This window comes from Eubalaena glacialis, chromosome 4, assembly GCF_028564815.1.
Source record: "Eubalaena glacialis isolate mEubGla1 chromosome 4, mEubGla1.1.hap2.+ XY, whole genome shotgun sequence".
Classification (NCBI taxonomy): Eukaryota; Metazoa; Chordata; class Mammalia; order Artiodactyla; family Balaenidae; genus Eubalaena; species Eubalaena glacialis.
Genome location: NC_083719.1, coordinates 93,335,035 through 93,479,213, shown reverse-complemented (window position 1 = coordinate 93,479,213; position 144,179 = coordinate 93,335,035). Strand labels below are relative to the sequence as shown.

At 37.9% G+C, this 144,179-nt stretch overlaps 1 protein-coding gene across 6 annotated transcripts; it reads right to left on the bottom strand.

Moving 5' to 3' along the window:
* Window positions 1–43,020: 43,020 nt before the first annotated feature.
* Window positions 43,021–143,171, bottom strand: YTHDC2 (YTH N6-methyladenosine RNA binding protein C2). 6 transcript variants are annotated; one of them, XM_061189523.1, is made up of 30 exons: window positions 124,291–124,661; window positions 122,650–122,740; window positions 115,834–116,030; window positions 114,304–114,503; window positions 109,246–109,412; window positions 108,372–108,474; window positions 106,973–107,129; window positions 103,882–103,989; window positions 102,607–102,755; window positions 100,721–100,856; window positions 96,789–96,915; window positions 96,511–96,576; window positions 91,455–91,633; window positions 91,105–91,201; window positions 90,939–91,026; window positions 90,772–90,852; window positions 88,985–89,067; window positions 83,400–83,505; window positions 81,828–81,947; window positions 81,247–81,519; window positions 78,623–78,749; window positions 77,377–77,582; window positions 76,827–77,022; window positions 74,677–74,786; window positions 73,010–73,302; window positions 68,736–68,913; window positions 63,115–63,318; window positions 62,170–62,352; window positions 60,856–60,943; window positions 43,021–43,581 (listed from the first exon to the last, which is right to left on the bottom strand). In XM_061189523.1, the coding sequence occupies exons 1-29, from the start codon at window positions 124,475–124,477 to the stop codon at window positions 60,863–60,865; spliced, it is 4,293 nt and encodes a 1,430-aa protein (XP_061045506.1). In that variant the 5' UTR covers window positions 124,478–124,661; the 3' UTR covers window positions 43,021–43,581; window positions 60,856–60,862. The 6 variants fall into 6 exon arrangements, with proteins under 6 accessions (XP_061045506.1, XP_061045505.1, XP_061045507.1 ...); XM_061189522.1 differs by lacking the exon at window positions 43,021–43,581 and adding an exon at window positions 59,048–59,796; XM_061189524.1 differs by lacking the exons at window positions 43,021–43,581; window positions 124,291–124,661 and adding exons at window positions 60,226–60,722; window positions 143,106–143,171.
* Window positions 143,172–144,179: the final 1,008 nt, after the last annotated feature.

Here is a 144,179-nt window from a genome sequence, read left to right as displayed (position 1 = left end):
GTCAGGTATGGTCTCTCCTGTTGGATGTGGAGAAGGTGAAAGCAGAGACAAAGGGAAATACCACGTACAGCCTGTCCACCTGCTCGGGGGCAGCAATGACAGGCCAGGCCATCAGAAGCTTGGGGGGAGGCCTGCCTTTCGGGGACCCCTTGCCCATCCCCAGTGCTTTCCTGGCACCTCCCAGGCTCACAGCCCCCAGGTCCGCCAGGCAGGAAGGCCCTGCACAACCCCCCTGCTGCCCATCCCGTCTGGCCCAGTGCAGACACTGGATCCAGAGATGGATAGATGCCACCTGGAATCAAAATAAGCCCTCCCAGACAGCTGAGGGGGGGAGGAGCAGAGTCACAGAACAAGGGATAGAAACCAGGGGGGAAAGAGCAAGGAGACACCCACAGAAACCATGAAAGAAGAAGGCAAAGCCAAACCAGATGAAGGACAGGCCCGAGTTGAGTAGAAAGACTGAGTAAGCACAAGAAACAGGTCTTTTCCCACCGCCCCAGAGAGGTCCCTGCACCCGGCCTGTTCCCCCCGCTCAGCCCCGCCTCTCCACCGAGGGTACCCCCAGGTCACATGGCCCGGGGAGGGTACCCTGTGTGCCCAGATCGAGTAGGAGCAGTAGGGGAAATGCAGCAGGAGTGGGTGTGACGGTGGTGGTCACGCTTCTACAAGCAGCCTGAAGACACATAACCTAAGAGGCTAAGAATGTGGTGAACACCCGCTGATAATTGTGGGACCACACCCAGCATCAAGCTCAGTCCCAAAGCTCTTAAAGGGCCCCCGAAAACCAGGCAGATACAGAGATCAAGACAATATGCGAAGGTCAAGAATGTCCCTCTGGGGGCTTCCCTGGTGGCGCAGTGGTTGAGAGTCTGCCTGCCAATGCAGGGGACACGGGTTCGAGCCCTGGTCTGGGAAGATCCCACATGCCGCGGAGCAACTAGGCCCGTGAGCCACAACTACTGAGCCTGCGCGTCTGGAGCCTGTGCTCCGCAACAAGAGAGGCCGCGACAGTGAGAGGCCCGCGCACCGCGATGAAGAGTGGCCCCCGCTTGCCACAACTAGAGAAAGCCCTCGCACAGAAACGAAGACCCAACGCAGCCAAAGATAGATAAATTAATTAATTAATTAATTATTTAAAAAAAAAAAAAAAGAATGTCCCTCTGTATGAACAAAAAAAGCTCTGAAACTGGAAACATGCTTGTCTGTTAGGCCTACGGGGAGCCCCAAGGATACCTTTCGCCTTCTTAACCACGGGTCCGAGAGGGGGTTGTCAGGGCCCTGGAGCTCCGCACTCCTCCTGGGCTGTTTCAGCGTCAGGGTGATGGGAGCCCGAGCCCCCCGTTCCCCGGGGCCCTGAGTCTGGCTGGTGCCAGATTCACGCTTGGGAAACGAGGAGCGGGTGACTATCAGAGGCGAAGGCAGTGAGCCCTCGCCCCGCCTCGCCTGTTCCCACCTGTTCGCCGTGCCACTCCGATGGGTGTCAGGGAACAGAGGCCCAGCCGCCCTCCCCGCCCCGCCCCCCCCCCCCCCCCCCGCACCTGGGAGCAGCCTGGGGGGCAAGCTCAGGGCCAGCGGGCCCTGTTATCCTGGAATCCTGGAAGGCCCCATGCTGGGGGCGGAGGAGGGGTCCAGCTGGCCTGGATGATGCCTTCTTAACTGGCAGGGGTCTGGGCCTTGCACGTGGGCGTCACTCGTGACCCGCCCTGACTTCAGAAACAAGCAAAATGAGCTTTCTACAGAAACAGCTCACATTCCGCTGGCCGCGCAGCGCCCGCTCTCTCGCGGTACTTGTGGCTGTCGGTACGGGTTCTGCCTGACACTGGCCCCGCCCACAGGGAATGAAGGAGGAGGCCCGGCTGTACGCCACGGCTATAAGACAGAGCTGGAGGTGACCCGCGCTTTCTGAAGTCACATCATGTTCCGGGAGCGCCACGGCATCAAGTGGGTTCCCAGGGACCCCCGGGGCGAGGGCGAGGCCGTGGACCTGGGGTGGCGGGATGCCCGACCCCTGGCCTGGCTGGGCTGGCTGAACCTTGAGGGGGCGCTAGTGGGCACGTGAGGAGCAATGGCAGAGGTGTGGGCACAGGGCAGGGGGCGGGAGGCCAAGGGGAGAGTGGGAGCCGGCCAGATAGGCTCAACGGGCCCCAGAGGGCCCCGTGGGAGAGGAGAGGCGCCAGGCAGCAGAGAGGCTGGACCGGAGCCCAGATGGACTGAATGCGGGTGGGAGGGGTCAAAATGACGCCCCATCTTGATGTTTTTAGTTATATATTTCTGCTCTTTTAGACCGTTTCCATCATTTATAAAAATAAAGTGTGACGAACCCCCAAATTCCATCACCCAGGTCCAACACTAAGGACCCTGTCCTGTCCCGTCTCCTGCGTTCACCACACACTTGACCAGCACAAATGTTTTGCAGGGAACCCAAGACGTCTGGCCTCACCCCATCCCTAGGCTCTCAGTATGCATTTTAAAAACAGGGATTCTTGGGACTTCCCTGGTGGTCCAGTGGTTAGGACTCAGCACTGTCACTGCCGAGGGCCCAGGGTTCAATCCCTGGTCGGGGAACTAAGATCCCGCAAGCCATGTGGTGTGGCAAAAAAAACAAAAAACAGGGATTCTTTTCTTACACATGATCTGGGCCCCGTTGCTACACCTGAAGCATTTACTGTAATCCCCTAATACACAGCCAGGGAGCGGCTCTCCCAATCCCTCACTGCTTTCTGAACAACCTGTTCCAACCCAGGTAACTGGGTGTGGGGTGAAAAGCCTGACTGCCGAGGAGACCGTGTGGGCGGGCAGGAGAACAGGTTCTGCCAACAGATTCAGGGTACCCATGATTAGCCAGCAGGTCAAGCTCACTCTGGACCAAGAGATGCTCATCAGAGCCCCGACCCCAGAGAGAAGAGGCGTCTGGCCACGGCGGTGCTGAGATCAGCAAGGCCAACGTGGGCTGTGCTGCCCAAGTGGTCGCCCCGGACCCTTCACTCTCCTCTCACAATAAGATGTCTCTACCAAGGGGGCTCCATGGGCCCCGAAGTGGGGTGGCCCCATGTCTGCCTTGGCCAGGAGAGTATGTCTGTGTCTCTGCTGACCTCCAAGGCCAGGCCCAGGGCGAGTCAGACGCCACTGGCCCTCGGCACATCCATCACCCCACGGCCACCAGGCTGCAGGCCTCACAGAGAGAGGAACCCAGGGTGTGAGGGATGAGCCTGGTGGGCCTCGACGTGCCCGCCACCCCTGCCCATCTACAGACCTGGGGACAAAATCTGGGAGGTTTCGTGTAATGGGCCAGATGGTAAATATTTTAGACTTCAGGCCCAGCCACTGTTGTCCAAGAACGCAGCCTACTGGATACACATACGAGTGGATGTGGCCGTGTCCCAACTTGTGACTCTATCTTAAACCTCTGGCTTGTTTGCAGGGTGGGGGGACTTGCTTGTGGCATTAGAAAACCAGACGGTCAGGACAGGGGAAGGCCATGGACACTGGGGAAGAGGCCAGCCAGGTGAGAGAGAGGACACCTATGAGAGAAAGAACTGACAAGTACAACTGAATCTAAATGTAAAACTTTCATTCTGCAAAAGACACTGTTAAGAGAATGGAAAAGAAAGCTACAGAGTGGGAGAAAAGATTTGCCAATTGTGTATCTACTAAAGGACTCACGTGGAATCAAACGCAAAGTGCTGGCGAGGACGTGGAGCATCAGGAACTCTCGTCCAGCACTGGTGGGGATGCATATGGTGCAGCCACTGTGGGAGACAGCTTGGCGGTTTCTTACAAAACTGCACATACTCACACCGTGTGCTCAGCAGTCATGCTCCTTCGTGTTTACCCAAAGGAGTTGAAAATTTGCATCCACATAAAACCTGCATGCAATCTTCACTGCTTTGTTCATGATCGTTAAAAACTGGAAGCAACCAAGATGATCTTCAACGAGGGAATGGATAAACCGCGGAATTCCATGAAATGGACTACGATTCAGGGACACAAAGGAACAAGCTATTGCTTCACTCAAGAGCATGGATGAGTCTTAGGCGCATTTTGCTAAGTGAAAGAATCCAGACCCATGTATGATTCCATTCATAGGACGTTCTGGAAAAGGCAAAGCCCCAGGAGGATAAGGACCAGCGGCTGCCAGGGCTGATGGGCTGGGAGCTTGAGCTGGAGTGCAGATGCGGCGGCCCCTCCTGTGGGTGAAAACCCACGGGGCTGTACGTCCCAGAGACTGAACTGTAATGTGTGCAAACTGCAAAAATAAAGAAAATAACTCATCAAACTGTATACCTGGAATATTTGCGTTTCATTGCATGTAGACTTTACTCCTGAAAAATATGTAACACTGAGGTGCCCTGAAGACTTCACTGCTTTTTTGGCTTATTTCTTAAACACACCTGTTTTGTCATGAGGGTTTGTCAGACAACATGAAACTAAGATCCTCAGCATGAAACAAGCACCGCTGTGTCCCCTTCCCCAGGCAGCAAGCCCTGTTCCACGTGCTGGCGGCCTACTCCATGTACGACACTGTGAGTGTACCCGCGCTCAGGCCCTGCCCCTTCCAGGGGGTCTTCACGCTGGTCAGTACGCAGGCGCACAGGGTCACAGAGATGATGCAGGGGGCTCCCCAGTCTCAGACTGAGACGGAAAGCCTGGGGTGCAGACCTCTGCTTTTCAGGACAGAAACGGCCCCTGACTCCTGGCTTGCGCGAGCCCTGCGCTTGGCAGGGCTGCCAGGTGCCGGCCTCAGCAGAAAGTTTTTGTAACAAGTTAGCTCGAGGCCTAATAAGCATCACTGTGGTCATGAAACTTGAGTTTTGATCCTGAAGATGCCATCTAATTAATCAGAAACTTAGCAGGGATGGACGTTCACAGTAACCCAGACTCCTGTGGGCCCCCACGGAGGTAGCTCCCACCCCACCTGCTCTTTCCAGAACATTCCCTCCAGGAACACCAGCTGAGAGGACCCCATGGGCTGCCCACAGTGGGGTCTTGGGCCAGTCTCCTGGCCTTGTACCCTCCGAGGCCTGCACGGGCCACAGTCAGGCCCCCTGCCTGCTCTCACGGCAGGACCTCCAGACCATGCTGGTCCCCATCGCCCTGCATGCCTCGTCTGAGAAAAGGGACCTCAGGATGGCGCCCAGAGCCTCAAACACGGAGCTCTCCCAGCCCGGAGGGCATCTCAGATGGCCCCCTCCAGGGCGGTGTGAGCTCGGCCGGGTGGGGGCCCGTCTAGGAGATGAGGTGGGAGTGTGGTGAGGGGGCAGAGGAGGCCTCCATGCGCGTCTGGCTCTTGCAGGAGGTGGGCACTGCCAGGGCATGAAGCAGGTTGTGGCCGTCCTGCTGATGTTCCTGAGCGAGGAGGACACCTTCTGGGCGCTGGTCCAGCTGATGACTGATGAGAAGCACGCCGCGCATGGTAGGTGTCTGATGTGGACCGCCGGGCGTGCCTCAGGGCCAGGGGTCTCCCCGCAGAGTTCCCCTGGCAGCAGGGCCGGCGGGGACCTCAGCCCAGTCCACCTCCCCATCAGCGAAGGGCCCTGGCTCCCCCACGCTGCCCTCTGGGTCCTGGAGCCATGGCCCTCAATCCCGGCTACCTCTAGACAACTCTCCCTTCCCTGCTGGTCCTTCTGCCTCATGCCTGCCATCCCCCAGCGCCCTCCGAGCCCATGGCCAGGCAAAGCCCCGCAGCACCCCCTCCTGTGCCCCCAGCCTGGCTGCCAAACCCAGGAGACGGCCAGGCACAGCCCAGTCACCCACCCCGTGGGCCGCACGCCCTGCCCCTTACTACCGGGACCCCCATCCCACACTGTGGCTGCTCTGGGGAGGGCGAGTGCCAGGACCGGACGCCCGCCCAGCCCTCAGCCCAGGGCGCCAGCTGAGCTGGGCCTCTGGGAGCGGGGCCTCTGCCCCGGCCGCCCCGGCCTCACAGGCTGTCCTGCCTGGGAAGAGCATGTCCAGCCAGGGCTCGGGAGGGCCCCGCATGCTGGGGTCACTGCCGGGGACACCTGCGCTACTCGACCCCCCTCTGGGCGTGGCTCTGACTGGTGGGCGTCCGGGGGCTCCTCAGGGTTCTTCATTCCGGGGTTCCCAAAACTGCTGAGATTCCAGGCCCATCACGAGCACGTTCTAGGCAGCGCCCTCCCCCAGCGGAAGCGACACCTGGTGAGTGGAAGTGTCATCCCCCACCACAGAGGTGCTGTCCCACGGCCACTTCGGGGGCCTGGCCCCCCTGCAGGCTTCATTCTCCTTCTCCTGGGGGGCCAGGGGCGAGCTCGGGCCGAGCAGGCCCATGGACAGCACGTCCCCCCGGCCCCTGGGGGGGGGCGCAGCTGCACAGTGCCCTGAAATAGGGAGGATGTCAGCCGAGCAGGCAGGCCCTGAACCCCTGTGTCCGCCATTAGGACGAGGAGCAGAGGTCCACAGGGATTTATACCACCAAGTGGTTCCTTCAGTGCTTCATCGACCGGGTAAGGCTGCCCAGGGACGCTGGGTCCCCAAGGCGCTCCCTGCCCCCCACTCCTGACGCCCAGGGAGGGCCCAGCCCCACCCGCCCCAGACATGCCAGGCCTCTCCTGAGGGACGTCTGAGGGGCAGCCCAGAGCCCTCCTGGTGGGCGCGGAGCACCTCAAAGTCCCAGGGACCAGCCATTTCCGCCTTGGCTCCCATCCAGCAGGCTGGGTCAGCCCTGGGTGCAGGCGAGCCAGCGTCGTGCTCCGCTGCAGTGTTCCCACCGAGTGTGGGACAGTCTCTGTTGACCCCAGGTTAGTAGTCGTGCTGGCCAGGCCCTTAGGACCCTGAGTGGCCTAGCAGGAGCATCTTTGTCCAGGAGCCACGACCCCACCGGGACGAGCCAACCCAGAGGAGGAGCTGTAGGACTTAGTCTGATGCAGCCTGGGGGGTTTGTAGGGACCAGAGGCAGATGCGGGGGCGGTTCTTAGCCTGTGCTGGGACCCCCACTGTGCCCTCCTGTGCCCCTCCTGTGCCTACTGTCCCCACAGACCCCCTTTTTGCTCACCCTGAAGCTCTGGGATGCCTACATCCTGGAGGGCGAGTGAGTGCTCACAGCCATGGCGTACACGGTCCTCAAGGTGCACAAAAGTAAGTGGGCCTGAGCATGGAGCACGCAGGCTGCGGCGGAGGGAGGCCCAGCCGGCACACAAGCTGGGCAGCATGCCCTCTGGAGAGCGCCCTTTGCTATGGCCCTGCCCATGGCTCTCCCGGGCACAGCTGGACCCCCAGGTGTGGTGCACAGCGGAACACAGCCGCAGCCCATGGGAGGTGCCCCAGGGTGAGGGGGGCTGAGCCTTCCCAGTGGGGCCCCCGCTGTCCTGACAGCATCCGCAGCCCTAGAACGCTTCCTGAAGCTGCCCCTGGAAGGCCTGCAGGAGTTCCTGCAGGACACGCTGTCCCGGGCCTGGGCCCTGGAGGATGACACAGTGCTCAGGCAGCTGCAGGCCTCCGTGGCTGAGCTACGCAGGATGAAGTGTGACCTGCTCCCCTCCAGGTGGGCTCCTCTGCGGTCTCCTCCCGAGTCACCCTCTGTGGCGGTGAGCGGCGGGGCGATCCCCGGGCCTTCCTCCTCACCCCCACCCATCTGCTCTTCTGCTCTAACACTCGGCCGGCCAGGCCAGGGCTGGGCATCAGGGCAGCCACCACACCAGAGGCAGCCATCTGACCTCTGGCAGATACCAGAGGTCAACAGCCTGGAAGGCTGCTCTCAGTGTTGGGCTGGGGCGGCCACGCAGGGCCCCACGGGCCCACCCTGCGCAGGCTGAACGGCCTGGTGGAGAAGCTGACCCAGTCTGTTCATTTCCAGCAAAACTGGAGGAGTTCCCCACGAGGCCCCTGGGCCTCTCCCTACTCCTCCCAGCATCAGGATGCTCCCCGGAGAGGACGGGCTGGCCCTCCCTGGCCCACCTGCTCAGCACAAGTAGCCCGGACCCTCACCCGGCCCGGCCGTCCGGAAGGCCAAGGAGCAGCAGCAGCATGAGGGGACCATGGGCGCAGGCCTCCCTCTGGGGGCCTCGGAGGCTCCACGTCTGGCCTGCCCGCCCCCAGCCCAGGACAGCCCTCAGGATCGGCTGCGGCCACAGCGATGGAATTCCCTCCCAAACCTCCCAGTGAACCATGAGGCCACAGGCAAGTGGCCCCCGGACATCAGCTTTGAGCCGGAAGGCTGGGTCCCTTCCCCTTCATCACCTGGCTGGGCCACCCCCAGGGCCGCACGACAGGCCTGGCCCTGCAACCCCACTGAGGCCCCAGCCACCGGCTCTGCCCAGCCTGCTGAAGACAGCGCCGCCAGGCCCAGGACGCTCCTCCTGCCCTATGGCACCTGCAGCCAGTGCCCCTTCCAGGGCAGTGACCAGCACGGCCACGACGGAGTCAGGGCAGTGCCCCAAGAGCTGCTCCAAGGCCCCGCACGTCCCCACGACCCCCTGACCTCTACATCCACAGGGAAGCTGGACGCTCAGGGGCCTCCAGAAGACAAGGTGACTGTGAGCACAGTGACCCCGAGGCCCCGGGAAGCCAGCGACACGCCCTGCTTCTTCATGCTGGCCTTCCTGGAGGACGGTGCCCCCCCCCTCACACAGCACAAGTCCCTGACCCAGAAGGGCCTGGCCTGGCCTGAATTTGGGCCCCGGGAGGGCGGGGCGCCGTGAGCCTCCCCCAAGCCAGGATGATGACTAAAGGGGCTGCCCTGGCCAGTCCAGAATTCTGGCCCAAGGCAAGGCGAGCCTTCTTGGAGCTGTATTTGGCCAGCTGGGGCCTGGACCTGCCCCACAAGGCCACTTCGGTGACCTGAGGTGGCTCTGGGAGCAACAGGCCGCCTCCACCGAGGGGGTGGCAGGGGCAGGTGGGCCGACCGCACCCCCATACACATAAGGAGGCAGGGCTGGCCAGATGCTGGAGCCCACGCAGCCACCTGGGCCCCGCGAGGCAGAGCAGAGGGCGCTGCTGGGCAGGCTGGACCCAACAGGCTGCATCCCTTCCTCTGCCAAAGTCAGTTACTGCCTTTCAGGGTCCCCAAAACTCAGGAAATACAACCCCATCCGGAGGCCAAATGAGCTCCCTGCCTCCCAGCCATTCCTTACGAAGGCCTCCCTCCCAGGGGAAGGGACAGCCTTTGGTCTCAATTTCCCCCCTTGCTGGTTAAAGGTTAATAAAGTTTCATGTGTTAAGTGCTAGACTGGCGGGTTCTTGCAGCACACAGAGGTCTCCGCAGGACGCCCCCGGGGCCCCCAGAGGCAGAGGGGCCGCCGGCTGGACGAAGCTGAGGTTCCCGCATGCCTCCTGGGGGGCCACACACACCGCAGCCTCCCAGCCTCAGCCAAACACAGGGGTCAAGACCATCAGATAATTTACTGCGATTCAGCCCATGCCCAGCGGGCCAGGATGGGGCTGGAGGAGAGTGACAGCTGGGGGCCAGTGGCGTCAGTTCACGACAGTCTGTGCAAAGCGTCCCGGAAAGCCTGTGGTCACTGTGTCCACCAACCTGGGCTGGCTGGGCTCCAGTGGCCCTTCCTTCCTTCCCTGCCTCCTTCCCCTGAGTGCGCCTCCTCCCGCTTCACATCCCACATCCTGCACCGCCACGTCCCGCCTCGGTCAGGAGAGCAGGCACCTGCAGCTCAGGCAGCCCAGGCTACCCTCATCCGGCAGGCTCAGCTTGCATGCCTTGTGCTGCCGGATCTTGCGCACCAGCATGTAGAAGGCATCCTCCATGCCTTAGAGAGAGGGAGCCAGCTCGGGGGGACCACTGCCCCGGCCTCAAGCAGAACCCCAGTCCCTTCCCCACCCCGCCCTGCAAATGGGGAGCTGGGACCTGCTCGTCTCGGGCCCCAGGGCCACTCCGTTGGGAGGCCTGTCCTCAGCAGCTCCCCCACGGCCCACTGACACCTACGGGGTGCTCTGGGGGCACAGAGGCTGCGGCTCCAGGGTCACTGCTCCGGCCTGGGTCAGGGCAGCTCTCTCCTGGGACCTCCACCTCCCCCAGGAGCTGTGTCGGCCCAGACCCAGGCCCTGGCCTCCCTCGCTGCTCTGCCGTCTAGGGAGACTTAGCACAAGGGGCTGCTAAGTCACGGAGGTCCCAGAGAGTCCCAGATAGTCCCGGAGCTGAAGCCAGAGCGTCTGCCCTGCATCGAGGGAGAGGGGGCAGTGAGCCCTCTGCCCACTCAGCGCGGCCAGACCAAGCAGGGCACCCCCGCTGAGCCCCCTGGGCCAGCCTGCCCTCTGGGCCCAGATATCCAGGTATAGGGGTGGCAGGCAGAATGGTGGCCCAGCCGCTCACCTGTGGCACCTCCAGCCCAGAGGTGGGAGGGGGGTCCTGCCTCCAGCTGCACTTATGACTGTGTGAGAGAGGCAGGGAGCCAGCCCCACAAATGCAGGGCTGACAGCTGAGAGCATCTCTCAAGCACTCACCTGAATTAGAAGCAGCTGGGAAGGCAAAAAGGCTGAACTGGAGGTTCCACGGGCTGAGGTTACTAGCACCCCCATGAGAAAAGGCGGTGCCACAGTGGCAGGCACAGGCCCGTGGCAGCCGACAACCGGGTCCAGGGCCCCCCGCCACCGGGCATGCTGGTGCACTTGACAAGTATTCACTGAGCACCTATTGCATGCCAGATGCTGCTCCAGGCAAAGGGTGACAGGCAGACAGAAAGAACCCCTGCCCTGGCAGGCTCGGGCTATGCTTCAAAGAAAAAATCCACATAAAGGGAAAATAAAGAGAAACCCACGGGGCCCCAATACCAGAAGAACTTTGGAGAACATAAGGTAGGTGAGGAGGTGGGCAGGTGGGGGACCAAGGCTCCAGGAAGCAGAAGCTGATCATGTGAAAAGACCCAAAGGATGTGTGGGAACAAGGGGACAGGCAAGAAAGGAAAAGGGCCTGGGTGGGGTCAAGGACCCTAGCAGGGGTGTCCCCAATTTATGATGCTTAAAGAAGGGGTTCCATTGCGGGGACAGTGGGCAGTGACTTCCTAAACCCCAGTGTCACCTAGTGTGTGTGATGGCCCCCAGGGGGCCCGAGCTCTTCGGAGGGGTCCTTGGAGGGTGGGAGACGCCGCCTAGCGCCATGGTCACGGGCGGGTCTCCGCTCCGGGGCACACAGCCTACTTGTGGGGCCCCGGAAGACGGGGCCCGGGACACGGAGCCGGAGGGGCTGACCTGGGCGAGGTAGAGCAGACCAGCCGCTGCCCGCAGCCCCCGCCGCTGCGCGCCGCCTGCCGCTCCTGAGGACAAACTAGAGGCCAACTCCTGGACTGGCCTGGAAAGCTGAAGGGATTAAAGCTAATTAAGAATAAATCTTAACAACTGGAAAATGTTCCTTTACAGCCAAGTGCCTTTTGGCTCTGAGAGACAAGCACAAGCACGCCCAGGCTCCAGGCTCTGTGGTCCTCCGTTTACTGAGCACTTCCAGCAGCGGCCCTGCGGGGCTGCAGCTGAGGTTGGGGAGCTGTGGTCCCTTCCAGGGCCGGCAGGCAGGGTGTGGATTCGGATCCGCGGTCCTCCCCACTCAGCCCCACTGCGCACCGCGAGGGCCTACTAGGTACCAGGTGCTTTCTGGTGCTTTCTGATTTTGCTAACAACCCCGAGCAGATTGTGCTCCTGTTTACAGAGAAGGAATCTGAGGTGTGGAGAAGGCACTTCACCTACTCCAGGTCAGTCCCAGAGCTACTGAGTGTGAAAGCTGAGATTCAAACACTTCTTTATCATTAACTGTAGTCACCATGCTGTACATTACATTCCCCTGACTGCTTTTATAACAGGAAGTTTGTACCTTTTGGCCCACTTCACCCATTTTTACCCAACCTCCAACGCCTGGCCCCTGGCAACCACTAATCTGTTCTCTATACCTATGAGCTAGACTTTTTTCCTTTATTTTTTAAGATTGCACATATAAGTGAGATTGTATGCTATTTGTCTTTCTCTGACTTATTTCCTTAGCATAATACCCCCAAGGTCCACCCATGTTGTCGCAAATGGCAAGATTTCCTATTTTTTAAATGGCTGAATTATATTCCATTATATATATGTGTATATATATATGTATGTGTGTATATATATATATGTATGTGTATATATATATATACGTGTGTGTGTATATATATATATATATATATATATATATATATATATATATATATGGCACATCTTCTTTATCCATTCTTCTATCGATGAGCAATTAGTTTGCTTCCATATCTTGGCTCTCGTAAATAATGCTGCAATGAACATAGGGGTACATGTATCTTTTCAAATTAGTGTTTTCCTTTTCTTCATGTAAATACCCAGTAGTGAACTGGTAGTAGTAATCCACCCAGTAGTTTTAATTAGACCTTTTTACCAAATTTTCAGTCTTTCAGACTTTGCTCCCTCACTTCCAACTTCCCTGAGATGGCCACTGTCTAGATAAAAGGGTCTTACTATGCCCTCCTGGCAGCAGCAAGGAGGGGTCCCCAGACCACCATGGCATCCTCTGAATCCAGTGATCCTTGCTGCTGAGTGGCTGGATTGCCTGACCCCAAAGGCACAACTGTAACCATCACAGACCAGTTCAAACTGGCCCTATCATATCAATAACAGAATGTCAAAGTTATCTTGCAGGGGCACTGAGTCTAAACTGTGAGTCATGTAACTGGAACATGTGCAGAAGAGGATATTTTGACCTGAAATAACACCTGGCACCAAAGTTTTTCCCCACCGTGGAATCAAAGGACTGGGACACGGCCAAAACTTGAAAGCCAGAACTTCTTCACGAGAAGGGTCCATTGTTCAGGAAGATCTGGTGTTAAAGCCCTTTTTCAGACCTTACCATAAATGGTCTTGTTTAAAGTCGTTCCGATCAAAATCTGTCCTGCCAGTGCTTCCTCATACCAACCCATGCTTCCCTAACTCATAAAAGTTTGACCAAACCCCAGATCAGGGAGATGGATTTGCTCCTGCCTCCTGTCTCCTTGCTGGTGGACCTCACCATAAAGCTCTTTCTCTTCTCAAAAGCCAGTGCCATGGTATTGGCTTCTATGTGCATCAGGCAGCAAGTCCTTGCTTCCTAACACAACTGGCCATGTCTGGCTGTTTGGAGGTGATGTGAGAACATCCATCTCTAGGCTTGTGGTCCCAACTGTTTGTCCCCAGTCTAGATGGCCCCACAGATGGTAACCTCGATGTTCTTACTCCGGGCCCCCACCAGGTCCCATCACAGATGGCACCTCCATATCTCCTCCTTGGGGCAAAAAGGAATTCCTGCTTCCCTTGCTCATGACTCCAAGTCCATAGGAAACCAGAAGGGCTACTACAGGCCTGTTCATTTCCACCACTGCTGCTGGGACACCATCTGCACGTTCCATGTTAGTAGTGGCCAGCTGCAAGGTTGCTTTTAAATCTTGCAGTGTCCCATAGCATAACTGAGAAGGTTTATTAGTAGAACTAGTATCTTGGGCTCCCACGTATCTGTCTGGATAGTTCTGTAATCCTTGATGCCTGACCTCCTTGGTTTCCCTTCTCCCCTAAGCCTTATAGAGGGGACAGAGGGACCTCAGACTTTCTTCCTCTTTGTCAATACTTCTAGTCCTTTTTCACAACAAACATAAAAGTTCACAATATTTGTTCAGTACACTGGAGTAAACTGGAGGAAATTTGGGGACATCTATATGTGGTCTGCTGAAAAAAAATCATTACATTGTAATTATGATAAATAAAAAGACAAGAATCAAGAAAGTTATTAAATTTTGAATTTGTATAAAATACACAAATATTTTCCAGTCTTTTAAGAGAAACCTGAACGTGACTCTAAATGCATAAATTTTATGTCAGCTTGTATCCCTAAAATAGGCACAAGTAATTTCTGAGCAAGTTTTTCATGATGAGCTCTTCAAATTCAGAAAGTTGACATTGATGAGAAAGTTTAGTCTCACAAAGGTGTGATAAATTTAAAACCATTTTTTGCATCAAATATTTTGCAACCACTCAAAATTTGGGGATTGTATAAAAGTTCAAAAACTTACAATAGTAGAAATAATGACATTTAAAGAATCTACTAGCTGTTTCTTTCCTTTCATGGATAAATGTAATACTGAAATCTTGGGTGATTATGGAAAAGCACCTCAAGTGCAATCAAACTTTTTCCCACGTCAAGTATTTAAACTAATGGTAAAGTTAATTTGCAGAAGGCACATGCATTGTTAGAGCAGTCACTCCACCTACAGTTTGGGCACCATAAAAGGGTGCATCTGCTGTACCTGGGCAAAAATATGTCATATATGGAAAAACAGCCATAACTGGGTCTACCAGGAGCCTGCACCAGGCCTCCCAACCTCTGAACTCTGACCACAGGCCCTCAGGTGATACCCATGCTCCCCAGCACCTAGAAGATGAGGTCCCCCACACCCCTGCAATCCCCTGCAGCATCAGAGCCCATGTGTCCACAATGGGCAGCAACACATCTGCTCGATCTACTGGCTGATGAAGTCCACGCTCAAGTGCAGGGCATCTCCTAAGCCAAGCATAGGGAGAGTGCCTGATTCCATTTTGCTCAAGCCACAGACAAAATTGTTCATGTCTAGAAGCCACGAGCCAGGAGCCACAGCTACTAGCCAAGGGAAATGGCTACCTCAGATCATGCCAAGCTTTCCTGAAAACTAAGAGTCAGGAGATACCTCTAACCCACTGGCAGTACACAGGTTGGGAAGCCCAGTTCTGCCTTATTCTTTTTTTTAGTTTATTTATTTATTTATTTTTGGCTGTGTTGGGTCTTCATTTCTGTGCGAGGGCTTTCTCTAGTTGCGGCAAGTGGGGGCCACTCTTCATCACAGTGCGCGGGCCTCTCACTATCGCGGCCTCTCTTGTTGCGGAGCACAGGCTCCAGACGCACAGGCTCAGTAGTTGTGGCTCACGGGCGTAGTTACTCCGTGGTATGTGGGATCTTCCCAGACCAGGGCTCGAACCCGTGTCCCCTGCATTAGCAGGCAGATTCTCAACCACTGCGCCACCAGGGAAGCCCTCTGCCTTATTCTTGATTCCTACTTGGACATCAAGCCTCCAGGCCTAGATAACAAAAGGGACAGGGGAATCCTTTAAACACTTTAGCAGAATCCTATCATCTGAAGCCTCTGGGTTCTTTTCTCAGCCTGATAAAGGAATTCAGAAATCAGTCCTACTTTTAAGAAAAAACTTGGCTTCCAAGCTTATTGTCTTGCTGCTAAATCCTATTTTGAATTTCATAGGCTAAATATTAACACTTGCCTTTCATCTGCATTTCAACTTTAAGAATTCTAGTGTCTTTGCTCCCAGGGAAGTTGTATGCTTTGGCTGACGACGGAGAAAATCAAGTACATAGAAATAAAAAAGAGAAAAGCTCGTTACTATTTTTCGATACACTGACCCTAATACAAGGACATTCGATGCCTCCTAATAAGTAGCCTCAACCTAACTCTCCAGCTTCACCTCTCCCTATTCTGCTCCACGCAGGAATGTCGCAATCTAGACAACACAGAATTTCCTGAACAGATACCATGCATTCCCCTTTGCTCATGCTGTTCATTCTGCTTGGAAAGTCTTCCCTTCCTGTCTCCAGCATTTAAAAAATCTATCCTTTTCCTTCAAGATCCATCTTTTGCTGAGTCTCTCACCACATTTGCTCATTGATAAACTTGATGCATCTTTCTCCTCTGAACCCCTACAGCATTCTGCAATCTTTTCTGCACCTCTCCTACTTTACCTTGTGCCAGAGTGAGTTGTACAGGTTTCTGCCCCTCATGCCAACCTATGAGCTCCCTGAGAATAGTGATGATGTCCTGTTACTTTTGTGTCTACTCAGCACTCACAGACTCAGGTTTGAAATGATTAGGGTAGCAGTATTGAATAGAAGTAGGTTTAGCTATGTATAAAGAAAAAATAATAGTAGCTTAAACACAATGGGTGTATTCTCTCACCTAAGAGCTTCCAGGTATAGGACTGTTTGTTTGGGGTTAGGCAATCTAGGGCTGGGATCAGGCTCCTCTTAGTTTCCTGCTCTGCCATCCTCAGAATGTGACTTACATGCTCAAGGACACCTTGTGGCCCCTTCAGGTGTCATACATGAATTATAGGCAGCCAAAGGGAGAAAACAGAAAAAAGAACACAAAGGGCACACTGATGTCTCAAAAAATAAAATCTTTTTAAAAATAAGGAAAACAAGCCTCCCCACCACTACCACACACACACACACACACACACACACACACACAATACCTGAAAGAAAGAGAAGTCACAATTTGTGCCCAGTTTTTCAGGGGGTGAAGAGACACAGAGGGACTGCCACAGGCAACCCAGGGGAACAAAGTGTTCAAATCCTTTGGTACTTCTAAGTCAGGATAGGAAACACATAGAAGACTATTTGCAGCACAATTTTCCACACACAGAGGAGGCTCCCTCGGCTGCCTGAGCAGTCAGAAGGGAGGCAAGAGAGTCAGAGACTAGTGAGCACCCCCAATAACTGCCTCTGCCCTCTCTCAGCTGAAAGAACCCACCATAATTTGAGGGATGTGACAATAGATAAAATCTGAACCTCGCTTCCTAAATGAAGTCCTAGAAATTACCAACATGCTGAAGTGGTGGAGCAGAAATAGTGACCAGACAGAGGGCACTTCAGACAACCCCACTGAGTTCTCATGGCCCAGTGTGGCTTGGAAGAGCATCAAAAATTCTCCTTCTACCAGACTCTAGGGAGGTTCAGTGTAGCAGAGAAAGCCCAAGGACCTGAAGAAGCTTGGAACTGAGTCAGATTGAGGGAACACAGAATAGAATGAAAAGAAATGAGAACAGTTTAAGGGACCTATGGAACAACATCAAGCATACCAACATTCACATTATAGGGATCCCAGAAGGAGGAGAGAGAGAAAAAGTTTTGAAAATGTATTTGATGAAAGTATGGCTAAAAACTTCCCAAACCTGAAGAAGCAAACAGATATCCAGGTATAGAAAGCACAGAGGGTCTCAAACAAGATGAACCCAGAAAGACCCACGTCAAGATATATTATAATTAAAATGGCAAAATATAAAGATAAGAAGAGATTTCTAAAAGCAGCAAGAGTTTAAAAATAAGGACTCATATACAAGGGAACCCCCATAAGGCTATCAGCTGATTTTTCTACAAAAACTTTGCAGGGCAGAAAGGAGTGGCATGATATGTTTACAGTGCTGAAAGGGAAAAGCCTGAAACCTAAGACACTCTACCCAGCAAGATTATCATTTAGAATTAAAGGAGAGATACAGAATTGCTCAGGCAAGCAAAATCTAAAAGAGTTCCTTAAAACTAAACTGACCCTAAAAGAAATGTTGAAAGGCCTTCCCTAAGTGGAAAAGAAAAGGCTGTAACAAGAAGTAAGAACCTATAGGAAAGGAAAAATCCCACTAGTAAAGGCAAATATATAGTAAAGGCTGTGGATCAACCACTTAAATCAGTGAGTATGAAGATTAAAAGACAAAAAAGTATAAAATCAACTGTAACTACAATAAATAGTAAAAGGATAAATATGAAGATGTAAAATATGATATCAAAAACACAAAATGTCAGGGAGGGGAATAAATCATGTAGATCTTTTAGAATATGTTTGAACTTAAGTGACTATCAGTTTTTTAAAAAGTAGACATAATTATAGGTCAATATATATGAACCCCAAGGTAACCACAAATCAAAAACCTACAACAGATATACAAAAACTAGAGAGAAAGTAACACAAGCACATCACTAAAGAAAATTATCAAACGACAAGGGAAGAAACTAAAAGATGAAGGAAAGAACAGAGAAGAACTACAAAAACAACCAGAAAACAAGTAGTAAAATGGCAATAAGTACATACCTAGCAATAATTACTTTAAATGCCAATGGACTAAATGTTTCAATCAAAAGATATGGGGTGATTGATTGGATTTAAAAAAAAAAAAGACCCATCTATATGCTGCTTACAAGAGACTAACTTCAAAGCTAAGGACACAAAAAGACTGAAAGTTAGGAGGTAGAAAAAGATATTTCATGCAAATGGAAATGACAAGAAAGCATGTAGTGACACTCATATCAGGCAAAGTAGACTTTAAAACAAAGTCTATAACACACAATAAAGAAGGACATTTTATAATGATAAAGGGATCAATACAACAAGAGGATATAACATACATTAACATATATACACCCAATATAGGAGCACCTAAATATATAAAGCAAGTATTTATAGACATAAAGGGAGAAATTGACAATAACATAATAATAGTAGGAGATTTTAACACCCCACTTACATCATTGGACCAATCACCCGGTAGAAAATCAATAAGGAAACAGTGGTTTTAAATGATATAATAGACCAGTTGGACTTAATTGATATTTAGAGGACATTCCATCCAACAGAATACACATTCTTTTCAAGTGCACGTGGAATGTTCTCCAGGATAGACCACATAACAAGTCTCAACAAATTTAAGAGAATAGAAATTATAGGGGGCTTCCCTGGTGGCTCAGTGGTTAAGAATCCACCTGCCAATGCAGGGGACATGGGTTTGAGCCCTGGTCCAGGAAGATCCCACATGCCATGGAGCAACTAAGCCCGTGCGCCACAACTATTGAAGCCCACACATCTAGAGCCCGGGCTCTGCAACAAGAGAAGCCACCACAATGAGAAGCCTGTGCACTGCAACAAAGAGTAGCCCCTGCTCGCTGCAACTAGAGAAAGCCCACATGTAGCAACAAAGACCCAATGCAGCCAAAATTAATTAATTAATTAATTAATTAATAATAAATAAATTTATCTTAAAAAAAGAAATTATATCAAGCATTTTTTCTGACCATATCAGTATGAAACCAGAAATCAATTACAGGAAGAAAAATGGGAAAAACACAACACAAACATGTGGAGAGTAAACAACATGCTACTAAAAGACCCGTGGGTCAAAAATAAATCAAAGATGAAATCAGAAAATACTTTGAAACAGATAAAAATGGAAACACAACTTTCCAAAACCTATGCAGTGCAGCAAAACCAGATTTAAGAGGGAACTTCATAGCGATATAGGCCTACCTGTACACTAGTACACTAGTACACAGCTGGAGGCAATGTAAATTGGTGCAGCTACTATGGCAAATAGTATGGTGGTTCCTCAAAAAACTAAAAATAGAAATACCACATGATCCAGCAGCTCCACTACTGGGTATATATCTGAAGAAAACAAAAAACACTAATTCAAAAAGATACATGCACCCCAATGTTCATAGCAGCATTATTTACAACAGCTAAGATATGGAAGTAACCTAAGTGTCCATTAACAGATGAATGGATAAAGAAGAAGTGGTTTGTACACACACACACACACACACACACACACACACACACAGTGGAATATTACTTAGCCATAAAAAATGAAATTCTGCCATTTGCAAACATGGATGGGCTTAGAGGATATTATGCTTTGCAAAATAAATCAGACAGAGAAAGACAAATACTCTATGTTTTCACTTATAGGAGGAATCTAAAAAATAAAACAAATGAATGAAAATAATAAAATAGAAAGAGATTCACAGATATAGAAAATAAACTAGTGGTTACCGGTGGGGATAGGGTAGAAGGAAGGGACAAGATTAGGATAGGGAATTAAGAGATACAAACAACTATGTATGAAATAAACAAGCAACAAGGATATATTGTGTAGCACAGGAAAATATAGTCATTCTGTAATAATTTTAAATGGAATATAATCTATAAAAATATTATATCACTATATTGTATACCTAAAACATATATTATAATAAATTAGTTATACTTCAATCAATCAATCAATAAAAAATGATTTGCAAAAATATTTTAAAATGCTACTCTTCTCACTAAACTGTTTGCTTTGGAAATTTTAGCTATTTTTCATAAATATGTGTTGTTTATATTTAAATGCAATGGGTTTGTTGTTGTTTTAAAAAAATTTCTAACATGGTAAATATCAATTGATATAACCAACATAAACAAAAGCTCTTTGGAAGTTTCAATAATGTTTAAGGTCATGTAGAGAGTTTTTGAAACCAAAGAGTTTGAGAATCAGTGCACTGGAGAATTGAACCTGAAAGACTCCAGATTTGGGGACATCTTGAACAGCAGAAGGCAAAGATAAGGCATGAAACAAGGAAAGGATTAAGAGTCTACGTACTGATCTATAAAACCTTTCTAACCCTTACTCCCATTGAGCACCCAGGAATCGAGGAACAAGGATTATACCACCTCACCCCAGGCAAAAGATAGGAGAATTCTATTCTGGAGAAACTAACCGACTAAGGGGAAAGTCTAATAAATGACTCCATACTCCCAGGATCATCCTACAGTGAAGTCACCAAACGACAGGCCCTGGCCATGCACACAGCCAAACCATCTTGTTAATGTCTCATTTAAAGATGAATGGACAGCCCAGGATCACCAACCATTTGGGGAAAGCTTCTAATGTGAAAGATAAGACCAAAACAAGCAAACAAGACAAGAGAAAGGCCATGAAGCAAAAGAAAACTTCACAAGAAAATTATCATTGCCATCCTAAGTAATTGACATTACTTCAGGAAACAAGGAAGGAATACTTAAAGTAACAGAAGACTTGGAAATTAAAAACAAGATAGCCAAAATTAAAAAGATCAGGAAACAAGGAAGGAATACTTAAAGTAACAGAAGACTTGGAAATTAAAAACAAGATAGCCAAAATTAAAAAGATCAGTGGAGGTTTGGAAAACCTAGTTGAGGAAATGTCCTAGAAAACAGAGCAAAAATATAAAAAGATGGGAACTAGGAGAGAAAAGGCAATTAAAGGACTGGTGAAACCAAGTCGAGTCCATTAACTAGTATTAACTTTTGATTTTAAAGCTTTTTTTTTTCTCTTCCTTTTCTTCTTACCCCTCTGACTTCTATCTCACACTTGCGCAGTAATAATTAACCAGTACCGGATGCCTTAAGAATGTAAGCTGTGATAACATCACTGACGCACAAATCTAAGTTGTTTTCCAGGGCAAGATGACTTTTGCAGATTATGTTAACTCAGACCACCAGGTCACGGACCACAGACCAGAGACACATAAACCGCAGACATCCTGCCTCCTTGTAACTATGATTAAGAAATGTCACAAGATGATTAACCACAAGCTTCCGTTTCTTTCCCCTTTAAAAATCCCTAGCTTGAAGACCAAGCTGGAGTGGATCCCAGACTTGTCTCCCACTTCCTTGCTTGGTGCCCTGCAATAAAATCCTTACTTTGTTGCAAACTCTGTCAGTTGGGCTTTCTGCGCTGCAGGCACATGAACCCTTTGCTTGGTTTCACTGGTTTAGAATGTGCAGCATCTGACTTAAAGTAGTTTCACTAAAAAAGGAGAAGAAAACTAAAACACAAGAGAGGAAATTATTAAAGAAATAATTCAAAAAATTTCCCAGAGCTAAATGACATGAATTTCCATATAGAATGGGCTCACACAAGTATAAGCCTCCAGAGAGGAAAAATGTCATATTCAAAGGATGGGGAATCAAATCTTCGTCATAACTTCACAGGAACACTGGAAGCTCGATGACAAATGACACTTCAAAATATTAAGGAGACTATTATTCAGCCATAAAAAAGAAGGAAATCCTGCCATTTTCAAGAACATGGATGGACTTTGAGGACATTATGCTAAGGGAAATAAGTCAGACAGAGAAAGGCAAATCTCACTTATATGTGGAATCTTTAAAATCAAACAAAAACAAACAAAACTCATGTCCAAAAACCAGTTTTTAAATACCATTTGATGAAGACCAGCAAGACTGAAATACAAGTATTCTACTTATAAGAATAAATTACAATGAATCAGAACCCCTAATCATTAACAGTTAGCTTTGAGATGGAATCATACATTCAGGAACATCAGCACATATCTATATACATGTATTCTTCACACTAGCCTAAGCCGATCAGGAAATAGCATCTCACCCGATAACTGCAATGAAGCACCAGGAGAGGTTTGCTGATACTTCTGAGACAGAGGCAGTTGCAGCTGTGAGGACATAAATCTTCAGCTACTCCTATCTGCCCCCAAAGGACTGAGTTTGTCTGAGAATGGAGCCCAAGTGGAAGGGACAGAGCTGGTGGATATAAAGAAATTCTGTCTCATTTTCATTATTTAATCCCCTAAGTAAACCACTGAGCATTCCACTAGGACCTCTCAGTCAATCATCTATTTACCAGTTTAGAGGAGGCCAGTTGGACTTTCTGTCCCAGATGAAAAATTCCTAAATGATACAAATATAAAAGATATTTGAGGCAGAGGAGGTTTTGCTTTAGCTAACGATGGTCTGCCAAGCTGTAACTCCAGCCCAGCTCTCCACAATGGGGACATTTGAACCTGAATTACAAAGCTGCCCTGTGGCTATAACTCATGTGTAGCAACAAGCTAGCATTCATCAACTGCATCCCTCATTTTAGCATTTGTTCTCCTACTACAGCACCATTAGGTAATATATTTGTTTCCTAGAGCTGTCATAGCAAATCACCAAAAACTTAGTGTCTTAAAACAATGAAAATTTATCCTCTCATAGTTCTGGAGGCCAGAAATCCAAAATCAAAATGTTGGCAGGCCACACTCCGTCCAGAGGCTCTAGGGGAACTTCCTTTCCTTGCCTCTCCCAGCTCCTGGTGACCACTGGCATTCCTGGGATTGTGGGCACATCATTGCAATCTCTGCCTCCATGGTCACATGGCCTTCTCCCCTTCTCTCTATCTAATCTCCCCCTGCCTACCTCTCATAAGGTCACTTCACTTGTCATTGAATTTAGGGACCACCCAGATAATCCAAGATGATCTCCTCACTCAAGATCCTTAATTTAATTTCACTTGCAAAGACCCTTTTTTCCAAATAAGGTAACATAGGACATGGACATATGTTTTGGGGAGCCATGACTGAGCACACTACAGGTCACTAATGTCTTTAAAACCTGTCACAGATCATGAAGCATCTTCTTGAGGAAATACTCTTTGACATGGTGGTTCCCAGACTCTGCTTACACACTAGAATCACATGGGAAACTCCTAATGCCCTGCTGACACCCCATGCCAACTAAATTGCAATATTGGAGAATGAGAACCAGGCATCAGTAGTTTTTAAAGATGCCCCAGGTCATTCCAGTGGGCAACAAAATTTGGGAACCATTACTTTCATAGCAGTTCTTTGTTTCTATATATTTTCAGCAATCTTCAAGTTCAAAACTCTCCAGTTTACTTTTTCTGTTTGTTTATTAAAACTCTTAAACTTTTCCCTTGTGGTATCTGTTATTAAAATGAAGTCATTTTATAAAAATAAGACAGAAGGGCTTCCCTGGTGGCGCAGTGGTTGAGAATCTGCCTGCTAATGCAGGGGACACGGGTTCGAGCCCTGGTCTGGGAAGATCCCACATGCCGCGAAGCAACTAGGCCCGTGAGCCACAACTACTGAGGCTGCGCGTCTGGAGCCTGTGCTCCACAACAAGAGAGGCCACGATAGAGAGAGGCCCGCGCACCGCGATGAAGAGTGGCCCCCACTTGCCGCAACTAGAGAAAGCCCTCGCACAGAAACGAAGACTCAACACAGCCCAAAAAAAAAAATATAAAAATAAAAAATAATAAAAAATAAATAAGACAGAAGAATATCTTACCAGATATATGGTTATGTTTTCCCGTTGATTGTGCTCTGAGATCTTAGGACCTGCTCTCACCCCAGAGATCCACAAATTTGCCAGTCTTTGCCTCAGTATACATATCTCTGCCAAAGGCAAAAGCAAATTGCTTTGGATGTAATTCCTTTGAGTAGATCCTTGTACCCACTGGAATTACATATCATTTTCAAAGAATTGCTCTAAAATGAATGATTAAACATTTAGAGCTTTTAGGTCTATGAAGAATTAACCTCAGAGAAGAAATGAAGAGATCGAGTTTTGAAGGAATCTTGATATGGGTATGGAAAAGAGATGTTCATATTTCTTATATTTTAAGAGAAATGGTTTGTAATATTTTCAAATGAGATCCATGAGCTTAGAATCTTAGGGCATGGCATTGGTCCTGAGACATAGTGCTTTCAGGAAGATGTTAAGTTTATCTTTACAAAGAGAAGTTCAACTTGAGCCACACATGTAGTTAAACTAGCTCTTAGATATTGGAACCATGAGCCATCTTTCCATTTTTCTTATTAACTTTTTATCAAATTTGCCAACATTCCAGTGAAATATTTTAGGTAAAAATATTTCCCAGTATATATCTCTCCTCACACTAAATCTTAAAGCTCTCCACAAGGATACAGCCAAAAGTTATTACATAATCCAAAAGCCCAGAACAGATGAGAACATAGCTTATACTTACTAAAAGAAGGAGTTTATACCTATTTTATATCCATTTCATATTACTGCAAGTGATTTTTTTCCCATAATATAAGTTTGACCCCTGGAATTAGCTATTTATCAACATGGCTAATTTTAATATGTATTTACTAGATTAATAAGACTCTTTTTACTTTATATACTAATATTTGCTAAAGACTTTAGTAAATCCCAGATACTATACTCTCTGTCTTCCAAGATCTTTTAGCCAGAAGACACAGGAGGATGCAGATTAAAATCTTCCAAGATCTTATAGCCTGAAGACTCAGGAGGACATAGATCAAAATCATCAAGAGCAAATATTTATCAAATGCCTACTTTATGAAATGTGTTTTTCTAAGAATGAGATACCAAGAGGTTTGATGCCATTCCTGGGCTGGAGAGATTTGCTTGGCCTTAGTTGAAGACTAGGACTTGGACAAGGACAGCTGCTAAGCAAGATAATCAGTTGGAGGAAAGGACCACTGATACGAAAGTACTTGTTGTGGTAGCAGATATCTGGTCATTGTTTACCCAGCATCCTTTTTTCCTTTTCAGGTAATTGCACCCCAGCTCTTTTGGAGATCTATTCTTCTTTCATTCTCAGTCAGCCACTGTTTACAGATCCTGACAGAAGACACAAAACTCCTGGATCAGAGTCAAAACACTTGGTTACTCATAGCAATAGCAGTTGCCAGAGTATTTGCATTTTCTTGTGTCAGTTACCTGAGCCCTGGTTCCCAGAAGGTAATGCAAAGAGAGTGAAGGGACACCTGTACACACAGAGGGGTGTGTTGCAAGAACCCAAGCTTTTACAAGGATGGTAAGCATGCCTCCCATTTGTTCCAGAGGGAGACACCATCTCTATCTTCCAAGGCTGTTTGCTATATAAATGTGAACAAAGAAGAACAAAGAGTGTTGCTCACCACCTGGTTTTGCTAGGGTTAAGTCGGAACCCACTGCTGATCCACAGTGCACTCTAACAGGAAACTGAGACAATAACAGGATGAAGCCCTCTGCTTTGGACAAGCAGTCCCCTTAGATAGTTAGATGTATATCTCAGGCAGAATTTTAATGACCCCAGATTCTTGCACCTTCCCATACACAGAAAAGCACTAAAATCATTCACTTGAGATATCTGTTCTTTGTGATTAGCAGTAATCTTTTGCCAAGATGTATGCTTGATTGTATGTATTCCCTAGCCAAAAATCAGATATAAACTGGTTTCTCCCCTACCTTTTCAGAGCAGTTTCCTCAGAGCTGAGTGATTGTCTGTTGGGCTATAGTCTTCAGCAAGACCCTGAAAAAAACTTAAACTCACAACTCTTAAACTGTGTGTTTTCCTTTAGGTTGACACAAACATCATTGAAAACAAAACAAAGTCACGCAGTGCCTCTGCTCACAAGACATGCAGAAACGCACGAGACACAAGGAGAATTGTCTGCCGATGGGTACAGTTTTTGTTTTTCAGTTCATTCTTCCCAGGAAGTATACTGAGTATGCAACCACTCAATTAAAAACTGCTAGTCATCTGGAGTTTGTTTCCTTAATTCCCCATCGAAAAGTAAGGACGAGAATATCCACATTGGATGCTGTACTTAACCATGCCTCAGAAATGCATAGAAGCCTTGCTGAGAAATTTTGTCCCAGACAACAATCCCCAAACTTTAACTCTTGGGAGAAGGCTTTGGATGTCACAGTGATAGACAGTACACAGCAATTTTAAGAAATCATCTGTTTTTTATTCAAGTGTAAAGAACAGTGTCTTCTGCATTTTGGTAAATAATCTAGTTCATTTGCCAGGTCACTTTCAAACTATCTCATTTTAAAGATTAGTATGCAACATGAAAGTAAAAATAGCATTTTCCTCATTCTTTTTTTTCTGAAAAACTAACGAAGAAAAACATTTGTGTCTGAGAGTGGTGGTTTTATTACAAATAAAAGGAATTTCTGCACAGTGTGGGCAAAAACTGAAGGAACCCATCCCCTTTAAGAAATTATGCCAGGGGGCTTCCCTGGTGGCGCAGTGGTTGAGAATCTGCCTGCTAATGCAGGGGACACGGGTTCGAGCCCTGGTCTGGGAAGATCCCACATGCCGCGGAGCAACTAGGCCCGTGAGCCACGACTACTGAGCCTGCACGTCTGGAGCCTGTGCTCCGCAACAAGAGAGGCCACGACAGTGAGAGGCCCGCGCACCGCGATGAAGAGTGGCCCCCGCTTGCCGCAACTAGAGAAAGCCCTCGCACAGAAACGAAGACCCAACACAACCAAAAATAAATAAATAAATAAATTAATTAATTAATTAAAAAAAAAAAAGAAATTATGCCAGTGAATTTTTTCAAAGATTTAGAAAAGTTCATGAGTAAGAAATGCAAAATAAGTTATAGGGAACACTTAAATATTAAAGGAAATAATACCTAACCATGAAATGAGCTCTAATGTGACGTTAAAAATATACATACTTAATAAAATAGATAACTAGTGAGAACAGACTGTATACACAGGGTGCTCTACTCAGTGCTCTGTGGTGACCTAAATGGGAAGGAAATCCAAGGAAGAGGGGATATATGTATATGTATAGCTGATTCACTTTGCTGTACAGCAGAAACTAACACAACATTGTAAATCAACTATACTCTAATAAAAATAAATAAATAAATAAAATATACATACTAAGCTAATTCATAACTGGTTTATTGTCTTATGATCTTATTCTGATCTCTGAAAGTGGCATTTAATGTGATGAAACACAATGGAATTCTTGTTAATGAACTATCCATATCATAGTCTTTTTCTGCTCTTTTCTAACCAGGTGAAATAATGATTCGCCATTTCAACTAAAGAATCTGTAGATTTAGAATAAAGCTGCTGCCAAATATACAGACTCAGGACACTCAAAATGCATCCCTAACAAGACCCCTTTGATTTATTTACTCTCAAGTTTGTTTTCACACAAGGCAATAGATAGTCCACATTTTTAATGAAAGTGAATGTTTATGAGCACTTATTAAATATTACACATATTAACCCATGTGTCTGAAAGCCACTCTCTGAAGACAATTGATTCTTCCCATCTTCAGATGAGGCCACTGATGCAACTTAGCCAAGCTCCAGTGCAAGGAATGGTGGAGCCTGGATTCGAGCCCAGAGCCTGTGCTCTCACCTCTACACCCACTGGCCTTAGGAACAGTAGCTAGTTTTCCCTACTTAGTGGATAGCAGTCAGAATCAACCCCCAAGGTATATAGCATTTCCTCAATACATTTCTAGAATTTAAAAATATCACAAGGGTTTTCTCATCTTAATTTGTTGTGGCTGTCATTTGTCATACTATGTAGCTTGTTTTAAGAGTTTTATTGATTTATTAGAGCTGTAAATTTCTCACCCTTTGCTCAGATGGGCAGAGGAAATGTACATTTTTAAAATCTTGCCTATAACTCTTCTGATAAGTGCTCACAAGCACCCACCAGCTAGTAGCAGGAGGAAGACATTTACATTTCAGTCCAATCTAGTAATCTGTCTGTCTGAGAACATACTTTGAAGTCACTCATTGATCCCTCCTGGGATCATACAGGAGATACAGCCAGACTTCCACTGGGGACTCCCAGGCTGGGACCAAGGCCAGGCTTTCAGAAATTCTCCCTTCTACCACCCCTGCCCTCAGATGGGGTGCATACTCATGGCAGTGGACAAAGTGATCTAATGATCTGAGTGGTAACTTCTTGTTTCTCTGACCTCTACGTCAACCCCCCTAGTCAGACTGGTCACTTCTCCCTCTGACAGCATTTACAGCACAAATCCGTGCCTGGTGTAATTTGTGGTTTGGTCTCTTTGGCTTGTTCTGGGCCTAGCATTACTCATTGGCTTACTTGGCTTACTTGGAAGTATGTGTGTCTCTTGTATGATCCCGGCCACCGGCTCTGCCTTGCAGCCTTCAGCTATATGGTAACTTCCCCCCACTCTCCCCCACTCCAACCTAGAGCAAATTCCTCATCTAAACCCTTAGCAAGGACTTCCCTGGCCATCCAGTGGTTAGGACCCTGCGCTTCCACTGCAGGGGTGGCGTGGGTTCGATCCCTGGTCAGGGTACTAAGATCCTGCATGCCATGCAGCGCAGCCAAAAAATAAAAAATAATTTCTTAAATTAAAAAAAAATTTTTTAATTAAAAAAATCCTTAGCCAAATGTTGTGTCATTCCTAAAGAATATTAGAAGATTCTGGACTTGTCTAGGCCATGAACCAAAGGTGAGTGGGAAAACTAAGCTTAGCCCCCCTTTTACGCCTAAAACCACTGTCACCAAGTTTAATTTGATGCGGTTTCTCCCACAAATTAGGGTGTAACTTACAAAACTAACCCCCTACCCCCAACACCAAAATGCCAATCAAGGACACAGCTCCCGGACCTTGGCATTCCCTTCAGATTATTTAACATATTTTAGCCCAGAGAGGAGCAGTTGGGATGTCTCTCACCCCCTACCTACTCTGCCTCTCTCTTCCCTCTTTATCCCACAATCCCTCATGACAAGAGGATTTCATTTCATGCTTAGGGCAGTATGTCTCATGGAATAACTGTCATATATAGATGGGAATTTACTTTTGTTTACCTTTATCGAAGAAACTCTGATACTCTGATCCAAGTTCTCCCTGTTTGGTTCTTGATGTACTAAGTTTGAGAAACTTGCCTCTTCCCCATAAAGTTTGCCATGCAAGCCTATTGCCTTAATGCAAAATCCTGTTTGACATGGCAGAAATTGAATGTTAATTCTTTCTTTCTCTTTATATTCCTACTGTAATAATCCTATAACCTCATCCCCACCCTCAGCCATATGAATCCCTCAGGCTGTAGAAGAAAAATACATGGAAGGAGACAAAAAAGAAAAACACAACATATTTTTAAGAATATTATCCTAGTTGCACTCATATTTAACATCTGTAAGTATGTGCATATTTTCATGATTCTTATATGGAAATATTGCTTCTACTTTTTTTTCTTTAAAATGTTTTCCTATTCAACCTTGGAGACATCCTTTTATCACATATGCAACTTATGAGCTATTAAATTGATCTTTCTCGATTAATAATAGGTATATATAAATCTTTACTACTGAGATAAAATTACAAGAAATAATTACATTAATGCCAGAAAGTGTTCTTCATCTTATTTTCATCATTTAGCAACAGTTTGCTTTAGGTATCATTTCATTTCCGAGGCATTTTTACAATGGTTACTGTCTATATTTTACAGTGTGTTCAGTTGGTGTGGATATTCATGGATGAGAAATTATCTCCACAGTTTCTCCCAGTATCAGCAACAACAATAGCAAGCCAGAAGCAAATGCCTAAGATCTTAACTCTTCTGAAGACAGAAAAATGAATACAAGGCACCAAAGAGAAGCAGCATGATCAACAGTCACTAACCATCAGGGAAATGCAAATCAAAACTACAAGGAGATATCACCCCATGCTGTCAGAATGGCTGGTGCCAAAAAGACAACAAACAACAAATGTTGGCAAGGATGTGGAGAAAAGGGAGCCATAGTACACTGCTGTTGGGAATGCAATTCGTGCAACCACTATGGAAAACAGTATGGAGATTCCTCAAAAAATTAAAAATAAAACTATCTTATGATCCAGCAATTCCACTTCTGGGTATTTATCCAAAGAAAATGAAAACACTAATTCAAAAAGATACACACACCCCTGTATTCATTGTAGCATTATTCACAAAAGCCAAGGTATGGAAGAAACCTAAGTGCCCATCAATAGATGAATGGATAAAGAAGATGTGTTCCTGTAACTATAGGTAGAAAATGTACAAAAATCCTTAAATTTATGTAAGTTCCCTGTCACATGTTAGCCCATAGCCCAAAGAAAATCTCTGTAGGGAAGTATTGATACACGTAGCCTTCCCCCTTCCACTTTCCTGCTGGGCTTTTACTCAGAATTAGCACTTTCCTATGTTTCAGCTTCACTCTTCTAACCACACAGAGAAGTTGCCATAATTGTTCCCTTCCATCACTGCTGCCTCATTCTCTCAGCAAAGTGTGCGGGAGTAAAATAAACAGAGTTCTCAGGACTTCCCTGGTGGTGCAGTGGTTAAGAATCTGCCTGCCAATGCAGGGGACACGGGTTTGATCCCTGGTCCGGGAAGATCCCACATGCCGTGGAGCAACTAAGCCCGCGAGCCACAACTACTGAGCCCTTGTGCCACAACTACTGAAGCCCGTGCGCCTAGAGTCCATGCTCCACAACAAGAGAAGCCACCGCAATGAGAAGCCTGTGCACCACAACGAAGACTAGCCCCCGCTCGCTGCAACTAGAGAAAGCCTGCACACAGCAACGAAGACCCAATGCAGCCAAAAATAAATAAATGTAAAAAAAAATAAAGCCACATCTCGATATAATTTAACAAGTGTTTTAAGAAACAAAAATACTGAAGTAAACAGAGCTCTCACTTCCTAACAAAGCCTGGAGGCAGGCCCATGTCAGGGACTGTTGGGCACTTGAACCTAAGCTACCTCCTGAAACACTGAAAACTAAGTCAAGAAGATCAGTTAGGAAAGTCAAACTAAGCAACACTTTCAAAAGCTGATTGGCAACACACTAATCTGAGAAAGATTTTGTCATCAGAAAAAAATTTTTAACTAGCATTAATTTACAGGTTCTGTGCTGCAGACTACCAGGCTGTGCCCAGTTTTTCTACTCAAACACTTGAGAATATCCTCCTTTCTCTCACGCTGGGACACTCTTCAAGGATGGAAAGGTTAACCCAAATAAGAATACACCATGCTCCAAACCCAAATTGTAGATGTGTAGTTTTTCACAGTAAAAACACTAAGCTCCCAAACAGACGTTTGTGCTCTCACATTCATAGCAGCATTATTCACAATAGCCAAAAGTTGGAAGCAAACCAAGCATCCACTGATGGATGGATTAACAAATTATGGTATGTATGTATGTGTATATATATATATATAATGAAATATTATTCAACCTTAAAAATGAAGGAAATTGTGACACATGCTACAACATGAATGTACCTTAAAGACATGAAATAGGCCATCCACAAAAAGGCAAATATTGGTATGATTCCACTTCTATGAAGTATCCAGAATAGTCAAATTCATAGAGACAGAAAGCAGAATGGTGGTTGCCAGGGACTGAGGAAAAGAAAGAATGGGGAGTCATTATTTAATGGGTACAGAGTTTCAATTTGGGATGAGGAAAAGTTCTGGAGATGCATAGTGGTGATAGTTGCACAGTACTGTGAATGTACCTAGTGCCACTGAATTGTACACTGAAAAATTGTTAAAATGGAGAATTTCATGTGGGATATACATTTTACCACAACGTAAACACACATGCGCGCGTGCATGCGTGCGTACGCCCGTGCGTGCGTACGCCCGTGCGTGCACGCGCGCACACACACACACACACACACACACACAAAGCTGAGTCCTTGCTCTGAATACAAAAAGTTCCTCAGCCATGCTCCTATACTTGCTCTGTACTACTTAGGAACTGATTTTCTTTTTAGAAAAATTGAGGCATACTTTCAGCAGTTGCAAACCCCCTTCTTCTGTCTCGAGGTCATGCTTTATGACCATGTGCGTTGGCAGCCTGATCCTCATCCTGGATTGGAGGAGGCAGAGGAGGACCCCAGGACCTCAGCTTGTCCAGCTAAAGCATCTCATTCCACTTGTGCTACCTCCCTGTTTTCCCCAGATGACGGATTCCATTCTTGGTGCCAGCTGAACTTGGTGAACTCCTTGCCCCCTCAGAAAACATCCTGACTGTGAGATGGTATCACGTGGACATGCATTAAAGATTCTGAACAAGTTGAAACTTTACAGTGTGAAGCAGGGAGGGAGGAGAGCCAAGATCTCCCAACGCTCATCCCAGCTCCTGACTGAGGAAGGGAAGTAAAGGGTCCTGATCATGAAGTTAGAGACTCCTCTAGGTCTCCCTTCAACACCTGTCCTTGCACCAGACCACATGAATGCCTTCAGGCTTGGACTCTGACCTGTCCTGGAAGTATTATATCACCTCTGGGCTCAAATGCCTTTCCACATGAGTTGGAGTAAGGGTTAAAAACTGAGGCAGTAAGTCCTCTTACCTGCAGCCTTGAGAAAAGGCTTTCTATCTGGAATTGGAACAGAAATACATGTTGAGGTCCAGTCATCCAGAAAGCCCCACATACCTGATCTTCATTCTGGCCCCTCTGTCAACATATCATCTGAATGAAGGACTCAGAGTTAAGTTTCAGAGATGCACTTCTCCACTGTCATAAAATATTATGGCATGCATCCTCATATCTGGTTATTCTTTCTTAAGGGTTTTATAAGCAGCTTGTAAATTTCAAAAGAAGTTATGGGATGCAAACTTCTTAGCTGAATCAATGTAACAAATGGACTTCTTGACAAGGGTAGGTCAGTCCTGGTGTCTTTGTAGAGTTTGTACGTTTCAAATATGTCTTCATTGTTCGAGTGCTCACAGTGACAAGGTCTCAGACCTGAGACCTGTTGTAGGAGATTCAAGGAAAGAGATAAAAACAACACAATCTGAACTGGAATAGAAAAGCATCTGAGATTGATTCAGCTCAGTCTTGAATTAAACCTCTGAATTAAAGCTCTGAATTTCCTCTAAGCATTTGGCAGCAATTTCACCCACAAATGGCTTGCAGTATCACTTAATTTCCTATTGGAACTTTGGGGGAAATAATGATGCTAACAATAAAGTGAAATAATACATGTGCAAGCACCTAACTCAGTGCCTAGTAACATGTCAGTGCTTGGTTGAATTTGAAAAACAATAATAACTTCTTTTATTAAACCAGTTGTAAAACATTTTTCTATACTTTATAGCAGTGTTGAATGGGGATGATCATTTGTCTGTTGGTTGCTTCATCTGCTTTAAAGTGTTCAGCCTGTACGAGTGGATCAATCTCAAATAGATATGACTCCTGGATGTGGGAGGGAAGGCAGGCACAGGACTCCTACACCCGACCAGCAGAAAGTAAACTTAGAGGATTCGACTCAACTCTCTTTCCTCAACTCCAAAAATGGTAATGCTTCAGAAACGGGACAAGTCTAAGTCTGGGCAACAGGATGAAAAAAATGATATGAATCCACTCTCCCTCCTCCCCAGTCCAATCCAAAATAGAATTAAAAATGCTAAAAAGCACGGTAGACCCCATGGAATCACAACCAACTTGTATTACTGACTTAGGGAGAGAGCTTCGGCCTCCTTTCACATCATTTGCACTCTGAGTGCCATCCCAAGTGAAAGAAAATTGACAGAGCAAGGCACCTTTATTGATAAAGGCTTGTTTTTTCAAAAGATTAAACCTTAAATGACAGAGCTTGGTTTATGAGCCCTAAATGGAAAAAGATTCCCAAACAGGTGTTGAATTCCTCCCTATTCACAACTTGCTCAGCTTAATACATGCTTCTTGTGTTCCCTGAACTGCTTGAAAGTTTTTATTTCTAATTTAGTCTTTTTCCTTTGAGACAGATTTCATTTACTGTGTGCTTTTGGCATTATTTATTTTTCTAAATTTTATTTTCTAAAACACTGTGGTCCTAGATTCTACTCTACCCTGGAGCCCATTTTTATGTTTTAAAACTGATTAGGTGGTTTATTTCATTTGTTTGCTTCTGTTTCCTGATTTTATGTTTAGTAGAAATAAAGCATCATGTTAGGGTATGCCTGATGAGATAAGCTGGTGTCCTCTTATTATTCACATTCTTACTTCAGAAGCCTCTAGAACTACTCTAGAGAATGTGCAAGCAGAGAAGAGAGAAACTGCAATGAAGTCATCACTTGTGCAGGATCTGCAGAGGAGAGAGAGATGTCTGAATATGTTCAGAACTTCTCTCCTGATCACCAGAAGCACACTTATTTTCTAGGGTAAGATCTTTATTTATCCCATAACTGTGTTCTCACCTTCTTAGAACCATTTTAGGAAGAGATTGGAGCCTCGATGAACGGCTCTGAGTTTGTGTTGGAGCACACCTTCAACACTCGAGATGTTACAACTCTGCCTTAGCCTTCACTTTCTGCTTGCCCACGGCCTCAAAGGCAGCCAGAGGGGAGAAAATGAGGCCCTCTCAGGCCTTTCCTGGATATGCTCTCAGTCTCACACATGCACATGGCATTCTAGATTACCAGAAATAAATTAGAGTTTTTCAAAACCCCTATACATATTTTGTTTCCCAGATTTTCCTCTAAAGTTTCTGGCCAGGTTTGTTTGCCCCAACTGGCATTGGAGCTTTAGGCAGCTGAGATGTTAAAGAATTGCTGCTTATTGTTCTCGACAAATGCCTTGGGGACAGAGCATTTCCCAACAGATCAAGTTCCTGAGTCAGGTCAAGTCATAACAATGCCAGTCATCTCACTAATTGTATTTTGTTTGAAATATACATAAGTATGCTATTTATGTTAAAATGTAACTAGTAATTTTTCAATGAAGTAATGCAATTATTTTTTATCTTTTTTTCAGTTTTATTATCAATTGCATTAAATATTGATAGACGTAATCCACAAAAACAGTATCTCTTTAGAGTCCTCAATGATTTTTAAGAATGCAAAGGAGTTCTGAGATCAAAAAGTTTTAGAACAAACAGTTTAGCTAAAAATAAAATTCTAAGTCTAAAGGACTTTTCCTTTAACATTTTGAAGACACTACTTCATTATGTTCTTGCATTCCATGTCATTGAAGAGAAGTTCAGCATTAAATTTACTCTTACCCTTGTACTGTTATGACTTATCTGTTCTTTCTTTCTAGAAGCTTTTAGAATTTTCTCTGGTTCTTATTTGTTCTTAAAGTTTATGATAGTATGTCTAGGTATAGGTATCTTCTTATCTATCCTATTTTATACCCAGTGAATTCTTTCCACTTTCTCTCACTCTGGAAAATTCTCAGTCATTATTTCTTAAAATATTTACTTCTCTACTTATTTTTTTCTCTCCTTTGGGGCCTCCTATTTTTATACAGATGTTAACACAGTTCCTTCTACTATTCATATCTCTTGACTTTCTGTTTATATTTCTTACCCTTTTATCTTTTCCTAACCAGTGTGAGCTCCTCAAAGTAATCATATTGAGTTTTAATTCATTCTTTGTTATTTATGAGTTCCCATTTTATTCAGTTATTTTATTTGTTTATTGTGAAACATAGCAAACATAAAAGAAAGTGCATAAAACATAAACACCTAGCTTAACAAATTATTATAGAGTGAATACTCATCCAATCACCACCAAGGCTGACTCATGTGCAGTTACACAGAGACCCACACTAAGGTCCCCATGGTTGATCTAATGTCACTGTCTTGAGATTTTTAATAATCTTTAAAACAAGGGACTCCACTTTGCATTTTTTTCATTTTGCAATGGCTCTGCAAATTATGTAGCCCATCCTGATCACCATCCATGTCAAGAAACAAAAAAATTGCCACACTTCAGAAGCTCCCAACCTGTCCCTTCCCAATTACAATCCCTTCCCTCCCCACAAAGATAATATCTATCCTGACTGTTATGGTAACCACTTCATTGCTTTTCTTATAGTTTCATCACCTACATATGATCCTGAATACTGTAGTTTAGTTTTCCCTGCCTTATGAATGTCTCACGTTGTTGCTCATCAATAAGATGGAGTATACAGAAGCTACTAAAATTTAATTATGAAAGTCACAGGGAATGGAAATAGGGAATTCCTTGTTCCTGACAAGATGGCTAATTATCATAGGCTCTTACTTCCTCCTCCAACTCAACTCTGAAGATAACACATAGAAAAGAGCCGTGAATGAAGCCAAGGCATTAATGTAAAAAGAAGGGGGGAAAAGGCTACAATGTCCCAGGTGGCATGCTGCAATAGTGCACCTAGTAGATAGGGTTCTTGCACAAACACTGAAAAAATGATCACACAAGGTATATGTCTGATAAATGTTCAAGGAAAAATACCTGGTGCAATAAAAGCACATAGTGGGGATCTGACCAAGCCTGAAATATCTGAGAAGGCTCCAGGAGTAACTTTTGCTCTGAAATCTGAAGATGTGGACTGAGGTGAGCCCTGCTGTGGGAAGGAGCACATCTCAGATGAAGGGTTTTAAGACAGTGTGCAGCAAGTGAAGAGGAAGTGTCAGAAAAACCTGGACAGGCAAGCAGGGGCCAGATCAAACAGACTTTTATGCCAACAGCAAAGATTTGAAATAGGTCAGTGATGTAATCCAACTTGGTTTTAAAGGGCCACTTGAGTTGCAGAAAGTGGATTGGAATGGAAAAATGGAAATGAAGAGACCAATTAGATGGCTACTGAAGTACTCCAGGTAAAATGTGAGGATGGCTTGTCCAGGGCAGTGACAATGAAGATGGAGAGAAACAGATGGATTTGAAAGATATTAAGAAGTAAAATGGTCAGTTGTGGTTGTAGAAGGTGAGGCAGAGGGATGTATCCAGATTAAGAATAACCCCTAGCTCCTGGCACATGCATCTGAATGAACTGGGGTGCCATTTGCTGAGTTAGGAAATCAAAAATGAGGAACACCTGGAGGGGGGTGTGGAGTGGGGGAAGGGGGCATCCAAATAGCGAAATTGGTAGTTTTAGACATGGTGATTTGTTTCCTTGGAGACATCCAGTGAAAATAGTGAGTAGGAGGCAGTGTGGACCTTAAGCCTTTCACATGGCCTCTGATCACACTTGGAAGTTTATCATAGAAAAAAAAAAAGAAAGAAAAAGGCACCAAAACAATATTCTTTTCATGTACCTATCTTACTCCTTTCTCCATTTTCCAAGGAAATTAATGAAGCCAGAGGTATGATTCTTACTAGGACAGCCTCAGTCTCAAGCCATGACTCTATCTGAAGGGCACTACAACCTATAATCTCTGATAAACAAAGATTCCTGATCCCTGGACATTAAGTAATAATAATAATTATAATAAAATATTTAATGCAAAACAACTTGAGGAAGTTCTTTAAAAAGCATTGTATACATTCTGAACTCTTATTATTGGGTGCCTACAATTGTATTGAACATTGGGTAACTTATTGAGAATGATTGAGACTATACACAGAGATCTTCCTTACTAAAGGAGAGGGATTGTGTAGAAGAATACGACTTTGTACAGCAACAATTTTTCAAAGACAATATAAGCATCACTTTTCCTTAAAAGGCTGCAGATGTATTCTGTATGAATTTAATACTTAAGCACTAATCATTAACAACAATTCAGGAGTTCCCATAATATCACTATTCTAATAAAGCAAGATAACTTCCATAGCATCAGTGATCAGTGTTTAAATGAAGAAGACTTATTTTATCATCACAAGTGGTGGGAGGTAATCAATCTAATATGCCAGTATGTTAGCCAAGGTCAAATCACCCTTCAAACTTTTCTTTTGTTCTAATTGCATGTCTCTTATAGACGCATGTGTTTCTGACTTGCTGCTTCTGATTCTCCTTTCATGATACATTAAATTCCCTTAGTACCAATTATTAATTTATTAATTATCACCAAGTAAAAATTTGTTAAAAATGCCCAGAGGATATGTACTGTAGGTTCACAGCTGTAGATCCAGCAGAGCTTATGAATTCATTGTCAGTGAATTAGGAGACTTCCATATGCTCAGAGGCCATTATCTGAACCAAAAATAAAATTTCTAATTATTCCCATCCATAAAATGTCCAGCAGAATGCTATGCTATGCTAATTTTAAGAATATAGAGTAATGTAACAGGTGTCATGGGTGGGCTACCACCTAGGAGGGACAAAATCCTTCAGTGAAGGAAGCTTTCTTTTTGGCATTATCATATTTCATTACTTATGAGCTCTTACCACTGAATTAGCAACAATAGTATATTACTAGGATGCCCTCTCTGTCCCAGACTCTGAACCAGGTGTTTTCCGTGAAATACTGTTTAATCCTTACAACAAGCTTATGAGGTATATATTATCTGCATTTTACAAAGACAAAACCTGAACACATTGGGAAAATTGCCCCAAGTCACACAGATAAGTAAAGGCAGAGCCATAAATTAATACCTTGCCTTTGTACTACAGAATCTCTATAGGAAACAATGGTAAGGAACAGCTGGTAACCTGTGTATATTAGAAATCCTAGAAATAGAAAAAGAAAACACCCAATAACAAAGATTTTCAATATGATTTTCACCTCCAGTCAACTCTTGATCATCTCAGGATACAGAAAACAGAAATTACCTAAACGATAGAAATCATAGGAAAATCTTCAAATTTGCTTCACCAGTTCCTTTTCTTACTTAGTGTAAAAAAGTGTTTGGGTTGCAGAGAACTAATGCCACAAAGATCTAACATTAATTATAGGGAAACAATAATCAAACAGAATTAAACTATGCGTGTTAGAAAATGATTTCAGAAATTTTTCATTTTTCCTCTTTCTCCATGTCCAAACCAGGAATCAGACATTTCCTCAAGATATAATAGCACTGACTAGTACCACATTTTCACCATTAATTTATTTCTTGATCATTTTATTGTCAAATCTACTTGCTTTAGAATATCTCTGCCACAACCTCCATTTTCCCTTTTTGGAATTTTTGGTTTTTTATTTTTTATTTTTTTGCCTTTCCATAGAAACCTAGGCTTAATATAAAACTTAATATAAAACTCATTAACTCTCTATTGCATAAACATTGTTTCTGTAAGGTAATCTCTTAGGATCCTGGTCATTCTGAAAATTATCCTAGTCTGGGAGCAGATCTTAAACAATAAAGACTGTGTAGGTACATGGTCCCTTTTAACATCATCTCCCTTGTTTTTGGGAATAGAAACGTGCTGCAGTCAAGGTCCTCCCTATTTCTCCTTGATCCACCCATAGGATTAATCCTTACTGCATCAAGTTAAAGGTTACTAGTGGGGCTCTTTTTAATCCACTAATTTACATTTTGAAATCTGCCCCTTTCCCAATATCAGAGGATATAGGAGTCAGCTCTGAGCATCCCTTTTCAATTTAGTTCAAATGATGTTATATCTAGAAGATATTCTTTCATCTGTGATGTGGAATTTAGCTGTTTCCTAGTTTCCTCTATATTTTTTCCTCTATATTTGATCCTTTTTGTTCATTTCTGTGGCTTCAGGGAGAGGAATAAGGCAAACCTACTTTTATTTTACCATCCTTCCAGAAACTTATCTAATTTGAATATTTAAATACCTTATCAAATATTCATCAAAATATTGATTAAATAATGCATATTTAAATGCATAGAGGTATATTCTATGGAATTTTTTTTTAAAAAAACAAAAATGCAAACATCTAAAGCCTCTTCTGATATTCATTGTTGCGAGTACTTACCCAAGCTTTGTTCAAAATGTGAACCTTTGACACAGGCATGAGAAATCACATCACTCACTCCCTTACTAACCACTGGCTTAATAGGAGTCTTGGTCTTCTCTACATTACACTAGGACCCTATAAGAACACAGAGATAACAGGGGGGTAACTACTTAACCTGTACATACTATAGATACATATCGACTAACTGGCATGGTGATTAGGTAGGTAACTTTGTTTGAACTATGAGCAGGAACCACAAATGATGGTTTGCACATGATTCAGGAAGAAATAACTTAAAGAGCAGCAGCAATACTTTTTAAGAGTATGAATTGCATGGTTAGGCACTACTTATTAACAGTGCCTGGACCACAATATGAACTTGCCCCAAGACCACTTGGCCTGGGTCACCAGACTACCCCATAACTCTTGTCACAATGGACTACTTATTCCTTTATATGTTGCACAAAAGTGCCTTTCCCCACAAAAGTCTCTACCTGAACATTTCCGATTCTGCCTGCCAATTTTACCCATTGCAATGTCCAATGTAAATGCTTTCTCTTCCACGAAGCCTTTATCATTGTTTTCTCCAGTCAAAATTAACCTTTCCCTACTTTGCATTTCTATTTTTCCATCTGCCCTTTACCCTCATTCATTAATTATTATTCAGCATCTACTATATGCCAAGCACTATTCTAAGGATTATGGATACAGTACTTTAAAGGGCACAATTATTGCTCTATGAGCTCATATTCAAGTGGATGATACAAAGTAACAAACAAAAATAATTGAATTTCAAGTACAGTTTGGTGCTATAAAGAAAAATTAAACTAGGTAAAGAGTTAGATGAATAGAATGACCGTATGGAAAGGGTTGGGGAAGACCCCTCTGACTAAGTGACATTTGAGCAGAGACCCACGTAGTGAGGGAGTGATCATGGTAAAATGAGGGAAGAGCCTCCCAAGCAAAGAGAACAGGTGCAAAGGCCCCACGGCAGGAATTAAATGCTTAGCATACTTAAGGAACAGCAGGAAGGCTAGCGTGGCCTAGAATGTTGGGGAGGGGGACAGTGGAAGGAGACGAAGTTTAGAAAGATAGAGGCCAGGTCAAGTACAGCCTTGTAGGTGGTAATAAGTACTTTAGTAACAAGGACTGCATCTCCAACTGCACCAGACATCTCATCATCCTTTTCTTTGGTGAACTCTCACCCTCCCCCACAGGGTTCTGTTAAATCTCCGTCACAACACCTTGCCAGTTCCCCTGCTGCAAAGTACATGATCCAGGTCAGGTCCAGCACTATCCCCTCTCATCCAGTCCCCAGAGAGTAGATGGTCATGTGACTCAAGCAAGGTCAAAAGTTTTAACAATTGCATTGCTACCTTGTGCCAGGGGCTATCTGCATTCCTTTTACCACCAGTGATGAGAGTCCTCATTGTCAACCAAATGGTGCATAATCCAGATCCAACATCTTCTGCCAGCATCTACATTTTTGGATCACTCCTGGCACCAAATGTCACAGGTTGGACCTGGACCCAACTCTGAGAAGAATTATGGCATGTAGGAGTGTCCTTGTGATAAATACCTGAAAAGGGGAAGCAAAGAAGCAGAGTTGGGCAGAGGGAGAAGATGAGCCACAATGCAATCTCAGTGGAGGTCTCAGCCCTCTCTACAGAAAGTCTTGAAGCTGGAATGACCCTTCAGAGTTGTCTCAAGTTGGGACAAGAGGCCTAAACATTTATACCCCAAACATCAATCAGTCACTGGGGATGGACCACTCTGGAAAGCAGGCATGGCTTGGGCAAGGCAGTTCTCTTCAACTGAGGCAGTACCCACAAGGGGCTGACATCTGAGGGCTTTCTGCCAGCAGCCCACCAGAAAGGGGACCTGTTTCCTTCCTAAACAGGTATCTGGGTAACATACCAGGGTGCCTACATAGAAACTATGACTAGCAGTAAATAATGGATTTTTATAATAGTGTTTTAAAACACACATACAAATACATACACAATAAAAAATGTCAATGTTCAACTATTATGTTAATGCCTAAAAAGTTTCAGCTATAAAGCCCTCAATTCAGCCTAGAGGGTTGTGATGAGGATAATACATAATGAGAAACTGAAGTGCCTCATGTTGTCAGGGAGGGGAAAATTTCCCCTTACCCCTCTTGGTTCTTTTGGCTGGTCTAATAATTAAGCTGACACAAGGCAGATTAACAGGAGGAAAAAAAAAACATTTAATTTTATATTTAGGGTGGTCCCATAGATATGGGATCCATAAAAGTGACAAAAGCAGGCAGCTTTTACACCTTTTAGACAAAGAAACAGTAAATTTGTGAAGAAATGACAAGACAAAGGGGTTTGGGCTTTGAGTAGTAAATTAGTAAAGAAGTAACAAGGTTTGTTTATACAGTCTTCTTGGCCCTGAATTCCCTGTCTCTAGTGATAAGGATGTCTCTCTCCCTCTTGGTACAGTCATGGTACCTTTCACATGGGAGATTTATTTCCTGCTTTCAGGGGGACAAATGGAGATCAAAGTATCCTTCTTGCACCAGCTCTGTCTTAAATAACTTTAATTCAAAATGATTAATATGCCAAAGGGCATATTTTGAGGCAGCATGGCCTAAGCCTCATCAATGCCATACCTGGCACTCAGTAAATGTTTTCAAATTAAATCTAATAAAACTTGACCATTAATGCTCCAATTTGAAAATTCACATATAAATCCATCATCACAAACAGATGTTAATAAGGAATCTCATACTACAGAAATTCAATAAAGTTTCATTGAACAGGTCAGGGTTTTGACTGAAAACAGATGGAAAGATTGAAGAGATTTTTATGAAGTGCTTATTTACAAAGGAGTCAAGGTTAAGGAAAAACAACAAGGGGGAATGAAGTACCCAGTGACTGGCAAGAGCAGGAGGCTACTACCACCCCTAGACCAGATGGAGCAAAGGAAGGAACAAGAAGTCGCTGGAAACCAGAAAGTCCCAGCTGTAGGAGAGAGCTATCTGACAGGAGCTGTGGCTTTTAGCAGAGGATCAATGACACAGAGAACCTGTCCAGTGACCTAGCAGACAGATGTAGGGAAATAAATTCTCAGCTCTCTATCTTCTCACCTTCCCATCTCTCACTGTTGCCTTCCATTGGCCAAGCCCAACAAGAAGTCAGAGGACATAAAAGCCAGTATCCTGGGCACAAAGGAGAGTGATCTGTAGAGTCAAGGACTATCCATCATAGCAACCTTCACAATTGCTTACTAAAATTTAAGACACAACATTGAGATTTAGATATAGTTAGGTATGTTTATCAGTGTAAATGAAAAGATTATTCTTTTAAAGGACACTTTATTGACACAATATTATTAGCTTCAGTGGAAAGAGGTATGAACAGTGAGCACTTTAGTTCCTGTCTTGGCTAGAGTGTGGCTGAGGATATTACCAAAGTCAGAAAGGACTGGAGGAAAAAGAGAACAAGGAAGTAGAGGGAAAAATAGCACATCTTTTGGAGATATAGGCACTTCAAGAATTTTGGGGGGAAAAGGGGAATTCCCTGGCAGTCCAGTGGTTAGGACTTGGTGCTTTCACTGCCCTGAGCCCGGGTTCCATCCCTGGTTGGGGAATTATTTAGATCCTGCAAGCCACACAGTCTTGGCAAAAAAAAAAAAAAAGAATTTTGGAGAAAGAAATATGGAAGGGTTTTACTCTAGAGAGGTGGGTCCTGACCACATGCCATGGCTCTTCTTCATGCCTTTGTTTAGTGGTCCGTACACAAGGGCTGCTGCAGAGAATCTGTATAGCCACTTTGCCCAAGTGGTCTCCCCATTTGACTTGGGTTTTCTCTCTCTTCATGTCTGAGGACTCCAAACACCAGTATTTATAATATGTTCTTTATGTGTCATCAATACTCCGTATCCGCACATTTATAGTGTTACCTTTGGCTGTGGAGAGAAAATAAAGCACATAACTGTAAGGTACGTGAAGGGGGTAGGGAAGGTTAGTTACAAGGAAGGCTCTGGGCAAGCTCCCTCCTTAACCAAAGCCTCTCAGCGTTACTAGGACCCCTTCTGCCTCAGGGGAGAAGGACCGGCTTTTAAGTCATGATTGTAACTGAAATATAGAAATGTCTCAGAGCCAAAGAATCCAAGTCCACAACCAGTATCACCGTGGTCCCTCAGCAGCCAGAGGCATGTCCTTAAAGTACGTTATGACTGAAGAAGAGCCCCAGCTCCAAGTGTTCCTCCCCATCAGGGCATCCTTTTGACTTTTCCAAAGTCCTGTTTTCAGTCAAAGCTCTCCCTTAACCTTTGGGCATTAGGTTCTTCATCTGTTAAAAAAAAAAATCATGCACTTTGTGATTTCTTAAATTCCTTCCAACCCTAAATGTTCTTGAGAACGTGCCATTTAAATCACTGCACTTTTTCATTCACGTCTGTAAAGCTCACGATTGAAGTTTGAAAGCACCATGCAACACCACCATCTAGTGGAAAAAAGGAAATAATACTAGGGATAATTAATACAAACAAAATGAAATTTCACAAGGAGAAAGTAATTATGTAGAACATTCCAGGTAGTATTTCTTTTTTTTTGTTTTAATTTATTTATTTATTTTTGGCTGCATTGGGTCTTCGTTGCTGTGCACGGGCTTTAGTTGCAGAGAGCGGGGGCTACTCTTCATTGCGGTTGGGCGGGCTTCTCATTGCGGTGGCTTCTCTTGTTGCGGAGCACAGGCTCTAGAGCGCAGGCTCAGTAGTTGTGGCGCACGGGCTTAGTTGCTCCGCGGCATGTGGGATCTTCCCGGACCAAGGGCTCTAACCGGTGTCCCCTGCATTGGCAGGCGGATTCTTAACCACTGTGCTACCAGGGAAGCGCCTGTATTTCTTAACTTTTTATACATTGTGGGCCTCTTGGAGATTCCCCCCAAAATGAAAAAGTCATATATACCTAAATTCTGCATACAATTTCAGGGAACATATGGCCCTGTCCAGGCCTCTCCAATCATGCATGGGCCACAGTTTAAGAACCTCCACTGTTTACATTATTTCAACCATTGGGAAAATAAAAAATCATACTATAATCATCAGGAATCAGTAGATGCTATAACAGATCTATGTCTCCCTTAGAAAAAAATCTAACCATAATTCCAACCTCTTTGTTCTTGGGAGGGATACATCATTGTATTAGGGTGGTTGGGAGGCAGGGTCCCACCTTCCATTGCAGAAGAGGCCAGATGCTTCTGCTTCCTACTCTTTGACAGGAAGGTTACCCACTTGGCCCGTCATTTGCTCCCACCAATTTTGATTCTTGAGAGGGTGGGGGAAAGATACAGGGGAGACTGGAAAAGTCATTGAAGAAAGAAGTGGGAATCTAGCATTGTCAGTGTCCAGTGGCAGCAAAGCCAGTGGTAAGATCCTGGACTGACCTTTCCTTGGCTCAAACTCCATCTACCCACTCCCCTGCCCATTTCCATATCTTTAATCCCATCAGTTCTCTAAACTGTTTTGACATCGTTCCAATAAATTCCTTTACGGCTTAAGTCAGAATGTGTGGCTTACAGTTAAGTTACACCAAACTTTTTGATTGATACACACACCAAATTCTTAGGGGTGACCCAAAAGTTAACCTTCATTCAATACAACATATTTTATCATTTACTTACCAGCACTTCTACTTAAAACAAAAGACAAAACTAAAATTTCCAGAAGCCACATCTCTAAAGATGATCAAGTATTGACAGTGCATTACAGCAGTATAGGCCAGTCTTATATGCACACTTCTCTTAACTGATGACCCTATGTTTTGCTGTTTATACAAGAAGTCATTTCTTATTTTGTTATTTTCCCATATGTTTCACACCAGAATTTGTTTAGTACAATCTCAAATACACTTTGGAACAAGATAAAGGATTCTATATATTTACATATTCACATAAGTGTTTCTGATGGTTAACTAGGATGAATTAAGAGTAGATGAAACATGTTCTGAGAAAAATTAATTGTAACTATAGAATCATTTTTTAAGAAACTGCCACACGAAAGGGAAAGAACCACCAACAGGTTTGTGTGTGTTTTTCAAACCCAAACAGAATAGGCCTAATTTTTAAAAAGATTATTTTCCTGATATAAAAATAAAATTTTTTGTTCACTAAACTTATTGTGATAATCACTTCAAGATGTATGTAAGTCAAATCATTATGCTGTACACCTTAAACTTATACAGTGCTATATGTCGATTACATCTCAATAAAACTGGAACAATAAATAAATAAAATTTAAAAAATTTATGCAGGTATAGTTAAGAACATTTCCATACCCAAATCATTCTGTTTAAGGAACTATATCCTCCACTTGTAGCTAAGTATACCTTGAAATACATAGTAGAATTGTTCATACCCTCTCATCTAGTAATACTACTCCTGGGTATCTGTCCTAATGAAATTATTTAAAATAAGAAAATATTTGCAATAATACTATTCACAATAGGGAAAAATAAATGAAATAATTTTATTCTAAAAAAATGAAATGTATTGAATATTATATAGCCATTACTATGAATGAATCAGAAGTCTGCAATACCATGGGGGAAAATCATCATATATTTTTAAGTGAAAATAAATAAAATATTATACTGTACTATAAAAGAGACTAGGTAAAATTCATATTCAATAATGACTTTTTCTCATTGCTATTTTCTTTATTGCTCTTAGTAATTTCTTAGCAAATATTTATTAAATGCATACTAAACACTGGGCAAGAAACTCAGCATATAAAATTGAAAGATTCCCCACCTCCAAGGAATGTCTGTGGACGGAGAAGAAGGCAGACATGAAAATAATGAATCATAAAGCAATTAAAGTATCTGATAATTACTATAATTAAAATATGCAAAACAGTGAGGAAAAATTATGTCAATACCTAGGACTGGAATGTGGTAAGTGTATGTTTAACTTTTTAAGAAAATGCCTAACTATTTTCTAAAGTGGTTATTATCATTTTACATTGGACTGAGAAATCCAATTTCTCCCTGTCCTTGCCAACATTTGCATGGCCAGTCTTTATCATTTTAGCCATTCTACTAGATACATAATCGTATCTCATTGCGGTTTTAACTTCCTAATGACTAATGGTATTGTGCATCTTTTTCATGTGCTTATTTGTCTTCTCTGTATCTTCTTTGGTGAACTACCTGTTGAAACGGCCCAATTTCTAAATTGGGTTGTTTTTCCTATTATAGAGTTTGGAGAATTTAAGTGTTCTGGATACCAGTCCTTTATTAAATGTATGTCTTCCAAATGTTTTCTTCTGGTCTACAGCTTGTGTTTTCATTCTCTTAATAGTGTCTTTTAAAGAAGAGAAGTTTTAAATTTTGATGAAGCCAAATTTATCCTTTTGTTCTTTTAGAGATAGTGGATCTAAAATTTCTGGAAAACCAAGAAAGATTTTCTCCTGTTTTCTTCTACAAGTTCTATAGTTTTAGCTCTTATATTTTAAACTTATGATCCATTAGGAGTTAATTTTTATATATTATGTGAAGTATGGATCTAAGCTCATTATTTGTATATGGACACCCAATTGTTCCATCACATTTATTGAAAGGGGTATACTTTCTCCACCATATTGCCTTTGTGACCTTGTTTTTATTTATTTATTTATTTTAACATCTTTATTGGAGTATAATTGCTTCACAATGGTGTGTTAGTTTCTGCTTTATAACAAAGTGATTCAACTATACATATACATACATCTCCATATCTCTTCCATCTTGCGTTTCCCTCCCACCCGCCCTATCCCACCTCTCTAGGTGGTCACAAAGCACCAAGCTGATCTCCCTGTGCTATGCAGCTGCTTCCCACTACCTATCTATTTTACATTTGGTAGTATATATAAGTCCATGCCACTCTCTCACTTCGTCCCAGCTTACCTTTCCCCCTCCTGGTGTCCTCAAGTCCATTCTCTACGTCTGTGTATTTATTCCTGTCCTGCCCCTAGGTTCTTCAGAACTTTTTTTTTTTTTTTTACATTCCTTATATATGTGTCAGCATATAGTATTTGTTTTTCTCTTTCTGACTTACTTCACTCTGTATGACAGACTCTAGGTCCATCCACCTCACTACAAATAACTCAATTTCATTTCTTTTTATGGCTCAGTAATATTCCATGGTGTATATGTGCCGCATCTTCTTTATCCATTCATCTGTCGATGGACACTTAGGTTGCTTCCATGTCCTGGCTATTGTAAATAGAGCTGCAATGAACATTGTGGTACATGACTCTTTTTGAATTATGGTTTTCTCAGGGTATATGCCCGGTAGTGGGATTGCTGGGTCATATGGTAGTTATATATTTAGTTTTTAAGGAACCTCCATACTGTTCTCCATAGTGATTCTATCAATTTACATTCCCACCGACAGTGCAAGAGAGTTCCCTTTTCTCCACACCCTCTCCAGCATTTATTGTTTCTAGATTTTTTGATGATGGCCATTCTGACTGGTGTGAGGTGATATCTCATTGTAGTTTTGATTTGCATTTCTCTAATGATTACTGATGTTGAGCATCTTTCATGTGTTTGTTGGCAATCTGTATATCTTCTTTGGAGAAATGTCTGTTTAGATCTTCTGCCCATTTTTGGATTCGGTTGTTTGGTTTTTTGATATTGAGCTGCATGAGATGCTTGTCAATTTTGGAGATTAATCCTTTGTCAGTTGCTTCATTGCAAATATTTTCTCCCATTCTGAAGGTTCTCTTTTTGTCTTGTTTATGGTTTCCTTTGCTGTGCAAAAGCTTTTAAGTTTCATTAGGTCCCATGTGTTTATTTTTGTTTTTATTTCCATTTCTCTAGGAGGTGGGTCAAAAAGGGTCTTGCTCTGATTTATGTCAGAGAATGTTCTGCCTATGTTTTCCTGTAAGAGTTTTATATTGTCTGGGTTTACATTTAGGTTTTTAATCCATTTTGAGTTTATTTTTGTGTATGGTGTTAGGGAATGTTCTAATTTCATTCTTTGGCATGCAGCTGTCCAGTTTTCCTAGCACCACTTATTGAAGAGGCTGTCTTTTCTCCATTGTATATTCTTGCCTCCTTTATCAAAAATAAGGTGACCATATGTACGTGGGTTTAATTCTGGGCTTTCCATCCTGTTCCATTGATCTATATTTCTGTTTTTGTGCCAGTACCATACTGTCTTGATTACTGTAGCTTTGTAGTATAGTCTGAAATCAGGGAGCCTGATTCCTCCAGCTCCGTTTTTCATTCTCAAGCCTGCTTTGGCTATTCAGGGTCTTTTGTGTTTCCATACAAATTGTGAAATTTTTTGTTCTCGTTCTGTGAAAAATGCCATTGGTAGTTTGATAGGGATTGCATTGAATCTGTAGATTGCTTTGGGTAGTGGAATCATTTTCACAATGTTGATTCTTTCAGTCCAAGGACATGGTATATCACCATCTGTTTGTATCATCTTTAATTTCTTTCATCAGTGTTTTATAGTTTTCTGCATACAGGTCTTTTGTCTCCCTAAGTAGGTTTATTCCTAGGTGTTTTATTCTTTTTGTTGCAGTGGTAAATGGGAGTGTTTCCTTCATTTCTCTTTCAGATTTTTCATCATTAGTGTATAGGAATGCAAGAGATTTCTGTGCATTAATTTTATATCCTGCTCCTATACCAAATTCTTGATTAGCTCTAGTAATTTTCTGGTAGAGTCTTTAGGATTCTCTATGTGTAGTATCATGTCAGCTGCAAACAGTGACAGCTTTACTTCTTCTTTTCTGATTTGGATTCCTTTTATTTCTTTTTCTTTTCTGATTGCTGTGGCTAAAACTTCCAAAACTATGTTGAATAATAGTGGTGAGAGTGGACAACCTTGTCTTGTTCCTGATCTTAGAGGAAATAGTTTCAGTTTTTCACCCTTGAGAACGATGTTGGCTGTGGGTTTGTCATATATGGCCTTTATTATATTGATGTAAGTTCCCTGTATGCCTACTTTCTGGAGGGTTTTTATCATAATTGGGTGTTGAATTTTGTTGAAAGATTTTTCTGCATCTATTGAGATGATCATATGGTTTTTCTCCTTTAATTTTGTTAATATGGTGTATCACAATGATTGATTTGCATATATTGAAGAATCCTTGCATTCCTGGAATAAACCCCACTTGATCATGGCGTGTGATCCTTTTAATGTGCTGTTGGATTCTGCTTGCTAGTATTTTGTTGAAGATTTTGCATCTATGTTCATCAGTGATATCGGCCTGTAGTTATCTTTCTTTGTGATATCTTTGTCTGGTTTTTGTATCAGGGTGATGGTGGCCTCATAGAATGAGTTTGGGAGTGTTCCTCCCTCTGTTATATTTTGGAAGAGTTTGAGAAGGATAGGTGTTAGCCCTTCTCTAAATGTTTGATAGAATTCACCTGTGAAGCCACCTGGTCCTGGGCTTTTGTTTGTTGGAAGATTTTTAATCACAATCTCAATTTCAGTGCTCGTGATTGGTGTTTATATTTTCTATTTCTTCCTGGTTCAGTCTCAGAACGTTGTGCTTTTCTAAGCATTTGTCTATTTCTTCCAGGTTGTCCATTTTATTGGCATAGAGTTGCTTGTAGTAATCTCTCATGATCCTTTGTATTTCTGCAGTGTCAGTGGTTACTTCTCCTTTTTCATTTCTAATTCTATTGATTTGAGTCTTCTCCCTTTTATTCTTGATGAGTCTGGCTAATGGTTTATCAATTTTGTTTATCTTCTCAAAGAACCAGCTTTTAGTTTTACTGATCTTTGCGATTGTTTCCTTCATTTCTTCTCATTTATTTCTGTTCTGATCTTTATGGTTTCTTTCCTTCTGCTAAGTTTGGGGATTTTTGTTCGTCTTTCTCTAATTGCTTTAGGTGTAAGGTTAGGTTGTTTATTTGAGATGTTTCTTGTTTCTTGAGGTAGGATTGTATTGCTATAAACTTCCCTCTTAGAACTGCATTTGCTACATCCCATAGGTTTTGGGGCATCGTGTTTTCATTGTCATGTGTTTCTAGGTATTTTTTGATTTCCTCTTTGATTTCTTCAGTGATCTCTTGGTTATTAAGTAGTGTATTGTTTAGCCTCCATGTGTTTGTATTTTTTACAGATTTTTTCCTGTAATTGATATCTAGTCTCATAGCATTATGGTCAGAAAAGATACTTGATATGATTTCAATTTTCTTAAATTTACCAAGGCTTGATTTGTGACCCAAGATGTGATCTATCCTGGAGAATGTTCCATGAGCACTTGAGAAGAAAGTGTATTCTGTTGTTTTTGGATGGAATGTCCTATACATATCAATTAAGTCCATCTTGTTTAATGTATCATTTAAAGCTTGTGTTTCCTTATTTATTTTCATTTTGGATGATCTGTCCATTGGTAAAAGTGGGGTGTTAAAGTCCCCTACTAGGATGGTGTTACTGTTGATTTCCCCTTTTATGGCTGTTAGCATTTGCTTTATGTATTGAGGTGCTCCTATGTTGGGTGCATAAATATTTACAGTTGTTATATCTTCTTCTTAGATTGACTCCTTGATCATTATGTAGTGTCCTTCTTTGTCTCTTGTGATAGTCTTTATTTTAAAGTCTATTTTGTTTGATATGAGAATTGCTACTCCAGCTTTGTTTTGATTTGCATTTGCATGGAATATCTTTTTCCATCCCCTCACTTTCAGTCTGTATGTGTCCCTAGGTCTGAAGTGGGTCTCATGTAGACAGCAAATATATGGGTCTTGTTTTTGTATCCATTCAGCCAGTCTCTGTCTTTTGGTTGGAGCATTTAATCCATTTACATTTAAGATAATTATCGATATGTATGTTCCTATTACCATTTTCTTAATTGTTTTGGGTTTGTTATTGTAGGTCTTTTCCTTCTCTTGTGTTTCCTGCCTAGAGAAGTTCCTTTAGCATTTGTTGTAAAGCTGGTTTGGGGGTGTTGAATTCTCTTAGCTTTTGCTTGTCTGTAAAGGTTTTAATTTCTCCATCAAATCTGAATGAGATCCTTGCTGGGTAGAGTAATCTTGGTTGTAGATTTTTCCCTTTCATCACTTTAAATATGTCCTGCCTCTCCCTTCTGGCTTGCAGAGTTTCTGCTGAAAGATCAGCTGTTAACCTTATGGGGTTCCCTTGTATGTTGTTTGTTGTTTTTCCCTTGCTGCTTTTTAATATTTTTTCTTTGTGTTTAATTTTTGATAGTTTGATTAATATGTCTTGGCATGTTTCTCCTTGGATTTATCCTGTATGGGACTCTCTGTGCTTCCTGGACTTGACTGATCATTTCCTTTCCCATATTAGGGAAGTTTCCAACTATAATCTCATCAAATGTTTTCTCAGTCCCTTTCTTTTTCTCTTCTTTTCTGGGACCCCTTTAATTCGAATGTTGGTGCCTTTAATGTTGTCCCAGAGGTCTCTGAGACTGTCCTCAATTCTTTTCATTCTTTATTCTTTATTCTGCTCTGCAGTAGTTATTTCCACTATTTTATCTTCTAGGTCACTTATCTGTTCTTCTGCCTCAGTTATTCTGCTATTGATTCCTTCTAGAGAATTTTTAATTTCATTTATTGTGTTGTTCATCATTGTTTGTTTGTTCTTTAGTTCTTCTAGGTCCTTGTTAAATGTTTCTTGTATTTTCTCCATTCTATTTCCAAGATTTTGTATCTTCTTTATTATCATTACTCTGAATTCTTTTTCCGGTGTACTGCCTATTTCTTCTTCATTTGTTTGGCCTGGTGGGTTTTTACCTTGCTCCTTCATCTGCTGTGTGTTTCTCTGTCTTGTCATTTTGCTTAACTTACTGTGTTTGGGGTCTCCTTTTTGCAGGCTGCAGGTTCATAGTTCCTGTTGTTTTTGGTGTCTGCCCCCAGTGGCTTAGGTTGATTCAGTGGGTTGCGTAGGCTTCCTGGTGGAGGGGACTAGTGCCTGGGTTCTGGTGGATGAGGCTGGATCTTGTCTTTCTGGTGGGCAGGACCACGTCCAGTGGTGTGTTTTGGGGTGTCTGTGACCTATTATTTTAGGCAGCCTCTCTGTTAATGGGTGGGGTTGTGTTCTTGTCTTGCTAGTTGTTTGGCAGAGGGTGTCCAGCACTGTAGCTTGCTGATCATTGAGTGGAGCTGGGTTTTAGCGTTGAGATGGAGATCTCTGGGAGAGCTTTCACCATTTGGTATTACGTGGAGCCGGGAGGTCTTTGGTGGACCAATGTCCTGAACTCAGCTCTCCCACCTCAGAGGCACAGGCCTGACACCCAGCTGAAGCACCAAGACCCTGTCAGTCCCACGGCTTCATTTCTATAGATTAGGGCTTTCCAGCTGGTAGAATTATAGATGTCCCTCAAGATATTCGGTCTTCTTATCCTTTGGGAAGGCCAAGCAAGTAGCTTGATCCTGGGCTCCTCAAATTTGGGCCTGGCTTAAAGGTAGGCAGGCTGGAGATGTTGGGCCGCAATGCGTCTCCTCTGGATAGTGGTTCTCCAAGTGTGATCCCCAGACCAGCAGCCTCAGCCTCCCCTGCGCATTTCTGTGCCCTTTTTTTTTTTTTAAAAAAATCAGTTATCCCTAGATGTTGGGTTTACTTCTGGACTCTCTATTATGTTCCATTGATCTACCTGTCTATCCGTATGCCAATATCAAGCTGTTTTATGTACTATAGTTTTTTATGAATCTTGAAATCAGGTACTGTGAGTCCTCTAAAGTTGTTCCTTTTCAGAGTTGTTTTGGCTACTCTAGATCCTTTGCAATCCACATGAATTTTGTCAATATCTACAAAAAAGGCTTATGGGATTTTGACTGAGATTTTGTTAAATAAAGAGTCTGAAGAGATCTGACATCTTAACAATACTGAGTCTTTCAACCCATGAACAAGTTTAAGTCGCAATTTGTTTTTTTAGGTCTTCTTTCTCTCAGCAATATTTTGTACTTTTCAGAGTATAAGTTTTTCCACATCTCTTGTCAGTTATTCCTAAGTATTTGATATTTTTAATGTTACTATAAACGGTATTTCTTTTAATATAGAATTGTATAGAAATACACTTTTTAAAAACTGACCCTGTATCCTGCAACCTCGTTAAACACACTAATTTGTTCTAGTAGCTTTTGTAGTGGATAGCTAATAATTTTGCCTTCCCCAGAATGCTTATGCTGGTAATATTACTTTGATATCCCTTTAGAGAATCATTTCTCTTCTATTCTTGGTCCATGTGTTTGGGGTGAATATTTGACACAGATTTGGCCAATTAGCATAGTGATTGGTAAAGAGATAAGCACATGACCAATTGATCCAATGAGAGTCAATCCTGGAGCTTATGAGGAAACTAGTGAGAAAACGTTGCTTTTTCTAGCTGGTTTAAAGTAGGACATTACTCATTTCTAATTTAAGTCCATTGTGGTTAGAGAACATACTTTGTATGACCGGAAACATTTTTAAATTTATTGAGATTTCTCAAAAATAGAATTATCATATGATCCAGCAATCCCACTTCTGGATATATTCAAGAGAACTGAAATCAGGATCTCAAAGAGACATGTGCACTCTGTGTTTACTGTATTATTATTCACAATAGCCAAGATACAGAAACAACCTAAATGTCTATCAACAGATGAATGGATAAAGAAAATGTGGTACATACCTACAATGAAATATTATCTAGCCTTGAAAAGGAAGGAAACCCTGCCAAACACACCACCATGAATGAACCTGGAGAACATTATGCTAAGTAAAATAAACCAGTTACAGGAGGACAAATACTGCATCATTCACTTTATGAGGTATTTAAAGTAGTCAAAACCATAGAGACAGAGAATACAATAATGGTTGCCAGGGACTAGGGGGAGTGGGAAATGGAGATGAATAAGTTCTAGAAATCTGCTTTACAACACTGCGCCTATAGTTAACATTATTGTATTGTACACTTAAAAATTTGGTGAGGGTAGACCTCATGTTAAATGCTCTTACCACAAGAAAAAATAAATTAATAAATAAATGTATTGAGATTTGTGTCGTGGTCTATCATGATATTCTGTGTGCACTTGAAAAGAGTGTATATTCTGCTGCTGTTGGGTGGTAAGTTCTATAAATGTTAATTAGGTCAATTTGGTTGATAGTGTTCTTCAAGTCTACAATATATTTGCTGATTTTTTGCTTACTTTTTCTATCAACTATTGAGAGGTATTGAAATCTGACAATATTGTGAACTTATCCTTTCAGTTCTATCAACTTTCACTTAAGTATTTTGAAGCTCTTTTAATTAGGTGCCTAAATATTTAGGATGTCAATTGATCCTTTTATTATTACTAACTGCCTGTCTTCATCCCTGCCTTTATAGTCATTGCTCTGAATTCTACTGCCATTCTAGTTTTTTGTTCGTTTGTTTACTAATAGTAGCATGGTATAACTTCTCCCATTTTTTAAAACTTTTAACCTATTTGTTTTCATATTTAAAGTACATTTCTTGTAGACGTCATGTAATTGAGTCTTGATTCTTTTTATCCAGTCTGACAAGCTCTCCTTTTTAACTGGGATTTTTAGACATTAATATGATTATTGCTTTTGTTAGGTTTGAGTCTATCATCTCATTATTTGTTTTCTATTTATTTTGTTTGTTTCCATTTGTTATTTCCATTTGTTCTTTCTTTTTTCCTCTTTTCTGCCTTCTTTTGAATTTTTACAAGTCTGGCTAGTGAGAACAGATACTACTACTGGCCCTTTATAAGCACCAGTCACTATTCCCTTCAATCCTTTCAGACGGTTCTTTTCCTGACCTCAGGCAGTTTCTGTGCATGCATGACCTGATCGGCACTCTGATGAGTATTCCAGGGAGACCGACAGATCTCTGGGGTTTGCCTGCTATGCAGATCTACCCTCTCTGCTCTTCTGTTCTATGAACTCTAGCTGCTTTGGTTTCCCCACTCTAACCTCTGTCTCTTCAACTCAGAAACCTTCAAGTTCTGCTTCAGTTCCCCTCCCTATGCCACAGCCTGGAAACCCTCTGAGGCAGTAAGCTTGGGCAATTGTAGGACTCACCTTGTTTGTTTCCTATGTCTCAGGGATTACTGTCCTTCACCTGATGTCCAGTGTCTTGAAAACTGCAGCTTCATGTATTTTGTCTTTTTTTTTTTAATGTTGTTTCAGGAAAGAAAGTAAATACAGTCCATGTTACTCCCCATCTTGGTTAGAAGTGCAAGTCCTCACTACCCAGTTTTTAAAAATTACTCTAAAACACCAATAATTGAGACTTCAGTATTGGTGAAGGACAGATATATAAATCAATGGGACATAATAGAGTCCAGAAATAGAGCCAAAGAAATAGGCAAACTGATTTTTGTCAAAGGTGCAAAGACAATTCAATAAAGGTAAAGTCTTCAACAATGGTGTTGAAACCACTGGACATTCATATGCGTTAAAAATAAACCTCAACCAAAATATCACAATTGTACAAATATTAACCCAAAATGGATCATGAATCTAAATATAAGACATATAACTACAGAACTTTTAGAAGGAAACATAGGAGAAAATCTTCATGACTAAGGGTTAGGCAAAAGACTTCTTAGATATGACACCTAAATCATGATTCATAAAAGAAAAAAAACTGATGTTTTTTTAAAAAAATTTAAAAATACAAAAAATACTGTTAAGAGAATTAAAAGCTACAGAGAAAAAAAAATTTTTAATCACATATCTGACAAAGAACTTGTATTCCAAAAACATAATGAAATCCCCAAACTCAACAGTAAGAAAACAAATGATTTAATTTTTAAATGGTCAAAACACTTGGATAGGCACTTCACCAAAGATGGAGGGTGACTGCTAGAGGCTGAATGTTTGTGTGCCCCCAAAATTCTTATGTTGAAATTCTAATGCCCAATGTGATGATATTAGGAATCTTTCTGGGACCTTTGGCAGGTGATTAGGTGATGAGGGCTGAGCCCTTATGAATGAGATTAGTGCCTTTATAATCCCCTTCTACTATGTGAAGACACAGTAAGAAGTCAGCAATCTGCAAGCAGGAAGAGGGCTTGCACCCAAACTCAACCATGTTGGCACCTTGATCTTGGCCTTCCAGCCTCCAGAACTATGAGAAATACATTTTGGTTGCTTACAAGCCACACAGTTTGTAGTATTTTGTTATAGTAGCCTAAAGAGACTAAGAGAGCACATGAAAAGATGGTCAACATTAATAGCCATTAGAGACATACAACTTAAAACGATGATAAGATACTATCGCACACCTAATAGAATGATGAAAATAAAATATACCAGGAACAGTAGGTACTGTCAAGTATGTGGAGCAACCAGGTACTCTAAGACATCGCTGGTAGGAATGCAAAATGGTATAGCCACTCTGGAAAACAGTTTGGCAGTTTCTTATAAAATAAAACATACACTTACCATATGATCCAGCAATCCCAGTCCTAGGTATTTACTCAAGAAATGGAAACATATTTCCACACAAAATACTGTACACAAATGTTTAGCTGTTTTACTTATAATCACACACACACACAAAATGGAAAACAATCTAAATACCCTTTGACAAGTAAATGGTTAAAAACAAAATGTGGCACATTCTATACAATGGAATACTACTCACGATAAAAAAGAAATGAACTTTGATATACACAACTTGGATCACTCTTAAAGGCATTATGATGAGTGAAAGAAACCAGACCCAAAAGGTTACATACTGTAAGATTTATTTAAATGATATTCTCAAAAGGAGAAAACTAGAAATGTCAGAGAACAGACCAATGGCTGGCAGGTGTTAAGGGTACATAACTACAAAGGGATAGCATGAGGGAGTTTTGGAGGTGATGGAACTGTATCTTGATTGTGGTGGAAGTTACATAAATCTGTACATGTGTTAAAATTCATAGAGCTATATATACATCTAAGAAAAATTTGATTTTACTGTTTGTTAATTCTACAAATAAATTTTTTTAAAAAATTACAGTAAACCTAACACTAAATGATGACACAACTAGTTGGCCAAACAGATATTCTGAGAAGAGTAGGCAGAGTGAACAGCTAAAACTAGTCTCTGATGCTGGAAGGTGCCTGGTATATTCAAGGAATAGTGAGGAGGTCAATGTGGCTAAAGTGGAATGAGCAGAGGAGGAGAGTAGAGTAGAGAAGTTCAGAGATGTAATGGGGGACCAGATCATAAAAGGTGCTTATACCATTATAAGGACTTTGGCTTTGAGCGAAATGGGGAGCCGCTGAAGGGTTTTGAGCAACAGAGAAATATGAACTGATTTAATGTTTTTAAAGGACTACTGATTTCTGTGTTGAAAACAGATTGGTGGCATGAGGAACAGGAGAAAAGGGAAGACATCTTAGGAATGATGGTGGCTCAGTCCAGAGTAGTTGTGACACATGTGGTGTGAAACAGCTGGAGTCTAGATATATTTTGAAGGTGAAGCCAAGAAAATTTTCTGATGGATTAGTTTGAGAGAAATAAAGGAATCATGGATGACTCCAAGTTTTCTGGCCTGAACAACCAAAAGAATGAAACTGGCATCAATTGAAAATAGGACAGTTTTAAGTGGAATAGATTGTGGGGAAAGAACTGTAGTTCAATTTTGAATATACAGAATTTGACATTTTATTACATAGCCAAGTAGGAATTCATTTTTGGCTAGAAAGACCATGATGCATCCAGTGGCCTTGGCCATACTGACTGCACTGTGTGGTCCTCTGGGTAGAGAGGAATCATGGAGAATTCAGGAGCACAGTGAGGATCTGTGCTACGGAAAGCTCACTCGGACTGAGAGGTGTGGTCACTTGTGAATTATGTGTCCAGTTTTTCACCCTGGTGTTGATTCAGGGGTGAAGTTCATTTGACTTATTCCTCAACACTTTCTCTGTCTCAGGATATAAGATTTTAAATGGTGAAGAATGAGTCTCTGTGGACAAATTCTTAAATGAACATGTCTTTTCTTGAAGTACTCATTTGAGATTATTCTTTCCTTATTGTCTATCTTTGCTCTAATTGGTAGAGTGAAGCTGGGTTGTTCAGTGGATGCAATAATGAAGTACCATAATGCAGTGTCCTGAGAACAGAAGGTGGATGGCTACATATTCTATTAATAAGCAAAGGATTTTATATTAAAAACACATCTTGGGATTTTCCCCATTCCCCTATCGTAATAAGGCAATTTTTTTCGAGGGGGAGGTATGGATATGAGGCCATCACCTTCTATTGCAATTTAGTATTCTTCAAAGTGTATGAAATTCATTAGTATCTCAAGGGGTATTGTTGATCATTGTTACCTTAGTCCTATTATATAGTGTCAGAAATAACAAAATTTAAATGATTTAACAGAATGTCATTTAATAAGTATGTTTAAAGTTCATCTCTTCCAAAAAACAGCATTTTAATTACATTCAAATTGTATTCATCTTAAATATCAACAAACTCATCATTTACATACAGGGATATACATTAGAAAACAGATGGAAATTAAAACAAGTTCTATTTTTTAGAAGTTCTTACTTCCAAATTAGGACACTGTGAACTGCTAAATATGTACCTAAACAAAATGTATCCATTATCAGAAAACCACAACTTGCTCTAATAGGAAAAGAACTGTAATATGCATATAGTGGAACATAATTCACATAGGCTCAATTTACAGGTATGTTTCAAAGTATAAAACAAACAAAAATCCAGTACCTACATATACAGGCAAAAGTCACAGCCGACATTTTAAACTAATGCACCAACATATAATGCTTTCCCAGAGAAAGTAGAAGAGTTCCCAAGATTTTATGTTGACCCATGATTTTTCACTTCTTTGTTCTCGAATATAGAAGCAGAGGACTTAGAGTTTTCTTTTTGTCTTTAAATCAGATTCATGTTGGTTTTTTGTTACATGGCAATGACCCAACTGCATCATGAGAAGTGCTATCAAACCTGGTCTATTTAGAACTCAGTAACCAAGACATTTCTTTGATTTCTTCTCCCTGAACCTCCATTTCCCTTCAGAAAGTGTCTAAGGAAACTTCATAGACAATTGTGGGAAAGAGAGCAAACCAAATAATTCTGAGATGGCAAAGAAATATATGACAGTTGGCACTAACATGGGTTTACAAAAAGTTACTCTCCATTTATTAAACCACAAATGCAAAAAAAGAGAAATCTTACCTGGAAACATAAGTAGAATAAAAAGTACTAGAAAACAAATAGAAGGCATTTAGAATTGTGGTGTTTGGAGGCTTCAGTTTGGAAGACATAGAGAAACCAAGCTACCACTAACTGTTAAGAGCATTTCTTTTCAACTTGTATAACCTGCTTAAATTTTTAACTTGTCTAAATCAAGTTTCTCTAGCCAAAACAAAGAGATCATAATCACTGTTTTTATATCAGAGATGTGTGACGATTGTAATGTAGGAGAAAGGAAGGTTTAGGACACATCAGGTTAAAAGAGGTAGCACCAGGAATAAAACTAAGCACTTAATCTGATCTGATCAAAGTCAGGGAAGAATTCTGCCTTTCTTCAGTTTTCACTGCATTTCATAGTTGCAGAAAAAGAACATCCTTTCTTTTTTTTTTTTCTTTAATGTGCCTCAGGTTAAAAATGGCACAATGAATAGTCCTTAATCAGCACACACTATTTTTAAAAGGGACATTTTTAGATTTTGGTCATTTGCTTTCCTTGCTTGTTTTTTAATGATAAATCTTTAGAGTTGACTCTTCTAAAATGTTGCTCAGATGGACAGATATAGTCAGACCTTTCTTAAAAGTAAACAATTTACTCTGCATTAAAAAAAAATCACCAATAAGAGTTCTAAGTCAGTGTTTCAAACAAATGAAATGTTTAACTTCAAATTAAGTATGTTTAACTGCTATTGTGTTAAATAATGAAACTACTCTATTTCATTCAATTATAAACATATTAATAAACATATAATCATTCCCTATGATCACTATAAAAATTAAATTATCCTTTTCTCTTTTATATGAAGATGGTGGTTCTAAAGCAACACTTTCAACCAGAAAAGCCCATTCAGAATAACACACAACCCCATCTCAGTTTTTGGAAGTCAGTGCATTCAGTGGTTATAAGTAGGCATGATGTTCTTCTGAAGCTAAGAAGTCTGGAAGGGTTAAAAAAAAAAAAAAAAAGAAGAAGAGGAAGAAAAAGAAGAAAAAAAGAAAAGATAAATAATCTGAAAGATATCCTTAACGATCACAAATACTGCCAGTACTCAAAGTCAAGTATGGTATTACCTGAATATCAATCAGTTGTGGTTTTTTCTCCCAATGAAAGGCGTTCCCATAACTGGAGCAACTGTTCACCAACCTGAGGTTCTAGTTCCTAGATAAACCAAAAGTCAGAATAAACATAAAAAGGACTAGACTGAATTTTTTATCATCAAAACCTATACTGATAAAAATGTAAGAAAATCAACTCAAATTCCATGTTTCTACAAGAACATGCTAAAATCCTATGTTCTGCATTGCTCTAATTCTTTTCGTTAAGATTCGGAGTTGACTTCCAGATTTCCAAGATTGTAGTTAACCTGCAAATATTGCAACTATCTGTGACAAAATGGTGAGAAATTTCCAGGGAGTTCTTCTGCAATTTTTTCTATCTGGAAATAATGAATTTTGTTTTCATGGAGATTTAGCAAAAGCACTCAGTTTAAACTTCCAAAGGTTTATGGTGAAACTTAGCATATTAGATGTTTGGGGTATTTTTCTCAAGAAACTATCTTGGATGACTATAAGGAATGTGATTTATTTCAAAATCATTATTATAGAATAAAAATGAAAATATTTTTATATAATTGAAAAGAACATTTATAGTCCCCTTGTGACATCATGTGCACTTAAAAAGAACCCTAACACTTTTCATATGGTGATTTGAACTGAGTCACACTTGTTCAAATAAAGTATTAGATGTGACCTTAGGCAAGACTAGATAGATTCTCTGAATCTATTTTCTCCTATAAAATATTTGGCTAATAACTCATTTTAGGCCTAAGAATTGAACTACCTCATATAAAGAAGCTAGCACAGCAGTCAATATATCAATATATGTTAATTCTCATCACCTTAACTAGTTTAAAATACATATCAGCAGCATCATGAAGGCAAAGCAAAGCATAATAGAAATAAAACAAGCCACAAAAATATAAAAAGGTTATTATTTATGTTATATCATTAGTTAAAGCCATAAAGAACTTAGATACTGTTGTTATCCTTAGACTTTAGTGAAATTACTTCAGAATTACACTAGGTTTTGATCACATCTTTAGTTAAACAGGAACCTCCAAGAATTGACTTATGAAAGATTTTATATATGCAATGACAGAGAGAAGTCAAATTTACAAAATGTTAAAAAAAACAATGAGCTCTGTCAGGCACATTTGAAAGTAGGCTTTTAACTAGCTCTTTTACAAATCTGAACCATTATCTCCCCATGTGCACATAGAATATACAATTTGTATTCTTGCATTTGCTCCTCAAACAAATCACTGAATAACAGCCAAACAAAACAAAAAGAAGAGTGGAAGAAAAATATTAAATGCCATTGTATACCTGCCCATCTCTGCTTATCTGGACTTTCTTGTTGTCATTCCAAGGATTGAGTAAATGGTGTGCAAACTGAAAGGGAAGACTTTCTTTTCGTATCCACTCCACCTTAAACACTCCTCCTAGTCCAGCTGAACCCCAGTCCTGACTCTTCTCCCTTCCTATCTCAGAAGACATTCTAGAAAATCCCTGTGGGTAAAATGAGGGGAAACGGTGAAGGTGAGGATAACATTAAGACTCTGAATTCAATTTATCTGAGAAACTCTGAGTAGTTTTTTTTTTATTTTAAGGTAAAAATGTAATATAAAAATAATAGATATATAACAAAAATCCAGAAAGCCACTCATTGTTTTTTATAAAAAGATGACTTAGCAAATTTTAGAGGAAAGACCAATTCCAGCCTTCTAATATAATTTCAAATACAAACAGATATTTTCTAAATAATATATCATAGTTCTAAACCCACATTTATTCCATTATAAATGGATACAATCTAACTTCTAGGTTTTTAGTTCCAAAAATGATAATAATATCAAATAATAAATTCATTATTTTATAAATTCAGATATACATCAAGTAAAGATGGGTTAAGAAACACACTCAGTTTCCTGACAGTCAAAACTAACCTCTTTGGCCTATTTAAAATAAACATTTTATCAAAAAGTCACGCTTCTCATTACTTTTAATCCACCTGAGAAATAGTAAATCTAAAGTTGTCTCAGAAGGAAAAATTGTTCATCTGGAAAGGCTCTGGTAAAACAAGGCAAAAGCAAAGGGATCCCTATACATCATTCCTTCGAAGAGGTGCAATATATTCCTCATCCTCCGTCAAGCACAATGCATTCTTGCATTCCAATGCAATAAAAAGCCAGTTTCTTTTTAACCTCTATGACTTAAATGATCTAATCTGCAGACAGAACAATGCCCTTTTACTGCTTCAGGATGGCTCACCTGGAAATGTCCAGATCCTTGAACAGAAAATACCAAGTAAACCATGCTGCTTTCCCAAAAGGCTCGGTTTAGCTTCTGCTCATTACTAGGGGTTGTAGACCAGATACCCTTCTGTTGAGAAATTTCAAGGTTTCTCAGATTGCTACTCTTCATTATGAAGTATCGAATAGGCATGTTTGGTCTTGGTGAAGGAGATTTTGAGCCCTAAAAAAGAAAGTATAAGTTCTTGAAAGGTAATTTGACCTTTCAAAATCAATAGGCTCCATTAAACATCTTCATAAATATATAAACCAAAATATTTTACCAAATAGTCAACAAATGCAAATAGCTCTATCATGCCTGAAAACCTACACAAGGCTCAATCAAAATGAGGTTAAAGAGCCAAAACCAAGTACTCATTTTCAGAGTATTCAAAATCCCTTATCAAGAAAGGATCCTGGTTTGCCAACTTTGATCTACACTCCAAATGTACTTTCAGAAAATATTTTAATAAACTTGCAAAGTCTGAAAACAAAACAAAAATTCCTCCAGCTTACTGCCTGGATACAGTTTCCAGGCGACAATGCAGGAAGTGAAACACAAACAGAATCCAATGGTCTCACTGAATTGCAGACATAGACCTTAGAGTTTAGAGGCCAAGGTAACTAGATTTTCCATGGCAGTGTACTATATAGAAGGAAGCTTCATGGGAAGAGAACTCCCGGGGAACTGCAGAAGGGGTTCCCACAAGTTTTTGGCTAAGTAGTGACCTGCACATAGGTAAGAAAAAATGACCTGAGGCCAGGAAAGATCCAAAGGAAAATAGTTCTTAGAGCTCACACATGGTTGCGAATATCTCATCTTATTCCAGACAGAAGAGAAAGAACTTGTAATACATAGTGCATTAGCCCACAGAAGGATCATACCTTAGTACTGGAACTAAATTAGTACCAGAATAAAAACTGCCCTGGATCCACCCTAACACTGCTTAAAAGCAAATCCCGAAAGGATTACACTGATTGCAACTAACTTAACTGTGTATCAGAAAAATGTCTAACACTATTTAAAGAAATACAACAAAAATCTAGCAGCCAAACAAAATTTTAAGGAATGCAAACAACAGGAGAATATGAAACACAACCAGAAAAAAATTAGTCAACAGGAACAGAGTGAGATCTGACAGATGATGAAATTAGGAGATAAGAATTTAAAGCAGTTATCCTAAATCTATGTGCTATGTTCAAGAAGGTGGAGGAAACATAAATGTGATGAGTGGGGAAATAGAAGGTATTTTTTTAAAGACCCAAAGGAAGTTCTGGAGATGAAAATATAATATTTGAAGTAAAAATACACTAAAAAGAATGCACATAAGATTAGACACTACAAATAAAAACATCAGTGAATTTAAAGATGTAGCAATAGAAATGATCTCAAATGAAGCAAAGAGACAAAAACAACTGAAAAAAATGAAGAGAATATCAGTGACCCGTGGAACAATATCAAGTAATCTTACATTTGTATATCTAGAGTTCCAGAGAAGAAGGGGGAGAGGTGAGATATAAAAAATATATGAAAAATAATGGTGTTAAATTTCCCAAAATTGATGGAAACTATAAATATACAGATTAAAGAAGAAATATAAAGAGAACCAGACCAAGTCATATCAAAATCAAATTGCTGAAAACCAGTGAGAAAAAGAAAATCTTAAAAGCAGCTAGGGAAAAAAAGACAAATTATGTATGGAGAAAGAAAGATAAGAATGATAGTAGATATCCCATGAGAAATTATGTAAACAAAAGCTAAAAGAATTCATTTCCTGCAGATCTGTACTTAAAGAAATGTTAAAAGAAGGTTTTCAGCCAGAAGAATATGATCCGAGACAGAAATTCGTGCCAACACAAAAGAATAAAAAGCACAGGAAACTGTAAATATTGAGTAAATATAAAGGACATTTTCCTGACTTTTGATAAAAAGATAATTGACTATGTAAGTAAAAAACAATACATTGTGGCATTTATAACATGTTGAAAAAAAATGTATGAAACCAATAACATAAGGATTGAAGGGTAAAATAAAAGTACACTGTTGCAAGGTTCTCAAACTGTAACTGAAAGGGCATAATACTGATTCAAGATACATTAGGGTAAGGTAAAAATGACTTAACTAGTGAATTCTATCAAACATTTAAGGAAGAAATAATACCAAATCTATACATCTCTTCCAAAAAATTGAAGTGGAAGGAACACTTCCCAACTAATCTTTAAGAGGACAGCATTACTCTGAAACCAAAACCATCCAAAGATAACACAAGAAAAGATAACTAGAGAATAATATCCCTCATAAACAAAGATCCCTCATTTAACAAAATTTTTGATTGAACAAAAACAAATCTAGCAATATTTTAAAAGGATAATACATTATGACCAAGAGAGGTATAAACATTAGAAAATCAATCAATGAAATCCATTATATTAACAGATCAAAAAAAAAAGAGAATTGTGTTATCATTTCAATAGATGTAAAAAAAAAAAAAGCACTGAGTATAATTCAATGCTTATTCCTAACAAACCTTCTTAGCAAACTAGATCCAAAAGAAAACATCCCACTAAATGGTGAAAGACTTAAGGCTTAGGTCAAGGTCAAGACAAAGAGGAGGGCTCTCAACATCTTTATTAAATATTTTATTGGAGGTTCTAGCCATAGATATAGGCAAGAAAAGAAATAAACGGCATTCACTTTGGAAAGGAAAAAAGTAAAACTACCTTTATTAACAGCATGATTGTCCATGTAGAAAATCCTGAGAAATCTACATAAAAAGCTAATAGAATTAATAAGTGAAGTAAGGTCATAGGATATGGGATAAATATACAAAAATCAAATGTATTTCTATATGCTACCAATGAACTGAAACTTAAAAATTTTTAAAAAACAACAGCATCAAAAATATAAAATATTTAGGAATAAATGTAATAAAAAAACTGTAATATTTGAACTCTGAAATTTACAAAACACTGTTGAGAGAAATTAAAGAATATCTAAATAAATGCAGATATGCTTATGGATTGGAAGACTAAAAATTGCTAATTGTAGATTTTCAAGTTGACCTATAGATTTAATGCAATTCCACTCAAAATACCAAAAAATTTTTCTGTAGAAATTGACAAGCTTCTTCTAAGTTTATACAAAAGCACAAAGACTGTAGAAGAGCCAAAACAATTTTGCAAAAGAAGAACAAAGTCGGAGAAAAATCATTAACTGATTTCAAGACTTACTATGAAGCTATTATATAATCAAGTCACTGTAGCACTGGCAAAGGAGAAGTATGCAGATCAATGAAATAGAATAGAGTCCAATAAGTAGAAAACATATTTATGGTCAATTGATTCTTGACAAAGGTGCCAAGGTAATTCAATGAAACAAAGATCTTTTCAACAGATGGTTCTGGAACAACTGTATAGGCAAACACCAAAAAATTATCATTCACCCACCCATATAATAAACAAAAATTAACTTGAAATTAATTAATTCAAGGTATGTGAAATAGATCATATACCTATCAATACATGTAAAAGTTCCAACTGTAAAATCTCTAGAAGAAAGCACAGGAGAAAATCTTGGGTTAGGCAAGGACTTCTTAGGACACCAAAAATATGAACCCTAATACAAAAAACAGATGAAACCAAAATAGAAAAAAATAGATTAAATGGATTTCCATCAATATTTGTTCTTTAAAAGACAACTGAATCACTTTGCTGTACACCTGAAACTAATACAATATTGCAAATCAACTATACTCCAACATATAATAAAAATTAAATTAAAAATATAAAAAATAAAATAAAGTAAATAAGCAACAAGGATACATTGTACAGCACAGGGAAATACAGCCATTATTTTGTAACAACTTTAAGTGGAGTATGATCTATAAAAATATTGAATCACTATGTTGTACACCTAAAACTAATATACTATTGTAAATCAAGCATACCTCAATAAAAAATAAAAAAATAAAAAACCACTCATAAATAAATAAATAAAGTGATGGGTTACATGAGAAAAAAAAAAGACACCATTAAGAAAATGTAAATGCAAGCACAGACTATTAGAAAAAATGTTCAAAACATAAAATTAAGACTTGTATCCAGAATATACTAAGAAACTCTTACAACTAAATAAAAAAAGACAACCAATAAACAATGTAAAGAGGTTAACAAAAATATGAACAGATATTTCACCAAAGAAGATTCAGAAATGGCAAAAAAGCACATGAAATGATGCTCAACATCCTTAGTCATTGGGGAAATGCAAATTAAAACTACAGTGGAGTATCACTATATATCCACGAGAATGGCTAAAATTAAGAGACTAGTAATGTTAAGTATTGTTAAGAATACTGAACAAATGGAATCCTCATAGATTATTGAAGGGAACAGAAAATAGTACAGATATTTCAGAAAACAGCTGAGTAGTTTCTTGTAAAGTTACACTTACCATACAACCCAACAAACCTACTCCTGGGTATGTACCCAAGATTAGAAAACATATCTATACATAAAGATTTGTACCTGAATATTATTCATAATGGTCAAAAAGTAGAAATGATCCAAATGTCCATCAATGGTAAACAGATAAACATACTGTGGTATATCCATACAATGGAACACTACTTAGCAATAAAAAGTAATAAACTAATAATACACTCAATAATACAGATGAATTTCAAAAGTGAAATAGCCGGTAATAAAAATCTATATACATTCCATTTACAGGAAGTTCCAAAAAAAGCAAAACTCTCAGAACAAAGAGCAGTTTAGTGGTTGCCAGAATCTAGGGGTGATGGGCATGTTCTCTACATGACTATAGTACAGTTATATGATTGTATACATTTGTCAAAATTCACTCAATTGCACAGTTTAAATTGGTGAATTTTATTGTGTAAATTATGCCTTAATAAAGGCACTTTAAAATTAAAAACAAAAAACAAAAAAATCTTAAAACCTAAGAATGAAAATCTTTAAAAACATTTCTTTTCCTCTTATTTAACAAGAGTATTTCAGCAGACATTTTCACCAGAACCACATCATATAGCTAACGAACACTAATCAAATACTCAGGTACTAACAATGCAAGAAAGTAAAAGTAAACATATTCTAAACATTTGAAATCATTCGTATTACAAATTTTTTAAAAGATACATAGTTCTCAATTCTTTATCAACATTTCCTATCTTCCTAACCCCATCCAGTCTTGTATTTTTTAATATAACCATTGAATTGGAGAAATCAATTAAGAATTGAAAGAAACTATTGTTCTCAATTCTGAAGGTATGAACCAAAATTAATTTAAGAAAATCTTCTTGTCATTTGTTTTTAACAAAAAAAGGTTCTAAAGATACAGAAAGGAAATCATGAACTGCCTAGCTACATGCCATCAGTGAATGACCTATTAGGTTTAAAACACCCCAAGATGATAATAACCCAAAATACTTGGCAAGCAGGAAGAAACTAAAAAATTTACTCAGTTTGTCAGCTTTTATTTATATCTAGAACAGAGGCCATGATTAGTAACTTAAAAACAGAATTATTTTATAATTTTGTTTAAATATGTAACATCAGATTTGCTACAAATCCTTGATACTCTACCTTTCCTGAGGATGGAGGAGAAGGACTAGCACAAGGACTTGGATAACTATTGCTGTCTGTAGATTTCACAGAAGACTGATCTGACCTGTCATCAGTGCTTCGTTTAGGATGTAAAATTCCTCTATCTTTGTACTTCTGAGGTGCGTGCAGTGCTGGAGATGGAGATTTCATCAATACTCTTGAGTGAAAATGAGGAAGCAAAGATCAGTTATACATAAGTTCATAATACAAAGCAGAGTCCATTTCAAACTAAAGTTCCAATGACACTTTGATTTATGGAATAGTATTTAAAAAGGCAATTTCATTCTTCAATTACATTTAGATGAAGGAGTTGTACTATTACCATATACTTACAAAAACAACATTTAAAACAGTACAAAAATACATTTAAAACAACCTACAAAAATCTTTAACTTAATATTAAATACCCAAGGATTATTCCCTTACAAAACTCCTAATCTCTTTTAATGTCAGTCTAGGAGAAGTCCTTAACAATTATAATGTCTTATATTGATATTTAATGTCTTTTAACATTATAAAATTAATTAAATATATCTGTGCTAATGGCCTTTACTAGAATATCACCGACTCCACTTCCGTTCCACTTTCATATATTATCGTAAAGCCAAATACAATAGATTTCAAAAGCATACTAAAAATTACAGTATGGTAAAGTGGAAATAAGACTGGACTAGAGTCAGAAGATTTTTAGGACAGTACTAAATTTACAACTAACGAGGCAGGTGATCCTGGGCAAGTCTTAATTTATCTGAGTTTTAATTTCCTTAACTGTTAGATAAAGGGATTAAACTAGATAAATGCTAAGATTCTTCTGCTTTAAAATTCTATCAATAAATGCAGCAAAAATGGCAGTCAGGAATTTTATAATTTTTTAAAAAGTATACATCTTAGTGGAACAACCAGACATTAAAAAAAAAGACATTAAGTACTTCCTAAAGTAGTGCGATATAAAGTTCATAGCACTACCTATAAAATATTCTTGCCAAAACACTGGATCTAATCAAGCCCTGAGAGCTAACCACCAGTTTCCATGAAATACATAGGGTATAGCAATAAAAAGAGACAAATACAGAATGTGGTACATCTAATACCACTGACCTCGTTCCCTAAAAAAAGTCAACAGAGGAACTAACTGCTCTAGATCACAAGAGATTCAAGAAACAAGACACGTTAATACAATGCATGAGTCCTCCCTAGATGTTGTTTCAAATAAATCTATAGGTTGAGAATTGGGGAAATGATTATTTTATTGGGACTGATAATTGGATTTTGATTATGTAGGGAAAATGCCTCTATTTTTAAGAGATGCATATTTAAATACAGTAGGGTAAAATGACATGATGTGTGAGACTGATTTTTGAAATATGTAAACAGAAAAAGGAAGCAAGAAAAAAATAATTGGGGTAGATAAAGCAAATAGGTGAAAATCTTGGTAAACTACTGAATCTGAAATATGGAATTCACCATGACATATCATTTACTTTGCTATGTTTAAAAATATTTATAATAAATAAACAAAACAAAAAAGGCCAAGTCATCAATAGTACATAAAGTTCCACTGAGTCTTGCAATTATAATTATTCTGCCTTCAAAACAAGTTAAAATAGCTTATCCCCACAATTTGCTTCTCTTTCAGTAAGTATCTTAGATCCAATACTATTTCGTTCACAAATGAAATAAAATAGCTAAAGCCTAAAAATATTAACAAAAATATATAATGAATAAACATCTGAATAATTAATAACAACTTGATAAATGTAAAAAACCAACTTTTCAGGGTTTTTTTCCTCTCGTGAATTGACGTTCAATGAATTATCAAGTTACACCTCTAAAATTCCATCATTCTTTCCCTGGTACTTTATTTACCTGAAAATTAGGTAACAGAACTTAACTGAGTATAATACCTTATTAAAATAAAAATGATGTTTTCAATAGAACTAAATGTCTACTTTTGTGGTTTTCAATTTGATCTTTGACTCTGTGCTCTATTCTAAGCTTTTCTCTCATACTTGGCTTTCCCCCCAAGATTTCATGCACGTAGAAACAAAGCATTCGTGTAAACCCTTCCAACCTAAATTTTTATTTAAGAGGAACAAAGAGTTCTGATAACTCATTTATATCTCATTTTTCTTATAGAAAAGATATGTTTATCCTCTGTAAATGAGCAAGTTATTATTTAGAAAATGACAATAAAAAAATTGGTTTAATTTTAAGTTGTGATGAGGGCAACTTCTATTTTTAAATAGCTTCTTAAACTTTTAAAAAATAGTTTCAATAAAATGCTTTTATTAAAAGAAATTATCTAATCTATACCTTGCCATGTTAGCGTGAAAACTCTAACTATAAATCCCTTTTCTCCAAGAAGTAATCCTAGAAAGATTTTGACTTCTCCATTCAAAAATAAATCTTCCTAAGAGTCCTCGTTCTATTCCTCACCAAGCTACATCAATTCCAGGCCTTATCTATTAATGCTACCACAAGTCTAAAAGTAGATGAAATTCTGTATCTCACTGTTCAACAGACAAGAGAATGAAGAATGCAAGGCTACAACTTGTAAGGAAAGGAAAATGGTAGACACTGGTATCACAGGTGGAAAAATGAATTTATAAGATAATCAGTTTCTAAAGCATAACTAATATTACACTTTATAATTCTGATTTTCTTCTTCTGTATTTCCAAATTTTATTAAATGAGTATGTATTACTTTTATAAAGAAAAAAAGCGAAGGTTTTTTTTTCCCTAAAAATGTATGTGTGTAGTATGTGTGTATGTATATCGACACATATGTGTGCAAAAAGTCTCTGTGAATATAACAGGTTTTTTACAGATTAGTCTATAAATAACTCTACCACATAATTTCTATGCAAACGTATTCACACATTCTAAACAATCATTGTTCAAGTAAACATTTAGAACAATCTTTTTAAAAAGTGAGGCGTGTCTAAGTAGAAAATGTGTTTTTTTACTATTTTCCTTTCACTTGGCAGTGTCTACATCAGAGAAAAAGGTTCAGGGACGCATATTATGAGAAGGTTTTCTAAGCAACTGGTTGAATTATTCCTAAAATGTAATATATGAAGAACTTGGAAACCACCATGTATTATTCCTTTTTAACTGAAGTATTAACTGATAACATGCCTTTATGCTTCATTCAAATAAGTAAAATCTGATCAAAAGAAGGCAGGTACTATATACTCCATCTGATCCTTGAAAAACAATAAGCACTACATATCTTTTATGTTTCCATTGTTCCTATTTTCAGGTTTTTAACAATGAAATCATATTCTTACCACAGGGACTATCTACCATACTGCCAAAACTAGCATTCCAAGCAAGAATTTTGTCTCTGTTATCAATTCTAACCCGGTTTAAAAAAAAAAAAATTTAACTGATATAAAGAAATTTAAATTTGATTCTAACAAATATTTTTACAACCAGAAACATTTCTGAATCATGACCAACAATTCATTATAACCACTATTATACCACCAAATACATTTTTGGATAAATAATTTAATATAAGAGCTCTCATTATTATTACTAATCATATAATAAACAAAAAATCACATCTAATTGCCAAATGCTAGGAAGGATAAAAGAATTTAGCTAAAGTAAAAAAATTTTGCCAAGACAGTAAATTTATTTACTTTTTTAATATATGTATGCCTCCCCTCAATAAAATGTAAACTCTCTGAAGAAAGAGATTTTGTCTGTCTTACACATTGCCATATCCCTCACACTAAGAACAACAGGCATTCAATGTGTCCCTGTATGAACGAATGAATAAAGTATTTTTCTGTAGGAATACTAGTCAGTGTTATTAATATCTAGGTAAAGCTTGTGGGGAGGCTGTTCTTCTAAATGGCCACAGCCAACACTTCTCGTTGTGAGGTATCTAGGAAAGATATGGCTTGACATATATCAACTAAAATACATAATAAAAAATGTTGCTATCTTTTTCTCAGACCCTAAATTTGTAAATTCTGGAAATTAAATGTTTTAAGCTTTTCCTGACAAAAAATTTCCCTGTTAAATAACTCAAGACCCCAGGAGTTTGAAATCCTTAATATTATCTAACACTTGAAAGAATTATCTTTTGAAAGTAAGAAACTCTTCCCATTTTATTGTGACTTTTTGTGTATCTTAGATTATAAGAAAGTAATTTTTAAATATTATAAAAGCACGTGATTCTATGATAAATAACTATTTTCCTAGAGAAAATATCTCGTTTTGATAAAATGTTATAAATTTACCTTTCTGCAGTAGTAGACTCAGCAGAAAATTCAGTATCTGCTGAAATTTTCCTACTATTATTTGACCTCCAAGATGATGCCAAAGGAAGTTCTTCTGAAGACATAGGCCTTGGCCTTTGGCCAATCCCAGATGGTTGTTGTAAACCTGCAGACTGTTCTTCAGTGCTTAAAACAGCTATAATTGCTCTTATGGTAGCTTCATCAACTTGAGACCAAGGTTTGGATGGAGCTCTCATTCGGCGTAAAAATAAGCTATGCCACTTCTGTCTAAGCTGTAGCAGTAAAGTGGCTGCCTATAATAAAATGGTTTCTTCAGTTCAAATAGATACAAGCAAAATATCTATCACACTTGCAAGACAACGATTTGTTTATTAGTTAAGGTCTGAAACTGTTTCCAAAGAACACGTTTCACATTTCATATCATTTATTATCAATTTCAGTCTTTTTGTTGCATGAAAGAAATAAAATTTCTTATTTACCATTTTGAGGCACTAGAGACCCAAAATCAAATGAAACAGCCCAATGAGAGAGAAAGTAAACAATGTTTGGTAGAGTGTGATTAATACTGGAAAAGTAACAGCAGGGTAAATAAAGAAAAATACATTTAGTTCCATTCATACTTTATTTTACTGCCAAATGATTATGTCTATAAGGCAGCTGAATTCATAGGTCCAGAGAAAAGCCTAAGCTAGAGATACAGATAAGATGTACCTGGAAGTTATCAATGCATAAATGGTTACTAAATCTACACACAGAGGTAAGGTCCTTAGAGACTGTGCAGAGACAGAAGAACAGAGTGAAGAACAGACTACTAGAGAACATCTAACATTTAAGGCACAAACACATACAGAAGAGTTAGTGAAAGAACCTAAGAAGGAATGCCCTCTCTAGATAGAAGAAGAATCAGGAAAGAGTAATGTCATAGAAACTAGTGTCAAAGAAGTTGGGAAAGGGGTGAGGAAGAAAAATGGGAAAGGGCAGAATCAATAAAAAGAAGGGTATGGACAATAGCTAAATATGAGAGAAAGGTCAAATTTATCAAGGACAGCAGGTTGGCTTTGAGAACCTGGAGGAGACAATATTGACCTTGGCAAGCACAGTTTCAGTGAAGTGAAAGATCGATGGGAATGGAAATGAGACTGCAGTAGGTTGAAGTGATAAATGAATGTATGGCAAAAAAGTAAACCTAGCCAGTATCGACTTTTAACAGTTGCTATTGTCCCAAAAAAGGATATGGAATGATCTTTAAAAGTAAAGATGGAATTAAGGGAAGGCTTTATCAAGAAAAATTTTAATTTGAAAAAAAAATTCATCTTTCCTACTCCAGAGAAATATGAAAAGAGAAAACAGGATGAACTCACATCTTTCCCTTATAAACAGAGTTTATAAAATAAAAGGATTTCTTGTGTACCCAATACTCAATATTTTCTTATATACACAAAAATATTCAAATATTACCACGCTCAAATACTGAGCCACACCTAGATTTTTCAAATCCTCTACAGAAAATAAACCCCAATATGGCAGAGAATGTATGAAAACTGAAAAACAAGCTGTATTCTCTCATACTAAGGGCTCAATTTTAAAGATATAATTTTCATCACACTGTGTATCACTTCATACAATTGAATAAAAGAAATCTATCACATTACTAAAAAGCAACTTACCTCTGGCTCTAGTTTGAAATTGAGCCACTCATCAAGTTTTAAAGCTGCCAAATTAGCAGTAGTTCTGTCTTCCATTTCACTATCACTACTGTCATTAGGAATACCATCTGCTGTTCACACATATTGAAAGGAAAAAAATTTCACTTTTACTATCTTATATCACAGACAAAAAAGTAAGTCAATATAGGTACTCTACATTTACACAAATCCTCCTGGTATACTAACAATTTGTGTGGGGAGTTCTCCAAACACAACAGGTCACAAATTAAAACTCAGTATCTGGCCATTGTTTATTTCTCTACTCAAATTCTAAATATCAGAATTTTTCAAATTTTGTCAAGAACCCTCTTCTTTTTAATATCATTTACAAGCTGATGATTTCCAAATTTGTATTGCTAGTCCAAACTTTTTCCCTGAGCTCCAGATATGGATAATAAATCCACTGACTCCAAAAGAAAAAATCTTCCTTAGGATTCCTTAGCCATCTCAAATTTAACATGTCTAAGAGGACCCCTGACTTCTCCCCTACAAAACCTGCTCCTCCCAGCTTTCTGAATCTCAAATAAGTGGCACCAATTATTCAACAAGCTACCACAGCCAAAAACCCAAGAGTTAATGATTCCTCCCTTTCACTCACCACCCACATTCAATCCAGCCATTACTAGTACAACCAAAATAATTTAAAATCTACTTCTTTTAATATCAGATGCCACCACTGTAGTTCTGAGCCATCATTATCTATCATAAGACCACTGCAAAAGCCTCCTACTTGCCTCTTCTCTTCCGTTCTTGCTCCTTCAAGCAATCCATACTCACAGCCAAAATGATTTTTTTGAACATAAATCACACCATGTTACTCCCTTCTTAAAACCCTTCAATGGTTTCCCTTCCATTTCCCTTACAAGTCCATGCCTTTCTTTCAACCTTAGATCATCCCACTTTCACCTTGATCACTGTGGTGCCAATCATACAACCTTTCTGTCTGTTCCTATATCATTTCCTAGTGCAGAATCTTGGTCCTCGCCATCTTCTTCTACCTAGAGCATATTTCTGCATCTTCACATGGCTGATTTCTTCTCATACGTTAGAGCTCAGCTTAAATCTCATCTCCTCAGAGCAACTTGTCTAAGGTCCCTTTCTAAAGTAGGTCACTCTTAAGGAGACCCTCTTCACTTTCTTCAAAGTACCATGCATGTTATTTACTTTTTTGCTGTATGTCAACACCCACTACCATGTAAACTCCTGAAGACAGAAATACTTTGTATATCTTGTTTTCTGTTATATCCTCAATTCCTAGCACAATAACTGACATGTAATAGTTGCCCAATAAATATCTGCTGAATCACCAAATAGCAAAAAATTGGAAACAATCAAGATGTCCGACTATAAAGAAACATTTCAAATGCATTATGTCACTATAATGTGACAGAATATTTTCCAGCCATTAATATGAAATATTAAAAATGTTTTTTATATTTTGTGAAGTGAAAATAGCAGAATATAAACAGTATGGGTAAAATAACCTAAAATATGTAAACATACAGAAAAAATTGTATAATATTAAAAAGGGTTTGCATAAGGGTAGTGGGATTTTTTTTTTATGGGTATCATTTCCTTTAAACAATTACTTTTTTTTTTCTTTTTAACATCTTTATTGGAGTATAATTGCTTTACATTGTTGTGTTAGTTTCTGCTGTATAACAAAGTGAATCAGCTATATGTATACATATATCCCCATATCCCCTCCATCTTGCGTCTCCATCCCACCCTTCCTATCCACCCCTCTAGGTGGTCACAAAGCAAGGAGCTGATTTCCCTGTGCTACGCGGCTGCTTCCCACTAGCTATCTATTTTATATTTGGTAGTTAAACAATTACCTGTTCTTTATGTTAAACTATCATTTAAATTCAAGTGGAAGAAAAAAACAGACTATCAACAAAATTAATCAAAAATGCACAAATGAATATCAAGTTACCTTAGAAATCAATTTCAAGAACAGTGGTACACTTTAGTAATTTTTAATTAGTCTTAATACATCAAAAGGGAGCTACTACCACATAAATTTTTATAATTTCAAAATTTGTTTGGTTTAATAAGAAGAAAAAATTTTATTTCAAATAGATTTGTATTTCCTTCAATAATATATTTACCTCGAAAAGATGAAGGTTCCTGAAGAGCATTACTTGCCAACCTAGCTGGTCCACAAAATATCAATACAGTGACAGGTGTCACTGCTGAACAACATCTAATATTAGCTATTCTATGAGCTCTGGTCATTTCATCATAAATAAGCCAATCTGTGGGCAGTGCCTGAATTGCTGCAGCTTGACCATTAGCTGGAGGAATCTATTAGGAAAATAAATTTTTAAAATGTTAAGTAAATTTATCACTTAATTTACTGGTAATACTTTTAAAATGTATGAAGTCCCTCAGCAAAATAGATGTTGTATATTAGTACCCAAACAAAAATTAAAGCAAGTCATTGCTCATGTAGTTTGTACAAAAGTCCTCATTACTTAACACATTACCTCTTCCAACTTTAAAACTCAACCAAAATATTGTTCCAATGTTGAATTATACATACATAACTAATTAATTTCTTAAAGCAGGTTGGCATTGGGAGCATTTTTTTATTGACCTTCAAATATCTAAATTAGATTAGTTACACCTCAAGGCCTAAGAGCATTCAGAAAGTTTTACCTTTTTATATTGAGGTTGACTGAGAACTGAAGTGGGATGAAACCGTACTTTTTTCTCCTTTGGCCCTGTCAATACTACATTCTCTCTGTCCACATGGACTAAATGAGGATACATGCCTGCAACCAATGCAGCTTTAACGACAGCCCAGTTCTCAGAATTTGTGTTAACATCTCGAATGTCACCACCACCTCGTGCTCTCACAAAACCTAGAAAGAGGAAAGAAACCACACCAACTTTTTCTATTGCACAAAATATACTTTTAAATTTGGGTTTTTAACAAAAAATTGTATAATCCATACAAGTTTAATGATTCAAATGCCACAATAATTCATAAAATCTCCTCTGAAAAGTTTAAAATATAGAGTCAATGTTCTAAGAAAGTTTAAGTTTGCTTAGGCTAAAGTAAGCAGAAGATTCATTGAGGAGTTAGGGACTTCAGAAACAAATACATATTCTTGCAATAAAGTTCTCATAAGCTGCTATCAGAAACATACTAAAATCATAGCTGAAAACCAAAACTATTCTGCTGAATGGTATTAATAACATCTTGGTTGTGACAGAAACTAATCCTGGAGGGGAAGTCAAGTAAATATAAAGTATTCTTGCTTGAATTTCAAAAGTCCTTCATATTTCCCCATATTTGAGACAACTCTAAATCCTCTGGTTCATTCCTTATATTACTTTGGCACTTCAGCTATTCCATAAATCCAGGCTCAGGTACTTTTCTTCTGTTTCCTCAATGTACTATGCCACTCAAAAAGAAATTCAAAGGAGCAATTCTAAAATGAAATAGCAAAACTGGCATTCTCTTTAAAAAAAAAATCAAGTGCCTTCAAGTGATTACTAGTTGTTTTATGTTCCAAAAATATAAAGGCCAGCTTTCATATCAATCTACTTAAATTTTTGTAATTTCTCTTTCATAGATCTAAATATTTATTAATAGTGATAAAATATAACAAGTACAATCTCTAAATTGATTTTTGCCAACAAATATAAATTGCTCATTGCCAACAGTATCAAAAAGCATTCATATATTTCTCAACTATAGCTTCTACAATATCATTTTTTAATCAACAAACAAAAGTTGAGCTCATGCAGAAGTCTACAAAGCAGTTCATGAACATAAGATATACAACATGATAATGTCATAAAAATAATATAAGATGGCATTAGTTAACACTAGAAATACTATAAGGTATAGGCAACTCTCAGTAGTTTAAATAGGTTCTTTGGAGGAAAACTTTACCTGATGCTCTAAGTTGACCAAGCAACTGAGTTCTCATGCCTATGATTATTTCCATAGTAGCTTGTGAAAGAAAATTCTTTTCACAAAAGGCTCGCTCCCACCCATCACTTCGAGCTTTCTGCCATGCCTATAAAAATATAATTACATAACAAGATACATTTCTTAGGAAGCAAAGTAACTGAAAATCACTACAATAACCACTCAAGGTCAATTCTCCTTTTTCTAATTATTTTATAAAATCTAAGACTATGAAAAACAAACAAAAACAAACTCATAGATACAGAGAACAGATTAATGGTTGCAAGAGGCGGGGGCTTAGAGGAGTGAGGAGGGTGGATGAAATAAGTGAAGGGGATCAAAAGGTACAAACTTTGAGCTATAAAATAAATAAGTCCTGGGGATGTAATATATAGTATGGTGACTATGGTTTAAAACACTGTACTGTATACTGGAAAGTTGTTAAGAGAGTAATTTTTTTTCATTTTTCAACATCAACATTTATTTTTTTAATTAATTTTTATTGGAGTACAGTTGATTTACAATGTTGTGTTAGTTACTGCTGCAGAGCAAAATGAATCACTTATACATATACACATATCCACTTTTTTAGATTCTTTTCCCCTATAGGTCATTACAGAGTACTGAGTAGAGTTCCCTCTGCTATACAGTAGGTTCTTATTAGTTATCTATTTTATATATAGTAGTGTGTATATGTCAATCCCAATCTCCCAATTTATCCCTCCCCTCCCTCTTTCCCCCTTGGTAACCATGAGTTTGTTTTCTACATCTGTGACTCTACTTCTGTTTTGTAAAAAGTTCATTTGAGAGAAATATTTTTTTTTTGGCTCCACCGAGCGGCACGTAGGATCTTAGTTCTCCAATGAGGGATTGCACCTGCACCCCCTGCATTGGAAGCGTGAAGTCTTAACCACTGGATCGCCAGGGAAGTCCCTGAGAGTAATTTGTTTAATAAATATTTTTACTGAGACATAATTGACATATAACATTAGTTTCAGGTGCATAACATAATGATTCAATATTCGTCTGTATTGTGAAATCATCACAACTCTAGTTAACAGACTAGAGAGTAGACTTTAAAAGTTCTCATCACAAGAAAAAATGTTTTAACTATGTGTGGTGATGGATGTTAACTAGACTTATTGTGGTGATCATTTCACAATATATATAAATACTGTCATTAGGTTGTACACCTAAAACTAATAGAATGTTATATGTCAATAACATCTAATTTTTTAGAATTTTAAAATAAAATCTAAGACTTTATGACCAAATAGAATTTATCATTTTTAATTTATACTCAAATGCTATGAAAGCAATTGAGTTTATAAAATCCCAATGAAAACAAAGTATCAGGTAACCTAAATACCTAGCTATGTAAAAATATTTACCTTTACAAATGTGCCTGCTAACTTTCCTCCACTGAAGTATGGGAGATTTTCAATTAAGCCGTCATAATACCATTTATATCTAAGAAACCTGCCACTCCAGGCCTCTAAAAATAATCTTTATATCACCCTCCTAATCTGTCTGAGAATGGAAAGTGGGATTCCTAGAAATCACCTATATGTAGTATAATGGAGCTCTCTTTGAAAATGAGTTCTCTTGCTTTGGAATATAACTGAAAGACAAAAGCAGTAATTTACCTTCTCTGTTTTTGAAGGAGCTGGGGAAAAAACAAAGAATAGGTAGGAATTCTACTCGAAATCTCCCCCCAGTTATAATCACTCAACTGATCTACTATAATATATGGTATCTAATAGACCAAATTAATAGCAATGCATCAACCACTATTCAATAATGCCCACAAAAGACCTTAGAATTTTTTTTTTAACTGTATGTATTGGAAAAATCCTGTATGCCTGGAAAAGAGTACTTTCTGCAAAAACACAATTTTTTAATATATAGATACAGCCTACATTCAAGAGAATTGAAGGATAAATAACATGTCTACCTTTTCAAGAAATAACATATTCTTCCCCCACATAGCTGAATTTCTAAATTATACATCATTTCCTTTACTCAGGCTCACACTATCCTTATCTTTTCTTTCCCATTTATCACTTTCCTCAATTTTTCACTATTATTATCTTAAAATTTGTAAGTGATTTTTGGATTTTGCTTTATAAAATTAAATTCTTAACATAGTGTCTTGAGCACACAAGAAAGGAACGCACTCTAAAAAATCAATAAATGGATATTAAATTCAAGATAGTTTTCTTCTAAGTTTTGTTCTATATACTTTGAATAATATACAGTGTTTCTTAACTAAAATTTTAGAGCATTCCTAAACAAGATATGATTAAAGATAAGGAATTTGGGTTTATAAAAAAGAAATATATATATAAGTATAAATAAAAATAAATATATACATATACATAGTTCTACAAAGAGAAAACTGAGAAAATGAAAGAAAAAAGTAGAGAAAAACATGATAATTTTAACATATTAACAGTTTAGGAAGGTATTTTCTGAGCAATTAATAGAATGTGACTTTATAATGAAACAAAATTAACAGAATCATATCTATTTTGTAATTTGTTACACTTACCCTAGAAATGTGTTTAACCAGCAACACTTCAAAAATAAAATGACAATAATAGTACCTGGAATGCTCTGAGAAGTGCCATGTGGTCACTGAAAGTCCCTGCAGTGAAACGTTTCCTACAAAGCATAGCTGCACGTTTTTGAGAGGCCTGTGTTGGCAGGACAAAAGGATCTCGATAGGCTAGTGTGCAGGCAATTGTAAGGATGGGGTCCAGACACTTTAACACCACAGCACACAGGACCATTTTACCAAGATGTGGTTCTACTGGCAAGTCAGCCAAATGATATCCAAGTTCAGTGAGATCTTCCCATGCATCCATTGCATCTATTGTCTAAATAAAAGGATATAAAATAGAACTTGACATGATAAAAAACTGTTTAATGAAACCACATACTTAAAAATCCATAAGTAAGATACAAGAACATAAATTTTCTTTTGCTACTGTACCTCATAAAAAATATATTTTGCTTCAAATATATTACGTAAAAATGATCTATACCTACTGTGTTACTATAATTACCACGAGAGAATTATTCAAAATACATAATATGAAGATAATTTTTTTAGGTACAAAATTAGTTAAGACATCTTCTCAATTGGTTTAAATTTCAGGTAAAATGAAACTATTAAGACACCAACCTTAAGCATGTGCACAGCATTTCTTACAATTAAAGCTGGTGGAGGTTCAGGAGCTTTCATAAGGAAATCAGCAATAGGACAATTAACTGGGGCTAAGAGCTTGGTATGTAAACAAAGTTCCTGTAAATAAGAACAGCAAATAATTTTGAAATACTGACACTTATAATTGATATTTACTTTTTAAAAAATCCTGGGAACTATAGTTTCCCAACACAGACTAGTAGAGTCTCTGATTAAAATGAACAGCAGAGGGAACAATGTCTTTCTATGAAAGATGGGCTCATACTTTAGTGTGAGAATTTTAATAACCATCCTCCATCAACTGCGGGCAATGTCTCCTCACACAGTTCTTATATATAACAATAACAGTCACTGTCCAAAAATCTTTTTTTTCCCTTTATATTACATTCTAGAATCTTTTATCTATTCAACAAATATTTAAGTGCTTGCTAGGTGCCAGGCACCACGTATCAAGTTGGAGAAAAAGAAGAGGATAGGCAGACACTGCCCCCATGGATTTTCACTGTGTGTGAAAAACAGAATAATTATATAATTAACTACTTAATTACAACTGGGATAAGTGCTATGAAGGATACAGGGAACTAAAGACGTAAACACAAGTTCAAGAAAGAGTAGGAGGAGGCAGCCATGGGAAGTCAAAGACAATTTCTCTGAGGAAATGACACTTAAATTAAGATGTACGGATTAATTAGGAGTTAAACAGAAAAGGAATAAGGGGGCAGTTTCAATGGAGAGGGGATAGCACATATGAAGGCCCTAAGATAGAAGGAAACAAAATGTGCTTCAGAAATTGAAACTACTGGTATGAGCAGAGAGAAGAGGAAAGGCAAGAATTAAAAAATTAAAACTGGAAACACAAGCAGGAGAGATAATTTAGGCTTCTGTTAAGAACTTTGCATTTTATCCTAAGAAGAACAGAAAATGGCACACAGGCATGGAGAAGTGGGAAGTCATCCAGGTACCTGGATGCCCAAAACATGACCCAGTGTCTCTTTAAGGTTTGGAAGCCAGCATCTAGCTCAGCACACCAGAGAATCAAATTAATGCACTTCTGATAGTTTTCCCTAGAAAGTACATAGTGTTTGGCTGTTCCATGAAGTCAGAAAACCAAAAGGAAAACAATTCATACAGGCCAGGAAATCTCAGTGAACTCAATTCCAAAACTACCAAGGTAAGCTCAGCATCTTGAGATTTTGGTATTATCTTTTGTACTTTAAATGATTTGTTTTCTACTTCTCATTGAGAATTTAAAAGGTGAACACTCATGTGGTTGACAGACTCCTAGAATGTTATATTAAAAAAACAATATATCTATAAACCATACTAAAATTCAAATGCACTCAAGTAATTCTTTTAAATTTTGGAGGCTTTTGAGTTAAATTTTCTTATACAGAAAAAAATATTAGTTATATATAACCACCCTCCATAATATATATAATTTTATTTTATAAATTGATTTTTTAAAAGCCCAGTCAGTATAAGTTGAAATGGTCCCTCTCCTCCCTCACCCACAAAGAATAGCCTTTTAGATAGAGTTAAGTAAATTTCCACCTGTAATGGCATTCTCAAAAGTTCTGGAGTCTGAAATTCCAACATATTCTGGAATCGAAGTCTACTGAACAGCCGGAAACAAATTCCAGGTCTGCATCGCCCTGCCCTTAAAATTAAAACACAAAATTTAGGTTCAAACAAGGAATAAAGACTATAATAAGGAAACTGTAAAAGCAATATGATTTAGGAGACAGAACAACGAACCAGTATCAGGACATCTGAGTCTGAATCTCTACTCTGATACTGATCCCCTAACCTTTGAAAAGGTACTTCACATTTGTGGGACTCAATTATTTCATTTATAAAGTGAGATTCATGAATGACAAGTAATACTACCTGACAAGTAATACTTCTAAGACAATGGTAAAAATTTACATACTATATATATATATATATATATATACATATATATATATATATATATATATATATACACACACACACAAAAATAAAATTGAGTAAAAAATAAGGCATGAATAAATATATGGTAATTTAAATTTAATCAATTTTACAGAGCTGATACTAAGCACTGTGTTTAGGCCCACTAAACACAGAGTTGTGGAAGTTATGCATTACACAACTCTAAGGGAGTGTCATTTACCCTACGGTCATAGAGACTTGCATAATTTTCTGGAAAGCACTAGAAATACATCTTGAGGAAAAGCACTTTTAATTTCATCCAAAGTCCCTGTATCAGCTAATAGCAAGGCTGAATATGCCAAGTGACAGAGACACAGAAATATCCCTACGTATCCTCACAAAGCTCATAATCCAAAGAGACAAACCTAACTATAACACAGTGTGATACAAGTTAGAAAATCTGACATTGTTGGACCATTCCTTCCTTCAACAAATATTTCCCTCACTACATACCCATTAGCTTTCCCACCTATCCAGCCTCCTCTGAAAGATTTCTACCCTTCCCAGTCCTTAAATGTTGATGTTCCTCTGAGGTCAGACCTTAGCCCTCTGCTCTCCTTATTCTGCTCTCTCTCAAGTGATATTAATAATCCTCCTAACTTCAAATTCCATCCATCTAGGTCTTCTTATCCTAATTCTAGACCTGTATTTCAGAAGGCTCTTAGCTCCACTTGGATTTTCCACAGTCAGCTCAAACAACACAACCAAAAATTAATTCTCCCCACATAACCACGCTTCACATTTTCCCCAATAATAGCACCACCATCCACAAAATTTTCGTAGAAACCTGTAAGACATCCTTCATTCCACTCTATTCCTTACCCCCCACCCCCTGGACATACAATCACCAATATTACTCTCCTGAATATCTCTTGAATTAGTTACTTACAGGCACACCTCAGAGATATTTCAGGTTCAGTTCCAGACCATGGCAATAAAGCAAACATTGCAATAAAGTGAATCACAAGAATGTTTTGGTTTCCTAGTACACAGAAAAGTTATGTTTACACTATACTGTAGTACATTAAGCGTGCAATAGAATTATGTCTAAATAAACAATGTGCATACCTTAATTTAAAAAATACTTTATTATTAAAAAACGCTAGCCATCATTTGAGACTTCAAAGTCACAGCCTCTTTGCTGGGGGAGAGTCATGCCTCAGTGTTGATGGCTGCTGACTGACCAGCTGAAGGCTGCAGGCTGTGGCAATTTGTTAAAATAAGACAATAATGAAGTTTACCACATCAACGGCCTCTTCCTTTCATAAACTATTTCCCTGAAGCATGCCATGCTGTTGGATGGATAGCATTTTACCCACAGAACTTCTTTCAAAATCAGAGTCAATTCTCTCAAACCCTGCTGCTGCTTTATCAACTAAGTTTATGTAATATAATCCTTTGTTGTCATTTCAACAATCTTTACAGCATCTTGACCAGGAGTAGATTCTATCTGAAGAAACCACTTTCTTTGCTCATCCATAAAAAGCAACTCCTCATCTGTTAAAGTTTCATCATGTGATTGCAGCAATTTAGTCACATCTTCAGGCTCTGCTTCTAATTCTAGTTCTCCTGCTATTTCCACCACATCTGCAGTTACTTCCTCCCTCAAAGTTATCCATGAGGGTTGGAGTCAACTTCTTCCAAACTCCTGTTAATGTTGATATTTTGACGTCTCCCCATGAATCACAAATGTTCCTAATGGCATCTAGAGTGGTGAATCCTTTCTAGAAGGTTTTCAATTTACTTTGCCCAGATCCATCAGAGGAATCACTATTTATGGCAATTATAACCTTACAAAATGTATTTCTTAACGAATAAGACTTGAAAGCTGAAGTTACTCTTTGATCTATGGGCTGAAGAATGAATGTTGTGTTAGCAGGCAAGAAAACAATATTAATCTCGTTGCGCATCTCCATGAGAGTTCTTGGGTGACCAGGTGCATTGTCAATGAGCAGTAGTATTTTGAAAGGAGTCACTTTTTCTGAGCAGCAGGCCTCAACAGTGGGCTTAAAATAGTCAGTAAACCATGTTGTAAACAAATGTGCTGTCATCCAGGCTTTGTTGTTCCATTTATAAAGCATAGGCAGAGTAAATTTAACATAATTCTTAAGGACCTTAGGACTTTTAAAATGGTCAGTGAGCATTGGCTTCAACTTCAAGTCACCACTTGCATTAGCCCCTAACAAGAGAGTCAGCCTGCCCTAGGTGGCATTTTCTTCCAAGAAATGGCTGTTTTCCAAGGAAAATCTGTTTAGTGTAGCCACCCTCATTACCTTAGCTAAATCTTCAGGATAACTTGCTGCAGCTTCTACATCAGCACTTGCTACTTCACCTCCACTTTTATGTTATGGAGTTGGCTTCTGTCCTTAAACCCCATGGAACAACTTCTGCTAGCTTCAAACTTTTCTTCTGCAGCTTCCTCACCTCTCTTAGCCTTCACAGAATTGAAGAGAGTTAGAACCTTGCTCTGGATTAGGCTTTGGCTTGAGGGAATGTTGTGATCTTCTTTCCAGACCACTGAAACTTTCTCCACATCAGCAATAAGGCTGTTTCGATTTCTTATCATTCATGTGTTCAATGGAGTAGCACTTTTTATTTCATTCAAGAACTTTTCCTCCACATTCACAACGTGGCTAACTGGTGCTAAGAGGACTAGCTTTCAGCCTGTCTTACCTTTTGACATCCCCTCCTCACTAAGCTTATTCACTTCTAGCTTTTGATTTAAAGTGAGAGAAGTGCGACTCTTCCTTTTACTTGAACACTTAGGTGCCGTTGTAGGGTTGTTAATTGGCCTAATTTCAGTACTGTGTCTCAGGGAATAGGGAAGCCCAAGAAGAAGGAGAGAGATGGGGAATGGCTGATTGGTGGAGCAGTCAGAACACACACAATATTTATGGATTAAGTTTGTCTTCTTATACGAGCACAGTTCGTGGTACCCCAAAACAATTACAATAATAACATCAAAGACCACTGATCAGAGATCACCATAACAAATATAATAATAATGAAAAAGTTTGAAATATTTCAAGAATTACCAAAATGTGACACAGAGACAAGAAATGAGCCATGCTGTTGGAAAAATAGTGCTGATAGACTTGTTGAACACGGGGTGCACAAGATTGCCATAAACCTTCAATTTGTAAAAAATTCAGTACCTGAGAAGTGCAGTAAGGGGAGGTATGCCTATATTTCTCTTTATTTCAACCACCACTATAATAATTCAGGCTACTCTCATCTCTCCCTTATTGTAATTGACAGGATTAATGAAAAGAGTCTCCTACTGGGGTCCTCCTACCATCATTTTTGTCTCTACCTATTCATTCCTCAAAAAGGCGAAAGAATACTATAACCATGTTATTAAGAAGAAAAAGAAGAGAGAGAAAATACAAAATGGTCCTAAAGGACCAGTCTGCAACTTACCTCTTTCCACTCATTTTTCATTATTCTCCTCTAAACTAAACTCCATCCAAACAACTTTCTTTGTCACTCTTGCCTTTAGGCCTCTGTGAATGTTTTCCCTCTGCCAGAAATGCCTTCCCAAATTACCTATTTAATCATATTTGTCTCAGATTCTATCTTAACTCCTCTAGAAGCATTATCCAGTTACAGTGCAGATCACATAGTATTAAAATTGCTTAATTTATTGGATTCCAAGATGGACTGCAACATTTCCCCATCTCAAACTTCACCCATCAGACCATAGTTTATTCATCATTGCATCCCTAACACTTGCACAGTGAAGGCTGCCAAAAAACATCTGTTGAAAAAGATGACAAAGAAAATTTCTATAATTTCTGATTTTTATCCCTGATAATATACTATTAACATGGTGTAAGTCCAGCTCAATGTGCCAAGCCACACTTGTCATAAGAAGACAACTGACACAATAACAACAACCAATAACAACAACAAAGAGCATTGTATGAAGTTATAAAGTACAGAAATCAATGTATCCACCGTCTTCAGTAGGCAGCACTCTTAAAGTCAGTATCTGATGTTTTCTTGTTAGTTAAAATGCAAGAAAAATCAGTCAAATAATTACTGAAAAATACGACCCTTTTTAATCTTGCCTTTTTAAAAATGAAAAAGTAATGCAAGTATGTGCTAAAGTAAATAACCAAAATACAAAAAATACAAAAAATTGTCTCCTTCCTCCAAGAGCCCCACAAATCCTCCTTCTCAGAGTCAACAATCATTGTTTTGTAATGTTTATCTCAGCCTTGACAACATATGTGTGTCTAAATATACATGCAAACATACATATGCATAGATATTTTTTAGAACAAGAAAATACTAGATACATGTTTTATACCTTACTTTTTTCAATTAATATGAGTTTCTGAAAACTCATTCCATATAAAACACATACATCTATATATTTCCTTTTAACAGTTACTTAGTATGACATTGTGTGGCAATAATATAATTTGCTTAATCACTTCACTACTTATGGATACTACAGTGTTCCTAGACTTTTCACTACTACAAATACTTTTCACTACTACTACTACTGCAAAAAACATTCGTAAACATACATCTTGGCACACATGTGCAAGTATACTCAGGATAAATTATGAGAAGTGGAATCCACTGCTAAAGGGGAGATCTGGATAAACAGTTTCAAATCATCCTCTGAAGAAGTCACATCAATATACACTCCCATCAGCAAACTGTGAAAGCCTATTGGCCCATGCTTTTGTCAACTCTTGTTATGTGTGTTGTTAAAAATTTTCATTGATGCCATTCTGATAAGTAAAAAATAGTACCTCATTAATTTGCATTTCTTTAGGTATATATGAGATATATGTGGTATATGTGAGGTTAATGTAGTGGTCTTTATTTAATTGATTTTCATGGAGCTTTTTTTGTATTGTACAGAAATTAGTCCTACATCTTACACTGCTTTTATTTTTGTTCTTTAAGTTTCTTATGTCTTCTAAGCGTAGATCATACTAGACAAAAATTTTTATTTTTAACATAACCTAAATTTGACTTTTAAAATAAGTATTAAAATGGTCTGCTTTGCAAAAATAATATAAAAATTAAGACTAACATGAAAGTTTTAACATTTTATAGAAAGTAGAATATACATTAAATATGTAATACATATGAAAATGTTTCCATTTTATAGGCAATTGAATCAATGTCCATTAAATATACATTACCTGCCTTTTCGCTGTATGGCACTAGCTTTGGAAATCCACACCATTTTTAACATTGTAACAAAATTCAGTGCATCAAAGGATTTCTGTAATATTAAAATCACCTTCATGTTAATACATAAAAGGTACTTAAGAAGAAATAGCAGAAAACATTATGAATATATTTTAGCACATCAAGTTTAATTCAAAGTCCCTTTTGATTAATTAGAACAGGGTACTGATTTAAAAAAAAAAAAATCCAGATTTCTGGTCACAAACATTCTAAGGAAAAAGAATGAAAACTAAACTTAGAAGAGCTGTAAAACTTCCTCATTCTGTGCCTTGCTAAGCTATCTGTTTTTCTCTGCTACACTTGGATAATGGCAGTCAGTTCTCATAAGGCATCAAGATTGGAGAGAACTGATCTATTCCTTGAGGTCATTTTCTATCAGATTTACATCATTGTGGGTAATAGGAGTGACCAGGGAAAGACGTTTTCTGAAATACTTTCCAGGAAGCTGATTGGAAGAATAACAATAATCACTAAAGTAATCCTATTCCCAACTGAATAATTTTTAACCCCTTCCATTTTACCTCCTGCTGAACTACTAATGCAGTTAGCCTAAGCAGAATGTTACAAAAGAGAAAGTAAAAAAGAACCATTACTATCCCCATACTTTCACTTCTAAAGTGGAAACTTACGTAGAGAAATATTTTAAACGAATTCATTGCTAGAATATATACATCAATCATTCAGTGACTTTACACTTTCCTTTTCATAAAATAACTACATAGAGCAAATACAAATGTGTTCTCATAATTGTTTAATTATGGGATTTTTAGAAAAGATGCTGCTTATTTTGTTTTTAATAAAATGTTACATTTAACAATTTTGTATATAAAATAACTTTTGGCACTACCATCACAGTTTACTTGATAAATAACACCTAAAGGTAATTAATTTTTTCACATTAAAAATTATCATTTATATCCACTAGAACAGACATAATTTGCTTTCCCAACATGGATAGCATTGCTCTCCTTGAAAAATCAACTACCTCTATCACTTTCAATTATTTCAGTGAAAGGATCGACCAAAATTAAGGGTGCTGAGAATTGCTGGGCATTCCAACACTAAAAGGAAATAAATGCTGCCTTTTATTTATATCAGGAGTTGGCAGTAAATATTTTAGCCTTTGCAGAGGGGGTCTGTTGCAACTACTCAAATCTGCCACTGGAGTATGAAATCAGCCACAGACAATGGGTAAAAAGTAGACATGGCAGTATTCCAACAAAATTTATTTTTACGAAAGCAGGTGATGGACCCAATTTTACTGCTAGCCATCATTTGCTGAAGCCTGGTTTTATGTTTGTTTTATTTCTATCAGCACGGTTCTCTTTAACTAAGTATCTTTTGAATACCTACTATATGTGGAGCACTGGAGATATAACAATGAACAAGAGGGACACGGTCCATGCCCATGAGTAGAAAGAAAACATAAAAATTTGTAATCAAATTCCCACATTGACAAAATTTTCACTGTAACTAGCCAAATCCTTTATTTTATTCCTAATATTTAGTGAGCAGAGGCTAAATTTTTTGTATAATTTGCTAAAATAACAAGACAGATCCTACAAACTGAATTGTTTAAGGTAGAATATTTACTTTAGTGAAACCAACATTTACTATGTTAAATTCATCCTAGAACCAGAAATTTTCCCATTAAAATGAATTCTGCTTATAAAAGCATTTATTGTTATGGAACTTAACCTTCGTCATTTAGGTAAAAATACAACTTATCCATACATACCTCTTTCACTTTACCAGAATCAATAACAAAGACAACGTCATTGACTGTGATGCTGGTTTCAGCAATATTGGTGGAAAGGATCTGCAATAGGATATTATGTTATCGTTAATATGAAAGCAAAACCAATGACTAATAAAATGGAAAAAAGAAGATTTTATGAAGCTTACTATTTTTCGAACACCTGCAGGTGGGTTTTTTAATACCTTCTTTTGATCGGACGTTTGCATATTTGAATGAAGCATAAAGACTTGGTATCTGTTGACAATTAAGAGAAAATATATTGTGGTACCTAACTGTTATTTAATGCAATAAATATAAAGCTTTAGCTTTTACCTATGATTATTGTCAGCGAACCGCCTGTCATCAAACAGGATGCGATCCCTCAGACCAACAATTTCATCATATCCAGGCAGGAAAATCAATATTGCACCTTGAAGAAGAATGACTTTTTTTAAACATTAAATCTCTTTGTAAAACCAGAATCAATCAAAACAACTAACTATAATGAACTACATCATGTGTTTTCAAGTACTGATAAACTCTAATACTTATAAGATGACACAAGAGATTATTTGTGCATTATTATCAATAAAATTGTATAAAAATTTATACACACACAAAATACTAAATTTAAGTCAAAGAATATATTTTTGCTTCATTTCTTTTAGACAATACTTATTTACCAGGATCACAACTATGGCAGATATTGTATAGAAGATGCATGATCAAATCCAAGTCTACTTTTTCATCATCAAAACTATGATGATAAGCTTTCAGGAGCTCTCTGTCTTCTGCACTGAGATCACTCCCATTTGTTTGAACCAAAGAACTTTCATCTAAATTTCCAAATTCCAACGAAGCACTAGAAAAGAAAAAAACAGACCAAGTCAAATTTCATTAAAAAGAGTAACCCTTAAAGGCCAATGATTCCCATTAATGATTCCCATTATGTCCATGTTCAAATTTTCAATATACTCTAAAGAGGGTAAGTGACAATTAATACTCTAACTATAACGTAATTCATATTTTGGTTTCAAGTATATTATTCAAAGTAAAATTTGGCAATAAGTGTTTTTAAAAAAACTCTATCTGAAGACATTTCTCCAAAGGAAATATACAAATAGCCAATAAGCACATGAAAATACGTTCAACATCATTAGTCATGAGAGAAAGGAAATTCAAACCACAATGAGATACCACTTCACACCCACTAGGATGACTATAATAAAAAAGACAGATAATAATAAGTGTGAGAGAGGATGTGAAGAAATTGGAACCCTAATACACTGCTAGTGGGAACGTAAAATGGTGCAACCACTTTGGAAAACAATGTGGCAGTTCCTCGAAACTGTTAAACATAGTGTTACCATATGGCCCAGCAGTTAGACTCCTAGGTATACAGACAAGAAGAAATGAAAATATATGTCCACATAAAAATCTGTATACAAATGTTTATACCAGTACTATTCATAACATCCCAAAAGTGTAAACAACCTAAATGTTCATCAATTGATGAATGGATAGACAAACTGTGGTCTATCCATAGAATGGAATATTACTCAGTCATTAAAAAGATGCTACAACATGTACAAACCTTGAAAACATTATGCTAAGTGAAAGAACCAATCACAGAAGATCACATATTATATGATTCCATTTATATGAAATGTCCAGAACAGATAAATCTATAGCAATGGGAAGTAGATGAGTGGTTGCTTAGGGCTGCTAAAGTTGGGGGAAATTAGAAGTGACCTCTAATGAGCACAGATTTCTTTTTGGGGTGATGAAAATGTTCTCAAAATTGGCTGTGGTGATGACTGCATAACTCTTTGAACATACATACTAAAAAACACTGGATTATACACTTAAGTAGGTGAATTATATGGTATGTGAATTTTATCTCAATAAAACTTAAAAAAACACAAACTTTTGGTCATCATTTACATTTACTTAATAGGGTGTTTCTAATTGTTCATTATTATGAACAATATTCTGGAGAATAGTTCATATACTAAAAAAAAACACTCTACAGGTATCAGCTTAAAATGACTACTAATTCAGTTATCCTATACTAAAACAGGTTGATTATGCTATTTCCCGAAAGCCAAAATCAGTAGAAATTACTGAAATAACTCCCTTGCTTCTTCATCCTGTATGTGAAAATATAAAACTGCCATCACTAGTAATTATCAATATGATTTCTAGAAAGTTCAGTTCAGCCCAATCTTTCTTAAACAGCTTAGCAGAAAAATAACATAAGACTGCTTTCAGGGACTTCCCTGGTGGCGCAGTGGTTAAGAATCCGCCTGCCAATGCAGGGGACACGGGTTCAAGCCCTGATCCGGGAAGATCCCACATGCCACAGAGCAACTAAGCCCGTGCACCACAACTACTGAGCCTGCACTCTAGAGTCCGTGAGCCACAACTACTGAGCACACGAGCCACAACTACTGAAGCCCACACGCCTATAGCCCATGCTCCGCAACAAAGATAAGCCACGGCGATGAGAAGCCCGTGCACTGCAACAAAGAGTAGCCCCTGCTCACCGCAACTAGAGAAAGCCCATGTGCAGCAACAAAGACCCAACGCAGCCAAAAATAAAAAATAAATAATTTTTTTTAAAAAAAGACTGTTTCAATAGGAAAAATATGAAACTTCTGCAACGTTATAATTGTAGTATTTAAAATTTTTAAATCCAATTTAAAACATTCCAAGTTTTTTGTTTTCTTATTTTTACCAGGTAAATTAAGGAGGTATTATGTTCTTTGTTTAATGCTGTAAACTTTAGATATCAAGTATCAATAATCCAGCAAACATAATAAATTTAACTTAAATATTTGAAATTTATAGTTGATAACATCATGATCTGTGGAATAAAAAGAAAGCTGACTTAGCCAGGATAATTAAAATATTATCCAGATAACTGTTTTACATGGTAATCTGTAGTACCTATTCAGCTACACCTAACACCGTAACAATATCTGGAACATTCGAAGTGTTAGCATTAAAAGGATTGCAAGTTCTGGTGCTATTAATGAAATGATAATAAAACCCACCACACCAGAATTAGCATTTGGATCTGCCAAGACTTTGAGACTCTACATTATCATTTAATGAAATTAAAATGATAAAACTAATTTCATATTTCAAATGTTTACTTCATCTAACATCCGAGACTTCATCTATAGATTTAAATACAAAAACCCAAGTCAAATAAAACATTTTATATGTTCTTGAATAATAGATGTTTTAATATATTTTAACTTCATACTCTATTATTTTTTTGAGTCTTATAGGTTGAAAATAGATAAAAGCTATCAATGTACTATAAAATACATTTTCTTTAAATTTCTTCTAAATATCTTTTTTCTTTAAATGTCTAATCTAAAATCTATATAAATATCAAAATTTATCTAAAATAATTATCTAAAAGAAGAATTATAATAGTTTCATAGGATTTTGAAAGTATTGCCCTTTTTTTTTTTAAATCAAAGTAATACATGTACATAGTGTTAATAAACAAGGGTTTTATAGAAGTTATAACAAAAACCCCTCTCCACTCCTAGTCACACTGCCTAGGACCTTTTTCAATTCTTTTAGCCATTTCTTTTGGTATTTACTGCCGTATTTCTAAGCAACATGCATCTTCTGCTATTTATTGATTTAACAATTTAGTAATTATCTGTGAATCTCCAATTAATGAAAAATGAGGTCACCACCCCCATCCCCATATAGTTTCCACACACACAAACCCATACAATTTTGTTTTCTGTGTACTTAGCACTAATTCTTCCCAAAGTGTCCAACAAATTCATAAAATCTTTTTAATATGATCAAAACCATCAGGTAATCCTTTTTACCCCAGAGGGACCTTCCTCCTGGAGCTCTCTGTCTTCTGTTTCTATGATACTAGGCCTACTGGGCAGCTGTCATAGTAACAGCCCTGTGCACCAACATACTAAGCATTTCTTTCACCTATCTCCTGTGCTGGATCTACTGTGTTCTTCTCTGTTTTACTTCACTTCCTCATTTTTGTAGAACACATTCTCTAACAGCTTCCTCGTAAAAAAATACATAGGAAATAAATTTTCCTATCCTTTTTCTACTCTTTTCTATTGTTTTGTCTTTTTTCCTACTTTGTCAGCAATTTTTTTCAACTTTATCTTGCAACCCTTCTGAATTACTTTTCTGCTATCATATTTTAATTTTCAAGGGCTCTTTCTTTTTTATTCATTCTTTCAAAAATAATCACTGAACATCTATATCCAGACACTGTCCCTGAGCAAAGGAAACAAGGAGCTTACTAAGTTCCACTGGAGAGAAGAGACAGACAATAAACCAATAAATACAGTAAATAAGTAAATTATATAGTTTATTAGAGGATGGTAGGTCCTATGGACAAAAGAAAAAGTAGAACAGGTTAAAGAGGATCAACTGTGGGGGGAGGCAGATTGCAATAGATAGGTAAATTTGGGTAGCCTTCATGAAGATGAAATTTGAACAAAGATTTGTGTTCTGTTCCTTTTTTTTTTTTTAAGCATACTGTTTTCTGGTTCATGAATGTTATTTTCGATAACTATTTTTGAAGTTTCCTTCTGGTCACTGATGCTCAGTTTTATTCAACTTCTTGGGGTTTTTTTGTTGTTACTGTTTATTTGATGTTTGAGTGCTTTTTCCACTCAAATGCCTGGTGATCAATCCTTGGCAGTTTGTTTATTTTTAAAGAGCAAAGCACAAAAACCTCCATGTGTACAAGTGGGGAAAATTGAGTTATCTGGTTTAAAGATGGTCATTTCATTGAAGGAATACCAAACCTCTTAAAGTTCTAAATCTTTTCTCTAGGCTTGGTCTGTTTTTCCAGGAAGGAATTCTCAAGTTTTCTGCCAAAGAACATAAGCTTCAAACAGGAAAAGGCGATAGGGACAGCAGGGGAAGGGATTGGATGGTATCTCAACTTTTAGTCTTTAAGTAGACTTTCACTTAAACCCCTTTTGTTTGATACCTTACTCCCACTCTCCCACTGTACCTGGTCACCCCAAGTCCAAACTCTAAATGGTTTAATTTTTCAATAAACTTCCCACATCCTGCTACGGTGGGAAAGAGATATCACCTGAGGGCAGGGGAGAAGGGAATCTGAAATTCCAAATATTCCTCATAGAGAATTTCAACTAACTCTGTTATTTTTTAGCCCTTTCTTTCATTGTTTCATTCAGAAGTAGTTGAATGAGCCTCTAAGAAGTTCAAAGCTAAAATGAGGTTGTTTCTCATGGGCACTTCCCTCTTTAGGCACTCAGGCTTCAGCTTTCTCAGCTTTGCTAAGTCAAACATCAGTAATCCATTAGCCATATATCATCCAAAAAGTTACTAACATCTTTCATCAGTTGCCATATCCTCTTCCATTCTCTTTGATTTTGTTAGTTTACACATTTTATATTCCTTCCTTACCATTTTAGTGAGGTTCTGGGGAAGTGCAGAGAGACAAATACCATGTTTAACTGGAAATTCCCCTTCTTTTTTTTTAAGATAAAATAAAAAATAAGATAAATATTATAATACAGTGGATCTTACTAGCAACCTACAAAATAACTGAAAGCTGTTATTAGAAAAACTCCTTAGAACTACAAAAAAAAATCTGGATAAGAGACTATAAATAGCCTTCATTTGTCACATTCTATGATTTATATGGCTAAGTTTTTTAAAAAGGAGTCAGGATTAATTAAAAATAGTTTAAAGTGTTACCTGTAAGATTCTAGAAGATCCACAATTTCAGTCTGCCCAAAGTGTTTAGCCCAATCTAAAGCCATCCTGCCAAAATTCAAAGATATCGAATTACGAAAGAGAAATAATATTCTCAAAATTATAAAACTAGTTACTCAAATTTATTCATTCACCCATTAAAGTAGAGATGTATGAGCAATTATTACAAATAGCTTTTAATATAAAGACATATAAGAAATCAAAAAAGATATGTGTAGTTATACAAAGATATACAAAGAATGAATGCAATTTAAAATTACCAGCCATTTGATGCTTTAATATGAACATTGGCTCCCATACTAATTAACTGTTCTACTTGACTTGAAAAACCTCGTCCTGCAGCAACCATCAAAGCTGTTGCACTGGTTTCACTATGTCTGTAATCCACTAAAAGAAGGAAAAGATACATAAATGTTAAATTTCCAAATTACTTTGGAAAATCATTTTAATTTTCTTGAATGTTAGGAGAATTAACCTGGGACTTGCTCCTTTACCTAAGTATATAACAGCATTGTATAACCTTTAACTCAGTTGATCCGAGAAGATCCGGTACTGATGTGTCCTTAGTATAAGGAGGATGAAATAGGTACTATCAGTTGGAAGGCAGGAGAAGGAAAGATAGTTGTTAATTAAAACAGAAAAGGAAAGCTACTAACTTTGTAGAATCCTTAAGTAATCTTCCTAAATCTAGATATTGCCTTGATCAAATGACAAGATATAATTAAAGAAGAACTAAAAAGTTAATTTTCATCAGTATCTGGTAATGAATGCTTAAAAGGGCAAATGAAAAGTTCAAAATGATTTTTTGATGTCCTTTCGTTTTGCTTTTATTACCCCATCATGCCAGGTTCTTACTATCTTAGATGCTTAATGAGAATAACACTGGCAGGAAGTTTACTTCCCATAAAACCCCTCCATGAGAAAAAAATTAAACTTTTACTGAATTTAAATTCCTTCTTAGAATATATTTCAAGCAATGCAACATACTATAATTACTGAGAACTAATTTTCATAAATTACAAATTACAAAATTTCAGAAAGAAATCACCATTGGAAAAAAACCTCTGTAGTAAAATTTAAGATAATTACAAAAGGAAAAATTTAATTTTCCATATATACCCAATTATCCTCATTATTTAACAACCCTCTAAAACATGGTATCCGTTATTAATATAAGCCAACGGTTCTTAAGGTGGGGAGAGGGACCTATGGAGAGAATTACTTCAGGCTTTTTATTTCTGAAAACACAGATAGCTATGCCTTACTCCTAGATTAAGATTCAGTAGGTCTGGGATGGCCAGGAACATGCATTATTACAGAGATCTGCAAAGATTATGATTTGTACTCACTATATGCGAATTACTGTTTCAACGGAATATTCAATTAGGGGTATGGATAAGTGTGGGAGTTTGAAAACATCCAAAAATTCTTTAATACTCTTCCCTTCAAGGGGTGGAGCCTAATTCCCTTCTCCTTGAGGGGTGAGTTGGACTAAGTGACTCATTCTAGCAAATAGAATAAAGTGGAAAAGATGGTGTGCAACTTTGGAGACTAGGTCATGAAAGGTACCTATAGCTTCCTGCTTGCTTTTTCTTCTTCTCTTCTGAATCACACACTCTGGGAGAAGCCAGCTGCCACATTCTGGGAAGAATAAGGCAATGCTATGGAGAGGTCCAGATGGCAAAGAACTGAGGCCTTCAGCCAATAGCCAGAGACAAACTGAGGCCTCTAGCCAACAGCCATGTGAGTGAGCCTTCTTGGAAGCACATCCTCCAGCCCCAGTAAACCTTAAGATGACTGAACCCCTGCCAACAGCTTAACTACTACTCCATGAGTGACTAGGAACCAGAACCACTCAGTTAAGCCACTCCCAGATTCTTGACTCTCAGAAACTATGTGAAATAATAGATGTTTTAGGTTGTTAAGTTTGGGAATCATTTGTTATGCAGCAATAGATGATTAGCATCCAGCGTTCCATAGAATGCCTAGTCTTACTAAACCAGCTAATTACTACCTGGTTATACAAGATCACAGAGGGAAATTGATATGATTAAAAAAAAATCTACCAAGCCCAAGGCTTCCTGGATCACATGAAGTATTTTCAACTCTGGTGCCAATTAAGAGTTGAGATTTTAGAAGAGAAATAAAAACATGGGAAGTAGATTACTGCTCATAGAGATACCATAACATTTTAGTTTACTACATACACATGGCCTAAGACATTAGAATACTGGGCTCTGGAAAATGTCTAATAAAACTATAAAGGAGAGGGACCTGGGTCCACAGGATGACCATTATCAAAGTAATAGTCTAGTACTCTCTAAAGAAATATCTAGGAAGAGGGTCAAAGATAATACAAAAATACTTTAAAATGTTTCATAAATATTTTAAAGCAACATGTCTCAGAGTTCAAATTTCCTAACTTATGGATAGAAACCTAAATGAAGTAGGCATTGGGCCATATGAGTATCTGTGGGGACTGCGTTCCAAGCATAGAAAACAACAAAAACAAAGGCCCAAAGATGGGAATGGGCCAGCATATATGAAGAGCAAGAAGACAAGAGTGGCTAAAGCACAGTGAACAAGGAAAAGAGTAGTAGAAAATGAGATAAAAAAGACTGTCAGAGACTAAATCAGGGAAAGAACTTTGATTTTTATTCAAAGTGTAATTGAAAGCCATGGGACAGCTGAGAGAAGAGAAGTGGCATGATCCAATTTCCTTTTCAAAAGGATCAATCTGATTGTTCTCTGGAGAACAGACTAGTAACATAAGAATAGAAGCAGTTAATAGGCCACTGTAATAGTCCAGGAAAGAAATGTTGGCTTTGACTAGGATGGCAGCAGTAGAGGAAGTAAAACATGTGAGATTCGGGACTTATTTAGAAGGTAAAACTAACAAGATTTGCTAATGGATTATATGTGGGGTATGAGAGCAAAGTCAAAGACGATTTTATATTTTGTTGCCTTAGCAACTAGGTGAATGGTAGTACCCTAGAGTTAGATTCAGTGTGCCTGGGATGGCCAGGCACATGCATTTTTAAAGAGGTCTACAACTGATAATGATCACTAAGGGAACACTAAGGAAAAAGCAGGTTGAGAGGGAGGTAGAAAAACAGAGAATCAAGTTGTTTGGGGAATATCTAGTTTTATTCCCCTAACGGACTTCCAACCGGAGATGTCAAGTGGTGAGGTGTATTGAAGTGAGGGGGGAGTTCAGGATTGGAGACGTAAAATTAGGAGTCATTTTAAATAAATATTTAAAGCTTCGACTAGATGAGATCCATCTAAGGAGTAAGTGTAAATAGAAGGTCTGAGGATTGAGGCCTGGGACATTCCATATTCAGAGGTCAAGAAAAAGAAAAAAATCCTGCCAAGGAAACCAAGACATACCAGCCAGGGAGATGAGAAGAAAATAAATCAAGTATGGAATATCAGAAGTTAACTGAAGAACATGTTTCAAGAAAGGAGTGATCAAGTATAGTAATAATGCTGAGAAGTTCAAGTGAGGGGATAAACTACTTGACATCTAAATCCCTTCCAGTACTGACCTTTTATTATCATCATTCTACCTTTTGCCTAAAAGCCTTCAGGGTCCTAAAACTCACCCCTGATTGCCAATATCCATTATACCCAACTAACGAAATCAGAATAAATCATTAGTGAAAATACATATTTTCATGTGACATATACATATGTCATGTGACATAACGCAGGTACATGTGAATCAGAACTTGAACCTATATAACTAAAGGTATACTAAAATTTTCCATTTACTGAATGAATAATCTAGAGCAAAAGTTATTAACATTTTCCCCCTGTTTTGCAATAACAAATCTCTTTGAAAATCCAAGATATTCCAGGGGTAAGGGTGATGCATAGGGGGGAGTATATTTATGTCACAAATTTTATACACATAAAAATACTTTTGCATATAACTGTCATATATTCACAGACCCCATGAAACTATTCTGGAGACATTAGGTTAAGAGTCCCTGATTTAATACAATACTTATTTATTCTACTATGCTAATAAGAAGATCCTGATTTGTACATTTGAAATAAGTACTCCAAAAGAACAAAATATTGGTTGTGAACAAAAAGTGAATTTTGAATTTTATGAATTAAGCTACACTTCTATCATAATAAATAACTTCAAGAGTAATAAAAAGAAACTTAAATAAATTACACTTACCACTAACATTTTCAGTTAAAATAAGGTGAAAGACCTGAGCAAAGGCATCAACATCTTTATGCAGCCATATGTCAGAAAGACAAGCATCCATTTCCTTTATTAACCATGGTTCAAGGCAATTCACATCTTTTTCTGTCTTTAAAAAGAAGCAAAGATTATAAATTACTTAACAGCTTAACCTTTGCTTGCAGAGAACATGAGATGGCCATAACGGCCACAAGAACTACTAACCATTCGGTATTACAGCAAAGGCTTTGACATAAAAGTTTCTCATCTCATCACAAACATAATCACTCACAATATTGTATCTTGTTTTCACATTCATCTTTGACCTGAGAATGAGCCTGTCAACAAAGAAGTATGATACAGTCACAATATTAACTGTGCTTCTGACAGAATGTTGCTAAATGTACCCATATATCAGTGGTCTTATGTCCCAACTGCACAACAGAGGAAACATCACCTGGACCTTTTCAACACCAAAGCCACGTCCCAACCCAGAGCAAGTACTTCAGAATCTCTGGGATGGAGGCCAGATTCCATAGGACTTTAAAAGTTCCTTAGGGGATGTTAATGTGCAGCCAGGCTTAAGAATCACTAATTAAGGGACTTCCCTGGTGGCACAGTGGTTAAGAATCAGCCTGTCAACGCAGGGGACACGGGTTCGAGCCCTGGTCTGGGAAGATCCCACATGCCGCGGAGCAACTATGCCCGTGCGCCACAACTACTGAGCCTGCGCTCTGGAGCCCGCGAGGCACAACAAGTGAGCCCACATGCCACAACTACTGAAGCCCGCACGTCTAGAGCCTGTGCTCCACAACAAAGAGAAGTCACCACAATGAGAAGCCCGTGCACCACAAAACAAAGAGTAGCCCCCACTCGCCGCAACTAGAGAAAGCCCACACGCAGCAATGAAGACCCAACGCAGCCAAAAATAAATAATTTTTTTAAAAAATCACTAATTTAAATGGTCAAAATGCTGTTCACTGAACCAAATGGATGTTCCCTGCACTAAATAACAATTTTTAAACATTCTTTAAAAGTATACATTCTTTAAAACTATAGTTCATTTGGATGCATCAGAACTTTAAACACTGGGAGAAAACTGCAAGCATATCTGCATTATGTAGCTTCTCATGCTCAAAAGAGTTTAATTCTTTTTCTAAAAAGTGCATAGTCCCAGCCATCTCACTAATCACCAATGCTTTTTTAAGAATTCTAAACCAGAATCAAAGACCAGAAGGGACCTAGGAAATCCACTGGTTCCAGTTTTCAAACAGACTCCAAGGAATCCAAAGTAGCAGAAGCCCCACTTAGGGGTGGGGATGGAGAGTGATGGATGAGCAGGCAGGATTTCTACAAAATATTTCATTTGTAAAAGATATTGTGGCAAAATAGAAGGGAGAAAAGCAGAAGAGAAAAAGAAACTGAGGTCTATAGTGGGTAAATGATTTTACAGAGTCACATGGCTTTGTGGTAGAAACATCAGTCTTGATTACTTGCCCTAATACCAACAGGCTTTTCTCAGTTTTTTCCTAACTTAGCTTATCTTGCATTGCTTAGCTCATAGGTTCTTGAACTTTTGAGATGATAAAATATCTAGCAATAATAATGTATGTATATACACATAATATCTACAACTATTTTTTTCACAAAATTTATAGAAAATATTGAAATAATTTTAACTCAGAATGAAACAATAAAAGATGTTGCATTATTTGAAAAAATAAGTGTGTAGAAAATTATTCTGAAAAATGTGTTGTAGTCTAAGATAAACTAAGGGAATTATGCCTTAATAATGTAATAAAAAATATAATCTCATAAAATCTTCTTTAAATTACACAATTTTCACTCAAAATAGCAGTGTGAAACCACTGAGGTCTTACCAACTGACTGAAGACGGCATCACCACCATCATCCAATAAATCATATTCTTCAGTCACATTTGGGACAGCTCTCTGTCTCTGAGATTCAGGCTTGAAAGTATTCTCTTGAGCTGAGTACCATTCTGTAAGTGTGGTTTGTTGTCTTTCCTCTAAATTAATTACCAAAGAAAATAAGTAGATAAATTATTTGCTTTTTGAAATATATTTCTTTGTTTAAAAAAATTAAGTGAAACTAAAAATACCTAAAAGTTGGCCTTATTTTAAAGTTACTTTTTAAAAATATATTAATTAGGAACATTCAATAAAATGTGTTACGCTGAACCAAAAGGAGACATGAAACTGCTTTATAAAACCTCATCTATTCATCTACTAGTAGGAAGTTTACTTCTAAATAAGGACATAATTTAATGAACAGTATTTTAGCCATATAACAAATACTGTTTAAATCAATGACTAATATTCATATAGCACTTTGTAGAAAATCATTTATTGAATTTCTACCACCATGCTAGCTGTTTGAGACACAAGTTATATTCAATTTCCATCTTCAAAAGTTTTGAGAACCAGAAGTTTTATAATTTACATATTAGTGATTCAGCACTGCACTGTGACACAGGCATTGCTAATTGCTTTTTTCAAGTGAAGAATCCAAAGAAGTTAAGATTATTTGTCCAAGGTTATACTAATTAAACAAAGGAATCAAAGCTTGAAGCCAAGTCTTCCATCATGAATAATGTAGTTAAAAGTAAGCAAAAGGAACTTAACCTTAATTCAAAAGCTGAGATATAGTATAAATCATAAGAGATGTATTAATAGGCAAGTCATGTTAAATTCAAAGTACTGATGCAATTCATAACAATATCAAGATGTGAAAAACTCAACAATTATACCAAAGGTGAGCCTGTTATTACTCATATGTTACTCTTTTCACTCCCTCACCCACTCCCCACTCCCACTGTGTAACACATGCTGGGGACAGCCAGCTCAAATCTTCTGCCTCCTTAAAATAGTGGTTGAATATTTGGATACAGACACACTCAGCCTCCTCATCTCTGGCATCCCCTTTCAATTCCTCTCTATAGATTATAACTTCTGGACATAAACCAGAATGTAGAACATCCATATGGGACAGTATTCTAATATAATATTCTACAACTATACACAGAGAGAAATACTTTCAAGTGTCCTTGTATCTGCATAGTATAAGACTGGAGTACTCCAAAAAGTCAATATCAATAATAATTTTCTTTTATATTTGTTTGATAAAAAGCTTACCTCGTTGTTTTTCCTTTTTGTATTTTAACATTTCTTTGTTTGTGTATCCAGTAGTTCTTAAAATGTCTTCCAGAAACATTTCTTTTACTTCAAATGGTCTTCCCTGTACTAAATAGGAATTTTTTTAAACAGTCAATTTGCATCTTAGAGATAATTCACATAAAAACATGAGATTCTCAAATTAATAAATCTGAGTATTAATCCAAAGGCAATTCCATAGGTCAAGTGATCCTCATATTGTCCTTTAAATATAACTCTGATCTATATTCTAGACAACTGTTCATTTGCATGTTTTTTTTCCAGTGTTTACTATTTACTTGATTGTTTGGCATCATGCTAGGCACTAAGAATATAAATGGTAAGCAGAAACAGAGTTCCTCCTGCTTCTTGAAGCTTGAAGCTTGCAATCTAGCAGGGGAATCTGACATTAATCCAATAATCCAAAACATCAATGTAAAAATAAAGTTGTAAAAAGTCCTATGAGAGAGAAGTACAAGATACCATGACAGTACATAATAGGGGAATTTGAAGGAATCAAGAAAAGCATCCTCACTGAGAAAAATGAGAACCAAGAGAAGGGGGTAAACAAAATGACTAAGCTACGCAGAGAGGAAAGAGTATACTATGAAGAAAAAAACAGTAGGTACAAAGCCCCTGTGGTGGGAAAGAGTATGATGTTCTCAAGGAACTAAAAGGCCAAGGGCAAGCTAGTTGGAACATGATGTGAAGAGGGGTGTGAAGAAGGGATTGTAGTTCAAGATGAGGCAGAAGAAATAGATAAGCCTTATTAAGGGTTTAGGTCTTTATTCTGAAGTAAAGGTTGTTCAAAGTTTCAAGCTCATAAGAGTATTTAACATCATCAAAATTCCACTTCAGAAATCTGGCTGAAAATTTCACGTTGGCTGCAACATGGGGAATTGATTTAAAAGAAAGCAGAGTGGATGAAACAGACCAGGCAGGAGCAATTACAACAGTTCGGGCCGAAGAGGACAATAACCTGAACAAGATTGGCGATAGTAAAAATGGAAGGAGACAGACAGACTCTAGATAGATGGGAAGTAAAATCCACAGAACTCAGCATTAGATTGGATATGGAAGAATGATAAGGAAGTGTCAACCACAGTTCTTGAAAGTCTGGCTTACAAAACTCAATGGATGATGTTGTCATTTTCTGAGGCTGACAAGGAAAGCTACAAGAAAAACAGGTTGGCTTGTGGGAACTGGGGTTTGGTTTTAGACATGTCAAATGTTAGGTGCCGAAATGACCTTCAATTAGCAGATGCATAAATTTTATGTGTCTTACCACCCAGTAATATTATGAGCAAAAAGACTTACAGGTTGTGACTTAGGTGATTAGGTCAATGGGATGATTAACCAAAACAGGCAACACAAGAGAAGCAGATTTTTTAGAAAGGATTAAGTATTCAGTTCGGGCGTATTAGAGGTGAACTGCTTATAAGCAACCAAGTCCAAAGCTCTGGAGAACAGTTTGAACTGGGAAATAAAGATTCAGGAGTCATCAGTGCAAGAGAAAGTAGAAGCCAAGGGCAAGAATGAGATCTTCCAGGAAAACTAACTGTGCACCCCCAGTACCTAGTAGAGAACAGCATAGAGCAGGAAAGAGAGAAAAAGCAAAGAAATCAAAGGAGGAAGGGAAGGGAAAGGGGATGGGGAAGGGCGGGGAAGGGCAGGGAAGGGCGGGGAAGGGCAGGGAAGGGAAGGGAGGGGAAGGAGGAAAGGGAAGGGGAGGAAAGGGAGGAAGAGAAAAAAAAAAGGATCATGAGAAAAATCCTCAAAAATATCAATATTTAAGCACCATGCAAAAGAAGAGAAGCCCACAGAGGAGACCAAGAAAGTACAGGCTGTAATACAGAATGAGACTTAGGAGGTAGTTCTGGCAAATAAACTATGGGATACGAGCATTTCACAAAAAAGGGTAACGATTATGAGAAATATACGGAAACTATAAGTAAGATTTTTATGTAAAATTAAATCAGTTTCAAAACAATACTGGTAAGAATGCACAAATGAATAGCCCCATAAACTGCAGAAATGTGAATCATTTCAGCCTTTTGAAAAAGTAAAATGGCAAAACCATCTTACTGTTAAAATTAAAAATAGATACATTCTTTTACTCAACAATTTCACTTTCAGGAATCTATCCTTAGAAATAAAAGCACCAATATATAAGAATATATGTAGAAGGATGCTCATAACAACGATGTTTATAGTAGGGGAAAGGGAGAATCCAGGACCAATCTAATGTCCAAATATTAAGAAATGGTTAAATAAATCATGGTACATTTATATTAGGAAATATAAAAGCAGCTTTTCAATATAATGAACTACATCTAGAGCTACTAAACTGGAGAACTGTTCATGATATACTGTCATATGAATAAAGTAAATTGCAAAACATTGTATATGGCATGTGCCCATTTATGTAAAAACCATTTTCTACAAACCCAATATATATGTATATATTTACATATGTTGTATGAGCATGGACAAGGTGAGACAGGATATACACTAGGCTTCAACATCAAGTAATCTCAGGGAAGAAAAGATATGAAATGAAAAGAAGACAGGTGATTGTGAACTTTTTCCCTGAATGTTTGTACTATTTCATTGAGGTAAACACATACAACTTTTTCAATTTTTGAGGAGGAAATTAATAATTTTTTTAAAGATTGGTGGAAAAACCAGATTTGATTAAAGGATAAGGACAAAAGTTAAGTGGCAACATATTTAGAAGTACATGGGAAGTGAACACGGGTGTATAGACTACTCTTTGAAAGAGTCTAGCAATAAAGGCAAAGCTATAGGACAGAATTTAAAGGGGAATACAAAATAAAGCATATCTCCTTTTAAGACTAGAGAACTGGCTCACTACACAATACCAAAGAGTTGTAGATGGAAAAGGAGAGGATGAAAATATATAGAGATGACTGATTAAGCATATCTCAGAGAAAACATAAACGGATGCTCTATACATCAGAACATTCCCCAATTTCTATTATAATAAATAAAATCAAGCCAAAAAAGTATTCTTTCATAAAAATCCTAGAAGAAATCTGACAGTTTAACTTACTGTATGTCACTGGACAACTCCCGAAATATCTCATAAAAAGATTTACATCTAAGGCAGCACTAGAAAGAATTAGTTTCAAAGTTGGGTGCTTCTGCAACAAATCTCTTAACTTTGTAAGTAAAAAATCACTAAATCGATCCCTTTCATGTACTTCATCCTGCAGTAAACAAAAACAAAACCATGGAACAGTTAAAACATAAAAATAACTAAAGTCTTTAAAATTATGGAACTGCTGGGTTTCACACTAATTCAAGTTAAATGTGGACACAGCCAATTAGTGAAAATTTTGTATTATGGACAATTTAGAAATAATCAGACATTAACGACCTACTGTGGGTAACAAAACACTGCCCTTTTTCCCACAAAAACTACAACAAATGCTGAATTAGTGGAGTCTAATTTAATGTAATTTTAATATATACAAAATCTATTTTAATATGCTTCTGTTAGCATCAGAACCAGGTTCATCCTGTGGTTTGAACGCACAGAACTAATAAGTTTCCAAAAGCTGCTCTATCACAACCTTATAAAACTTAATCTAAGTTTTCTGACACAAACTGGATAAAAGCTTAGAATTCTTTAATAAGGTGGTAATTCATCTACTTATTTCATCAGTAGCTAGTTAACTTAGCAGCTTAACCATGAAGTTAAATGACTTTAAAGTATGCCTCTAAGATTTGGAAGAGAAATCAGATGACTAAGCACAGAGAAAAAAGAAAACTTTCACCATTCTGGAGAACTCTTAAAATACATGTGCCATTTTCATATATAAAAAGCACTTTTTAAAAAACTATCTACTTATTTTATTCTCACTCATAAAACCTGATAGTAAGAATATCTTTATTTAATATAAAATATTTATTTCTAACAATTATGGACAATAAAAAGTAACTTGAGGGACTTCCCTGGTGGTCCAGTGCTAAAGAATCCACCTTACAATGCAAGGGACACGGGTTCGATCCCTGGTCAGGGAACTAAGATCCCACATGCCGCAGGGCAACTAAGCCCACACGTCACAACTACTGAGCTCCTGTGCCTCAACTAGAGCCCACATGCTCTGGAACCCGCACACCACAACTACAGAGTCCACATGCCCTGGAACCTGCACACCACAACTAGAGAAGAGAAAACCTGCAGGCCACAACTAGAGAGAAGCCTGCTCCGCAACGAAAGATCCTGCATGTCTCAACGAAGATCCCGCGTACTGCAACTATGACCCTAAGACCCGACGCAGCCAAAAATAAATAAATAAATAATAAATAAATCTTTAAAAATAAAAATAAAAAATAAAAGTTAAAAAAAAGTAACTTGATTAGAATAGCCTGTTTTAAAAAAATTGGTTCTCATTTATATCCTATTCTAAAAATTTAATTAGATATTTAAATTTAAATATTCTTACCACAATAACATGTGTCACAGTTGACAATGAACTATCTCCTGCCATCAGAGTACGAAGCAGTACCCCATTGGTGCAAAATGTCAGAAGTGTCTTTGGAGAAACCCTTTTTAAAAAATCAAAATAAAGTTCACAATTACAAATCTTTTATGTAATTAAAACAAGGTCATATATTAAATGCTAGTGTCCTTTGTACTTTAATAAGTGTTACTAATATAACAGTGTACTAGTATATATGCTTTATTAGCAAAGTTATGTGAAATATGTATTTTATGCCTGATAATCTCACAAATTTATTATTACTAACAGCCTTTTATTAATTTAGTAATTATTTTGTTAAAGAACTTAAATAGATATTTTTTAAAGATCTTAAACATTTTTTACTTGGGGGAAAAAAGTATATCATAAATGAGATTAGCTTTTTGAATCACTATATCCAAATAACTGTGAGCAAAGAAATGGTACTACTTCTCAAGAAGGTACTACTAGCACTACTACTACTAATAATAATAATCAATTCATTCACTAACATTTACTGAGTGCTTACTATAAACTTCACATCAAACCTGTGCTCTAGATGCTTTCATTAGCCCCATTTTATAGATGAGGAAACTAAGACTCAAAGAGGTGAAATAACTTGCACTTTATCATGAAACTATGAAACAGGATTTCTATCTATGGCCCAAACTCTTTTTCAAGCTATTTATTTATTCAAAACCTCACTAAGTTTAGACATGAGCTCAATGTCCTATTATAAACTTACTTGGAGCAAAATGATCATCTAACTTTTCAACTAACACATGCTCTATATTTAGTGAAATATAAATATTTAGTCTTTTCTAAGAATGATAAAAAGCTACAGGTGGATTGTCTTTACCTGCTTTCTAAACGGATCTGATACCCAATTGTCTGACCAATCCTTTCTCTTCTCTCTGCAGCAACTCTTTCAGCCACAGCAATAGCTGCTAATCGTCTTGGTTGAGTACAAAATATACGGCAGGGGATACCATTTTTAAAGCAATCATCTAAAAGGAACTGAGGAATCTGAAACAAATTTTAAAGTACTATAAGATAACATAATTGTATATCCAGAAAACAACTGAAAAACCACCAGAACTAAAAAAAGTTATGTAACATGTCCAAACATAAAATAATCATAAAACCAACAACTTTCATGTAACTGTTAATAATCAGCTAAAAAATGTAATTTAAAAAGATCTTGTTCACAAAAGAAACTAAAACTAAAACACTTAAAAACAAAATCATAAAGAAACAGTTAAGGTTTACATGAAAAAGACTATAAAACACTACTGAAAAACAAAGATTATAAAACACTACTGAAAAACATAAAAGATGGGAATATACTAGAAAAATATGACATATTCCTGGATAGGAATAATCAGTATTGCAAAAATGTCAATTCTCCCCAAGTTATCCTATAAAGTCAATGAAACAACAATCAAAATTCCATTGGACTTTTTTAAATAGTGAAAAATATAAAGAAACCAGAAATAGCCTAATACCAGGATTGCAGACACTTTTCTATAATTAAATTTAAACAGGTCAGAAAAATTTAAAATAAAAAGTAAAAGTCTTCCCCACCCATACCACTACCAATAGTCCTCTTCATGAAAGTAACTACTGTTAAGTTTCTTATAAACTCTTTTGGGGAAAAAAAAAAGTTTATACAACTTAAATTATTTGTGTATATAAACAGGTTTTTATTCACACAAAGTCATTATTATACTTAATGTTTGTAATTTGCAGATGTCACTTAATAACATATCAGATCTACCTAATCCATTTTAATAGCTGCACATTCCATCTTATGGATGTGCTATAATTTAACAAATATGACTGTACATTAAGTAATTTCCAGTTTGTTTAGGCTTGTTATTTTTGATGCTGTTGCTTACTATTATAAAGAATGCTGCAGTGAACATCTATCTTCACATACTTATGCAAAGACAAATATATGTGGAGTCAAAGAGTATATAAATTTAAATTTTCACAGAAAAATTATCAATCTGCCCTTCAAAACAATTTATACTTTTACCAACAGAGCAGAAGACGCTGTTTTCCCAACACCTATGCAAATGCTGGATTTCATCAATTTTTAAATTTCAGCCAGTCTAATAGTTGAAAAATATAATTATTGTTTTGATTTCATTTCTTTAACTATGAGTGAAAAGGACATCTTTTCATGCATGTCTTACCCTCCAGAATTTTTTAAACTTGACCAGTTCATCTGGAAGCATAAATGCAAACAAACTGCTAAGAAATATCTAAAAAGAGAAGCTAATAAAGAGGAATATTATGCTACATACTGTAAAACTACAAAATGCAAAAAGTGAGAACTTGCTGTAGGAACAGATAATTAAAAATACATAACAAAAATTCCAGAAATATATCCAGGTACTATAGAAATTTAGTATTTGATCAAAAGTAGTATCTCAATACATGCACCCCAACGTTCACAGCAGCACTATTTACAACAGCCAAGACATGAAAGCAACCTAAGTGTCCATCAACAGATGAATAGATAAAGATGTGGTGGGTATATATATATATACACACACACATACACATATATATATATACACACACACACATACATACACACACACATATGTACACAATGGAATATTACTCAGCCATAAAAAAAGACTGAAATGTTGTCATTTGCAGCAATATGGATGGACCTAGAGAATATCATACTAAGTAAGTCAGACAGAGAAAGACAAATATTATATGATATCACTCATATGTGGAATCTAAAAAATAATACAAATGAGTCTATTTACAAAACAGAAACAGACTCAAAGACATAGAAAACAAGCATAAGGTTACCAAAGGGAAAAGGGAAGGAGGGATAAGTTAGGAGTATGGGATCAATAGATACACACTACATAAAATAGATAAGCAACAAGGATTTACTATATAACACAGGGAACAATATTCGATATCTTGTACTAACCTATTATGAAAAATAATCTGAAAATAATTATATATATATATATATATAACTGAATCACTTTGCTGTACACCTGAAACTAACACAATATTGTAAATCAGTTATACTTCAATTTTTAAAAAGTAGTATCTTAAAATCGGGGGAAGGGATTATTAAATGAAAATTGTATTGGAACAATAGATACTAACATAAGGAAAAAAGTTAGATTCCTACCTGATATGACACAATAAATAAACTCCAGATGGATTTTTAAAACTACAAATATAAAAGTATTAGAATAAAATATTTGTAGGAAAATGTTTTTTAATCTTGGGGTAGAAAATGATTTTCTGAGCATGGCATGAAGCCCTAAAAAAAGACTGACAGATTTGACTAAATAAAAATGTAAAACTACTAATCAAGATACCATAAGCAAAGCTAAAAAAGCAACCAAAAAATTGGGAGAAATTGTTTTTAAGATATCTAACACATAACAGCCATGTATCCATAATGTACAAAGCACTATTAAAAATAAATCCAAAATGATTAAACCTAAAGAAAAATAAGATATAAATAAGTAACTCACAGAATATAAATAGATAATAAGCAAAGGAAAAGACACTCAACTAAGAATCAGAGAAATGCAAATTAAAACATTATTTTTTGCTTATCAGATTGATAAAGGTAAAAAAAAAATTATATCCATTGTTGCCTAAGTTTTACAGAAATGGGAACTTTCAATACATTCAGTACTATTTTAATACGATAACTCTTTTTTGAATTAACAGAGAGTAACTAGTTAATCTAGCTACTAAAATTTTAAATGCAGTATTTTTGATCCAGCATTTCCACTTCTAGGAATTTATCCTATTAAAACATTCCAACAAATTAGAAAAGAAATATTAGGATGCAATATAATAAAGTAAGTACAGAGTAAGAATCCTGCTCTGCCACTTCCTAGTTATGTGAATTTGGGTAGATTAACATCTGTAAGTTTTAGTTTTTATTCCTCATCTGTAAAAAGAGATAATAACAAGCCTACATATCTTGGGTTAATAAGAGGTTTAATTAAGATAACTGTTGTAAAACTTCAGCACGCAGTAAACAGTCATTTATTTTATCACTGTTATTACAAAAATGCTCAGGAATGCTACTCAATTGTTTAAAAAATGAGGTCTATCGCTAGGTACTGACACAGAAAAATATCCAATATCTATTAAGTGAAAAAAGCAAGATGCAAAGCGTATACATATTATCCCATGTTTGTTTTAAAAATAATCTATATCAATACTGTAAAGAGAACAAAAACAAAACAAACAATCCCCCCAAAAAACCCAGAAACACATACTCCAAGTTTTTGACAATAAACCAGGGAAAGAGGAGGGTGGCAAGAGAACTAGAAATCTTTCACTTTCCATAATACTTTCTATAATGTTTGAATTTTATATAATGAACATGAATAATGAATATGAACATTCAAAAGGCAAATAATTTCCTAATGCTACCAAAGGAAAGATGAAAATGGCTAACAATATTAACTTTAAACTATGTCATATTTGTATTTCATAGGACAGGAACATTAGTAATTTTACTTGAACTCCTTGAACAAGATACAATTATTTCTTAGGTTTAAACCCATTTAGATTAATAGTTTCTTTTGAAAAGCAAAGAGAATAATATTTAATTCCTAACTAAATTCTCCAGATCTTCTCATACCTAGTAAAATGATACACATAATTGTGAAAATAGACATCCATAATTCCAGTATGCAAATATCCTTAGGAAGAACACTCAGATAATTTAAATAAAACCATATTTGTTATATTTTATCAAAACTTTCATAATCTCTATTTGATATAATTAAAATGGCTACAATTAACATCTACTGGCAAAACTTTCTAATACTAAAACAATTATAACAATCTAAGACATCTGAACAGATTCTTTGGCATGACTCCATGGAATTTCACTTAATCATAATCATGTTGAAGAAAAATCTTATACATTGTCTTCATATAAAAATTTCATCACATTTGTAATTAGTTTTATAGGCTCAAGTTTTAGGTATAAAGAGTTATACTTCTGTGAAAATGATTAAGTCCCACAAATAAATAACTGGTAAAGTTTATAGTCAACCTCTCCTACCACCTTGCCTTATTTATTTGACTAACTTTATGAAACCAACCAATATAAGCATAGGAAATCTTAAGCAATTGTCAAAAGCAAATTTATTTGTCCATAAAAGAAAAGAAGAAAATGTAAAATTATACTGACTATTCTATCTGCACCTCAATCAAAAGCAAAGTAATTTTACTGTTTCGACATGCTAACATGTTAAAGAACATAAACAAGAAAAGGTCATATCATCGTACCATGCTTACTTCCAACCTTGTCAGCCTATGAGTGAAACTACATAACAATGAAGTACTATGATTCTAAACATCCAAGTCAAACATGTCATATTAATCTCACTTTATGTTAACTTTGTATTAACACTTCTTGTTGTTATCAATATTACTTTTAATTTAGCTGCTATGTAAAAACACTATGCTAGGCACTTCACAGACATTATCTCTAAACCCCACCTTGAATGGTAGCAATTGTTAGTACCATTTTATAAATGAGGACTCTGGCTTCAAGAGTTACAAGTCTAGCCTAAAATTTCACATTCAATAAATGTGGAAGCTGGAATCTGAACTGAAGGTCAAAGTCCATTTTCCTTTCATGATACCAAATCACAACCTCACCTCTGTTTAAATAAAGCCCTTATGTACTAATTTAAAAATAAATATTTTAAAATAGTACCTTTCTACAAATTCTCAAAATGTACTTCCAGTAATAATTTATTTCTGAAATAACCATTAAAATAAACAAAAGTTCCTTTTTCGTTTTTTGTTAAAATACATGTAGTATAAATTTGATATAAAACTATCACGAGATAAAATAATTTTTTCTTCTATAAACAACAAAGAAGAAACAAACCTGTGTAGTCTTTCCAGACCCAGTTTCTCCTACAATCAAAACTACTTTATTTTCCTTAATTATTTTAACAATTTCTTCTTGTTTCTCAAACACTGGCAGAGACTGCCTGAAAGAATCAAATTCAGATTCTCCTCTTTTCACTGGAATCTGAGGTATGCCATTGTTGAGTCGCCCACTTGTCTTGCTCATTTCCCGGTTTTCTTTGAAAATGAATAAGAGAACAAAAAAATTTATGATCAACAATAAAAAGAGTTAAAAAACAAAAATAAGTAATTTCTAATGTAATTCCTTTCAAGTGTTTCTTCTCTACTCAGTCTAAAGTTAAAAAGCAATGCGTCAGCTGTGGTACTGCCACACAATATTCTTAGAGAATATGTTACACATTTTTATATCAATTAGAAGGCAAATTTCCCAAAAGTATTTCTGGTGCACAATGTTTAAAAATGAACAAAAGTCAATCATTCAAAAATCATTAAAAATAAAACCCAATTTTGATATCCTAAAATAATTTTCAGGCTTGTTTCTATCAATTATAACACAGAAAATTATAATTTTAGAGTAGGAAACAATGTATATTATACTTATAAATTCTGTTACATACAATATGAAAACACATATGAAAAATAAAAAACCCTCTATGCTTAAAGTTAACATGTAAGATTATGTGATCAAACAGAATAATACATGTAAATATAAGGTCCTAATGCTTAACAAATCTCCTAATTGTACATTTTAGCCAACATCTACATTTAAGCAGATAGTAACACAAAAGGCATGATGTGTTTATACTCTTCACATAACTCAAAATATTTTTATGTGCATGTATTTTTAAAACTCCTTGATAGCTAGCACCATGCATTTCTACATTCTGCAAATGTACTCCACCAATAGAAATTATGCAGATTCTTTCACTGGAGATAATAAAAGAAATAACTTTCTCATTAGAAAAGTTATTTTTCCAAATAGTAAAATTACTTCATTTTATAACCTAAATATATTTATTTATCTACCTTTGAGCAAGTTAATGTACTGAAGACTCTGTCCTGTCTCTTCCCAGAAGCTAAAGTCCCAATTCAAAATCCCACTCATTAGTGTGTCACGGCAGCATAATATAGGAAAGTTCAGATTTTGGAGTCACATCCCAGCTTTGTGGTTTACTGGCTGGTTGAGCGGCCTTGAACAAATTTAACTTCTCTGAGCCCCAGTTTCTTCACCTGTGAAATAGGGGAAATTCTTACCTTGCAAGGGTTGCTATGAGGCTCTATGTAGAGTTTAGTATACTGTCTAGCACACAATAAGTGCTCAATAAATGTTTAGCTATTACTGTAACACTTTACAAAAAACCCTAACTTAATGACATGCCTTAACACTGCATTTCATTCCAAAATCTTCACAACTCTTAATCATTTCTAACCAACTATTCAAATTGAGAAATCATATTTCATGTTAGTTTTTAAAAATAAATTTTAAGTGGAAAAAGAAGTCAAGAAATAATAGGATAAACAAGGAAGCTCCCCAGAAAATACATACCAGCTTCAACTGCAAACACATTTCCTCTTTCTGTTTTAGGCAGAAGTTCAGTACGCTCTTTATTGGTGACAGGAAATCTTTGAATTAGGCTCCTAACAGCATGTTTTGTATTATGAGTCAAATTACAGGTCATCATTGCATGAGCTGTTTCTGATCCATCTTTCTTCTTCACAGTTAGGTATCTACTTGCTCCCTTTCTGAATATTAATAAAAATCATTTATTTACTATATATAGTCAATTTGTTCACATATGATGTATGGCTACTTAGAAAACATGTCTCAAGCAAAACACTGAAAAAGATCAAAATGCTTTGGGATAAGATGCTGGAAATCCCAGAAAATTCAGTAAAGAGGAATTTAGTGCTAAAGTGGCCACAAGACCATTTTCAATTAAAATTTCAAAATGCTGCAAATCCAATTTTAAATCAGCACAAAAAAAGGCTTACTTACCCTTAAGTGTTAAAGTTTGTCTTAGCAGGCTTCATGGTGGATGAAACATCACCAGTTAATACATGCTGGGAAACATACAGAGGGAGAAAATCAATTTGAACAATAGAATCTAAAATTGATAATGAAAACATTATGGTGGTCCAATTATAACAGTGGTCCAGACTAATATATCCCACTGAATGTTTCTCCAGTATGCTGGTAATGTCACACTCCCATGAAAACCTGTTAAGAAAGCCAAGTTTAGTGGTTGGACCAAAAAAACACAAATCAGCATTACTGATAAGTATTTTCAGATGTATACTGGGGAAAAAAAAGAAGTTTTTCAAAGCTTCTGACTCTAGCCTTCAATTATAAGGTAATGATGATTTATAACTGTTCTCAAGTTACCTGATGTAGGTATATTTACTTCTTTAAATGGTCCTAATTATGTCTTTGATGACTTCTGTAGCTTCAGGAGTACTAAGTACAATGTTATACACACAGGAAGTCCTCAAATGTATTTTGAATGATTTAATAATACATGTCTATAATCTAGTACAATGTAGTACTGTAAAGAGCTTGGGTTATGAAAGCACACAGACTTGGATTTGAATCCTATCTCTACCACCTACTAGCTGTGGGACCACAAGCAGATTATTTTATAGCTCTGAGCCTAAGATGATGATGATAATAATAATAATAATAATAATACCTGCCTCAAAGGACTCTTCATATGATTAAATAAGATAATGCATGTAAAGGGCAGTATCTGCTACAAAGTACACACTAAATAAATGAAAGCTATTATTATAATTATAGCCAGGAAAAAATATCATTTCTTGTACCAAAAAGAGTTACACAAAACATTTCATAAAATGTTTTGCCATTTGTTAATGCCACTATCATATTACAGAAATGAGCAACAAAGCCACAAATACAATGAAAATTATATATATAATTTTACTAATTCTAAATTAAATTTTAGAATTTTCCTAATTCCTAAATCTAATTTAAATATTTTCAACAATATCTTCACTATAGAGTGACATGAAACTGAAGATTAACCTATACAGCTTTAGCTATCTAAGTCTTCTAAGTGAGGCTTTCAATTTACTAAGATTTTTAATTTCTGGAAACTCCTCAATGAATTATACCCTTTCTATGCCATCATCTACTCCTGAACAAGTGCTTAGTGATGCTTAAATGATGGCATAAAGATGAACTTATTAAAATTTAACTGATCTAGAAATTTTAGTCATTTTCATGGTAAATCAGAATTATTGGATTCTAGAGATGTTCTCTGTAGTAGGTTCTTTTCCTATGGACCTTTCTGAAACTTCAGTACAGTCATGATAGACTCAATCATTCATTCCCCTTCTGTTCCATGTACTTCATAAAATTTTAACTATAGAAGGCCAGAAGTGTGCTGAAATGAGCACTAGAGCAACAGTCAGGAGGCTTGTGTTCAGCTAGTAATAATCTTTCAATTAACTAGCTATGTGATCAAAAATAAATCATTTTACTTCTCTGACACAGAATTTTAAAACCTCTAATATTTCTATCAGCTCCAAGATGTTTTAATTTTCTCAAAAATCATCTCAGGAAAGTTTTGCTATATTTCACCTTTAATTTTCTTTTATTCATTCATTCAATCATTCATCATATATTAAGTACTTACTGTATGCCAGGCACTATGCTAGAAGCTGTGATTACAAAGTTGAGGAAAATATACCCTTTCCTCAATAAGCTCACAACTACAATAACGGGTCAGATTGAAACTTTCCTAACATAGGTTGCCTAATAATAATTCAGCATTAATCTATAACAATAACTCATACTAAGCAAGTGTGAGTACTTAGTCATTACCATTTACAATTTACTAAATTCAGTTTGAACCCAGATGGTGGGACAGAAAGAGAATATCAACTTGATAGTTTTTATGTTTTGGTAAAAAAATTCTACTATTAGTGCTATTAGGCTATTAGTGCTCATTCCTACCCCATTCAGCACCACAGTGACACTGATATATAATTTAAAAATTAGTGAAATTTTGGCAAAATATTCACCTCATTATTGTGTGGATGAAAACATTCAATATAGTAGAGTTGTCCCACTATGTAAACTAACACACTGAAATCTCCTCATCATGCTTTCATTCCAAGGTAACCAACACTATAATTTGATGGATATCTAGTCGTTCCCTTTACACAGCAAAATTGACTAGAAACTACCTGCACAACATGGAAAAGATGCTAGATAAAGAACTTCACAAGAATTTTTTAAAATAATAACATGCAAGCCCTATATGCCATATTTAAGTATAAAAGTAAATGGACTAAAAATACAGATAAGAACATCATAACTTCTAACTTTCAAAGGGAAAAGTAATCATGCATGTTATAATGAAGTTATGACATTTCAATAGCTTCTTCTTTTTAAAGAAAAATGATGATATAACTAATCAAATTTGATGCAATTTTAATATTAATAAATGTTTCATTTACGCAGCATGTTACTGAATAATTTACCTCAAATACAACCATACACCTTGCTATTCCCCACTTTACAAACCTGAGAACAGTTTAAAAATCTGCTAAAGAGCCAAAATCTGAAATCACTGCTTAAAAAGCTCACAGCCGCCAAGGAGCTAATGCCTCTAAAAAGATAATACACATTTGTTTGATGTCTAGTATATACTTAATTTCATTTCCCTTTAATTTATACTTCCACTAAGCAGACAGATGCAAAGATCTAACTCCAAACCATTTTCTCCTCAATACTGTAATACAAAATTACAAATTTATTAAAGTTTGAATCATACAAATTTGTGCTTTTTTACGATTACCTAGAAAATAATAAACCAAACGAGTTAATTTTGTCACTAAACACAATTATTTTCATGTGATGCTGTTTGTGGTAAATTTTTTTCTTTTTGCGACTTAACGGACAATAAGCAACTTAGAGATGAGCCTTATCCAATATCCTGTCTTAACTCCTCGCAGTTCCTAAAACACTGCTATGAACTCACTGTGAAAAACAAAAATTAATTAGCTAAACATTAACTATGTTTGATTGCTGGCTCTGCCACCTGCTAGCTGTGTGATCTTGGGAAAACTATTTAATTCTCTAAGCGCGAATTGCCTCATCTGTTATACAGGCACCAGGTATTGAAAAAACAGAACCTACCATACAAGACTGTTGTGAGGATCAAATAATCTACTTAAAGCACCTAGCACAATGCCTGTTGCACAAGAGCACTTAATAAATGTTAGCTGCTGTTACTATTATTACTGCGCACTGTAAGGGTTTATTTAATGGACATCCAAAACTTCACTAACAGGGTTCATCACTTTTAACCCATTTTTCCTGTTTTAGCTAGGGGAAGAGAGGTGGAGTGCAGTATGCAATCTTCCATGGCAGGAGGTAAGGGAGGCAGTAACTCAGATCTGAAAGGGGGTCTTGTTGTAGGGTATAGCCTCCTGGTCAGGGTGAGTAGAATACCTGGATACCTATTAAGCAGCACCTTCAGCAATCACAGGATAAAAAACCTGTACTTGGAAAACCTGCTTTCATACACTTTATATTTTCTCTTTCCACAAGTTTTTAACAAAGTTCATCTTGTAAATTTCTTTTTGTCTAACTTGGACTAAGAAGAATAGGAAAGAATTTTGTTTTATTCATGAACAAATTAAAGGCTCAAAAAAGTGTGCTCTTAGAACCAAAACACAGTGACATAGGTTGAGGAAAAACAGAACAAATTACAAGGAGGTGAAATTTTGGGTATGGGAAAACTTGACTGGAATGTCCATGAAAACGATAGGATATAGTGAAGAACACAAAATGGGGGTGTTACTCCAACAAGAGTATTTTTACCAAAAGATGAGCAATTATAAAGAAAATAATCAATTCAAAGTAAATTCAACTCTCTAAGAGGAGATGAAAAATAAAATCCAACACATGTGGCTTCATTTTGAAAGAAAGGAGATTTAAAAAAATTAAAAAGTGATCAGAAAAAAAAAACTGTAAATTATCACACAGTAAGTCTGGAATCTGTTTTTAAAAACCTTGTAAGAAACTCAAAATAAACTACGGGATCACAGAATCTTAACCAACACATAGAGATTAACTCCTTCATTTTTTACATTTAAGAAAACGGGCCTTTAAAGTTAAGGGACATGACCAAAGCTAAAGAACAAAGCAGTGAGAGACTGGGATTAGAATACAGGTTTCTTGCCCTTTCCTCCACACCTCTCAAATAGGTATTATGGAATCATAATACCAGGCACAAAAAAAAAAAAAACACACAACAGAAAGACTAACTTAACAATTATTAACTAACTTAACTATCCTAAATTAACAAAGTTAATTCTAGGAGGTTAAAAATAAAAGATCTTTACTCAAGAGTGAACAGAAAAACCCATACAAGTCAGGTACAAATTCTCATATGAATGAAAAGAAAGGATTTAAGAAATATATTCGAAGTGATTTAGTTCTTTATATATGTAAAAAGAAGGAAAGGCATTTGAAAATGACAAGGACCACTAGAAAAACATTGTACTAAGTTTGCTCAGAGATAAAAAGGGATTGGGAAAGAGCTAGGACATTTACTAAGAAGAGGATTTATGGAGTATTAGATATAGGGAGTAGGGATGAGATAATAGGTGGGGTTGCCTTGATTCCCTTAGCATCTCTTTCCTGTTTCCTTTCTGTCTCTTCAACGTTTCTTCATCCCCCTTTTTTTGTCCTGATAACTTGCTCTCCCTTTCCCCCCCAAATTTTTTTTCCTCTCTGGACCATCCCTTAAAGGATCATGCTACTGAACAAAAGTAGAGGTAGTCTAGTCCAATGGACTGCTTTTCTAAGAGTAATTTCTAAAGGTCATTTCCAAGTTCACTGTTTAGAATTAAAAACCCATGTAACCACAGAAATGATGTAGCTGCAGAACAGTGCGTTTATAACAGATATTTTCTACTGCAGGCCCATAATCTCTTATCTACTACCCTTAAATCCAAACAGCTCTGAAAAGTGGCAGACTTCTGTAAGTCTGCAGCAACTTCATTAGGCAGCAAAGCCTGGTTAAATTAACATGAAGCTATTTATGATTTTTATTTACCTTAGTGTGAATAGTCATACATTTTTCAGCAAGAAATATAACATACTGCTAATATACCCTATTGCCTTTCTGAAATCTGAAAATCTGCATCTCAAAACATATTTGGCCCAGGTGTTTTTGGATAAAGGATTGTGGCCCTGCACCTTATTTTTATTTTCAAGTGCAATATTTTACCTATCCAGAGGACTATAATATGGGTGGAACCTTCCCAGGATGCCAACACTGGTTTTAGTGACGTTCAAAGTGCACATGCACCTAAGCTACATCCCTTGTCTCAGTCAGTAACTGTATCATCACTATGGTGGACATTCATACGCAAGACATTCCAACCTCAGCTACTTTCACCTTAGGACCTTCTATTTAGTTATTAATATATTCACTTAATTAAGGCTTTGTTTTCCCTCTTCTTAACCTAAAAACTGGAAACTGAAATTTCATCTTTTTTTCCCCCAATCTCAGTGGTTCTCAACCGGGAGCAATTTTGCTCCCAGGGAAGATTTTGGAAATGTCTAAAGGCATTTGTGCTTGTCACAACTGGGGGTGGAAGTGTTACTGGCATGTAGTGGGTATAGGCTAGGTATGCTACTAAACATCCTACAATGCACAAAATAGCCCTCCACAATAAAGAATTATCCAGTCCAAAACGTCAAAAGCACCAATACTAAGAACTCTATATCAATACCATCATTCTTATTCCCAAAATGAAATAACTCCACAGAATTTTAGAGTTCTTCAATATGGATGGCTCAAATGACTTTTCCCCACTATGGATAAGTGATCTTCAAAAAATATATATGTTTCCTCCTGTTCAGTTTTATTTAATCAGTTCTAATCATCAGATTCATGACTTGGTATGAAAAAAACAAGCATGTGTTCTAAAAGCATACCATTATAGTACAGTAGCATTAAAAGAGATAAGTTCTGTAAATAATTGTACTTATTATTTTTAGTCCAACCATTCTTCAAGAAAAACGTTTTGGTTTCCATAAAAGAAGAGAATACCTTTCTCAATGCAATCAACTTCAACTTTTAAACCAGTCTCTTTACATCTTAAAATTTACCTTCTTCTCCCACTCTCCCCCAATCAGGGAAAACAAAAAAGGGGGGATAGTAAGAAAAGCAAAGAGCTGAGTTTGGTACAGACATGAATCAGATCATCTACACACAATATAATTAGGATGTGAATCTAACTAAAGCAGTAATAACTATTTAGTCAAAAACATTTCTCTTTTTCGGTAAATAATTTTTTCAATTAAGAAAACTTATCAGCTTACCCTTTACTTTTAGAAACCAAACCAAGAGACTGACTCAATCGATGAATAAAGGCTCTTTCCGTACTGGTCAAAGAAGAAGGAAATTCCATTTCTACATGGAAAAAAACACAAGGCATCATTTGTGGATCGGCAATTTTCCTTCAAGGTACTTCAATACACATATATATTTATAAAATATGAAAAATCATATAAACATATAATCAAATTTATTATATTTTATGTGAAAAGTAGATACAAGCATTCCTAGGAGATACTGTGGGTTTGATTCCAGACCCTTGTAATAAAGCGAATATCGTAATAAAGCAAGTCATACAAATTTTTTTGGTTTCCAGGGCCTATGTTGGTTTGTTGGTTTCCAGGGCCTATGTTATGTTTACACTACACTGTAGCCTATTAAGTGTGCAATAGCATTATGTCTTAAACAACAACGTACACACGTTAATTTAAAAATCCTTTATTGATAAAAAATGCTAACCATCATCTGACAACATGGAGTTGCCACAAACCTTCTATTTGTAAAAAAGCACAGTATTTGCAAAGCACAATAAAGTGAAGTGCAATAATGAGATATGCCTGCACTAATTAACCACTGAATGTCTACCAGAATTCTGATATTAATAACATTTAAACCTAAATGTGATAAAGGACCCTGATGTTCACCAAAGATTAGTCCTCTTACTTGTGCTGAAATCTTGAGCTCCTGAAGAACATATTTTACTATCTTAACTTACTTGCTTAACTAACAAAATGTTTATTTCCTTCAAGGATGAGGTATGCTCAAGTAATATGAATGCTCAGCATCAGATTCCATTGTCTTTGCCTTCAAAAACTGCATAGAATCCCTATTTCACTGTCTCAGACTGGATATGATGCTGTGTATTTCTGGGGCTTCACCTCTGTTTAATGAAAGTTCAGAATCACTCTGTCCAGGTCCTTTTTTGGGAGGAGAGGGAAGGACTCTAAGCTTCCAGAATAAGGGGTCCTCTACTTAGAGCAGCAAATCGGAATGAGCTCTCAATATACTGTACTGATCACACAGGTCGGCTGCTGGTTCTGCATTGTGTGACCCAAGACAAGTAGCTTTGCAACCTTAAGAGGTATGGAAGACGTTTCGTCTAACTGAACGAGTTTCATTTTTTTTTTTTTTAAGTGTTTAGAGGGATACTTCCGGGATGTAAACAAAGCACTACATACTGCCACTGCATTTATTCGTCTGATTTCCTTCCGCTCCTCTACTTCCGAACTCAAACTAAACGTACCTCGATTAAGGCTACCACCACCTCCTTTAAAAAAAAAAGAAAAAAAAAAAAGTAGGGGCTTAACAATACCTAAAAGTTGTGGCAAAGCTACCGAAAGGCCTCTCCCTGGGGAAAGAAATGCCTCCTGCAGTTGAGCAACCTGATTTTCGTGCCTTCGGACGCCAGGCAAGTACCCCGTAACCCGGCTGATCCGCAGGACGCCACGGGGCTCTTCACATCCCCGGGCAAGGCTCACAACTCTGGCCCCAGCCCCGCGCCCACCTCGCCCGGGCCCGGTGGACCGTCCCCGTCTCTCCTCCCTTCTGTGAGGCAGCCCCTTCCCACGAGGGGCCGGGCTTCCGGGAGGTGGGGCAGCCGGCGGGGTCCATGTCAGGAACCTCACCTCTCTGGTCCCCGTATCGGAAGCGCTCCAGAGCGATATTGACCGCGATCTTCACCTCCTCGTCTATACGAATGTCCTTCAGCCCCTTGGCCCGGCCGCCGCCCGCAGGGCCACACGGCGCCGGGCAGCTGCCGCCGCCCCTTCCAGGAGCCGACGGCCGCGGGGAGACGCTGCTCGGCCTGGACATGGCCCTGAGGAGATGTTCTCCTCGCGGTAGAGCGGCCAGACCTGCTGGCTGACGGCCAACGACAAGGAAAGTGGGCCTCGGGGGCCTTTGCCGGGGCCAAACGGCTCCACAGGCTATCTGCGCTGGATCGGGCTCACCGGAAAACCCCCGGTGTACACAACAGGCGATGAGGCGCCGGCGGCACTAAAGCCCCAGCCGGAGAGCGCGGGCGTGATGACGTCACCGGGGCCGGCGCCAGTGACGTCAGCGCGCAGGCTGTCTCTGGCATCCTGGGCGCTGCACCCGATCTCCAGCTCCCTGTCGAGCTGGTTCTCCCTGTCGTCTCCTGTCCCCACGCAAACCCCCCCCCCCGTCCCGAGGGGCTCTCGTTCAACCACTTATTCAGTCGCTCGCTATTTGGTTAAATCATTAATTCATTCGGTAAGCATATGTGGGCTTCTACTATGTGCCCTAGATATACATTGGGGAACCAGACAGAAAGGGCTCCTGCCTTCGTGGAGTTTACATTCTAGTGGGGGTACAGTTGCCAGATTTAGTAAACAAAAATACAGGATGCCCAGTTTATTGGAATTTCAGATAAGGAACACAATTTCAGTATAGTTATTTCCCATGCAATATTTGGGAGCACACAGAGTAAAGAATTATTCGGTACCTGAATGCAAATTCAACTGAGTGGCCTTATTTTATCTGGCAACCCTATATGGGAATAACAGACAGTAAACAAAAAAATGATTAAAGGTAGTTGTAAGTGCTATGTGAGATGATGGAATAGGAAGATGCAACCCTTTAGTTTGGGATGTCAAGGAAGATTATGAGAATGTCCATTTGCTTGTATACAATTCCACTAACATAAACCTAAACCCAGCCACCCTAATTGCTTCCACTCTAGTCTTCCTATTATCCATTCTCCAGAAAGCAACTAGAGTGATCTTTTTAAAAACACAGTTGGCTTTCAGTGTCTTTGGGTTCCTTACCCACTGCTTCAACCAACCACTAAACCAAAAAAAAATTTTTTTTAATTCCAGAAAGTTCCAAAAAGCAAAACTTGAATTTACTGTGCACTGCAACTATTTACATAGTACTTACATTGCATTAGGTATTGTAAGTAATTTAGAGATTATTTTAAGTACATAAGAGGATGTGTATAGGTTATATGCAAATATTACTGCCATTTTATACAAGGGACTTGAACATCCTTGCATTTTGGTATCCTCAAGGGGTCCTGGAACCAATCCCCACAGAGAGACAACTGTACAAGCCAAGTAGGTTAACACCCCTACACAAAGCACTCCAATTGCTCCCCATTGCAACTATAAAACATCCTCAATTCCTTACCATGACCCTGAAGACCCTGCCTAATCTGGCCTCTGTCTACCTCGCACCATTCTCATCCTCACAGTGCTCAAATGCACTAATTTCTTTCTGTCCCTTGAACACACCAAGCTTATTACCATCAGGGGAACTTTCCACTTGCACAGTTTTCTCCTGCACATGACAATCTTCCTCCCAGTACTTCACATGGATGCCTCTTTCTCCTCATATAAGCCAGGATTCCATCCCTTACCTAGATAGGCTCTCCCACATCAACCCATTATCATTTACCACTGTTTGAAATTATTTTGTTTATTTATATATTTATTATTTGCTCTTCCCACTATAACATAAGCTTTTTAGGAGCAGGAACCTTGTTTATCTTGTTTGCCACTGTTTCATCAGTAGCTAGAATTGTATGGTCATACAATAAATATTTATTGGTTTTCCATATTGTAGAATCCGGAATTAAGATTTGTCATCTCTATCCTCTGAAAACTTTCTTCATAATCCTTGGGATCCTAATCAATTTGATTGGCTACTAGAAAGAGTTCTGGATAAGCAGAAATAAGTCCTGTGTCCTGGTCCTGGCATGGTTACCAGTGAACTGTGTGAACATTTTCTACTATGTTGATCCTAATTTCCTTAGCTGTTCAGTAATAATGCCTGCCATTTATTAAGTGTCCAGGGGCACTGTCTTTATTTTTCCAATCCTCACAAAACCATATGAAGTAGTTATATTACCTCATGATACAAATGAGTAAACAGGCTGGATGAGGTTAAAATCTGGTCCAAGGCCATGCTAGTGATAATTAATGACGTAATGGAAAAAAAGCCCAGCTGATCATGAGGCCTAGCTTCATTCCAGGACAAATCATAAATAGAAGATAATACCTGGATGCACCAAATATATTGTGATAAAACTGAAAACGTTTTATGTGGGGTCAGACACATATTGCTTTCAATCTCACTCGATAACCTCTTTGTTCCACACTTTATTGGCTCCATCATTTATTAGCTTTGTGACTTGACTACTTACTTTGCCTTCTGAGCTTCTGGTTTTCCATCTGTAAAATGGGTATATTTAATATTCATTTTATAGTATTGTGAATTTGACATAATATGTAAGTATTAGGCATTGATCTAATGTGTGCTTCTTCTTTCCTTCTTTCCTTTCTTTTGGAATAAATGCCAAAATATTTGTTTTCCTAGTACCTAGTAAACATATGGAATATGTTCATTGAAATAAAAGAGAATATTCACTTAAGTTACATAGCAGTAAATTATAAAGTCAATCAGATTCTACATTATCTAATGTTTTTGCATACTCCTAGAAATTTCTGGTGCTTAGGGTGAACACTGCAATTCTACTTTTTACATGTGCTTCAGAAAAAAATTAAAAATAAGGAAGATATGGAATATTTACAAATGATTTCAAGTTGAACTTAGTGTCAGATAGACCTAAAGTTTTAATCTTTGTTTTTACCACTTTATAGTTATGGCCTTGTGCAAGGACTTAATCTCCCTATGCTTTAATTTACCCATCCATAAAACGTATGTGATAAAAACACCTATATCACAGCATTATTATGGGAATTAATTAGACTGTATTACTTTTATGCAGATGAAGTACTTAGTACAATTCCTGGCTCATCCTTAGCATTCAGTACTAACTAGATGCTTTTGACTTCAAGTAACAGGAAACCCAAGATTAAAAAAAGGCCCAAAATAAGGACATTTATCATCTTACGTAGCAAGAAGTCTTGGGATAGGGTGGTTCCAGGAGTGATTAGTTCAACATTGTACACCAATGCCCTCAGTCATGCAGAATCTGTTCAGCTTAGCACTCTGCCTCCTAAGAGTGTTTGACACTCCCCTTTTGGCTGCAGATCCAAGTAAGCACATCATCACACAGAACCAGATAAAGGCAAGATAAGTGCCCCCATCTGATGTTTCTTTTCAAGATAAAGAAAAACTTTCCTAGAAGTCCCAGGCATAGACATCCTTATGTCTCCTAGCCAGAACATGGCTAACCCAATAACCAGCAAAGAAAAATGGGATTACCATGAAAGGTCTGGTCTTTTTTGAACCAGGTGGTCACCTAGAAGAGAATGGACAAAATTGGGGTTCTCATAGCAAGTAAAAAGGGATGGAGAATGACTACTGGGTAGGCAACCAAAGATATTATGGCAGTCAACAGTGATGTTCATCAAATATTTCTGGTTTTCTTCCTTCCCAGAACTGTACTTCCTGGCCCTGTTGCAGTTAGGTGGGAACATAGGATTAGTTCTGGCCAATGAGGAGTGAGTTGAAGTGCTATGTTTCACTTTCATGTTGACCTCACTTTTCACTGCAGTTAGCTGCAAACAACTAACAAAATATGTCTAAGAAAGAAAAGTGAATTTATCTTATTACAAATTCTTTAAAAACCCCAAAACTACAAAAGAACATTGCTGAGAAAAACTTAAAGACAAACAAATGAAAACATATACTGTGTTCAGGGACCAGAAGACTCAGTAGTGTTAAGATATCACTTCTCCTCTCATTAGTCTATGAATTCATCATAATCCCAATCAAAATCCCAGCACAGTTTTTTTCTAAAGTAGTAACAAGCTGATGCTTCCTATGGAAATGCACTAAAATAGCCAAAACAACTTTGAAGCAGAAAAAAAATTTCAGGGCTAACACAACCTGATTTAAAGACTTATTATAAAGCTGCATTCAACAAGATAGTGTGGTACAGACATAAAGGTGAACAAATAGATCATTGGTACAGAATAGAGTGTCCAAAAATAGACCCACATATATTTGGACAACTGACTTTTGACAAAGGTAAAAAAGATAATTCACTGGAGAAAGGCTGGCCTTTTCAACAAGTGGTGCTGGAACTGAATGGCCAAATGCAAATAAAATTTTAAAAATAATCCCAAACCTTCCCTCACCCCATACACAAAAATTAACTCAAAATGGATTATAGGCATTACCTAAATATAAGAGGTAAAACTACAGAACTTCTCGAAGAAAACATAAGAGAAAATCTTTGTGATCTTGGGTTAGACAAAGATCTTTTTAGATATAACACCAAAAACACAAACCATTAAAGGAAAGAATTGATAAATTGGATTTCATCAAAGTTAGGAATTTTGCTCTTTGAAAGACATTGTTAAAAGAATGAAAAGATAAAACACAGACTGGTGGGAAAATATTTGCAAATCGTATATCTGATAAAAGGCATGTCCAGAATATATAAATAACTCTCAAATACCATAATAAGAAAACAAACAACCCAATTTTTTAAACTGGGCAAAGTTTGAACAGGCACTTCACCAAAGAAGATATATGGGTGGCAAATAAACACATTAAAAATGCTAAATATTATTCATCATTAGAAAAATGCAACTTAAATCCACAAAGGGATGCCACTACATACCTATCAGAATGTCTAAAATTAACTGATTTTACAAAGTATTAGAGAGCTAGTTGAGGAACTGGAATTCTCATACACTAGTGATGGGAAAGAAACCACTTTGGAAACAGTATGGCAGCTTCTTTAAAAAGTAAAACACACTTTTACCATAAAATCCAGCCATTCCATTCCTAGGTATTTACCCAAGAAAAATGGAAGCATATATCTGTAAATAGACAAGAACACAAATGTTCATAGTAGCTTTGTTTGTAATAGCCCAAACACAGGAAAGAATCCAAATATTCATCAGCAGGTGAATGGATAAACAAATGGTGATACATGCATACAATGCAATACTGATCAACTATAAAAAGAATGAACTATATTGTTACACACAGTAATACAGATGAAACTCAAAATAAGTATGCCAAATGAAGGAAGTCAGACAAAAAGAGTACATCTATATAATTTCATTCATGTAACACTCTAGAAAGTGCAAACTAATCTATAGTGACAGAAAGCAGATCAGTGGTTGCCTAGGGATCACATGGAGAGGAAGGAATTTCAAAGGGACATGAGGAAACCCTTTGGGGTGATGGATATATTCATTACCTTGATTGGGGTCATGGTTTCACTTATATATACATATATCAAAGCTTTTAAAATTATACACTGTGAATATGTGCTATTGTATGTCAATTATACCTTAATAAATTTTTTTAAAAAAAAATAACCTACAAGACTCTGAGTCTAGTACTATTTTTTCCTACATAATATCAGAAGACATATTCCCTCCTTTATAAAAGTCATTCTTGGACCTCCAGATAAAAGAGTTGTTATGTGATCTTTTATGTTTTAAACTGAAATATAATTTCAATCCAAATGGAATGATCAAATATTCTGTATTAATTAAATATTCCCTTATACAAGGTACTAAATTGCAGGTCTGTTTAGCTCAGATAATTAATTTATCTAAAGTAAATATGTCTAATTACCCACAAGAAAATATCTCGGATATGGTTATGCTAAAAGGGGAAGAACGGCTATCTTGGAAGGCAGAATATTTTAAATCCCAGAAGATACATTAAGACTTTATAAGAAATTAGAAAGTAAGCCACAGAGAACAGCCATCTCCTTCACTAAAGTAGAAACGACCACACAACTCCTAATATATCCATATAGAATTTGAATTAGCAACTCAGTATCAGTTAAAGAATAATTATTGTCCCACCATGTTAGTCACTTTCCTACAGTACCTCACAGGATGTCACAGAGTTACAAATAATGATAATTTAGAAACTAAAACCCAAAAACCTAACCCAACAAACAGACTTACATACATAAACACTCAGATTTCTATTTGTCTTAGAGATTAAGGTGAACAAAATGTGCTCTGAATTGAAACCTTGAGTCTATTTATTACACTCAAGTTTTGGTGTTTTCCCACTGACTTCATTATTCACATATCAAAAATATTCCCAAATAATAATAATAATAAAATTGTTGTGCTCAGCCCTAATTAGATAATATGATTTAATTGGAAGAAATCTAGCTGCTCCTTAATTTTGACAAGTTATTGAGTCTCTCTAGTACTTCTCAAATTTTTCACTTCATGGCACATATAGAAAATTACAATATTTGCATGGCACTGTGGCTATGGCAAAGATGCTAGTGCTCATAAATTTTCATGTTTCTCCTCTTCTTTCTAAGCACACTAGACCACATTTCTCCCATATTCTCCAATGTTTCTGTCCCTATTTTTGCCGTGAAATTGTGACGCCAAATAGCTAAGTGCCGGCCAATGGAACGTGGACAGAAGTGATTTATCCTACCCCTCCTGTGATTCTCCCTCTTCTCTAGTCTGCAGCCAGATTTTGGAAGAAGGAATTACAAACAAAGAAAGAAGGAAAGCCAGAATGAGGTCTGTGGTGTTGGACTGGAATTAGCAGTATCAGTATGAAATCATGGCTTTTAATATATATACACAGAGGGATAGGTAGAGAAATAAAAATAACTGTGTAAGAATGTATGTGTGAGTGTAAACACTGAGATGGCCTAGAAGCAGACATCCCAATATTACTGTGTACATCTAGCACTCAGATCCTAGTTTCCAAATTCCATTCTCCAATAAAAAGAACCAAGGCTCCCTAAAAAAATGGTTGACTCCAGGGCTGGGACAGGACAGAAACAAGATGAACCTGAAATATTTTTATGTGTCAGAAGGTAAGGAATTACTCAAAACAGGATACAGGCTTATCAAAAGAACACAGGAGCCAACCTCAAGGAGCTCTTTCCTAGGGGCTAATGCTGGCACAATCTGACTAATGAAATAGTGATAGTATTGGAATATAACCCATAAAATAAAATAAACATCCATGAGCCCACAGTAATATTAATACATAACTGGATGTATAAGTAAAGGAGGGATAGGACAGCTCTTCCTTACAGAAGGATTCTAATTATAAATGGTGTTGGGAAAACTGGACATTCACAAGCAGAAGAATGAAACTGAACCCCTATCTTACACCATGCACAAAAATTAACTAAAGATGGACTAAAGATTCACACGTAAGACCTGAAACCATAAAACTCCTAGAATAAAACATAGGGAGTAAATTTTTTGACATTGGCCTTGGCAATGATTTTTTTGGATTATGCAACAAAAGCTCAAATAAACAAGTGGAACTACATCAATCTAAAAACCTATTCTGCAAAGGAAACTATCAACAAAATGAAAAGGCAGCCTATGAAATGGGAGAAAATATTTGCAAACCACATATCCCATAAAGGGTTCATATTCAAAATATATAAGGAACTCACACAATAGCCAAACAACAAATAACCCAAGTAAAAATGGGCAAAAGACCTGAATAAGTATTTCTTCATTTGTATGAAAACATATAAATGGCCAACACGTACACGAATGGTGGAAATGTAAACTGGTACAACCACTGTGGAAAAGAGAATTGTTACTTCTCAAGAAATTAAAAGTAGAACTACCATATGATCCAGCAATCCTCCTTCTGGGTAGAAATCCAAAGGAAACAAAACCATTATCTGGAAGAGATATGTGTATTCCCATGTTCATTGTAACATCTTTCACGATAGGAAACAAAGTGTTTGTCAATGGATGAAAGGATTAAGAAAATATGGCATATACACACACACACATACACACTAAAATATTACTCACACTTTTTTATAAAATAAGGAAATTCTATCATTTGCAGCAACATGGATGAACCTGGAGGACATGATGCTAAGTGAAATAAGCCAGACAGAGAAAGACAAACACTGCATGTGGAATTATAAGCACTTATATGTGGATTTGTTTTTTTTAAGAAAGAAAAAAATGTCAAACTCATCAAAACAGAGAATAGAAAGGTGCTTGTCAGGGGCTGGGAGGTGGAAGAAATGGGGAGACTCGGGGGAAGGAAGAAGTCATGTACTAACATGCTTGTGAGTCACTAAAAAGGATCCTGAGGGAGTTCTCTGGTGGTCCAGTGGTTAGGACTCCAAGCTTCCACTGCAGGGGACACAGATTCGATCCCTGGTTGGGGAACTAAGATCCTGCATGCTGCGCAGCACGGCCAAAAAATTGTTTTAATTTTAATTAATTAATTTTTAAAAAGGATCCTGAGCCCTGCCCTCCTAGAGGAGAACAAAACAGAAACTCCAGATGGTCTGGGAGATCCTCTAAGAGCCTGACCTGTGCAGCTTTCCCAGGTGGATCCCCAAGGAGGCAGCCTGGGAAAGTGGTGGTGCGGGCTGTCTAGGCCCGGGGGGGTGGGGGGGGTGGGCGGAGCTCAGTGTGGTGTAGAACAGCAGGGGATTCTTGGTGCCCAAAAGGGGCCCAGAATTGGCAGAGACATACATCAGACCTGAAGGTTTTGTGCAGCCGGGAACAAGGAATGAAAGACTCAGAAGTGACCAATGTTGTTTGACAACCAAAGAGAGAAACCCTTCCCACATTTCCTGATGCCTTGATACCCCTTAAGTCCTCCAGAGTTTAGAAGCAAGCCTAGGGGTGGACTAGGGGCCACTGAACTGACTGAGATTAAGTTAATTACAGAGAAATGAAGTCCTGCATATCAGAATCTGTGGAGTGAAATTTGTCCCCACGACCCGAGTTAATTGTGAAATTTCTTCCAGCTCAATCATTTATTACATGTATAATTACACAGACATCAAAAATATATATTTTGCTAATACTCTGTATATCTATCTACCTTCCTATCTACATAAAGGTATATTAATAGGTTGGCCACAAGGTGGTACTAGAAAATGATCTTTTGCTCTAGGCCCTCCTTGACCATCACTGGTTTTAATATACAACTGTGAACAACTATAATTGCAGTAATCAGAGTAGAGGTTGAGATGGCAGACACTGGTTGTATATGAGGCAGTGTGCATATTTAAAAACCATAAAAATAAACTCTCTCTCTGAAAGTTTCTATCAACTATTTTGTATTCTTCCTCTTTTTCTTATCCACTATCATGTCATCATAGACTATCCCAATTGTTACCTGAAACATCGAACACTATGTATTCAGCACTCAGGGAAAAATTTAAATACACATGGTGTTTTAGATCTCAGAGTGTAAATTTTAAATGAATATTTTTACAGGATGTGCCTCAAAAATATCTGGGACACCCTTAAACCTCTCCCAAATACTAAAGCTCAGCACCAAAATGAGAACACAATAGACCAGCAAATGCACTGTGTAACTAAAATGGCACCTGCTATCTCATGCTGAGGATAACCGAGGAGAGGAGGAAGGTCACCTCTTCCAGGTGAAGTCTTGCTAGGTTTTTTTTTTAAGTAGATGTAATTTTAAAGAGATGCACAGTAAAAAAGAGAAGAGGTATGGAAAAGCTCACAGTTAAGAACTTTCTAAGCAAAGGGGTGGTGTCGAAGACAACGTACCATGTCACAACCCTGAAGACTACCCACTGGGAACAAGGCGAGGCAGGTTGAAGGAAGCAAGGAAGAAAGCAGTGACCTGAGGGGAGACGTGTAAGTCTAGTCTATGGTCTGGGAGCAGAGGAAATTGATTTTACAGGGAAGCAGAACCACTATGTGGCTTGAAGGTAGGAGTGATAAAAATACGTCCACTGGCATACATCCTTGTAGAATTGTAAGGAAATGAAGCTGTTAGGAGGCCAGTCAAGAGTAGGCTGTAAAAATCAAGGATTTAGCTGTGATTGTAAGAAGAATCAGATAAGAATCTATGAGAGGAGATGCAGCAGGGTGAGGAGAATGAATGCCCCTAAGTTTCTCCCTCAGGAGAATGTTCAAAAGAACTCGGATATGAAGAGGGAGAACCTGTCTATTTGTGGAGCCCTCTCCTGGAAACCACTTTCTGGGACCTTCGGAAGAGAAGAAAACATCAAAAAAACTACTGACAGAAAAAAAATTTATCACTAAATATTTACTGTTTCCCTTTTATGAAAGAATCTAGTTTTTAAAGCTTAGGCCAAATTTACCTTTACACGTAGTCGAAGAAGAATTAGACACATTTTTCTCTACCTTAACAGTATATTTACACTCCACAAAATAATGACTTTACTTTCCCCATGGCACACTTAGTACTTTGTAAATATAATTCTTTGTCTCTCACTGATATTTTTCTTTAAAATCTTCACCAGCAAAATCCCGGTAATCACTGAATCTGGGTAATGATTATAAGAGTTCTCTTTGTACCATTCTCGTTACTTTGGAACATGTTTGAAAATGTTGATAATTTTTAATAAAGCCTTTCCAGCTCCAACAGGTATCAAGTTAATAAACCTACATCACATGTAGGACAGGTTAAGAGAGTAAAAATTGCTTTAAGAAATGCAACCGTCTTTGGTGGGGCTAATGGCAGACTCTGGGAGGGCTCACGCCCAGGAGTACTTCCCAGAACTTCTGCTGCCAGTGTCCTTGTCCCTTGGTGAGCCACAGCTGCCCCCCGCCTCTGCAGGAGACCCTCCAACACTAGCAGCCTCAACCGCCAGAGGGCAGACAGCAGAAGCAAGAAAAACTACAATCTTGCAGCCTGTGGAACAAAAACCAAATTCACAGAAAGATAGACAAGATGAAAAGGCAGAGGGCTATATACCAGATGAAGGAACAAGAAAAAACCCCAGAAAAACAACTCAATGAAGTGGAGATAGGCAACCTTCCAGAAAAAGAATTCAGAATAATGATAGTGAAGATGATCCAGGACCTCGGAATAAGAATGGAGGCAAAGATTGAGAAGACGCAAGAAATGATTAACAAAGACCTAGAAGAATTAAAGAACAAACAAACAGAGATGACCAATACAATAACTGAAATGAAAACTACACTAAAAGGAATCAATAGCAGAATAACTGAGGCAGAAGAACGGATAAGTAACCTGGAAGATAGAATGGTGGAACTCACTGCTGCGGAACAGACTAAAGAAAAAAGAATGAAAAGAAATGAAGACAGCCTAAGAGACCTCTGGGACAACATTAAACACAACAACATTCGCATTATAGGGGTCCCAGAAGGAGAAGAGAGAGAGAAAGGACCAGAGAAAATATTTGAAGAGATTATAGTCAAAAACTTCCCTAACATGGGAAAGGAAATAGCCACCCAAGTCCAGGAAGCGAAGAGAGTCCCATACAGGATAAACCCAAGGAGAAACAGGCCGAGACACATAGTAATCAAATTGACAAAAATTAAGGACAAAGAAAAATTATTGAAAGCAGCAAGGGAAAAATGACAAATAACATACAAGGGAACTCCCATAATGTTAACAGCTGATTTCTCAGCAGAAACTCTACAATCCAGAATGGAGTGGCATGATATATTTAAAATGATGAAAGGGAAAAACCTACAACCAAGATTACTCTACCTGGCAAGGATCTCATTTAGATTTGATGGAGAAATCAAAAGCTTTACAGACAAGCAAAAGCTGAGAGAATTCAGCACCACCAAACCAGCTCTACAACAAATGCTAAAGGAACTTCTCTAAGTGGGAAACACAAGAGAAGAAAAGGACCTACAAAAACAAACCCAAAACAATTAAGAAAATGGTCATAGGAACATACATATTGATAATTACCTTAAATGTGAATGGATTAAATGCTCCAACCAAAAGACACAGGCTTGCTGAATGGATACAAAAACAAGACCCACATATATGCTGTCTACAAGAGACCCACTTTAGACCTAGGGACACATACAGACTGAAAGTAAGGGGATGGAAAAAGATATTCCATGCAAATGGAAATCAAAACAAAGCTGGAGGAGCTATACATATCAGATAAAATAGGCTTTAAAATAAAGAATGTTACAAGAGACAAGGAAGGACACTACATAATGATCAAGGGATCAATCCAAGAAGAAGATATAACAATTGTAAATATATATGCACCCAACAGAGGAGCACCTCAATATATACGGAAACTGCTAACAGCTATAAAAGTGGAAATCCACAGTAACACAAAAATACTGGGAGACCTTAAAACCTCACTTACACCAATGGAAAGATCATCAAAACAGAAAATTAATAAAGAAACACAAGCTTTAAATGACACAATAGACCAGATAGATTTAATTGATATTTATAGGACATTCCATCCAAAAACAGCAGATTACACTTTCTTCTCAAGTGCGCACGGAACATTCTCCAGGATAGATCACATTATGGGTCACAAATCAAGCTTCAGTAAATTTAAGAAAATTGAAATCATATCAAGCATCTCTTCTGACCACAGTGATATGAGATTAGAAATCAATTACAGGGAAAAAAAGGTAAAAAAGACAAACACATGGAGGCTAAACAATACGTTACTAAATAACCAAGAGATCACTGAAGAAATCAAAGAGGAAATCAAAAAATACCTAGAGGCAAATGACAATGAAAACACGACAACCCAAAACCTATGGGATGCAGCAAAAGCAGTTTTAAGAGGGAAGTTTATAGCTATACAAGCCTACCTAAAGAAACAAGAAAAATCTCAAGTAAACAATCTAACCTTACACCTAAAGAAACTAGAGAAAGAAGAACAAACAAAACCCAAAGTTAGCAGAAGGAAAGAAATCATAAAGATCAGAGCGGAAATAAATGAAATAGAAACAAAGAAAACAATAGCAAAGATCAATAAAACTGGGCTTCCCTGGTGGCGCAGTGGTTGAGAGTCTGCCTGCCAATGCAGGGGACACGGGTTCAAGCCCTGGTCTGGGAGGATCCCACATGCCGCGGAGCAACTGGGCCCGTGAGCCACAATTACTGAGCTTGCGCGTCTGGAGCCTGTGCTCCACAACAAGAGAGGCCGCGATAGTGAGAGGCCCGCGCACCGCGATGAAGAATGGCCCCAGCTTGCCACAGCTAGAGAAAGCCCACACACAGAAATGAAGACCCAACACAGCCAAAGATAAATAAATAAATTAATTAATTAATTAAAAAAAAAAAAGATCAATAAAACTAAAAGCTGGTTCTTTGAGAAGGTAAACAAAATTGATAAGCCATTAGCCAGACTCATCAAGAAAAAGAGGGAGAGGACTCAAATCAATAAAATCAGAAATGAAAAAGGAGAAGTTACAACAGACACTGCACAAATACAAAGCATCCTAAGAGACTACTACAAGCAACTCTATGCCAATAAAATGGACAACCTGGAAGAAATGGACAAATTCTTAGAAAGGTATAACTTTCCAAGACTGAACCAGGAAGAAACAGAAAATATGAACAGACCAATCACAAGTAATGAAATTGAAACTGTGATTAAAAATCTTCCAACAAACAAAAGTCCAGGACCAGATGGCTTCACAGGTGAATTCTATCAAACATTTAGAGAAGAGCTAACACCCATCCTTCTCAAACTCTTCCAAAAAATTGCAGAGGAAGGAACACTCCCAAACTCATTCTATGAGGCCACCATCACCCTGATACCAGAACCAGACAAAGACACTACAAAAAAAGAAAATTACAGACCAATATCATTGATGAATATAGATGCAAAAATCCTCAACAAAATACTAGCAAACAGAATCCAACAACACATTAAAAGGATCATACACCACGATCAAGTGGGATTTATCCCAGGGATGCAAGGATTCTTCAATATATGCAAATCAATCAATGTGATACACCATATTAACAAACTGAAGAATAAAAACCATATGATCATCTCAATAGATGCAGAAAAAGCTTTGGACAAAATTCAACACCCATTTATGATAAAAACTCTCCAGAAAGTGGGCATAGAGGGAACCTAGCTCAACATAATAAAGGCCATATATGACAAACCCACCGCAAACATCATTCTCAATGGTGAAAAACTGAAAGCATTTCCTCTAAGATCAGGAACGAGACAAGGATGTCCACTCTCACCACTATTATTCAACATAGTTCTGGAAGTCCTAGCCACGGCAATCAGAGAACAAAAAGAAATAAAAGGAATACAAATTGGAAAAGAAGAAGTAAAACTGTCACTGTTTGCAGATGACATGATACTATACATAGAGAATCCTAAAACTGCCACCAGAAAACTGCTAGAGCTAATTAATGAATTTGGTAAAGTTGCAGGATACAAAATTAATGCACAGAAATCTCTTGCCTTCCTATACACTAATGATGAAAAATCTGAAAGAGAAATTATGGAAACACTCCCATTTACCATTGCCACAAAAAGAATAAAATACCTAGGAATAAACCTACCTAGGGAGACAAAAGACCTGTATGCAGAAAACTATAAGACACTGGTGAAAGAAATTAAAGATGATACCAACAGATGGAGAGATATACCATGTTCTTGGATTGGAAGAATCAATATTGTGAAAATGACTATACTACCCAAGGCAATCTACAGATTCAATGCAATCCCTATCAAATTACCAATGACATTTTTTACGGAACTAGAACAAATCATCTTAAAATTTGTATGGAGACACAAAAGACCCCGAATAGCCAAAGCAGTCTTGAGGGAAAAAAACGGAGCTGGAGGAATCCGGCTCCCTGACTTCAGACTATACTACAAAGCTACAGTAATCAAGACAATATGGTACTGGCACAAAAACAGAAACATAGATCAATGGAACAAGATAGAAAGCCCAGAGATAAACCCACACACCTATGGTCAACTTATCTATGACAAAGGAGGCAAAGATATACAATGGAGAAAAGACAGTCTCTTCAATAAGTGGTGCCGGGAAAACTGGACAGCTACATGTAAAAGAATGAAATTAGAACACTCCCTAACACCATACACAAAAATAAACTCAAAATGGATTAGAGACCTAAATGTAAGACTGGACACTATAAAACTCTTAGAGGAAAACATAGGAAGAACACCCTTTGACATAAATCACAGCAAGATCTTTTTTGATCCACCTCCTAGAGAAATGGAAATAAAAACAAAAATAAACAAATGAGACCTAATGAAACTTCAAAGCTTTTGCACAGCAAAGGAAACCATAAACAAGACGAAAAGGCAACCCTCAGAATGGGAGAAAATATTTGCAAACGAATCAATGGACAAAGGATTAATCTCCAAAATATATAAACAGCCCATTCAGCTCAATATTAAAGAAACAAACAACCCAATCCAAAAACGGGCAGAAGACCTAAATAGACATATCTCCAAAGAAGACATACAGACGGCCACGAAGCACATGAAAAGATGCTCAACATCACTAATTATTAGAGAAATGCAAATCAAAACTACAATGAGGTATCACCTCACACCAGTTAGAATGGGCATCATCAGAAAATCTACAAACAACAAATGCTGGAGAGGGTGTGGAGAAAAGGGAACTCTCTTGCACTGTTGGTGGGAATGTAAATGGATACAGCCACTATGGAGAACAATATGGAGGTTCCTTAAAAAACTAAAAATAGAATTACCATTTGACCCAGCAATCCCACTACTGGGCATATACCCAGAGAAAACCATAATTCAAAAAGACACATGCACCCCAATGTTCACTGCAGCACTATTTACAATAGCCAGGTCATGGAAGCAACCTAAATGCCCATCGACAGACAAATGGATAAAGAAGATGTGGTACATATATACAATGGAATATTACTCAGCCATAAAAAGGAACAAAATTGAGTCATTTGTTGAGACGTGTATGGATCTAGAGACTGTCATACAGAGTGAAGTAAGTCAGAAAGAGAAAAACAAATATCGTATATTAACGCATGTATGTGGAACCTAGAAAAATGTTACAGATGAACTGGGTTGCAGGGCAGAAGTTGAGACACAGATGTAGAGAACAAATGTATGGACACCAAGGGGGGAAAACTGTGGTGGGGTGGGGATGGTGGTGTGCTGAATTGGGCGATTGGGATTGACATGTATACAGTGATGTGTATAAAATTGATGACTGATTAAAATAAATAAATAAATAAATAAATAAATAAATAAATAAAAAAGAAATGCAACCACTTTGTTTGAATAGATCATCTGAAAGTAGTCAACTTCATCCAAAAGTAGTCAACTTCAGCAACAGCTCCAGAAGAAAGACCAGCCTGGTAACCTCTGGTTGAGGAATAATGTTTAAGAATAATGCTTTCAAATGTTTTGAGGATTTTTCTGTCATGCTTACTTTGGCAAACTGGCTCATGGCTAACACTGGAAGGGAAGGGGGTTACATGATTAAAAGGAGATTGTATTAGTCAGCTCAGGCTGCTGAGACAAAATACCACAGGCTGAGGCTTAAACTAGAAATTAATTTTCTCATAGTGCTGGAGGCTGGAAAGCCTAGAATCAACATCCAGCAGGATCCAGTTCTGGTGAGAGCTCTCTTCCTAGCTTGCAGACAGCCACCTTCTCACCACATGCTTACATGGCCTTTCCTTGGTATGTGTGTGTGGAGAGAGAGAGAGCAAACTCTTTCAAGTCTCCTCTTATGAGGGCACTAATTCCATCGTGAGGGCCCCACCCTACATAGCCTCATTGAACCCTAATTACCTCGCAAATGCTCCATCCCCAAATACCACAGCATTAGGGATTAGAGCTTCAACATGTGAATTTGAGGGGATGCAAACATTCAGTCCATAACAGAGATGGAAGGAATTTCAGAGTCATGTGCTAAAATTCATGTTGACTCCAACTGATTCAACCCTCCCCAAACTATTGTCTAACCTTAATCCCTCTATATTACCTTTCTTATAACAACTAATCCATCACTCAGGGTAGTGGAGCCCAAGAAGTGCACTAGATTCACATTGGTGTTTGGACTCTTCTTCAGCCCCTTCCTCTCCTCCTGACCACAAGATCTACCTAATGGACTACTTCCATAAAGTTTTGAATCAGCTCTAAGGACTGAGTATTCTTCCAGGGACATTTCCATTTTAATAAGGGAGTCTTAAAGAGAAATCTCCAAAGTGCAAAGAGATAAATCTCTTCTAGTGTAATTCAGGAAATGCTATAGCTAGTGAGGAGTTTGCAAATTTGGGATTCCATCTTATTATGCCCTAAATCATCACATAGAAGTAATTATTACTCTCCTTGTGAGACTGACTCTTATCTGAAATTAATATAGTATTGTAAATCAACTATACTTCAATTAAAAAAAAAGAATTAGGGTAATGCACGAGCAGAGAACAATTCTGCCTCATTGATAATTTGCCAATATAATGGGTATGGGTGAGTGAAACTTTAACTATGGCAAATGAATCATGGAATTTTAGAAATAAAAGGGACCTTTAGAATTCAACCGAATCATTTTACATATGAGGAAAGGAAAGTATAGCTTAGCTGGATGGATTGTCCAATACTGTATGGTTACTTGAAGACTCAAGACTAGAATGCCTTTCTACTACATCATTTCACATCAGTGCTCCAGTTCTGCCTCGTATCATTAGCCATCAAGATCAGCCTCTGGCAGTACAGAGGACCTGTTAATGAGGAGGTAGATGAGGGGGACCATTTCCTCACCAGCAAGGTTTTATATTCCTAGCCCTGAGCAAGCAATTCTGCAGGTTTCATGCTGCATTGGGCCTCAAAGATTAGTTTGTGGCTTCCTGTTAGAGCAAACCACATGTGTTGAATTGCCAGCTGTTGCCACTCACCTTCTCTAGTCATAATTCACAACATCGGGTACTTTCTAGGTAGGTATAGGTCTTATTGCCTCCTTAATTATCAATGCACAACTGAAATAACAAGCACGAGTCTCTTCTTACCTACATAGACTTCTGGAAAGGTCTGACATTAAAGAGATTTGTGGAGCCCATGGAGAAATGCTGGATTTACTAAATATTTCAGACACAAATCTACTGTCTCTCTTAGATCTCTTCTGATTGCCCAATGTGACTATGGTTGATATGCCTCTCCTAGAGAGCTTGGTCTCTCTTGACTTCAGGACTTGGCTGTTGGGAGCAGTTAAGAATGTGGAAAAAGTGTAACCCAATTATTGCTTCCATGTTGGTTTGAGGTTATGGAGAAAAAGGTAATATCAGCCCTTGGATGGATTAATTACAAGGAAGACTATTAAACACATTTGAGATATTGTGGAAACTTTCAAACACAAAGTAAACAGAATAGTATAATGAATCCCCATGTACCCATCACCCAGCCTCAAAAATCAGCCATTCTTGACCCATTTGTACCTCCATACATTTCCCACTCTTATTCAATTTTATATCTATATATAACAACAGAAATTTATTTCTCATGGTTCTGGAGGCTGGAAGTTCAAGATCAAGGCACCATCATGGTCTCCTTCTCTGGTGAGGACCTCCTCCTCAGTTCATAGCTGGAGCAGTCTCACTGTATCCTCCCATTGTGGGAGGGGCTTATTGTTTTTTAAAGTAAAATGTATACATAGTGAAATGCACAATTAGCTATATAATTTGGAAATGGATATGCCCATATAACACACGCCCCTATTATCTCCTTCTGGTCACATTTAAAATATGTAAATGTATAGATAAGGAAACAACTTACAGGTTTTTAGCTTTTCTCATTTTCAGATCATAAAGCATTGCTGTGGATGTTCCTCATTTTGCGAATTCTTCCCTTTAGCCTTCCCTCCTCCTATTTCAACACTGCAAGATCAACCCTTCCAACTCCACTTTTGTTTCGAACATTGTTTGCGTCTGCACGTTGGCTCCAGATTTCTGTCTAGCAACCTAGGTTTGAGGATCCAAATGAGATTTTCTGTAATTTCTTCATTGGCTTCACCTATCTCAGATAAGACGGCTGCTCCAACCCGCTCCCAGAACCCAGCAACCTAGCTCACTCTTGACTGCTTTGCCCCGGAGGAGAGAGAAATGGAGCAGTCCGGCCCTCTAGGCCCACCTGGAAACCACCTGGAACTGAGAAGGGGCATAGGAGGAACAGAAATAAAATGCATTCTTCCTTGATTAACCCAAGTATGATGAACAGAAGGTGAATGAAATGGACAGGATTAAGAAAAATGTCTCAAGCCTTTCCTCATCAAAAGAAAGGAAAGAAAAGTAAGGCTTCCTGGCTCAGAGTGTCAGGGTAATTGTTCTTGCTACAAGTATCTTCTCCCTAAGGTTATGTATTTTGGCCAGATATACAACCAAATACACTCTTTTTACATTGTATCCCAGAAAAAGCAATACGTGTACAAATGAAAAGGTTTTCTGAAACAACATATAGGACTACTAGGTTAAATACATTCAGATATTTTCTATTTCTTTAGCTCATTTAAAAAAAAAAAAAAAAAGCTGATCACCATCCACTAAAATGATTTGGCATTTTATGGGTTGCAATCTAAAGTTTGAAAACCATCACCCTATGGGCTTTGCCTAAGATGTTGGGTTGGGGTGCTTCTCTATGCGGCTCTTGGTCTCACTGTTTCCTTCACAGGGGGCCAGTTTGAGCCCTCACAAAGTATGGTTGCTCAGCTTAAATCCAGGATACGTAGGCTCCTTACAAGAGATGATATTTAGCTAGGAATTATTTAAAGCTAGCCAACATTGAGTAACTGCCAGATAGAAGGCTCCCCTTCACAGCCTGCCAGACTCGCCATAGCTGGGGTGGAGGTGGCTG

What these genes read in the sequence shown, in the direction of transcription:
- YTHDC2 (XM_061189523.1), bottom strand. Translation starts at nt 124,477, where the DNA reads ATGTCCAGGCCGAGCAGCGTCTCCCCGCGGCCGTCGGCTCCTGGAAGG. An exon ending in CTGCCATAGTTGTGATCCTG is followed by an intron (nt 91,202 to 91,454) that starts GTAAATAAGTAT and finishes TTCTTCTTCAAG; the next exon opens with GTGCAATATTGATTTTCCTG. An exon ending in GCCATACAGCGAAAAGGCAG is followed by an intron (nt 83,506 to 88,984) that starts GTAATGTATATT and finishes TTTAATTTTAAG; the next exon opens with GGCAGGGCGATGCAGACCTG.